This window comes from Schistocerca gregaria, chromosome 4 (genome assembly GCF_023897955.1).
Source record: "Schistocerca gregaria isolate iqSchGreg1 chromosome 4, iqSchGreg1.2, whole genome shotgun sequence".
NCBI lineage: Eukaryota > Metazoa > Arthropoda > Insecta > Orthoptera > Acrididae > Schistocerca > Schistocerca gregaria.
The window spans coordinates 583,442,028-583,586,206 of record NC_064923.1 but is presented as its reverse complement, the minus strand read 5'-3'; positions in this window follow the sequence as shown (position 1 = coordinate 583,586,206).

The window sequence follows — 144,179 nt, the reverse complement described above, 5'->3', positions numbered from 1 at the left end:
GGAGCTTGTGGCACAACTTGACTAGAAGAAGGGATCGGTTGGTAGGCATGTTCTAAGACATCAAGGGATCACCAGCTTAGTATTGGAGGGCAGCGTCAGGGGTAATAATCGTAGACCAACAGATGGATACACTAAGTAGATTCAGAAGGATGTAGGTTGCAGTAAATACTGGGAGATGAAGAAGCTTCCACAGGATAGAGTAGCATGGAGAGCTGCATCAACCACTCTCAGGACTGAAGACCACAAGAAGTGAAGTGTTTTTTATCTTACTCTTTTCACTAAGAGTCCTGTCTTTATATGGCTTTTGTAGTAATTCATCAATTTTGTTCATGTTTGCTGTTTTCACAGTCAACTGAATTTTCCCCTCCAGACAATACTGTGCACACAACTACATACAGTCAATTATCTGACCTCACTATAAGTACAGTGTGTTTGTACAGAACAGCATTATATGAACGTAACGAGTCTAAACAGAAATACTACACTACTGTTAGGAAAACTGTTGCTTAAGAGGTGGTGAATGCGTTGGATTTTTTTATTCTGTAGCAATAGCCCAGCTGTTGTGAAATATACCAACATTGGAACTATGTCACTTACTTTCAAAATCAAAGCTGTTCATAACGTATTTGAGTGCATTATTTCTGTACTCGATTTTATGAAGCATTAATTTGTGTTTAGGAATGCATTAGCGTTAACTTGCAGAAAGACCATAAAACTGGATTACAAGAAATTTGCCCCGATGTATTCTAACATGATCTCTAGATGGCAGATTGTGGTTAAATAAGTTCTGCACTCTACTGCTCTATGGCGGAAGGATCTTAAAACTGTGAGTCAGATCAGCTGTGGCTCCATCTCTGCCATAAGAAGCGCGTAGAGACCGAAGGCTGAGTCCTTCACGCAGTGCTTAAAAAGGGTCAGCCGTGTCAATCTGCAGTTGGCTCCAAGCTTCGGGTTGGGGTTGTTTCGGGGAAGAGACCAAACAGTGAGGTCATCGGTCTCATCGGATTAGAGAAGTACGGGGAAGGAGGTCGGCCGTGCCTTTCTAAAGGAACTATCCCGGCATTTGTCTGGAGCGATTTAGGGAAACCACGGAATGGCCGGATACGTGATTGAACCGTTGTTCTCCCGAATGCGAGTCAAGTGTGCTAACCACAGCGCCACCTCGCTCCGTCAAACTTCAGGAAAGTACCTAGAGATCGCTCGTTGCGAAACGCGCCTCATCACTTTAGGAAATACATACTCCAAAACAATGTTTTATGCTTGGTTCGAATAGATTTCTCTTTCTTTCTTTTTCATGCAAGTGGTGCCAAGGCATAACGGTACTACCTCAGAAGCCGCCCTTGTCACATAGTATCCAACTCAAAAAGAAGAAAAACGGGGTCCCATGCTGGATAGTGTAGTAAATATGTCACCATGTAATGAGTTTGCCAAAGGAAGCCTAGCAAAAGCACAATTAAAGAAAAAGTGCTGTTCAACTGTGGACAAGCAGCAAATGGCCCACTGGAATGTTAAACAGTAAAAACTAAAGTAGTTACGAGTAGCTGTGGATACTTCACCTTGGATCAGAATTTTAGTGTGCTTAAATGCCGCTTCTAACTGAAAGTTTGACTCTCACAGACAGGCGATTATGTGATGTTAAGTAGGCTCTTTAGGTTTTTTTTATTTGTAACACCACCTCTGTATGAAAATCACTGGCTGTGCTGTGGGCAGTCTGTGGCTGGTTGGCATTGTTGTAATACTCGCCATTGTAGCGTTGGGCAGTTGGCTGTTAGGGGCGCGTAGCGTTGCACAGTTGGAGGTGAGCCGCCAGCAGTGGTGGATGTGGGGAGAGAGATAGCGGAGTTTTGAAATTTGTAACACTCGATGTCATGAACTGCTATATACATTATGACTTTTGAATACTACTGAGGTAAATACATTGTTTGTTCTCTATTAAAATCTTTCATTTGCTAACTATACCTCTCAGTAGTTAGTGCCTTCTGTAGTCTGAATCGTTTATTTAGCTGGCAGTAGTGGCGCTCGCTGTATTGCAGTAGTTCGAGTAAACAAGATTTTTGTGAGGTAAGTGATTTGTGAAACGTATAGGTTAATGTTAGTAAGGGCCATTCTCTTGTAGGGGTTACTGAAAGTCAGATATCGTTGATACCTCACTGGAATCTTCTGATTTTTTTCTTGTAGTTTGTGTAGTTAGTGTAGCTTTTGTTTATTGCTACCGCGTAATTATAGAGAGAATTTCCTTTGTAGTTGTAGTTTTTCATTTTTGTACAGTAAAACAGTTGTGGCATGCATGTAGGTTTGCACCAAGTATTTCGCAGCTGCGCTTGCAGTTACTGAGACATTATTTTCACTGTTATGTTAATGTGTTCTCTTATTTTTGCTCTTCAAATTGTGCTTTTCTGTGTTATCGTGTGAAATATTGTGACAATAATAGCGTGTGAAAAACGTAATACTAGGCTCCAAAGTAAACTGAGAAATGACAGTGAAGACGAAAGCAGTGTGTTAGCGCCACCGAGTAAGGAAATAATTAATGTTCAACGTAGTAATTTGGTAATTGTGCATAGGGAAATGGAGGGGGCTGCAAACAATGGTGTAGGCAGTGAAACAATTATTGAACAGGGAAGCATTATCGATCGATCGGTCGGCTACAGCTTGCCTCAGGAATCCGAAATGACAGGACACAATCATGCTAATACTGTAGATTCAGGTTTTGCGTCCTCACCGTTTTCTCAAATAAGTCAAGAAACATTTTCTGTTTTTCAAACTGCGAATGTTGCCGGTTCAAATGCATTGCCGAATAGCACTGAGGAACATGTTTCAGACACCAGTGCGTTGGTATTACAATTAATGCAACAAATGGGACAAAAGCTTCAAATGTTAGATACAATGGAACAAAATCAGAGAAAAACACAGCAAAAGCTTCAAATGTTAGACGCAATGGAACAAAAGCTTCAGAAGCTAGACTTACGCTTAAACAAACACGTGAAGATTTAACTACTGAGTGACATAAAATCGAATCGAAATGTCAAAAAGTCTGTAATGACGTAAAAACACATATTTGTGAGCATTTCCCACCTTTTTTTTCGCGGCATGAAAATGCATTACAGAATCACGAAACAGCCATAAAAGAACTGCAAACCATTGTTCGTGAAAATCATGAGACCTTGCAAGCTACAATTGACTCAGTTGCATCTACCGATTCTGTTACGCAACTTGCAAAAACACAAGAAAACTTAAAGGACACAGTAGATACTCAGAAAATTGATTCAGAAAGACACATGGAGGAAATTAGTTCATTATCAGGGAAAGTAGTTGAACTTTCGTATCAGATAAATAATTTATCTACAAAGGTAGATGATAATCCGAATGACACAAAACCGGTAGTCTTTAATGACACAGAATAGTGCGAACAAATTAGGAAATTCAAACAAAGTCTGCATCAAATTAGTACGCAACACCAAAGAGAAATCCGGGAAGTACAAGATCAGCTGACACAGGTAATACAAGAATTACGTATTTCAGAGGACACTCGCGCTCCAATACAGGAAGAGGGACATAGAAATACGGAACTGCCACAAAATAATAACACAGGGCACTTCGGAAATTATGAAAGAAATTGGAAGGTACACTGAATTTTGAGATGGAACCTCCGAAACGACGTAACAATGACCGACATGCGACTCGCCGACATGATGATTTTGACTATAAGCTGTTCATTACTAAAGGTAAATTCAAAACATTGAAGAATTCAGGCAACGACATTCATCCACAAGAGTGGCTTCAACAATTCTCTCATTGTTTCCCCCCCCCCCCCCTAACTGGCCATTAGAGCACAGATTAAAGTTTATGTGTGGCTACTTAGAGAATGAACCAGCTGTAAGAATGCGATCGCTCATTCACGATTGCCACAGTGAAGGAGAATTTTACCATGCCTTCTTCTCAGCATATTGGTCTCAAGCCACACAACACCGAGTAAAACATGGCATCATGATGATGAAACATTTCGAACAATCTGAATTTTCCAGTCTTGTGAAATATTTTGAAGACATGTTGCACAAGAATCAGTACCTGTCAAACCCATACAGCCCCTCAGAACTCATCCGCATTTGCTTAATCAAATTACCTGAACATTTACGGCATATTATTTTGGCAGGACGTTGCAAAGACGACATTTAAGCTTTCCAGGGACTCTTACAAGAATTAGAAATTGACACTGACAGTCGCGGAACGCGAAAACAGGAACACAACAGTTACAGGTCAAATCCGTCGCAATTCCGCTATGAAAGAAATAATAACTGGACACGACAAGGCTATTCTCACAACACAAATCGTGACCAAAACAGACACCACCCGTATGACAACCGTTGGCAGTGTAGTAATAATTACAGGGAAAGATCACCTCTCCGTGGTAATGACTATCACAGAGACAGTCAGAGAAACAGACAATATGGGAACCGAAATAAATATTATCTGGGGAGACAGAATAACTTTAGACGCAACGGCCCAGCGCGCAGTTACGATTCAGGGAGAAATTCTCCACCACGTGACCGACAAGAAAGAAACTATGGAAACTACCGACAAAACGACAGGCCTGAATTCCATCAGAACTGGCGAGCTTCAAACACGGCACGGCCTTCTCTTCAAGGTGAATTTGTAGAAGTTAGGTCTCCTAATCCCAATAACTATGTGCGACAACAAAGAGACAGACAATGACTCGCACCACAGGCAACCACGTGCGCCCGCTGGCTCCGAGAAAAATAACGTAAGACGCTAGCCTTTAGAAAAATTTAGTGTTCTTTACCGGCGTATACGACATAATAATTCCGTTGAAGCTACAGCTTTGCATAGTAGGAAGAGTAAAGGCTTGCACCACATTTTACAAGTAAAACCGTTTATTGAGAGATAATCTGCTTTTTAACTTTGTCTTTGCTATATAAATTTTCACTTCACGCTACTAGTACAATTTGTCACACTGAGAAACTGTTAACATGCAACAATGTTTCGAAGTTCACTATCCAGTCTAGAACCTAGGGAACATATTTAAACAGAAATTACGAATGCATTGTTATAGTGAACAGACGTCACAGAGTTATTGTGTGTGTACATTCTTGCTTGTTAGTTGCACGATTACGTAACGACTATCAGGCTTACATACTTAGAACATATACTGGTACTGCTAATGAGATTTTAATGCAACATTTTGGTTTACTTGAAAATAGATTCTGGATTTAAAGTACTTTCTGCAAGACACCAGATGACACAGTGGTTACTTTATTTGACAGCTACACGATTATATCACGACGCTACTAATGAGTGACACAGTTTATATTATTGCTTTTGCACTGTATCTATTTTATATCGCACAGTTTTTCTGTATTATTCTGGAAAGTAAAACATGTTTTAGTAGTAACGTTTGTGGTATAGCTACAATGAGACAGCCTTTTCTGTAGCACAACAATACAGTGCAGTACTTACTTCATTGTGGCAATAAGCGTAATAACTAAGAAATCTATACGCAAAGCATCTCACTTTCGTTTATCATGAGGTAAATACATTGACTTCTGCAGAACTTAGCTTTCGGAGGACAATAACTACGACACTTCCACAGAGATTGTCTTACAGCAAGACGCACATTTAGCGCTAGAGGACACACATTTGAGTGATTAAGTTTGTACTTAAACCATTTATTTTTTAACATATTTGAATTACAAAGAAAGTTTTCCGTGATACATTTCATTCCATTGCAGTATTCTGTAACACCTGAGGGCATAATTACATTAATCCTCAGGGGGGGTACACGCTTACTTTGTGTACCATGTGTTTGGCAAGCACAAGGAGCCCTAGCTAATATGGTATTTGCTTATACAACTTCACACATCGGTAGCATATTTCTCTAACACAGAATTACACAGCTATCTGATCTTTTAACTGAGAGAGTAAAATATTTATTTTTACTACGTTAGTGACAGATGTTTACGCAATTACACAGTTGTATAACTTCACACTTATAAAATTGTATTTTGTCTGTACTTTGTGAACTGCACATATTTTTTCGGAACCCTTGTGATATTATGAGAGCTTTGAATGATATATTTGGTATGGCGTCATGATTTTTGAAGTACGTTTGAGGTAGATGACACTATTGAAATGAGCAGAGAATTTCTTAGGTTTTGAAATTATTGCAGAAAGCTACGACGTTTTTGAGATTTGGCTGAGTTTTTATGATGTTATTATAATGGTGACAATGTGTATGATGCTGTTGAGGTATGTTTATGATCAATAAGCTGATGCTATATGAGGAATTTGATTATGCTACGAATTTATTGTGATGAAATATGAATGTGAAGGTCACTTAAATTTCCAACCGAAATATTTACGACAGCAGTTTACGCTACAGTGACAGTCTCATATAAAAATTTCACAGGTCGAGAATTTGCGTTACAAATGTGTAGAAACAAAATCCTGTATATATAACAGTGCAATGCATTGCAGTAGTTCGAGTAAACAAGATTTTTGTGAGGTAAGCGATTTGTGAAACGTATAGGTTAATGTTAGTCAGGGCCATTCTCTTGTAGGGATTACTGAAAGTCAGATTGCGTAGCGCAAATATATATATATATATACACCACCTGCATCCAGTCTCCTTCTCTTTCCATGCGATTTCAGTATTTTGGAGCCCTAAGGAAAGACGTTCGTAGCTGTCGATTTTCTTTGGAGGAAGAGGTGCCCTCCTGGGTACAGCCGTGACTCTGTAGGCAACCACATACATTTTTCACGAAGGCACTGACCATCCTGCCTCTTAGTGGAATAAATATATTAACGATTATGCCGACTGCCTTTGAAATAATAAAAGGTGATTTACCTTTTATCCTTCTCCCTCTTTTTCATTTGACTACTTCTTATAAAAGGACATACTAAATGCTATAATCGTACACAACTTTATATTGAAACTACATCTTAATTCACGTGTAAGAAGTAAAGATGCAAAACTGCAACGCAATGACTTTGTCAAGCACTTAACGCACTTGTCGAAGCCACAGCGTCTGACCAGACTAGACCCCACAGCAAAGGAAGAAAGAGTAATAAATTTAATTCTAAGCATAGATTATAACATCCAATAAAAATTCCGAGATAACTGACAGTGGACAGAGAGAAAAAACTGGTTCACATGGCTCTGAGCAGTATGGGACTTAACATCTGAGGCCATCAGTCCGCTAGAACTTAGAACAACTTAAACCTAAGTAACCTAAGGACATCACACACATCCATACCCGAGGCAGGATTCGAACCTGCTACCGTACCGGTCGCGCAGTTCCAGACTGAAGCGCCCAGAGCCGCTCGGCCACGCTGGCTGGCGAACAGAGACAGATCGGTCAATTAGTTAACAATAATAATACTACTAAACTAGTTTTCCCAGGTCTGCAGACACTTACGATGTACTGGCTACATAGAGGAACATTGATTGGAGGGGGCAGGATAATTCATGCATTCCCCGCTTATTGGATACAGAAAATGCTTGGGAGTAGGCTTGTGTAAACCATCTGCGAGTTGATCATGATGTTTACAGTATGAAGCAGGCAACAACTTCCCCTCTGTATTGTCGTTATACTTGCACCGCGGTATCTCGCGGTACCATAAAAATTACCAAGTACTTGTAAAGTAAATTATGTATGCTGGTACTGTTATTAGTTCATTTATATGTCCATTTCTGAAAAGATGTATGGCCAGACAATAGTGACTTTCATTGGTCAGTAGCTTTCGTGCTATCACTTTAATCAGATCTTGTCCAGATGACGAAACACCTGCAGTACGAAACAGAGTCCGATGCCTGCAAAGAAAGATCTGCTAGAGAACAATGATGTAGGAAGGACAGGGCTGCAACCGGTGTGGGTGCTGCTGGGCTCAGAGGAGAATTAATGTTTACACAATTTTCATTTATTTTCTTTTGACAAACAAGCCCTTCAGGTTGGTGGTCGACAAAGATTGACTACGCTACTACTAACATCAAATCTGAGATAGTGGCGATAGTTTAAAAATGATGAAATAAAGCTTCATTCAGTATATAGAATACCAATGAAAACACTTGTTTTCCTTCTTAGAAATAAACGGGCCCTAGAATTCAGCAACATCAGGCATCAATTGCAAAACTATTACAATAAGCGTCACACAGTTACAGTTGAAAGCCTGTGTCATAGTATTTGGTACCCAACAGCTCTCCTTACAACAATTTCAGCGTATACTGACATCTCAATGTTACACATTTTTCTGAAGCCTGTTACAAATGGCTACCAATGCCAAAAATGGGTCAATACAAATATAAATTCGACAGTTCATTATTTTCAATTCTGGCGCAGTTATCAAAATAGCAGGAAAAAAGATTACCAACGATAACTCGACGCTAGTGACTTGGTCGGAACTTAATCAGTCGCCAACACAGTGGCCTGAGCCAATGTTTCTAATTATACCCTAGCCGCTGATCGGTCGAACAACAAACACATAAAATAAGCCTTAACTGCCCAAGCGAAGTCTTGTGCTGGGAGCACGCAAAATCACAGTGTCGTTGATCAGACTTCTCCACAGAAGTGCTCTTCAATAAGCGTAATCCAACCACCAGGGACACACGACAGATACAAACATAACATCGTATGTACAGTCGTGCTCAAAAGTATCCGAACGACCTGAAATGCATTTCGCATCATACGCATAAAACCCTCATAACGCAGCTGTCTAGTAGGTCCTCTAATCGCTCCTCGGTACAGTCGTTTGACTATTGAAAATGGTTCCAACAAATCACCACCAGAAAACACTGCTCTGCATCGCAATAACTCAAGATGTAAAGTAATACCCTGATACTACAAATATCAGGGAACATCTTATCACAGATAAGAATGTCCTTAAGGCCTGTAAGCTCACATTTATTACAATAAATGACATGCCTGAAATGTTACCACCTCATTATTACGTCAGATAGGTAACGCACGTAGTAAGTTTGTCGTGATCATGATTTCCTCTGCATACCATACTATACTTATTATTTAACACAAAATAACATTAAAAATGTAAGTTTTTCACGAGCTGCTAGTTGAGAGTATGCGTGAACTTTAAATGACACGACGAACCGTCTCGTTCTGCATATGGATTCAAACCCAGGTCATGCAGACTAAGCAAAGATATCGTGACTGACGGAAACTACCAGTCAATCCTGACTAGGCATACAGTGAGTGATATACCTCGATTTTAGACAATATCAGTTAGGAAATATCAACATTTCATTACATAACGTAAACATTTTTAACAGACGCAAATTCCTACAAGGATCTATTGTCCCCATAACGAACTGCGAGACATGTTAAATATTGCTTCTTCACATGCAACATACTTGAAATGTCGTTAGGTAAAGATTTGTGTTGGACAGGGATTCGAAGCACAATTAACTGTGACATATCAGATTTTCTCAGCAGTAGCAAGATGTTTTAACTGAAATGACGAGACGATACATTAATTTTTTCCTTCCCAGGACTCCAACCGGGCACCTATCGCTGTTATATTCTAGAGAAAACGAACGTTAAATATGGGTTTGTTGCACCAGAAGCGACACGTGAGCAAGTTTGAATTAGAAATAATATGACGAAGAGTTCAATACTGACTGGTAATCGAACCCCACACATATCATTATTGGCTACACACAAAGGGACGCCAGATAGTGAATGTTTCTCCACTGGCGGTTCGGAATAACTTCTTGAACTTACAGTGATCTGGCAAATTGTTCTGTGCCTCACTGGGAGTCAAAAACGTCAGATATCGGTAGTGTTGACAACAAATAAAATGCATTAAGTATCAAAATTATTACCCACCAGCAGATAGTTGTTCTCATGCTAGAGCTTGGTTATACATAATGAAAATTTTAGTGCTGGGCCAGGATTTGAACGCATTCACGCCCAATATGTGGAGATGTTGAGGAATCTGCAGTTATGAACAAACAACAAATTGTAGTCGAGCTGTATTGTCACGAAGGAAGCAAATTCCACGTTAAGTGCGGTCTGAGTTGTATCTCCAGTTCAGAACCAATTTTAACGACATACAGAAGCTCAAATAACAGATGGAATAAGTGTTCTGTGACCCTACATAGCGTTTGTTTCGTCACTAGAATAAGTAACTAGTACTAGAGCAGGAGAAGGAATATCACGCTTAATGCGAATTTCAGATTACAGTGCCTTTATACCCTCATCTGGCGTAGCCAGAAGAGAATAGAATCTGTCTGCACTGATCAAAAAATCATCGGCGGAAGTTTCAATAAAACCCAGGCCATGAGTATTTGAATCTATCAGCAATCCAACAGACCACCAACTCATATTGTCTGTGGCTCATTTTCTATTGTAACGCCGATGCGCCACACTGGATGAGCACGTTCAGTACATTTATTTACTTGGTTGACCGAATCGCGATGAACTAGCTACCTCGGCTACTCAGTGCATACATTCGACTGTACTTTGTAATCACCGAAATAAACTCACGTAACTGACAGCGGCACAGAACTGCCAACAGTGTAGGATGCAGAAATGTAAAACGGAAGTGTTCCTTTCCACTTGAGCTACTCTATCGCGCGATCTGCGTGTTGAAAACATCATGCAGTGCAAAAGAAAAGCTGTAACTGTCTCTCTCTCAGAAGTCTACATCCGGCCATATGCATTATCTCACAACCCTGTGGAATGCGGAAGTTGTAGACGAATTTTCGCAGACTCATGGAGGTGCTATAGCTAGGGTTCAGCTAATAGTGTGACGATAATTGTAGTTCACCACAGACAAAATTTCGCGAGTTCAAATACGTTAACTGCTAAATTTTTAAAACGCAATTCTACTGTCTGCCGAAGTTATCAACCTAATTGAACTTTGAACATAATTCCCGTCACTTCTCAACCCAAAGTAGTCGCATGTGGAAAAAGGGCCAAATACTGCGACATTTTGTTCTTTTCAGATTTAATAGACGGCCAGGCAGCAGATGTACCTCGAAACTTTTGTGTTATGAATGGGGAGAGCGCATAGTCCCAAAATACGTCAGAAAAGAATTTTCTACATTAGGTGTTGTGTGGTTGTCGCATTTTATTCTTCTTTAAACCTTGTTTGGCAGCTTTAACTCAGAACAAGTTTCCTATGTGCATGTAACCAATAAACTGCATGTGCATTCTCAGGTTGTTATAGATAACATCAGAGAATTCTCATATATCGTTGATGATTAATTTCTCTCTCATGTTTACTATTGTTTAAGCAACACTAAAAGAAACCCTACGAAAACTGTGCACTGTATTATAAGAAATGAAATAGAACTGCGCACGATACCTTACGACGAATGTTGGTTTTAATAAAGCTGAGTATCTGCACACAAATGTGCCTCTATCGAACCGAATTGGTAGAATACAACTCACTTAGATTTCTATTGTGACTGTGTTTAACTGATATGCTGTGTCATACTCAAGAGGAAAGCAAATGTAGCATTCATAAATAAAGTTACCTAATCCTAGAAACACAAAATTTGCTTGTCAACAATGGAAAGCGGCATTACCTGTTTTGCAGCAATGGAAGTTTTTCACCATTGCACTATGAGCCGAAAGTATTATCTTGCGTTTTCCTTATCGGTGTTTGATCTGACTACTTGTAGCTCTTTCACAGAAGGGATAAAAAAGCCAAAGTAGGCGAGACTGGAACCGAGAACCAGAACAGACATTTTTTTTTTCTTTTTTACAGGCCAACATGTTACCACTGAGCTAGAGATGACACATGTGTCTGGTATTCCTATTACAAGGCCAATAGTGACTAGAACTAGTAAATCGCTATTTAAACTACAAGATTAGTTGCAATTTCCACGTGCAACGACTTTTCGGTCTGAAAACCGTAAATTTACAATCTTTTGTACACCGCAAGCGATAATTACTCAGATTATTCAATGGAAATGACAGGAACAATCAAGTGAATTTTGAGGCTTAATTCCGTGCATACCTGAAAGTAACTCGTAGATCACAGAGTTGCCAAACATATCTTGCCTTCAGAATGAGATTTTCACTCTGTACCGGAGTGTGCGCTGATATGAAACTTCCGGGCAGATTAAAATTGTGTGCCGGACCGAGGGTCGAAATTGGGACCTTTGGTTTTCGCGGGCAAGTGTTGTGCCAACTGAGCTACCCAAGCACGACTGACGCCCCGTCCTCACAGCTTTACTTCTGCCAGTATCTCAGGTTCGCAGGAGAGCTTCTGTAATGTTTGGAAGGTAGGAGACGAGAAGTAAAGATGTGAGGACGGGTCGAAAGGCAAAGGTACCGAGTTCGAGTCTCGGTCTGGCACATGGTTTTAATGTGCCAGGAAGTTTCATATCTTGCCTTGTTGCCAAATCTCAGTTCCAGTACCAGCAGGAAGAAGACGAACCGATGTGTTCGTACAGAAGGCTGAGAAGTGACCATAGCTGCTATATCAAAGACGCGGCTGGCACGGCCTGCTATACGTAATGAGTCTTATTCGCATTTCTATAACTAGGTTTAGGGACTGGAGCGTAGTTACTAATAATACTCTGAACTCACTGTAAACTAAGTATCATAAATCAGTAACCCTCATACTTGTATTTATATTTCTTACGTAAGTGTACTCAAAACTAAGAAACTCTTACATGGACGTTTTCGTGACTGGCCGATAGTCGAGCACAACAAACAAATAAAAATAAAAACCAATGTTTGTGTGTGTGTGTGTGTGTGAGAGAGAGAGGAGAGAGAGAGAGAGAGAGAGAGAGAGGAGAGAATAGAGGGAAAGAGAGAGAGAGAGAGAGAGGAGAGAATAGAGGGAAAGAGAGAGAGAGAGAGAGAGAAAGAGAGAGAGAGAGAGAGAGAGAGAGAGAGAGAGAAAGAGAGAGAGAGATAAATATAAAAAAGAATGAGAGAAAGAGTAAATAATTGATGTACAGAAATTCCATCATGATATGTAAAGAAATCTTTCATTAAAATGACACGTTACCCATCATTACGAAATGTCGTATTCATGATCTATGGAACAAGAACTAATCTAATCTTATCACATTGTATTGATGACTAGCCATGAAGAGTCATGAATTACCGAAATTTTCTCCAATATTAGTAACCAAATCTAAACTCGAAAATAAAACACCACAGTTTTTGTGATAAACCGGGCCTCCTAACAAGACCCTTTCGTCTCTGTTAACTAACTACGAAAGATGTCCCATATACCTCCATTCTGAAGTAACGAAGTGTGCATGCATTTGAAGATGAAGCGCATGATGTAAAGTTCTGTGACGGAGATACGAACCCAACACGTATTCTGATTGTTAACTAAGTAAAATCAAATGTTATGTAGCGGTTTTTCATTACCAACTGCTAGGTGTTTGAATCTAAAATAAGGATACAAATTTTTGTGCCTAAGCGGAAATCGAACCGCACACGTACCGCATTTCTTTATCATCCACTAATGTAGCTTAAGTATCAATTGGTTACTCACTAACAGTAAGATGTGTGCGTTTTTGACGAGAAATAGCGATACCTATTGCCAATATTGGCAACACATGAACAGACATTAAATATGCATGTTAATTTTCACTAGCAGGCCGGTGTGCACGTGATAGGAAATTATGAATATTTCTGTACTGGATCAGTATTCGGAGCCACGTACTTACCTTTGGAGGAGACCTAGAGAAGAGTGCAGTCTTGGGAAAACGAACGAAATGACCGAACTATACTATTCCGAGAGATTCAGATCCTCAAGAGAGGAGATACGAATTCAAATCACAGTCCAGCACCAAGTTTTTCAACGTCTGTAGTTCAATCAAGTATAAGAAAAATAAGAGACCGGTTCCTTTAAATACTATTGGTTCATCAAATAAAGTAAAATTTTCTAATGTAAGTAAGTTTACTGGCGACAGTATTTTTGTTTACCATGACTTCCGCCTATGTCATTTCCCAACGTAAACCACTCTCCCCAGCTGATAATGAAGTAACGTGATGTTTAATGCGGATTCTGAATTATTACGTCATTCTCTTGAGGTTACCAGAGATAAAGTAAATCTGTTTATGCCTCTTAAAAGTGATTGCCTGAACCCACGCATTGCACCTGTGATGGTTCGTTCCACCAGGCCATTGTGGCCTCATTCTGCAGCCCCAGGAGTGTGCTGCAACGCTCATTTGCTTAGCTTACAGAATGTCACGGTGGAAAAAATGCGAGTCTGTTAAATTGTTAAATAGAAGCAAGTTTCTGACGCAGGATGTAAAGACAGAAGCGAATATTTAATTTGAACTAATATTGGGAAAATTTTGAGCTTGGATAGCTTAGAATGAAAACCTTTCTGATTATTGCAAAGGAAAACAATTGATTTTCTAAAACATTCTTTGTCATACACAACTTGAAACAGGTCACGTCGACCAAATCATATGGAAATACTGACAGCAACGTATATCGGAAGGCAGTAAGATCCCTTGGATTTTAGTTTGGCAGTATTCGACAGCAATTTCTAAAAGCAAGTAAATGAAGAAAGACTGCGCGTTTTTGTTATCAAGTGACGTCTTCATCAATTACGTCAGTTTTAATGTAATCTACGAGTAATTGCCGATGTTTGATATTAACATGCAAAGAATTCTGTAGACAGGGAACGAACCTGTTCTTGGGCAACTACTTCTATAATGACTAAAGGGCATTAAATGATGTTCAAGCACATGTGTTCCAGCAGCAGTACGAAGAATGTGATAGTAATAAAGACGGTAATGATCGAATTATCCGGTAACTTCACACTTCACAATGGTTTTCTCGAACTAAGAAATTTGCTGAATTAGTGAAAACTTAAAAATGGCTTCACATCGAGGCTATGATGGCTAGAAGAGTCTTTACATCCTGCTGACGTGAGCATAGCATAATCCCCGCATCAGAAACTTGCTTCTGTTTAACAATTTAATAGACTCGCATTTTTTCCACCGTGACATTTTGTAAACTAAGCAAATGATCCGTTACAGCACACTCCTGGGGCGGGGAAAAGTGGCCACAATGGCTTGGTGGAACGAACTATCAAGGTGCAATGCGTGGGTTCAGGCAATCACTTTTAAGAGGCATAAACAGATTTACTTTACTTCTGGTAACATCAAGAGAATGACGTTATAATTCAGAATCCGCATTAAACATCACGCAACTTCATTATCTACTGGGCAGAGCCGGTTTACGTTGGGAAATGACATAGGCGGAAGTCATGGTAAACAAAAATACTGTCGCCAGTAAACTTACTTACATTAGAAAATTTTACTATATTTGATGAACCGATAGTATTTAAAGGAACCGGTCTCTTATTTTCCTTGTACTTGATTGAACTACAGACGTTGAAAAAGTTGGTGCTGGACTGTGATTTGAATTCGTATATCCTCTCTTGAGGAACTGAATCTCTCGGAATAGTATAGTTCAGTCATTTCGTTCCTTTTCCCAAGACTGCAGTCTTCTCTAGGTCTCCTCCAAAGGTAAGTATGTGGCTCCCAATACCGATCCAGTACAGAAATATTCATAATTTTCTATCACCGGCCTGCTAGTGGAAATTAACATGCATATCAGTTTTGGGAAAAGGAACGAAATGACTGAACTATACTATTCCGAGAGTTTCAGATCCTCAAGAGAGGAGATACGAATTCAAATCACAGTCCAGCACCAAGTTTTTCAACGTCTATCACGTGCACACCGGCCTGCTAGTGGAAATTAACATGCATATCTAATGTATGTTCATGTGTTGCCAACATTGGCAATAGGTATTGTTATTTCTGGTCAAACAAGCACACATCTTACTGTTGGTGAGTAACCAATTGACACTTAAGCTACATTCGTAGATGATAAAGAAATGCAGTAGGTGTGCGGTTCGATTGCCGCGTAGGCAAAACATTTGTATCCGTATTTTAGATTCAAACATCTAGCCGCCGGTAAGAAAAACCGCTACATAACATTTGATTTTACTTAGTTAACAATCAGATTACGTGTTGGGTTCGTATCTCCGTCACAGATCTTCACATCATGCACTTCATCTTCAAATGCATGCACACTTTGTTACTTCTGAATGGAGGTATATAAGACATCTTTCGTAGTTAGTTAACAGAGACGAAAGGGTCTTGATAGGAGTCCTGGTTCATTACAAAATCTGTGGTGTTTTATTTTCGCGTTTAGATTTGGTTACTGATATTGGCGAAAATGTCGATAATTCATGACTCTTCATGGCTAGTCAGCAATGTGATTAGATTAGATTTGATTCGATTAATATTTGTTCTATATATAATGAATATGACATTTCGTAATGATGTGGAACGTGTCATTTTAATGAAAGATTTCTTTACATACCATGATAGAATTTCTGTACATCAATTATTTACTATCTCTGTCATTCTTTTTTATATTTCTCTCTCTCTTTCTCTCTTTTCTCTCTCTCTCTCTCTCTCTCTCTCTCTCTCTCTCTCTCTCTCTCTCTCTCTCTCTCTCTCTCTCACACACACACACACACACACACACACACAAACATAGATTTTTATTTTTATTTGTTTGTTGTGCTGCTCTATCGGCCAGGCACGAAAACGTCCATGTAAGAGTTTCTTAGTTTTGAGTACACTTACAAAAGAAATATAAAAACAACTATGAGTGTTACTGATTTATGCTGCTTAGTTTGGAGTGAGTTCCAAGTATTATTAGTAACTACGCTCCAGATCCTACACCTAGTTACAGAAATGCGAATCAGACGCATTACGTATTGCAGACCGTGCCATCCGAGTCTTTGATGTGGCAGCTATGGTCACTTCCCAGCCCTCTGTAGGAACATAGCGGTTCGTCTTCTTCCTGCGGGCTAGTACTGGAACTGCGATTTGGCAACAAGGCAAGATATGTTTGGCAACTCTGTGATCTACGAGTTACTTTCAGGTACGCACGGAATTAAGCCTCAAAGTTCATTTGGTTTTTCCTGTCATTTCCATTGAATAATCTGAGTTATTATGGCTTGCGGTGTAACAAAAGATTGTAAATTTGCTGTTTTCAGCCCTGGAAAGTCGTTGCACGCGGAAATCGCAACTAATCTTGTCCCTTGTCCTTTAAATAGGGATTCACTAGTTCTAGTCACTATTGGCCTCGTAATAGGAATACCAGGCACATGTGTCATCTCTAGCTCAGTGTTAACATGCTGGCCTGCAAAAAAGAAAAAAAAAGAAAAGCGTCTCTTCTGGCTCTCGGTTCCAGTCTCGCCGAATGTGGTGTTTTTATCCCTTCTGTGAAAGAGCTACAAGTAGTCAGATCAAACATCGGTAAGGAAAGCTCTAGAAAATACTTTCGGCTCATAGTGCAATGGTGAAAATCTTACTTTGCTGCACAACAGGTAATGCCTCTTCCCATGCTGACAAGCAAACTTTGTGTTTCTAGGAATACATTACTATATTCATGACATGCTACATTTGCTTCCCTCTTGAGCATGACACAGCATATCAGTTAAAAACAGACCCAATCGAAATTTAAGTGAGTAGTATTCTACTAATTCGTTTCGTAGGGGAACGCTTGTGTACAGATACTCAGCTTTATTAAAACCGACGTTCTTCTTAAGGTTGTCGTGGGTAGTTTTATTTCATTTCTTATAATACAGTGCACAGTTTTCGTAGGGTTTCTTTTAGTGTTGTTGAAACAATAGTAAACATGAGAGAGAAATTAATCATCAACGATATATGCGAGTTCACTGATGTTATCTGTAACAGCCTGAGAATGCACATGCAATTTATTGAATACATGCACATAGGAAACCTGTTTTGTTATAAAGCTGTCAAACAAGGTTTGAAGAAGAATAAAATGCAACTACCTCACGTCACCAAATGTAGAAAATTCCTTTCTGACGTATTTTGGCACTATGCGCTCTCCCCATACATAATACAAATGTTTCGAGGTGCATCTGGTGCCTGGTCGTCTATTAAACCTTAAAAGAACAAAATGTAGCAGTATTTGGCCATTTTTCCACATACGTCTATTTTGGGTTGAGAAGTGAAGGGAATTATGTTCAAAGTTCCATTTGATTGATAACTCCGGCAGACAGCAGGATTGCGGTTTAAAAAATGTAGCAGTTAATGCATTTGAACTCGCGACGGTTTGTCTGTGTTGCACTACAATTATCGTTACACTAATAGCTGAGTTGTAGCTACAGCACCTCCAGGAGCCAACAAAAATACCTCCAGAACCTCCGCATTCCACAGTGTTGTGAGATAATTCATATGGCCGGATGTAGACATCTGAGAGACAGACAGTTACAGCTTTTCCTTTGCACTGCATGATGTTTTCAACAAACAGATCGCGCAGTAGAGTAGCTCAAGTGGAAAGGAACACTTCATATTTTAATTTCTGCATCCTACACTGCTGGCAGTTCTGTGCTGTTGGCAGTTACCTGAGTTTCTTTCGGTGATTACAAAAAGGAGTCGAATCTATGCACTGGGTAGCCGAGGTACCTAGGTTATGGCGATTAGGTCAACCAAGTAGATAAAAGTACTGAACATGCTCATCCAGTGTGGCGCATCGGCGTTACAATAGAAAATGAGCCGCAGACAATATGAGTTGGTGACCTGTTGGATTGCTGATAGATTAAAATACTCATGGCCTGGGTTTGATTACAACTTCTGCCTATGATTTTTTGATTAGTAGAGACAGATTCTATTCTCTTCTGGCTACGTCAAAGGTAGGGTAAAATGGCATTGTGGTCTGAAATTCACATTAAACATGATATTCCTTGAAACTTCCTGGCAGATTAAAACTGTGTGCCCGACCGAGACTCGAACTCGGGACCTTTGCCTTCGCGGGCAAGTGCTCTACCAACTGAGCTACCGAAGCACGACTCACGTCCGGTACTCACAGCTTTACTTCTGCCAGTATCCGTCTCCTACCAGCGCACACTCCGCTGCAGAGTGAAAATCTCATTATGATATTCCTTGTCCTTCACAATTACTAGTTATTTATTCTAGTGACGAAACAAACGCTATGTGGGGTCACAGGACACTTATTCCATCTCTTATTTGAGCTTCTGTACGTCTTTAAAACTGGTTCTGAACTGGAGATGCAACTCAGACCGCACTTAACGTGGAATTTGATCCCTTCGTGACAATACAGCTCGACTACAATTTGTTGTTTGTTCAAAACTGCAGATTCCTTAACATCTCCCCATATTGGGCGTGAATGGGTTCGAATCCTGGCACAGCACTAAAATTTAATTATGTATAACCAAGCTCTAGCACGAGAAAAACTATCTGCTGGTGGGTAACAATTTTGATATTTAATGCATTTAATTTGTTGTCAACACTACCGATATCTGACGTTTTTGACTCCCAGTGAGGCACAGAACAATTTGCGAGGTCACTGGAAGTTCAAGGATGGAATTCCGAGATTCCAGTGCAGAAAAAGTCTGTAGCTGACGTCCCTTTGTTTGTAGCCATCAATGATATGTGTGGGGTTCGATTACCAGTCAGTACTGAACACTTCGTCATTTTATTTCTAGTTCAAACATGCTCACATGTCGTTTCTGGTGTAACAAATCCATATTTAACGTTCGGTTTCTCTAGAATACAACAGCGATAGGTGCCGGATTGGAGTCCTAGGAAGGAAAAAAATAATGTTTCGTTTCAAATAAGTTACATGTGAAGAAGCAATATTTAACATGTCTCGCAGTTCGTTATCAGGGACAACAGATGCTTGGTAGAAATTCGCGTCTGTTAAAAATGTTTACGTTATGTAATGAAATGTTGATATTTTCTAACTGATACTGTCTAAAATCGAGGTATATCACTCTCTGTATGCCTAGTCAGGAGTGACTAGGCATACAGTCACGAAGCCTTTGCTTAGTCTGCATGACCTGGGTTTGAATCCATATGCAGAACGAGACGGTTCGTCGTGTCACTTGAAGTTCATACATATTCTCAACTAGTATCTTGTGAAAAACTTAAATTTTTAATGTTATTTTGTGTTAAATAATAAGTAAAGTATGGTGTTGTTGTTGTGGTCTTCAGTCCAGAGCCTGGTTTGATGCAGCTCTCCATGCTACTTTATCCTGTGCAAGCTTCTTCGCAACCCACATCCTTCTGAAACTGCTTAGTGTAGTCATGTCTTGGTCTCCCTCTACGATTTTTACCCTCTACGCTGCCCTCCAATACTAAATTGGTGATCCCTTGATGCCTCAGAACATGTCCTACCAGCCGATCCCTCCTTCTGGTCAAGTTGTGCCACAAAGGTCTTATCCCCCCAATCCTATTCAATATGTCCTCATTCGTTATGTGATCTACCCATCTAATCTTCAGCATTCTTCTGTAGCACCACATTTCTATAGCTTCTATTCTCTTCTTGTCACAAACTATTTATCGTTAATGTTTCACTTCCATACATGGCTACACTCCATACAAATACTTTCAGAAATGACTTCCTGACACTTAAATCTATACTCGATGTTAACAAATGTCTCTTCTTCAGAAACGCTTTCCTCTCCATTGCCAGCCTACACTTTATATCCTCTCAACTTTGACCATCATCAGTTACTCTGCTCCCCAAATAGCAAAACTCTTTTACTACTTTAAGTGTATCATTTCCTAATCTAATTCCCTCAGCATCACCATACTTAATTCGACTACATTCCATTATCCTCGTTTTGCTTTTGTTGATGTTCATCTTATATCCTCTTTTCAAGACACTATCCATTCCGTTCAATTGCTCTCCCAAGTCCGTTGCTGTCTCTAACAGAATTACAATGTCATCGGCGAACTTCAAAGTTTTAATTTCTTTTCCATGGATTTTAATACCGACTCCGAATTTTTCTTTTGTTTCCTGTACTGCTTGCTCAGTATACAGATTGAATAACGTCGGGGATAGGCTACAACCCTGTCTCACTCCCTTCCCAACCACTGCTTCCCTTTCATGTCCCTCGCCTCTTGTAACTGCCATCTGGTTTCTGTACAAATTGTAAATAGCCTTTCGCTCCCTGTATTTTACCCTGCCACCTTCAGGATTTGAAAGAGAGTATTCCAGTCAACATTGTCAAAAGCTTTCTCTAAGTCTACAAATGCTAGAAACGTAGGTGTGCCCTTACTTAATCTAGCTTCTAAGGTAAGTCGTAGGGTCAGAATTGCTTCACGTGTTCCGATATTTCTACGGAATCCAAACAGATCTTCCCCGAGGTCGGCTTCTACCAGTTTTTCCATTCCTCTGTAGGGAATTCGCGTTAGTATTTTGCAGCTGTGACTTATTAAACTGATAGTTCGGTAATTTTCACATCTGTGAACACCTGATTTCTTTGGGATTGGAATTATTATATTCTTCTTGAAGTCGGAGGGTATTTCGCCTGTCTCATACGTCTTGCTCACCAGGTGGTAGAGTTTTGTTAAGACTGGCTCTCCCAAGGCCGTCATTAGTTCCAATGGAATGTTGTCTACTCCAGGGGCCTTGTTTCGATTCAGGTCTTTCAGTGCTCTGTCAAACTCTACACGCAGTATCGTATCTCCCATTTCAACTTAATCTACATCCTCTTCCATTTCCATAATATGGTCCTCAAGTACATCGCCCTTGTATAGACCCTCTATATACTCATTCCACCTTTCGGCTTTCCCTTCTTTTCTTAGAACTGGGTTTCCATCTAAGCTCTTGATGTTCATACACAGTGGTTCTCTTATCTCCAAAGGTCTCTTTAATTTTCCTGTAGGCAGTATCTATCTTACCCCTACTGAGATAAGCCTCTACATCCTTACATTTTTCCTCTAGCCATCCCTGCTTTGCCATTTTGCACTTCCTGTCGATCTCATTTGTAAGACGTCTGTATTCCTTTTTGCCTGCTTCATTTAATGCATGTTTATATTCTCTCCTTTCATCAATTAAATCCAATATTTCGTCTGTTACCCAAGGATTTCTACTAGCCCTCGTCTTTTTACCTACTTGATCCTCTGCTGCCTTCACTACTTCATCCCTCAAAGATACCAATTCTTCTTCTGCTGTGTTTATTTCCCAAATTTCTGTCAAATGCTTCCTTATGCTCTCCCTGCAACTCTGTACAACCTCTGGTTCTTTTAGTTTATCCATGTCCCAACTCCTTAAATTCCCACCTTTTTGCAGTTTCTTCAGTTTCAGTCTACAGGTCATAACCAATTGATTGTGGTCAGAGTCCACATCTGCCCCTGGAAATGTCTTACAATTTAAAACCTGGTTCCAAAATCTCTGTCTTACCATTATATAATCTGTCTGATACCTTTTAGTATCTCCAGGCATCTTCCATGTATACAGCCTTCTTTTATGTTTCTTGAACGAAGTGTTACCTATGATTAAGTTGTGCTCTGTGAAAAACTCTACCAGGCGGGTTCCTCTTTCATTTCTTTGCCCCAGTCCTTATTCACCTACAACGTTTCCTTCTCTCCCTTTTCCTACTACCGAATTCCAGTCACCCATGACTATTAAATTTTCATCTCCCTTCACTATGTGAATAATTTCTTTTATTTGATCATACATTTCTTCAATTTCTTTGTCATCTGCATAGCTAGTTGGCATATAAACCTGTACTACTGTAGTAGGTGTGGGCTTCGTATCTATCTTGGCCACAATAATGCGTTCACTAGGCTGTTTGTAGTAGCTTACCCGCATTCCTAATTTCCTACTCATTATTAAACCTACTCCTGCATTACCCCTATTTGATTTTGTGTTTATAAACCTGTACTCACCTGACCAGAAGTCTTGTTCCTCCTGCCACCTAACTTCACTAATTCCCATTATATCTAACTTTACCCTATCCATTTTCGTTTTTAAATTTTCTAACCTACCTGCCCGATTAAGGGATCTGACATTCCACGCTTCGATCCGTAGAACGCCAGTTTTCTTTCTCCCGATAACGACATCCTCTTGAGTAGTCCCCGCCCGGAGATCCGAATGGGGGACTATTTTACCTCCGGAATATTTTACCCAAGAGGACGCCATCATCATTTAATCATACAGTAAAGCTGCATGCCCTCGGGAAAAATTACGGCCGTAGTTTCCCCTTGCTTTCAGCAGTTCGCAGTACCAGCACAGCAAGGCCGTTTTGGTTATTGTTACAAGGCCTGATCAGTCAATCATCCAGCCTGTTGCAAGGCCGTTTTGGTTATTGTTACAAGGCCTGATCAGTCAATCATCCAGCCTGTTGCCCCTGCAACTACTGAAAAGGCTGCTGCCTCTCTTCAGGAACCACACATTTGTCTGGCCTCTCAACAGATACACCTCCGTTGTGGTTGCACCTACAGTACGGCTATCTGTATCGCTGAGGCACGCAAGCCTCCCCACCAACGGCAAGGTCCATGGTTCATGGGGGGAGGTATGGTATGGTATGAAGAGGAAATCATGATTACGACAAACTTACTACGCGCGTTACCTATCTGACGTAATAATGAGGGTGGTAACATTTCAGGCATGTCATTTATTGTAATAAATGTGAGCTTACATGCCTTAAGGACAGTCTTATCTGTGATAAGATGTTCCCTGATATTTGTAGTATCGGGGTATTAATTTACATCTTTAGTTATTGCGATACAGAGCAGTGTTTCCTAGTGGTGAAATGTTGGAACCATTTTCAATAGTCAAACGACTGTACCGAGGAGCGATTAGAGGACCTGCTAGACAGCTGCGTTATGAGGGTTTTATGCGAATGAGGCGAAATGCAATTCATGTCGTTCGGATACTTTTGAGCACGACTGTACCATACACCAAGGGATAAACAACTATAGTTAATCAGTAATTGACACATGATAAGACCACAACAGCTCAACAACCTAACTGGAAAGCTTAGTTAGAATATAACGGGTCAACACATTTGTGGACAATTGCCGTCCGTCAAGCCACTGCTTCGGCGCAACTGACGAGTAACGTCAAAGCTTGAATTTCATTTTCAGTGCAAAGAAAGTAGAAACAGAGGAACAGCGCTACAAACCCGCAAGAAAGCCCTTTAACTTCTTAATACTCGAAGTTGATGCACCGAGTTCACAAAACACTCAGCGTCTGGAAAAAAATGTCGAGATATACACTACTGGCAATTAAAATTGCTACACCAAGAAAAAATTCAGATGATAAACTGATATTCATTGGACAAATATATCGTACTAGAACTGATATGTGATTGCATTTTAAAGCAATTTGGGTGCATAGATCCTGAGAAATCAGTACCCAGAACAGCCACCTCTTGCAGTAATAACGGCCTTAATACGCCTGGGCATTGCATCAAACAGAGCATGGATGGCGCGTACAGGTAAAGCTGCCCATGCAGCTTCAACACGATACCACAGTTCATCAAGAGTAGCGACTGTCGTATTGTGACGAGCCAGTTGCTCGGCCACCATCGACCAGACGTTTTCAGTCGGTGAGAGATCTGGAGAATGTGCTCGCCACGGCAGCAGTCGAACATTTTCTGTTACCAGAAAGGCCCGTACAGGACCTGCGTGATGCGGTCGTGCATTATCCGGCTGAAATGTAGGGTTTCGCAGGGAACGAATGAAGGGTAGAGCCACGGGTCGTAACACATCTGAAATGTAACGTCCACTGTTCAAAAGTGCCGTCAATGCGAAAAGAGATGACCGAGACGCGTAACCAGAGCATCACGCCGGGTGATACGCCAGTATGGCGATGACGAATACACCTTTCCAATGTGCGTTGACTGCGATGTCGCGATACACGGATGCGACCATCATGATGCGGTAAACAGAACCTGGATTCATCCGAAAAAATGACGTTTTGCCATTCGTGCACCCAGGTTCGTCGTTGAGTACACCATCGCAGGCGCTCCTGTCTGTGATGCAGCGTCAAGGGTAACCGCAGCCGTGCTCTCCAAGCTGAATGTCCATGCTGCTGCAAACGTCGTCGAAATGTTCGTGAAGATGGTTGTTGTCTCGCAAACGTCCCCATATGTCGACTCAGGGGCCGACACCTGGCTGCACGACCCGTTACAGCCATGCGGATAAGATGTCTGTCATCTCGATTTCTAGTGAAACGATTCACGAGGCCTTTGGGATCCAGCACGGCGTTCCGTACTACCCTCCTGAACCCACCGATTCCATATTCTGCTAACAGTCATTGGATCTCGACCAACGCGAGCAGCAATGTCGCGATACGATAAACCGCAATTGCAATAGGCTACAATCCGACCTTTATCAAAGTCGGAAACATGATGGCACACATGTATCCTCCTTACACGAGGCATCACAACAACGATTCACCAGGCAACGCCGGTCAACTCCTGTTTGTGTATGAGAAACTTTCCTCATGTCAGCAGGCTGTAGGTGTCGCCACCGGCGCCAACCTTGTGTGAATGTTCTGAAAAGCTAATCATTTGCATATCACAGCATCTTCCTGTCGGTTCAACTTCGCGTCTGTAGCACGTCATCTTCGTGGTGTAGCAATTTTAATGGCCAGTAATGTAGTTAGAAGTATAGTATCCAACGCAGAGTGCTTACAGCAGACACACTATTTCACCTCTCACGAGCAGAATACTGTCTCAGCAAATTATAGTTTTCACTCCAACCAACTCCAACGTCATTCTGTCCCAGCCTCTGTACCGATTTAACATCACACGACCGCAAGCCGGACCCCCACATCCAACGTCCGTACACGTCCTCCTTTCCCCTCACGCCAGAGTGCACAGACCCTTTATTCGTTGCTTGACGACGACCAGAATTCCATTCAGCTTCTCCTTACCGAGCGTCGAACTGCCTCCTGTCATCCACTACCACGGCGCCCTCTTTCGCCGCTGGCGAATGGCCACTGCTGTCCGGAAGTGCGCTTTTCTCACCTGACGGCCAAAGCGGTAAGTTCAAATACCGGCGCTCGTGTGACGCTGTAACGCCCAAATGACGGCTGACACAACTAATTCAGGCTTTTAAGAGGAGAAATGATAGAGAGTCCAGCTATAGCTATAGCTATTCACACAGTCAATAAACAAACACTACAAAATAAAGGATAAATATAAAGAAGACACATAATCGCTAGGAAAGCATAGTTTTTCAGCAGATTTAGTTACGTTTGCGAGCCAACATCCCAAAGGTGTTCGGACTAACATGCGGCTTCCCTTCGTCGAAATGTCTTGGCTCAAACTCGTCTAGGGGTTGAACCGCACGTGTCGCATTACACGCCCTAAGTTAGACACTTGTGACGCTTTGGTTTTATTGTCTAGCTGATGACACGTTTGCGAAATACAAAGTTAACACGACATATAATAACAGTAATAATAATATCGGTAACTAAATCTACCACCCACAAATGATGAAGGCTACACATTTGTGATTTGTTTAGAATAACGTTTATTCAGAAAGCAAACTAATAGCGAAAATGGTCGTATTTAGATTAACAGGTTACACTTGAGCACATATCGATTTGACACAGTTCGATCATTCACAATCTCATCGCGAAATACAAGTTATCTACGCGAAGCGTTAGAGTCGACACCAGGCGTTTCGCTTCCTAGCGGCTTAAAGACCGACCGTCTGCTTTCGCGCCTGCATCCGAGCTGTACCCTTCGGTGTTTCCAGCTGAACATCCGATTTCGCGTCTACCCCAGCGCTGTCCCTCTGACCGCCCCGGGCGAGTTTCCCGCTCGCCGAATATCGTCGCTCAACTGACTAGAGCAGTTACATTTCCTGAAGCCGTCCCTTGACCTCATTCACATCCTAAATGAAGTAACTATAATACCCATTACTAAATTCTTTTACATAAAACCAGTACAATTTCCTTCTTAACATAGAATGTCAAGGACAGTAACCTTGCACCAATGTGCTTTCTGATAAATAAATAAAGAATAAAAGTGACTATTATGCTCTAAACTTTACAAAAAGTATTCTGTTACCTAATGGTTCAACAAAATGTCATGCTGTCATCGTTCAAGGTGTTTTGTGTGGAGGAAAGCGTTCAGATTTTAGGATTCAATTTTTTGTTACCAAACTTGTTAATTTCACATTAACAGTAAATCCTAAGCTATTATAGGTATGAACAACATTCAAGTTTTGTTGGGATTACCTTGAAAATATATGAAGGATGCAGATTAAATTTACTGTGGCTTGACTCCCTGCATTACTACAGAATTTAATATTTTTCATTAAAGTTTACCTTTATGGCCAATCTTGGGGGCCGTCATATTTAACACTGCTATGTCTCCTTGGCCACAAATGGCTTCTACTGGGTTTCTCTATCATGCTCACTTGCACACTACAGCGCTTAGGCCTCAATAGACAACAGACGCCTGTGAGTTTGCCCATCTCGTCGTCAATCTGAGCCCTTTGTGTCATGCGGTCCTGGACGACTGGGTTCGTTTCACAATTCCTGTATGCTGACTCTTTCGGCCATATACTTAAATGAGACCGCAATGCTCGTTAACTCACACGTTCCCAAAAAATATTAGCGCTGCTATTGTAATTGATTTAAAATAATAGATAAGAAGTTGTATAAACACATACGTAAGTGATCAAACTGCTTATCAGCAAAATTTCGAGGCGATGTATAGGAAACGGTGAAGTTTGCTGGGTACTGAATGTGCAGTAAAACGCAGGTTAACAGGAATTGGGTCAACTGAAACCCAGGTTATCCGGAAGGCTTCCGAATAGTGCAAAAAAAAAAAAATATTGTGGTGCGCGGAAATCAGTGCTCTGGTTAACGGCAAGAGGTGAACGCCTGACCTTGAGTTGCTTTTCCAAGCACCGACTCGCCAATCTCAACAATGCTACTCTGCCAACAATAGTGCTAGCAAGTGAGTGTTTCTTTCGGTGCAGTGTGTAGTTTTGCGCGATGTCAACTAAGCTGAAGCGTGTTGTGATCACTTTCGCTAATAATTTAGCCGCTATAAATGAAGTTGAAGAAAGGAATTTTACTGAAAACTCTTGCGGCTGATTTTGGAGTTCGTGTTTTTACCATTTCACAATCGGTGAAATGGTAGTCTACATTTCAAGAAAAACCTGTGAAAGATCTTCATAGAAAAACTTGGAAACATCCGAGTTTAAAAAAAAAGCATGCGAAGCCTTTCGTCTTTATTTCACCGTACATCGAGAAAAATAGCACATCTTTGACTGGCCCAGCAATGTAAGAAAAATGTAAAAGTTATCTCAATTTTTAGCTGAGGAAGAGGCTGATTTTACTTCAAGCTTTTGGGTGATTATACAAGTTTAAAACCAGATATAACAATCGTTAATTTAATGTATAAGGAGGAAAGTTATCTTCAGATTTAGAAGCGGGTAATGTTTTCAAAGCCTACGGCCTTCCCGCAGTGGAAACACCGGTTCCCGTCAGTTCACCGAAATTAAGCGCTATTGGGCTGGGCTAGAGCATGGATGGGTGACCATCCGGTCTGCCGAGCGCTGTTGGCAAGCGGGGCACATTCAGCCCTTGTGAGGCAAACTCAGCAGCTATTTGATTGAGAAGTAGTGGTTCCTGTCTTGTAAACTGACATACGGCCGGGAGAACGGTGTGCTGACCACATGCCCCTCCATATCCGCACCCAGTGACGCCTGTCTACTGAGGATGACACGGCGGCCGGTCGGTACAGTTGGGCCTTCCAAGGCATGTTCTAACGGAGTTTAGTTTTAGTTTAGTTTTAATGTTTTCAAAACAGAGTTTGAAAGTTACACGCAACGCTACACTAATGACCAAATTTACAGTGTCGATGAAGCGAGATCGTAGTATTTTTTATCGTTTATAATCACATAATTACGACAACGACTTGTTTTAATTTTTTTTTACAATGCAAGTTTACACATTTTTCTGTGGCATTTCAAAGAAGTTTTTGAGAGAATTTCAACGGCGTAACCTGTGTGGGATTTGATGAAATAGTATCAAGGTAACACTACAGCATATCAATGTCACCCCGCGCCGTCAGCACAACAGGTTCCACAACCATCTGCCCTGTTACACCAAATGTAAGCCAACACGTGCGAGCCTGAAGCCCATCAGTCTGTGTCTGCTGCTCTAGCGGCCAGAAAAATTGCTCATACGGCTTGTAACACTGTCATCGGTATTACCTATATTGGTTTTATCCAATTTCTTTGTCTCTTTTTACTTAATGTGATTTCTGTATAACTGTGTTCTGTGATGTAACATCCATGTAAATGTTATATTGAATATTTATGGTAATTTACATAATTGTAATTAATCTATGAATGTAACGTCGAAAGTAATGTGCTGTAAAAGAATGAAAACGTTATATTTTACCGGTTAATACAGGGGGAAAACATACTTTTAATCATGTAGAACTTGGAGGGAAGCCTCTCCACAAGGGAACTGGCTGGGCGGGACAGAAAAGGTGAATCTGGCGGTCGACCTACAAAACGCCTTTGTGGCATGAGTCAGTCGGTGGCTAGCATCCAAAGAGTGCGCATCTGGTGCACTGAAAGATGCGACAATAACTGTAAGACTATATAATGTAGCCTTGGACGCGGAATTAACGGGAGTACATACCCATGTTACTTGTTGGCTTACTTTTGGTATAGTACGGCAGGTGGCTTTGGAACTTCTTCTCTTGACGGCGGGACAGTGGTTTGGGGCGCTGTCATCTACATGCCAGTTGATTATGTCCCACACTGGCATACTTTGGTTAGTTCTGTACTAGGAAAATTCGACACTAAGAAGAGGATTTTGAGCATTTGTTGTGCAGAAGGAGCCATGGATACTTTTTCTGGCTGTTTTAAATAGCACAGGAAATCGACGCTGCTACCATTTTCAACTCAAATTATCAGTTGAGTATTGTATCATTTCCTGGACCAGTTATGTGGATTCGTTTTCAATACCAATTTCGTTTTCTATGAACTTTGTGTTGAGCCACCATATTTTATCCCTAGTCATTTGTCTAGGCACGGTTCATTCCCAGGTGCTACGAAGAATCTCAGTATCCTGTTTTACTGAACTGAAAAGCAATTATTTTCCTTAACGAAAGTTAACAGAATTTGTGGAGTTGTGAAGTACTTAATTATTTAGTGAGCGTAAGATTTGAAATGCTCAATGTAGTTTTCGTGAATGGACCGTTAAGGTATAGAGTTCAAACATTCTTTCAGTTGAAATAATAGTGATTAAATCTTCTCGAGTAGACAGCCGAGTCAATACTTTGTTCTTGAGCAACGTTTCAGTAAGTTTCTTACTTGCTATCTTCCGGTGAAGTGTCGGGTTAATGCTCTCTCTCACCTTTTACTTTCCCCTCCTTGGGGAAGTGTATGGAGGAGTTTACAGCTTGCTGGCTTTTACTCCACAATGAATGTTGTGTGTATGTGAGTTTCTTGGATAGTTTTGACTGTCGGTGTATTGTTGTGGTGTTCTGGTGGTGTCTTGTACTTGCATGAGGTTGGCAAGATGTTGGGTATTTTAACGATTAAGGATTGGTATTAGGGCTTGGAGATTTTGGGATTTTTCTCTTCGACTTGGTCGTCGAAGATCGTCATAGGGCTTTTGTGCTTACCACGGGGCAATGTCAAATCTATCTAGGGAGAGGATGAGGTTATTTCCAGATCTAAAATAGTTCTCGTACAATGCCCTTGCCAGATGTAGGAGTCATTCTTTGAGTTGGGGGATTTCGGCAGTGGCGTGTAGATCGCCGCTAGGGAATACCATGGGTAGATGCAGTGCCCTCCTGAGGGTGCACTTCTGCAGTCTCTGGAGTTTTTCCTCGTATCCCCAGACAGAGCATGGATGTTCCATTACTGGGCGTATGAGTGCCTGGTAGACATTTACTCCTACAGAGCAGGGAAGGGGGAAGGCTTTGTTGAGGACAGAGGACGGACATTCTTGCGCAGACCTTCCTTTGTAACTCGTCTATGTGGGGTTTCCACATTAGTCTTGAGACCAAGGTTGCGCCGAGATACTTGGTGGATCTGCGCCAGGAGAGACGGGATTCATGTAGGTGCAGGTGAAGGGGGTGAATGTTGAGGGAGTCCGCGTCTTCCAAGCCTCCGGGAGATCAATAGCCTGTGTCTTTTCAGGATTGATGGTGATGTGCCAGCTACGGGCCCAGGTTTCTGTGTTACCTAAAACCCTTTGTAACCTACGAATGACCAGGTCGTTATTCGCATTTCGAGGGTAAAAGGCTGTGTCGTCAGCGTAATAGCGTAATGTTCCGTGTACACTTGGGGGGGGGGGGGGGGGGAGGGTGGTCGTGGGAGTGTTCGTGACTGTACAAAACAGGCTCCAGAACCGATCCCTGTGGCACCCCAGAACGATGGGGTGGCTTACGCTGAAAAAGACGAGCCTGTCCTTGGCTCGAGCTGGTGCAGTTTAGACACAGATTTTCATTCCTGCAGTTCCTAAGGGGAAGAGAATTTATTAAACTTTTCTTCTTGATTCGTCCTTGCTGGTGGGTAAAAAAAGAGGTAAACACACTCTGCTGGGGGATTAGTAAGACTTAATCCCTCAGCAGCTCAGGCCAATGAGTGGTTAGTCTGTGGTGCGATTGTTGGCCCAGTCCTTGTATGAGCCGTTTGCGGGAGAGTCCTGCTTTCTCGTAGAACTACGTGGCGATGGCGCGGATCCTATCACGGAGCGGCAGGATCCCTGTGTCCTCGTGGAGTTGCCAGATCGAGTAGCGCCGCGGAAGATGCATGGCAGTCTTCTGGGATCGATTCTGTATCCGCTACAGAGTCACAATGTGAACATCTGCGGCTTTCCCCTACACCACGGATGCATACTCTAACAGTGGGTGGACCAGTGTTAAGTACAGCTTGATGCCGTGTTGCGGTGGCAATGACGACTGCGGGTTTAGCAGTGGATACAGGGCGCGAAGACGTCCAATTGCTCTCCCTTTGACATCACGAATCTGACGGTTCCAGGTGAGCCAGCGGTCTAGAGTGACCTCTAGGTATTACTCCGTCGCTCTCCATGGGATAGGTTCTCCCAGGATTTCGACTGGTGTAAGCCCTGCCGTCAGGAGTCTTCGTGCGAATACAACTGCCTGGCTCTTGTGGCGTTGAATGTCAGCCTCTATTTTGTTGCCCATGAGCACAAGGTGGCTCACCCGCATTGGTTGCTGATTCTTAGCACTAGGCGTTCATTCTGCGAGTTAACAGGGCTGTATCATCCACGTACAAGACGGTTCAACTCCTGCCACTTTCGGGGCGTCGGCAATATACGGGATCTGGGGACGTACCGTCGTCGGCCCTGATGTAGAAATGTGGAAGGTTCGATCAGACCGCAGTAACTTCATGTGGAACGTCGGTATACTTTGTTCAAAGAGTGTGAACTCGAGACCGTTGTGCCACACCGAGTCAAATGTTCGGGAGACGTCGATGAACACTGCCCCAAGGTACTCCCTTGTTTCCAATGCTCTCATCGCCGTTTCTACAACTCGCAGGAGCTGGTGGGAAGTGGCATTTTCTTCTAGAGACCCGAACTGCTCTGCCGGAATGATGCCATCCAGGGTGACGTGCAGCGTCAGTCTTCTCGAGTACAGCCTCTCTAAAACCTTCGAGAGGGACGGGAGCAGGCTGATGGGTCGGTAGCTGGATACCTGGCGTGGCTCCTTACCGGATTTCAGAATGGCCATAACCTCCGCATGATCCCACATGATCGGATAATCTCGTGGAAAAGACCGGCAATTTGACGGTGTAATCCCGGCGGAAGGTTCTTCAGCAGGAGGTTCATGACTCCATCGGTGCCTCCAGCCTTCTTGGGGTTCCGCAAGTGAAGCTGTGCAGCAACTTCTTCCTCCGTTATCGGCTCGACAACGTCTCCTTCCTCCCTTACGGCGTGTTAGGTTGGTAGATGGTAGTGGACCCGCACTATGTGCTCCACGTCGATGACGCCGGCCACCGGTGTGAGGTTAGCAGCGAACGCGTCAGCCAGAGGGCTGGCTTTCGCGTCTGGGTCGCTGGCGAACTCGTTTCCGACCTGTAATGGCGGTATTCGCTGTCGCCTTCGTAGGAAGGACTTTACCATCCTCCGTGCACTACCATGCTCACGATTGAGCGTAGACACGAGATCTGACCATTCTTGGTTTCGGTGTTGCTCGACTTCTGCCTTAATTTTCCGTCTCATGCCGTTTAAGCGGCGCTCCGTGACTTGTTGGCGAGTGAGCTCCCATTCACGAATCAGTCGGTTCTTCTAGGTGCTTGCGTCCAGAATAGAGCTCAGTAGCTGACTCGAGAAGTCTCGTGACCCTTGTCGGTGTCTCGGCGTGGCTTTCTCTGCTGCTGTCAGAAGTCCACTACACACAGCAAGCGGCTACACGGGTAGCAGGGGCTGTGTGGCGTGGACTGGGCGGTTTTTTAGGTTAGATGGTCTCGGGCAAGTACAGAAAGAGCAACAGCTTCAAATGGTGCGGGGCAAAGTCAGGACATGCGGGGACCAAGCAGCAATCTGTATTGTAATTGTAATCTGTCGAAGCTGCATTGGTAAAGTACCGGAACGTCAAGCGCTGATAGAAAGCACCGAAGCTGAAATCGTTGTAAGTACAGAAAGCTGGCTGAAGCCAGAGATAAATTCAGCCGAAATTTTTACAAATGCACAGACGGTGTTTAGAAAGGATAGATTGCATGCAACCGGTGGTGGCGTGTTTGTCGCTGTTAGTAGTAGATTATCCTGTAGTGAGGTAGAAGTGGTTAGTTCCTGCGAAATATTACGGGTGGAGGTTACACTCAACAACCGAGCTAGGTTAATAGTTGGCTCATTTTACCGACCTCCCGACTCAGCAGCATTACTGGCAGAACAGCTGCGAGAAAATTTGCAATACATTTCACATAAATTTTCTCAGCATATTATAGTCTTAGGTGGAGATTTCAATTTACCGGATATAGACTGGGATACTCAGACGTTTAGGACGGGTGGTAGGGACAGAGCAGCGAGTGACATTATACTGGGTGTACTATCCGAAAATTACCTCGAGCAATTAAACAGAGAACCGACTTGTGGAGATAACATCTCGGACCTACTCATAACAAACAGACCCGAACTTTTCGACTCTGTAAGTGCAGAAAAGGGAATCAGTGACCATAAGGCCGTTGCAGCATCCCTGAATATGGAAGGTAATAGAAATATAAAAAAAGGGTTGAAGGTTTATTTGTTTAACAAGAGTAATAGAAGGCAGATTTCAGACTACCTAACAGATCAAAACGAAAATTTCTGTTCCGACACTGACAATGTTGAGTGTTTATGGAAAAAGTTTAAGGCACTTGTAAAATGCGTTTTAGACAGGCACGTGCCGAGTAAAACTGTGAGGGACGGGAAAAACCCACCGTGGTTCAACAACAAAGTTAGGAAACTACTGCGGAAGCAAAGAGAGCTTCACTCCAAGTTTAAACGCAGCCAAAACCTCTCAGACAAACATAACCTAAACGATGTCAGAGTTAGCGTTAAGGAGAGCTATGCGTGAAGCGTTCAGTGAGTTCTAAAGTAAAATTCTATGTACCGACTTGACAGAAAATCCTAGGAAGTTCTGGTCTTACGTTAAATCAGTAAGTGGCTCGAAACAGCATATCCAGACACTCAGGGATGATGATGGCTTTGAAACAGAGGATGACACCCGTAAAGCTGAAATACTAAACACCTTTTTCCAAAGCTGTTTCACAGAGGAAGACCGCACTGCATTTCCTTCTCTAAATCCTCGCACAAATGAAAAAATGGCTGACATCGAATTAAGTGTCCAAGGAATAGAAAAGCAACTGAAATCACTCAACAGAGGAAAGTCCACTGGACCTGCCGGAATACCAATTCGATTCTACATAGAGTACCCGAAAGAACTTTCCCCCCTTTTAACAGCCGTGCACCACAAGTCTCTAGAGGAACGGAAGGTTCCAAATGATTGGAAAAGATCACAGGTAGTCCCAGTGTTCAAAAAGGGTCGTCGAGCAGATGCGCAAAATTATAGACCTATATCTCTGACGTCAATCTGTTGTAGAATTTTAGAACATGTTTTTTGCTCCAGGATCATGTCGTTTTGGGAAACCCAGAATCTACTCTGTGGGAATCAACATGGATTCCGGAAACAGCGATCGTGTAAGACCCAACTCGCTTTATTTGTTCATGAGACCCAGAAATTATTAGATACAGACTCCCAGGTAGATGCTATTTTCCTAGACTAGCGTTCGATACAGTTCCGCACTGTCGCCTGATAAACAAAGTAAGAGCCTACGGAATATCAGACCAGCTGTGTGGCTGGATTGAAGAGTTTTTAGCAAACAGAACACAGCATGTTGTTATCAATGGAGAGACGTCTACAGACGTTACAGTAACCTCTGGCGCACCACAGGGGAGTGTTATGGGACCATTGCTTTTCAAAATATATATAAATGACCTAGTAGATAGAGTCGGAAGTTCCATGCGGCTTTTCGCGGATGATGCTGTAATATACAGAGAAGTTGCAGCATTAGAAAATTGTAGCGAAATGCAGGAAGATCTGCAGTGGTTAGGCACTTGGTGTAGGGAGTGGCAACTGACCCTTAACATAGACAAATGTAATGTATTGAGAATACATAGAAAGAAGGATCCTTTATTGTATGATTATATGATAGCGGAACAAACACTGGTAGCAGTTACTTCTGTTAAATATCTGCAAGTATGCGTGCGGAACGATTTGAAATGGAATGATCATATAAAATTAATTGTTGGTAAGGCGGGTACCAGGTTGAGATTCATTGGGAGAGTCCTTAGAAAATGTAGTCCATCAACAAAGGAGGTGGCTTACAAAACACTCGTTCGACCTATACTTAAGTATTGCTCATCATTGCGGGATCCGTACCAGATCGGGTTGACGGAGGAGATAGAGAAGATCCAAAGAAGAGCGGCGCGTTTCGTAACAGGGTTATTAGGTAACCGTGATAGCGTTAAGGAGATGTTTAGCAAACTCAAGTGACAGACTCTGCAAGAGAGGCGCTCTGCATCGTGGTGTAGCTTGCTCGCCAGGTTTCGAGAGGGTGCGTTTCTGGATGAGGTATCGAATATACTGATTCCCCCTACTTATACCTCCCGTGGAGATTACGAATGTAAAATTAGAGACATTCGACCTCGCACGGACCATTTCAGACAGTCGTTCTTCCCGCGAACAATACGCGTCTGGAACAGAAAAGGGAGGTAATGACAGTGGCACGTAAAGTGCCCTCCGCTACACACCGTTGGGTGGCTTGCGGAGTATGAATGTAGATGTAGATGTAGATGCTCGGAGTATTCTTCGGGTGAAGAATGCTACGGCAGCGTCTGCCTCTACCCCTGTGAGATTTGGCGCGTCCTCGAGGAGTTCGAGGGCTTTCGTCCGAAAGCGCTCTGCGTCCAGCCTGCGATAACTCGGACGGCTCTCTGGAAGAGAAGCGCCTACCACTTCGAGCCGAAAGATTCTTGAAATGTGGTCGGAGGACAGGACGTTTCGAGTCTCGGCGGTGGAAAATTATCCGATGCCCTTGTGAAGAGCGGTATCGAGCACGTCCGATTGTCCCCGTACAGGGAAGATCGTGTGGTCAAACGGCCCTACAGTGATCGCACTGTTACGGTAAACAGTGAGGGAGAGACGGAGCCCGCTGCGGTTGACAGTTCGCGAGTTCGACTCGGTGTGTTTCGCACTGAAATACCCGGCAATGAAAGCTCGCCCCCTCCAACGACAGCAAGGCATCGAAGTCCGCTTTATCTAGAGGTCTACCGAGCTGCTGGTACACTGACACGAACAGAATCTTTCCGGCGGCCAGTCTTGTGGCATCCAGATCATTAAGTGCCGGCAGTTGGACCCGGTGGTGGCGCAGTGACTTCTTCTCGTAGATCGCAGTGCCGCCCCCGTGGATGGCTGCCTTCTCGCACGTCGACCACGGGTTGGGGGAAGGTCTCCTGCGCAAGACCGATGTCAACCGCCTCGTTCCGTGGAATTGGTGAAATTCGCTCCTCTGGGGGTGGAGGCCCCCAGCGTTGAACGTGCAAATGGATAACCGATAACTATGGTCGTTACCCATTTTGAAGCTGGCTTCTCCCGGTGGTGGCCTGGAGGGCCGCCGTCACTGCTCCCACGAGCACCGGTGGCTGAGTTATCAACTGGTTGAGTGACCGCAGAAGCGCGGTGAGCTCGGTGGTGTCTTCCTTCGCTGTTCGGGAAAGTTTGACTCTATCGCAACGTTTCCCGTAGTCGGCAGCGGAACGGCGTGGTGGGAACACCCTGCACGTGCGGCAACCCTCCTTGCAGCTGTGGGTGCCGGCAAGCCGGCTCCCTCGACTGCAGGCGGTGCCGCCAGCAAAGGCAGCTGAGACGGCTGCGGTGCGGGTGTGGCCTTTCTACCAGCGGCTCTGGCATCTCGGAGGGGCCAGCCGGCTTCCTCTTAGTCCCTTAGTGCCGTCCTCAAAGCTGCGTCTCGGGTTTAAGCGGCTGGCGCGCTTCCTGCGCTTGAATGTCGCCCATCCTCGGTAGCAGGCGACGTGGTCTTCCTTCTTGTTCGGGCAGTCCCGCGATGGTGCTCCTAGGCGCACTTGCAGCAGCGCTCAGACATTCTGAAATATTTAGCCATGTGATCCACGCGCTAGCAGTTGAAGCACTGGGCTCGCCTTTTACGTCGAAGTCGGCAATGTTGTCAACCTGAAAAATTTTCCGGTTGTCAACGTTGTCAACCAACACCACTAGGAACAACGGCCTGTCCCTGTGGGTCCTGGGCGACCTCATCAGGTCGACGTGGCGGGTGTGGAAGCCGATCTCCTCAAGCTGCCGCTGTAGGTACGTCGGTTCCATCTTCATCGGCAGGTGGCGAAAGACGACCTTCAGCTGCTTCAGCTGTTCGGTACTGTGCGTGAAGCAGTGCCACTTCTCGGTTTCGCAGAGCTGCATGAGTTTCACGTGGTCCTCAATGCTGTCTGCTCTGACCTTGTAGGTGTCATATCCCCCTATCATCTTTCGCGTTTTTCGACCGAATAGAGTTTATCTCACAACTCACCATAGCCCTCGAGCCAATGGATGATGATCAGCGGTGGGCGTTTTCTTTGCCGTGGTCGGTGTGGTTATGTCCCCGTCAGTGTATGCTGCTTCCGGCAGATCTGAATACCGGTTTGTGGCCTGGACCTGTTCCGGCATCACCAGTTAGAACGCCCTGGCTCTCCCTGTGTGGCGCCGGGAGGGCGCCATAAAGCATTCTTCGTGGGGCTTCCTCAGCAATGCGGCCGTCCTGTGGCGCACCTTCCTCTTCTTCCGTCTGTCGCGACCGGAATGTTCCTTGGGGGAGGGAGTGTCCTCTACGGTCACGGCTGGCAGCTTCCGAGAGGTTTGCTCGGCCCCTGCAGCTTGTCTGGTGTTGCCAAAAAATGGTTCAAATGGCTCTGAGCACTATGGGACATAACTTCTGAGGTCATCAGTACCCCAAAACTGAGAACTACTTAAACCTAACTAACCTAAGGACATCACACACTTCCATGCCCGAGGCAGGATTCGAACCTGCGACGGTAGCGGTCGCGCGGTTCCAGACTGCAGCGCCTAGAACCGCTCGGCCACTCTGGCCGGCCGGACTATAAGCTGGCGAGAGCGTGACGGCTTCTGTTGCCGGCGTGGCTAATATGGGTGCGACTGCTGGGCTTCGTCTCTGTCCAGGGACGGGCGCGGGCATGGCGACGAGCTTTCGCGGAGATTTCAATATCCATTCGGCGGCCCCGCATAACACTCTCGCTCGTCGGCTTCGTCGGTGGTGGGAGGGGGGGGGGGGAGAGGTCAGACGCTGGCGGCGTCTGGGAAACCTCCCTTGGACGGTCATCTGTCACACCCTGCGTCTCGCCAAAGCTATCTTCTTGTTTCGGCTCCTCCTCCATGTTGTGGCTCCCAACACGAAAACTTTTTTTTTTAAAAAAAAAGGCGACGAGCAGAGTTCTGAGAGCGGATGATCAAAAAAACGATATTAGTAAAACTAGATGTCATGAAAATTGTTCGTTCTCTATCAAAATCTTTCATTTACTAACTGTGCCTATCAGTAGTTAGTGCCTTCAGTAGTCAGAATCCTTTATTTAGTTGGCAGTATTGGCGCTCGCTGTATTGCAGTAGTTGGAGTAACCAAGATTTTTGTGAGGGTAGTGACTCATGAAAGGTATAGGTTACTGTTAGTCACAGCCATTCTTTTGTAGGGATTATTAAAAGTCAGATTGCGTTGCGCTAAAAGTATTGTGTGTCAGTTTACTGATGATCAGAATAAGTAAAGAGAGAAATGTCAGAGTACGTCCAGTTTTGTTCAGCTGTTTGAAAATCAAATAACGTAAGGGGTTTACCAGATCAGTGATTCATAAATTTTTCCAAGGGGAGGTTACACATGTCGCTATCTCCATCAACCATGCATTTAAGAAGGTACTCTGTGTGACCATTTCATGATTAGTAGTCCTGCGATGTGATACAGTGTCTTCTTCGGCTGCCTCTGCTTACTGTAGGATGTCGTATGCGGATAAAGCAAGCTCCGTTTCACAGGAGTGTTTTTCCTAAATCCGTCCTCCTTCTTTGCGATAAGTTTGGCTTTTCTCTAGCGATCTCATAATGATTGTTCTTAGAATATGCTCTAGATTCTTGCAAACGCGGACATCGCTGGATTGCTCTTTAGTTCTGGGCATCAAGTCTCTTACCCTTTTGTAAAGAGGAGTGCCTTCTCCTCTCTACTAGTCACACTGAAGTGTTCGGTACGTAAGCGATTCTCGATAAACACGAGCTAGAAAAAGGAGGCACTTCAGTGGCGCCCTGATGGAAAAATCTATTTGGAATTCCGTTCGAGCGTAGTACCTTGATCCTTTTAAGGAGTTTTGTTTTTCAATACCGTGAGTGCTTAGACTGATGTAGCTCATCTGTGAGTCTGTACGGAAATAAAACATTCGTACAACAGTATTGTCTCGCCCGAATACATTTTTGAATGCAGAATATATAATTTCCGTTGCTTACCTAATTTATGCCCGTATGGTCCAAGCAGCGGCAGTGTTGTACTTCCAGGATAATGCACATAGGAGCACGCAATGTTTCTGGTAGGTGTTTTAGATGTACTGACTCATTTTAGAATCACACCACGGAATGGGCGGTAGAAAATGGTTGAACTAGTTCCTGAATTTTATACAGCTTTTTATTTATTTTACAATTTTTTTTAGTGAAGATTCTGGTTGTGTTTCGTGGAGAGTTTTTGAACAATACGTGCTGTACATATTTAAGTGCTGTATAATGTATTTAAGCTATTTGGTAGATACCGTTAATACCTTACTTACAGATTTTCATGGTGAGTAAAATACTACATCTTTTTAAAAACAAATTGCATGAAGTGTGGAGTGTTAAGCCATGTTTCCTCAGTCATTCACCGTCTTCCATTTCGAAACGGAATGTTTCCTCCCACAGAACATCACATATCAGCAAATGAACTGAACTTCCTTAATGTCTTAATAATTGTCCCTGCCAAAAAACTGCAAATTTATGTGAGTTACCATTAGCTTCTGTTTCAAGATGGTTTCTACTTATAAATATTTTTCATAATTCTTATTCTAAATTTGATTCCACTTACTCATTACTGGTGTGTAGTGGAATAATGACACTATTAAATACGATATTAGCAAGATTTTTCTCGACTGCAACACTTTTGTACCTTAATAGAATATTTGTTTCTTGGTACATGAACTTGTTGTACCTGGGAACAAATTTTCACATTTGGAAAAGCCTTCTTTTTCTGGAGTAATTGCTGTAATTTTGGGAAAGGCAGCAGCCGTGAAGTGATTGAAATGGCGTAAGAAAGGGAGGCAGTCTTTCGCCCATACTCTTCAATCTATGCATAAAGAAGCAATGACGAAAATAAAAAAGAAGTCCAAGAGTGGAATTAAAATTCAAGATGAAACGATGTGATAAGGTTCACTGTTGAGATTTCTATCCTCAATGGCAGTGAAGAAGAATTACACGTTCTGTTGAATGGAATAAACACTCTTATGAGTGCAGAATATGGACTGAAAATAAACCTAAGAAAGAGAAAGAAGTCAAAAGTAGCAAAATAGGAAACAGCGACAAAATTAACATAGAATTGGGGATCACGAGGAAGACAAAGTTAAGGAATTCTGCTACCTAGGCAGCTGAATAACTCTTGATGGATGGCTCAGTGAGGATATAAAAAACACACTAGCACTGGCAAAAAGGGCATTCATATCCAAGAGAAGTCTACTAGTATCAAACAGACATAAATATGAGGGAGAGAGTTTCGACAATGTACTTTTATAGTACAGCACTGTGTGGTAGTGAATCAGAGACTGTGGGAAACTGGAACAGAAAGAATTGAAGCATTTTAAATGTTGTGCTACAGAATAATGTTGAAAACTAGGTGGATACATAAAGTAAGGAAGGTGGAGGTTTCCCGCGGAATCGAAGAGAAAGAAATTATATGGGAAAGACTAACAAGAAGAAGGGACAGGATGCTAAGTCATCTGCTAAGACACAAGATGGAACTGTGGAGGATAAAAATGGAGAAGTAGACAGGCATCTAAATTTATCCTGCAAATAATTTAAGATGGAGTTTGCAAGTGCTGCTCTGAGATGAATATGTCAGCACAGGAGAGGAATTTTTGGCGGTCTGCATAAGAAAAGAACTTCTATTATAGCCTAGCTAGAGGCGACGGTCCAAAACTTGTTCCAAGCTACAAATGACTACACTGTTAGCATTGCTCTATTATTTTTCATATGCCTTCTACAGCAAGTTGAAAGGACTGACTATGTTATATATTGCTAGTATGCCAGCAACTACGCTGTGGAGTCCGACTGTGTTAATTTTTTGTTTATCCTGTGTACCGTTAGGACTTTGTGACAGATTGTCACTAGTCCGGCAGTGACTGGAGTGGCAATTTCAGTGGGAGACTATCGCGAATATACCACTGCAGCGGGTCCAGCGTCACACCTTGATCAGAAGAGCCTAGCGAGATCGAAACACAGAGAGTCTGGTCGGGACAGGAGTTGGGACAGTAGCATCCTAAGAGCTCGTGCTTCAGTGTTCAGCACACTTCACACGTGGTGTACCTCGTCTGGATCAGAGAGCTGTTGCTATACGTTCCTAAACAGTTTTTAGGAAATGTCAATCAGTCAGGCGACTACAACTACCAATTTGACATCAGGTTCCCAGTGATGGCTCGAAAATGGTTCAAATGGCTCTAAGCACTATGGAACTTGACATCCGAGGTCATCAGTCCCCGAGACTTAGAACTGCTTAAACGTAACACACAACCATGCCGAGGTAGGATTCGAACCTGCGACCGTAACAGCAGTGCGGTTCCGGACTGAAGTGCCTAGAAACTGTCGGCCACAGCTGCCGGCTTTCCCTGTCATCTTCATTGATGTGTATTGTAGCGATATTCCAGTAAGTCCAAAGGTTTTGCTATGATAACGTTTGCGTCCTCAAGACAGTGGACGTTGAGTCTTGATCACTGCAGTTTCCACATCGTACCTAGATCTCCTCTGGAGCTTATTTTTGAAGTGAGGTAGCATTGGCTCAGGAAGCATTCCGTGCTTTTGTCCTGCTTCAGCTTTTCACTCTCGTTTTCCACCACGCACCTACAACTATATCTACAACGACATTTACATCTGCATTTACATCTACGCTGATAAGCCAAAATGTTATGACCAATGTAAAACGCGTGAATGGTGGCGTTAAGGGCACGTAAGGCGGCAGAAGAGGTGTAAAAGCGCGCCAGGGAAAAATGGAGAATCATTCTAGCAATGATACGAGCCGCAAACTGCGAAGATCCTCTGACATACGCTACTTTTAAAACGGAGGATTGTTATGGCCCAGCACCTGAGGTCGACTTCTGTCTGCATTCTGCCGTCTGCATTCTGCTGTCCTGGCCATGAAAGAAAGTGTTTGGAAGACAGTGACAAAATGTCATTACAGAAATTATCACTGTAGATCTACAAAAATCTGCACGCCAAATGAAACGAATACATCCCTTACAGACAGACAAAACTCGTGGGGCAAGTGATCAGAATACCATATTATTTTCTTCCGAATGATATCTAAGACTGAGCGCTGAATAACCCCGTTTCCATTACCGATGGGGTTGATTCACACAAAGTGGAATGCTAGGTTATCAGAATGGACTCATATGAGCAGATTCATATTCCCGAACGACAGGGAAACTCTCCGTTTGTTCTCTATGTATAACATAAACGTTTAATAACGATCGATTAGTCGGACAGGTACATTAGCCTGACATTCGCTATTCCCTCGCATTAACCCCTTTGATATCAGACTAGTAGCCTATATAAAGGTACTGGTATATTCCATACCCATCTTAAATGGCAAACGTAACAACGGATACGTTCCACTCACGTAAAGCATTCCGGGGTCAGCAAGGTGTTTCCGGACGAGTGAAAAAATGAGTAATAACCACCTTTACAGTATAACGTCAAGTAGTGTCAAGAAACAAATGGCTATCATAGGCCAGAATTTCTACCTTTAGTTTCGATCATTACTATCTTATGTACGAATGTAATACATTTATTTCTTAAATGTCCTGTACGTTGTATAGTAATTGCTCAACTGAAACTACTCTTACACCCCATAAGTTTGTCCTATTAAGAACGGTTATATCTGCGATGAACCATTCACTCCGTTTACTTAGCTGGTCCGATATGCAGTTACCTCATATTTATCAATTGTACACATAAACTCTGTTAATGAGTCCACCATCATATGTCTCACTTTAGTTGCAAAGCTAAGGCTTGATCACACATCTATTTTTACAAACCAGTGTCATTGGTTTCGGTTAATGCCTTCTTCAGATAGTAAAATATTCTGATGTAGGCATATAATTAAAAGTCTGTATATGTGGGTACATAGTAACTGTTCACTACTACTTTCCCACTTACTATGCACCCTCATATGAAAAAATTAGTACTTTCAAGATAGACCTTTACAAATAAAAGCTCGTATTTTTCCACTAAATACGAATAGATTAACATTTGATACAATACGCAGTGGCATAACTGTGGCCAGAATTTGATTTCGAGAGTGGTTTTCAACAAATGGTTATCGCAATGAAGTAAATTGTAATAGAACATGAAAGGACAATGTATATACACAGAGAGTGTATGTATTTATATACAAAATTTAAGTTATTTCTGGTCATTGAACTAATAAATTGTAAGATTCATAAGTGAGCAGAAGTCAAAAACGTCAAGCTTACCGAAAATGTAGAGCATTAGACTCTGCTTAGAATTATGTAGAGTGAGTCTGCACGATTATTTCTATACATATTATTCTCTAGACTTACTCAGTGAGTAAGTGTTTCATTGTGTGGGCACTGTGAGTTAGGAGTTCGTTTTTAAATCGCAGTGATGGTGAAAATAATAAAAGCATTCATTTTAGCAATGGAATTAGGGCTGCTTTCCCATTGTTTCCTGGAATATAGCGTGTTTCACAGCAAACTCGTACTCGATACGAGGACAGAAAGGTTAGCCACGTTAGAATATACTACGAATGTTTGAACCTAAAGAGCTAGTTGGTAGAATCCCAACATGGTATACAAAAATCAATAAAAAACTTCTAAATAAACAGCGTATTCTGTGAAATACCATAACCCGAAGACAGGAAAGCTCTGATTAGAAAAAGGTGGCAGTCAGAAAGGCAATGCGTGAAGCGTTCAATAACCAGCTAGGCAAAGCATTAAGAAGGCCATTCCAAAAAACCTAAGAAATTTTAGCCCTAGTTTAAGGCTGTCAGGGGCGAAAAGTTGAGTGTACACGCACTCACCGACGAGACGGGGACTGAAACAGTAGGTAACAAAACTAAAACCTTATTATAAAATTACATGTTGTAGTGATCGTTTACAAAGAAAGACTCAGTTCAGTAGCCATTCTCATACAAAGACGAGTGACATTGGAGTCAGTACTACCGGTGTTGAAAAAGAAGTAAAATTTATAAAGTGGAATAAAACTGCTGTGCTCAGCAGGATCTCTGACAGGTTACACAAAGAATTTGCGACAGAATTAGCCATCCTCTTTCGAGGGGTGTTTGAGCAAGGAATGGTTCGTTGTGATCAAACTCATCTATATAAAGGAAACTAGAATCGGTCCACATAACTACCGCCCTATATCGCTCACGTCGATCTGCATTAGAATGCAAGAATGTATTTTGAATTCTAGCACAAGGATGTGCTTGGAACAAAATGAGCTATTCCTCGGAAGCCTACAAGGATCCCGAAAATACCGATGATGAAAAACTCAAGTTGCACTGTTCACTCGTCTATCCTAAGCTGTATGGACAGAGAAAACAACATGGATTCAGCGTTTGTAGACTTCCAGAATACGTTTGATTTCTAACCATCTGAACACCGGCCACGGAAAATAAGCTTTAAGAGAATTGTTTGACGGATACCATGCATAATTTTATTCTGGATGAAGAGTCTTCCTCAGAAGTGGAAATAATATGTGGTGTGCCACAGGGGAGCGTAAGAGCACAGTTACTGTTCGTGTAAATTAATGGCTTAAGGGATAAGATTGGCAGTAGTCTTAGACTTTTCTCAGATTACGTAGCTGTTTACTAGGAAATTCTGTCTGACAAGAATAATTGTAATAGTATACCGTTAGAACTACACAAAATGCCTGCATGTTGCACGAACTGGCAACTAACTCTAAATGTGGAGAAATGTAAAGCTGTGCACTTTACGAAACATGAATGTGTAGAAGCCTCTGATTACAAGAAAAAAGCAGTATTCTCATACAAATACTTGGGAGTAACTATGTGTAGAGATATCAAGTGGAAAGATCACTTGTGAGCAATTGTAGAAAAGAGAAACGTCAGACATCTATTTGTCGATGGCATTCTTGGAAACTGGATTGTCAACGAAATAAACTGCTGACAAGACACTTGTGTGGCTCACACTTGAATATGCGCGAGTGGGTGGGTGACACCGATATCTGGAGAGCGTGTACGAATAGAGGCAGCGCGAATGGTCAGAAATATATTTGGGTAAGGAGGGAGCGTAACGGATATCCCGGAAGAAGTGAATTGAAAACACTCGAAGAAAGGCACACTACATCTCGCGAAAATTTTATTCAAAAATTTCAGACGGCGGATTTTATGACCGGAAGGACATACATTCTTCATCCAACTTACGTATCGATCCACTGAAGATCATGATGACATAATCAAGGAAGTAAAAGCATGCAAAGAGAGGTACATGTAGTCGCGTTCATGAATGGATTGAGAGGAAAAGACGATATGAGGTACAACAATAAGTACCCTCTTCCACACATGTAGCCTTGATTAAATGATTCAAGGAGTTTAGATGTAGAAGTACATGTTGGATGGGAGAAATAACAAATTAAGTCTTCCTTTGTAAGTCAGGAACGTTTTCGCAGCCAAATTCTGGTCAATATATGTATTTACTTTTTTTATCTATTTCTTTTTAGCCCTGTGGTCCTGATTCGGATCTCAATTTGCCAATAGGGTTCAGGTTTTCTGATTCTTGCAACTACTGTCTATCTTCGGTATCTAACGATAAGTGTACCAGTTTATAATGAAACTGAGCGTGATAAAGGGGAATGGTTTCATTACTGCTTTAATTTTAATTTTAACTACTGACGACGCCTTTGGCACGATTGTTCTATGGATCTCCACTGCATAATATGATTTTAGTGTATGTTTGATTCTGATGAAGGTATATTTAAATATACCGAAACCGTGGTCAAGGATTTCAATAAATCTTTATCCTGCAGCTGTTTGGCTGTTATGATTTATCGTGAATATTTTCCACAGCTGCTGCTTCAACCATGTTTAAAATTTGGACATAAAGAAATACTATGTGTATTGTGATAAAATGGGCACATCACACCAGATCCATTAATCTCGAAGTCACGGCGCTTCCAGAACGGACTCTGGTTGACATGGAGCAGTGGATTTTGTGTAAAGGAATTTGTAATGTAAAAAAATAAGCAGTTGAGCATACAGTAACGCCACTGAATGTGACGAAAGACGTTCTGAATACAAAAAGCGGAAGGATATCTCACACCCCAACATACAAATCGCGTGACGGTAGCAATAATAAGACTTTATATATCAGGACAGATGTTGAGGGGTAAAAGCAAAATTCACGCAGAGGCTGAAGTACAATGCGTCAGGCTTTGTTGTGGCTTGCTGAGTACAGAGAAACAAATGTTAATGTGGTAAGGCAAATGAAAAAATACATACAGATTTTCATACTGCGCACACTATTTGTTCCCCTCACCCACATAACATTACGTAAAATAAAGATTTAAAGAACAAACACCACGATGATAACAAAAACGTCGGCAGTTTCCAGAAAGCACGACTGCATGTACCTCTCTTTGCATGCTTTTACTTCCTTGATTATGTCATCATGATCTTCAATGGATCGATACGTAAGTTGGATGAAGAATGTATGTCCTTCCGGTCATAAAATCCGCCGTCTGAAATTTTTGAATAAAATTTTCGCGAGATGTAGTGTGTCTTTCTTCGAGTGTTTTCAATTCACTTCTTCCGGGATATCCGTTACGCTCCCTCCTTACCCAAATATATTTCTGACCATTCGCGCTGCCTCTTTTGAGGCTCAGTATACACGCTGCTGCCATTATTGTCGCCAACGCTGAGTCATTGCTGCCGTAACTTCTCGCGTACAACGCCACGCTGGCTATAGCGGCAGTTTGAAAACGCTGTAAATTTGAAATAAAGCTAACGTTCCAATCACCTTTAAGAGTACTTCTCCACTTACTTTAGCTTCGTTAACATTTCAGTGGTGATTGAGGCCCAAAATATCCCCCTCTGGCCACACTTACGAGCGGCGACGAGTAACGAAGGCGGTTCTGTGTTAGTGGATTTGTCTTAACGCAGATTGATTCATAGAACTTTTCTCTAATTGTAACGGATTTACATATAGACCCACTAAACACGGGCTTAGGGACGGCACCTGTAGGGGGCGTCATTTTTTGCTCTGTGCTCATTTTAACCTTTTACGTTTTAAAATAACTACGTCTGCAAACGACAAAAATTTTTAATATTCTTAAACATGTTGCCTGTTTAAATAAGCCTTAAGAACAAAATTCGATAATACAAGCCTGGAGATATACATAGTTTACTTAGTGACTGAATAGAAAGTTAACATTGGATTTCTGTCCGATATAATCTTCATGATTGTTCAAAATAGTTTGAAGTAAGCTGTCAGGACGGCAATCTGCTATACAGTGTTTTAAATGTTATTATTCCGAGAATCTTGTCGGCCTCTACTTAACCCTACCATACATATTTTCTCCGTGAAAATGCCGGAACCCCTGAAAAACTGTAATAAACTAATTAGCAGTTTCTTAAAAACTGTAACATGGGTAGAACTCAGTATGTAAAACCCGACTCTACTTAAATTTCTTGTAGAAATTAGGGGGAAATATCAAGTCAACCTTTCATTACTGTAATTAATGTGAAAGCTCTGTGATCTTCAATATCTGAGCTCTTATTTAATGACACCCGTTCAACAAAACAGGTGGATACTGGGAATGTTTTACATTTTTAAAAGTAAGTTTATACGAAAATAACATAAGCAGTATATCTAATAATATATGAAATACACTTCACATCAGCTTAAAATTTTTATTTTTTGTTTACTTAGTTTCTTATCTTATCAAAGAAAGAAGAAAAAAATAAAAACTTTCGTTTGTCTGATTTATTGTGCTGCAGCCTGCAGATATTTCACTTTGTGCAATCGAATACTACGTGGCAATACAACTTTTATATTAAACTTCCAAACTAAGGTTTTTTCTTCGAGGAAACGTTACTTTCATTTGATGCGGCAACAAAAGGTGCACTTGCGTGTAGGTATAACAGCAGAGTTCACTCAAATGACAACACGCTACATCAACTGCCAACAAGACTACTTAAACTTTGTAGTCTGTCTTCTCTGCGCACAGAAACCGATAAAACGTTATAAGAATAAGTGGGATAAGAGTCGATCCAGGACAACTTATTGCAAGAAACAGCAAAAATTATATGCTTTTTAAATTAGAAAGACGGTGTCAAGAATATTGAAAACGTATTTGCGTCCCAGCTAAAATTCCGGCGACGCAGGAAACAGAAGCCAATAAAGGGACTGTCCTATTTTCTTTACGAGACGGCCGGCCGCGGTGGCCTTGCGGTTCTGGCGCTGCAGTCCGGAACCACTGGACTGCTACGGTCGCAGGTTCGAATCCTGTCTCGGGCATGGGTGTGTGTGATGTCCTTAGGTTAGTTAGGTTTAAGTAGTTCTAAGTTCTAGGGGACTTATGACCTAAGATGTTGAGTCCCATAGTGCTCAGAGCCATTTGAACCATTTCTTTTTACGAGACGAATTACACCGGCAGCTATGCTTCTTCTGTTCACTGACAACAGAGAAACAGGCGACAATGAAATCAAATTATTCTGTATAGCCGTTCTTTCATCGCACAGTTACGTTGAGTAATCCGAATTTGTCACTTCATCGCTCCGTGTTTAAAGGAAAAATCTTTGTCCTCGTGTGCCGTGTTTAAAGTAAAAAGCTTTGTGCTCATGTGCGATGTACTACGATTAGAACTGGATACAGTCTATCTTTATTTTCTTTTACAATGTTTTTGGTTTTGAGTGTTGGTTGACAAATGAATAACAGTGAAGAAGGCAAACGTGAAAAATCAAGTGGTGCGACATTTCGGAAATTATCCAAGGAAAGGTAAGAACGGTAAGCCCATGTTCTAAAAAATTTGGCAGAGTAGATAAATTTTTCACAAAAGATGTTGCTGACTTGACTTCGAGTTCAAGTAATACTAATGATGTCTCTGGCACTGTAGCTGTTGTAAAAGAGGTAAACAGAGACGAAACACAAGTTAAAAATGGAGGAAAGCAAATTGTTTTTGATTTCGAGTTTCCCGAAGAACTAAGTGCCGACTCAGACATTACAAAAAGAAATAATCTCGCTAGTCATGACCCTGCAGAATAGTGTGTCAATGAATCAACAATCGACATTCTCCTACAACGTGGAATTAGTAAGAATTGTAATGGTGATTTTTCTAATTCAAGAAGATCAACAGGCGATAAAACCGGATATTTGAACAAAAATGTATTTGAACATAAAATTTTAAATGGTGAATCAACTTTGCGTGATTTTCTAGTATACTCCTGTAGTACAGGTGTTGTTTTCTGTGCACAATGTAAATTGTTCGGAGGTAAGGCCGCGAGTGCTACAAATGGTATTGCAGATTGGAAAAATATTTCTAATATTTTATCTCATCATGAGAATTCACTTGAATACAAAAATTCTGAGTTATCATTCTTAATAAGAAAAAAGTCACTTGCAGCAATAGAGAACCATTTCTAGTCATAAGTTGAGACAGAAAGAAATGTTTTGGCACAGGGTGTTCAAAAGGGTGTTTACAGTAGCGAAGAAGCTAACGAGTCGTTGACCACCCCCATGTGGACACGTTGAAGGATTCCATTCATTACACTATGCTCAATTTATGATGTCTCTCGAACTTATAGCCGAATCTGACACTTTTCTCGCAGAGTACATTGAACGATATGGAAATTAAGGGCATGGACATACAAGTTATCTTCCTTCAACAACCTGTGATGAAATAATAAAGCTTCTTTCTGAGCGATTGAAAGGAATTATCACAAGTGGAGTAAAACAGGCCAAATATTTCTCTATAATAGTAGATTATACTATGGCCATTTCTCATATTGATCAATTATCTTTCATATTAAGAAATATGAACGAGAATGGTGAAGCTGTTGAACATTTCCTTCACCTTTTACCAAACCCGAAAACTTAAATGAGGCCGTTCTAAAAGCTCTGTCTACAAATTCTATTGACATTACTGACTGTAGAGGCCAGTCATAGGTCAACGTAAGCAATATGTCAGGGACGTAGAGTGGTTTGCAGGCACCCATTAAAGAACGAAATCCGAAAGCACAATATGTGCTTGTGCAGCACATTCTCTGAGTTTAGTCGGCACTAGTGCTGCAAGCTGTTGTAGGGAATCGTGTTCATTTTTCAATATAGTGGAAAACCTTTAAAATTTTTGCTCTGCTTCTACACTAGGCTGGGATAAACGTCTTTCTTTTATGAAACCAGGAATCACAGCGGTAAAAAGGTTATCAAATCCAAATGGGTCAGCAAGAGAGGAAGCGTTTGTAAGTTTATATGAAAACTGGAAGAGCGTCATCAATGGCCTCACACATATTGTCATTAATACGTTTGAAAAACCACTTGTGCGAAATGAGGCTTCAGTTTTACTGAATCAACTCAGCAGACTAGAAACGGTATTCATGATGACAGTTTGGAAAGACATACTATAGGGATTTAATAGTATGAATCTGAAACTGCAAAGTGTGAGTATTGATACCAAAACAGTGCACGAATTATATGCATCACTTGTTAGATTTATTGCATCTATTCGTGGCACGTTCGAGTATTATGAAAATAAATCCATGGAGATTGTGACTAATACAGACTATGAATGCACCTATAAAATATCACGAAAACGCAAACTTCATGAAGCCGAAGAAGCGGACTCTGAAGACGTTTTTCTGGCTGGAAAGGACAAGTTTAGAATCGAATCAATTCTCCGAGTACTCGACAACTTGTACGCCGAATTAGTGAGGAGGAAGGAAAGTGATAGAACACTGTTGGACTCCATCACAGTTTTAAGATACCTTAAGAACAGTTCACATAACGATATTCCTGAACATGCAACAAAACTCCAGGTGTTATAAGATACAGATTTAGAGCCTTCCTTCTGTAATGAATTTGTACATTTCGCGGAACTTTTGAAGTCTTCTGAGATTAGTGATATACCAGTCGAAATGAGTAAATTTTTACGAAAACTGAGGTCACACTCCGTGCTTACGAATATTGACATTGCTCGTAGAATATTTCTATGTATGGCACTTAGAAAGTTTTCAACAGAACGCTCATTATCTGCTCTTAAAAGACTGAAATCAAACCTAAGTCCACGATGTCTGAGGAGAGATTTAACACCTTGCCCGTTCTTCACATCAAAGCCGACTTCCTAACTGATAACCGGCTGAACTATGAAGATATGATCAACGAGTTTTCTGCCACCAAAGCCAGATGCTAACTTTGCTGCCTGGTGAGTTTCTTTATTTATTCATATTAGTTTTAAAAATATATGATTATAATGTGATTTCTATTATATCTCAGAGCACGTTCACTCGATTTAAAAACTACGTATAACTTGTTTATTTTACAATTGATGATGGCAGAACGCGGAACTAAATCTTGTTTTTGTGCAGACGTGACGGATGGCGGCCAACAACACTAACCAACACCCGAATGACCCAGGCCGCTCGGCTCTTTACAGTCAAGTCATACTGATACTGTAATATATAACAACTGATGTGTATTATTAGCGGAAATATAAGTTATCAGCGAGTACGCTCAGAAGAAAAATTGTTAATAAACAACGTAGTTCAATTTTGTCGATAAATACGTGAAAGCTTTTCCAATACTGTTAGAAGGAGCTATGGTGAGAGCAGTAGCTGCAGTACAAAACTGTTGAGCCCTTACATGGATTAAAGGTATTGTGTACACTTATTATGCAGCATCTAGCTATACAGACCATAATGCTTTACACGTTAAGTATTAGATTATAAAACAAATCGGATTTTTGCTCACTAGTCTGTAAAATTATGTAAAAGCAAATAGAGTACTGTGTTTGTTCGTCTGTATTTAGTTATTAGTTCGTGCACCGAAATCTCTATTTTATTTTCAATTCTTACTCTTTCGTATAGATTCACCTATTGATGACGAACGTGTTTCTTTCATCTGCTACACATTTAAGTTATTAGATCGTAAAACGACAGTTCAATTTTAATTTTGAACGCATCTCTATACAAGGACGTATTTTCGTGTAAAAGAACATATTAAAAGTAAACTATAACAAAAATCCGTAGTTTCCTACACGATCTGCCTAATTTTTGAGCCATGAAAGGGAAGTTATTTTCCTTGTGTTAGTTTCTGTTGTCTTTCAGCAGAAGAATGTGTTAACACAATGCAGTCTTAAGTCAGTTTTATCCGCTGTGGTATAGCAAGTACAGTTCAGCAACCATATCACATTTTTCATTGAGCGCGACAAGACCGAGACGCGTACTTCAGAACAACGAATAGCAAAGTACGGGAACAGCTCATAGCGCTCCCACCAAAAATGGCAATTGTGCAGTTATCGGATAACAGTTATTATTTAAAGCATGTTTCTTTTGGGGGCGCATATAATACGAATAGGAAGGTAAGGCGGAGGGTGTGTTACTGTGAACAGTTGTTCTCATCAGGATCGACAGCAGACCAACACCGACAACGATAGTTAAGGTATACATGCCGACGTCGCAAGCTGAAGATGAACAGATAGAGAAAGTGTATGAGGATATTGAAAGGGTAATGCAGTATGTAAAGGGGGGCGGAAATCTAATAGTCATGGGCGACTGGAATGCAGTTGTAGGTGAAGGAGTAGAAGAAAAGGTTACAGGAGAATATGGGCTTGGGACAAGGAATGAAAGAGGAGAAAGACTAATTGAGTTCTGTAACAATTTTCAGCTAGTAATAGCGAATACCCTTTTCAAGAATCACAACAGGAGGAGGTATACTTGGAAAAGGCCGGGAGATACGCGAAGATTTCAATTAGATTACATCATAGTCAGACAGAGATTCCGAAATAAGATACTGGATTGTAAGGCGTACCCAGGAGCAGATATAGACTCAGATCACAATATAGTAGTGATGAAGAGTAGGCTGAAGTTCAAGACATTAGTCAGGAAGAATCAATACGCCAAGAAGTGGGATACGGAAGTTCTAAGGAATGACGAGATATGTTTAGTGTTCTCTAACGCTACAGATACAGCAATAAGGAATAGCGCAGTAGGCAACACAGTTGAAGAGGAATGGACGTATCTAAATGTCTCTGATGTGATAGAAGAAGAAACAGGAGTCGATTTAGAAGAGACAGGGGATTCAGTATTAGAATCGGAATTTAAAAGCGCTTTGGAGGACTTACGGTCCAATAAGGCAGAAGGGATAGATAACATTCCATCAGAATTTCTAAAATCATTAGGCGAAGTGGCAACAAAACGACTATTCACGTTGGTGTGTAGAATATATGAGTCTGGCGACATACCATCTGACTTCCGGAAAAGCATCATCTACACAATTCCGAAGACGGCAAGAGCTGACAAGTGCGAGAATTATCGCACAATTAGCTTAACAGCTCATGCATAGAAGCTGATTACAAGAATAATATACAGAAGAATGGGGGAAAAAATGAGAATGCGCTAGGTGACGATCAGTTTGGCTTTAGGAAAAGTAAAGGCACGAGAGAGGCAATTCTGACGTTACCGCTAATAATGGAAGCAAGGCTAAAGAAAAATCAAGACACGTTCATAGCATTTGTCGACCTGGAAAAAGCGTTCGACAATATAAAATGGTGCAAGCTGTTAAAGATTCTAAAAAAAGTAGGGGTAAGCTATAGGGAGAGACGGGTCATATACAATATATACAACAACCAAGAGGGAATAATAAGAGTGGACGATCAAGAACGACGTGCTCGTATTAAGAAGGGAGTAAGACAAGGCTGTAGCCTTTCGCCACTACTCTTCAATCTGTACATCGAGGAAGAAATGATGGAAATAAAAGAAAGGTTCAGGAGTGGAATTAAAATACAAGGTGAAAGGATATCAATGATACGATTCGCAGATGACATTGCTATCCTGAGTGAAAGTAAAGAAGAATTAAATGATCTGCTGAACGGAATGAACAGTCTAATGAGTACACAGTATGGTTTGAGAGTAAATCGGAGAAAGCCGAAGGTCAAGGAGGCCATACATATCCGTACAGCGGACAATCTTATCAGCGGGGATGCAGGTTTTCAACTAAGCGCCGCCTGGAATCCAGCACTGGGAAACAAGAACTTCTTATCCGTCAAGTGACGAAACGCGCAACTGAGGTTTCCCAGCAGGGGGCACCAGGAGCGCTGCTTTCCTCCAACTACGAGAGTCTTCCCGCGCACGCGTATTGCCTGCTCCCGGCATGATAAATTCCGTCGCCGCCGTGCGGTTATCATCAGTAGCACCTTGCAGCAGTGATAACAGCAGCTACAACCACTCGATGATGTCGAGCAGTTGCATCGACGAAATATTGTGCGAGTTACACAATACAGTCCGGCGGCTAACCCGAGAAGAGTATTTGCAGCAGATCCGTCGGGAAAGCATGAAAAGCCACATCTGGAACCTCTACGGAGAGGAGATGGCCAACGACATACGTGAGTTTGACAAGTTACGTAATAAGAGAGGTAGATTGCTGTGCACTATGAAGTTTTTATTGAGATGCCGTGACAAGCAAACTATCCCTACGTTTGCTAAATTTAAACATCATATTGAATCTGCGGCCGCTGCTAGAATTAAACGACGGGCAGGTGCTGCCCTAGTGAGAGAGAGGGTGCGTTATACAAGACGGGAACTGCACATAGTGTCCACAAAATTGCTATCATTGCTTCTGAAGATATCTTCGAAACTCTCCGCGTTATCCTGGGATTGGATTGACAGCGCTACCTGGGCGCTAGCTGACTGGTCAAAACAACAGGCCAAGGTCCGCCAAATGTCGAAGTATTCTCGTCTCGAGGCCCAACAGCAAGAAGGGAATGCGCCACGTCGACGCACCGTGTTTAATCTCACGGGCAGAACTCTGGATGACGTAGCTGTTGCAGTGCTCGAGAAAGGTTTGAACTATGCACCAACACCACGGACAGCTCCAATCCGAGATGTCATAGCTGGCATAGAACAGGCAATTTTGAAGCTTCCCAGTGACGTTGCAGAAGAGATTAGGAGGGACACCTGCCGAATTTTAACACGTGCCCCACCGAGCAAGTTCAGCTCAGCAGAAAGGAAGGCTCTGCGAGACTTGAGAGCGGACAAAGAATTCGTCATTTTACCTGCCGACAAGGGGAACGCCACCGTCCTTCTCTCACGAGTTGAATACAACAGCAAGATGGAGGCGCTGCTCGACGATCCTACCTATCGCAAGCTAAGAGAGGATCCCACTCGCAAAATCCAGAGAAAAATATTAGATCTTCTCAAGAAGAGTTTCATTCCTTCTAAAGTGACCGAAAGTCTACGCCAACAGGCTGCAGTCCCCCCAAGACTCTACGGCCTACCCAAGATACACAAGGATGGAACACCACTTCGGCCAATTGTGAGCAACATTGGAGCTCCCACTTATTTTCTGGCCAAACATCTTGCTACACTGTTGGGTCCTCTCATAGGCTAGTGTGATCACCACATCCGGAATTCAGAGGACTTCATAAGACGCCTGAAGACACTTAAGCTACAAGCGTCGGATATTTTAGTTAGTTTTGACGTTATATCTTTGTTTACGAAAGTACCTCTGCAGGATTCGTTAGAGCTTATCAGCAACCAGTTTGAGAGAGACATGGTGGCATTATTTAAACATGTGCTTACCTCAACTTATTTCTTATTCAATGACCAGTATTTTGAACAAGTGGACGGTGTTGCCATGGGAAGTCCTCTGTCTCCCGTGGTGGCCAACTATTTTATGGAAGACTTTGAGGAAAAAGCACTGCAGTCGGCAAGTCTCAAACCTTCTTGTTTCTGGCGGTATGTAGACGATACCTTTGTGGTGTGGCCCCACGGAATGGAGACATTACCTGTGTTTCTCCGGCATCTGAACTCGGTCCATCCCAACATTCAGTTCACCATGGAAGTGGAAAAGGATGGCATCTTATCATTCCTCGATGTCATAGTCAGGAGAAAAGCGGATGGTACACTGGGACACAGCGTCTACCGCAAATCAACTCATACAGAGCTATATTTGCAGGCGACAAGTTGCCATCACCCTGCGCAACGCGGTAGTGTCCTACGCTCTTTGGTGCATAGAGCACATGTAGTCTCAGATGCCGACAGTCTACCTGGTGAGCTACAACACCTGAGAACGGTATTCCAACAGAATGGCTATTCCAATAGGCAAGTACGCGATGCATTCCGTTCCAAGCAAATTCGAAGCACCCACTGCACCCACTGCAACAGCGTTCTTGCCCTATTTTGGTGGCATGTCTTCGAGAATAGAAAGAATCCTCAAAAACAACGATATCAAGTGTGTATTTCAGTCACCAGCAAAATTGAGGAATTTATTGTGCTCGGTAAAAGACGATCTTGGCCTTAGGAAACATGGCGTGTATAAAATCCCATGCCAATGTGGAAAATCTTACATTGGACAGACATGCCAAACCGTGCAAGAACGTTGCTTCGAACACCTTCGGCACACGCGCCTGGGGCAACCTGTTAAATCAGCAGTAGCGGAGCATTGCCTGGACACGGGACATCGTATGCTGTACGAACAGACGGAAATTTTATCCCCAGCGTCATCTTTCTGGGACTGTGTTGTCAAGGAGGCCATACATATCCGTACAGCGGACAATCTTATCAACAGGGATGCAGGTTTTCAACTAAGCGCCGCCTGGAATCCAGCACTGGCTGCCATTAAATCGAAAAAAAGGGAAACAAGAACTTCCGGTCCGTCAAGTGACGAAATGCGCAACCGAGGTTTAGTTCGGACTTTAACCACAGGAGCGTCCGGCAGCACAGTCACTGCCCACAGCGCTCGCGCGGATGGCCTTTCTGCGGCTCCCAGCAGGGGGCACCAGGAGCGCCGCTTCCCTCCAACTACGAGCGTCTTCCCGTGCACGCGTATTGCCTGCTCCCGGCATCATAAATTCCGTCGCCGCAGTGCTGTTATCATCAGTAGCACCTTGCAGCAGTGATAACCGCAGCTACCACCACCTGATGATGTCGAGCACTTGCATCGACGAAATATTGTGCGAGTTACACAATACAATCCGGCCGCAAACCCGAGAAGAGTATTTGCAGCAGATCCGTCGGGAAAGCATGAAAAGTCAATGATTATGATGATAAACACACAGTGGTTTACTCCTAGATCTTCTATAAATAATTGACGACTATTTGCTGTACTTTTCTTAACTTTAAATAAATGCAGTCGCTGAGCACACCTCTTCCACATGGTCTCGAAATTAAGATATTATTTTGTAATTAGTTCACATACGTAACGTAAGTTACATACTACAAGCAGTGTGATGTAGTTAGTTAAATAATAATTTTAACGCTTAATTTGAACATCCCGCGTTTACCTGAAGTATCACAAAACTCTGTTTCAACAAGTGATAACTGCAGTCTCGCTACAGTAAACGGAACGATCACATACTTAATCCGGCTGTGATTAGTAGAACTCTCAAGTTATACAATTTGTCCCTGAGCTGAGTACATAAGGAAGCCCTATGTATAGTAGAATCCCATGCGCAATAATCAGCTCTTATTCTAAAGATTAACACGTTAACGGATTCCAGATCACTGCCATGTCAATGACGTTATACAAAACTTAAAGCAGACGGAGCACAACAACTATCAAACACGAAGCGCCTTCAGGTTATTCTGGCCAGCCTTCAGCACAGACATGGACCACTCAGAGGAACCACTCTGGTCACGTGATGTCACCGACGTAGCTTTCAAATCACGTGAACATCGACGGCATCGTCCCAGCCCAACACTATGCTGAAGATTTCCTGCAAGTTGGCAATATTTGTAATCAGCAAATGTTTATGTCTGTTAGTTGTGCACCTTTTTCCGTGCATTATCTGCTGTCTCGCTACTGATTGGTGAAGTACAGGGAGGGGCCTCTGAAAGTGGCCTGGAGAAGAGAGTTCCATTGTACAAAGAAACGCAGCAGAGGAAAATAAATACAATACGAACATATGTTGATAGTGACCACTATTGATCTCTTGGCAGTTTTCGACCCTGGTCAGCAAGATGCTGAATGCGGATCGAAACGTGACTGATGAGTTTGTTGCAATCTCATCCAAAATCTTCTGTTGCAGTTCTTGAAGACTACGAGCGTTGTTGCGATACACCTTAGACATCAGGGCTCCCCACCCAAAAGCAGGTGACAAGTGTGGTCGGCTAGGGCCGCGACCAGACTGACTTCTGTCAAACGCGAAGATTGTGCAAAGGTGCTCTGAGGTTCATCCACCTGAATGGGAAGTTGCTCTATGCTGTTGGACGTAACGGTAAGTAAGGAAAGCGGCTGAGGTTATATACATATATTCACATCCAGTCGTGTCCACTCGTCGGGGTCTTCTATATTTGCCCGCGCCGCCCCCTGTAGCTGGTATCAAGAGGCTGAGTGCACCGCGTACCAGTCCTCCGATCAAAGAAATAGGCCAGGTGGTAATGGAAATCGTACCTATCTCCTCCGCAAGGCATGTAGCAACGCTGACCAGTCAACTCTGAGGCGACCTCCTCCGTATATTTTCGATCCAGTGAAGACATCTGAAATCACTTTTCATGAACAACAATATGGACCACGGGCTGATTAATAACCGAGATACAGGCACAAGGTTACTTAATTATGGCTCTATCATGTTTTTCATCCCTAAAAAAGCTAATCTCTACGAGAGAAATTCAGAGCTATAAATCTATTGTGGGTCTAATAACAAGACACACGGTGTAAATACATCCAGTCCGCGGTCCAGTTACATTAACGTGACCACTGCCTGTATTCGACGTCAAGGGGCAATAACCACACACATAAGGGGAGTGTAGCCTTAGCAGTAGATGGTTTGTAACGTGTGTGGCGTGGGCACAAAAAACAGTGCCAACATTGACGTAATGAGGAAAAAAGGGATTTAAAGTCAAGGATGGAAGCATTTTAGAAACGTGTAAGTTGGTGAACGGTTCATGTGTCGCCGTGGTTAAGGTATACCGCCCAAGTCGAAACGGCGATATCCACAAAGGTCGCTGGGGCAACTCAGGTGCCCCACGAGCCACAGCATAAACGACGGCTGCAGGGAAGTGTACAGGTAAAAAATAATCGTGCCACCGTTGAGCAACTGACCGCCCAGACAAACCAAGAGACTACCAACAATGTCTGCTTAATTGCAGTTCAACGATCGTTGCTCCGTTTGGGGCTCCGCATCAAGCACCTCCTTCATGCACCCATACTGAATACAGAGCATCGTTGGCGACGACAGCTGGAATTTGCAGTTGGACGTCCATTGAGTGGCCGCTGGTGGCCGTTTCAAATGAATCTCGTTTTTTGTTCCATTTGACACATCGGCGGTTCGAGTGTACCACGTGAAAAGTCTGAAAGCAAACACACTGCAACATTTGTCGGAAGTTTCCGGACTGGAGAAAGGAGCGTTACGGTCTTGGGAAAGTTTTTGTGGCATTCACTGTTTGATCTGGTCGTTCTGGAAGGCACAATGGATCAACACAAATATGCATCTATCCTTGAGGATCACGTCCACCCCTATAATTAGATTAATTCTCGACGTGATGGTGCCTATCAGCAAGACAATGTAACGTCTCACACAGTGCGAAATCCTGCGGGGCCGTTTCTAGCGGCCTGTACACGTGTGGATCCTCAACCAAGAAACCAAGCACAGCTGCCCACGACACTGGAGTTGGGGTGACTACACATCCCTCTCGGTATCTTGCAGAACCTTATTCACTCTCTTCCTTGCTCGTCTCGTTGCTTCCCGCGTTGTGAAAGGCCCGTAATCAGGCTTTGGATAGGTATCACATTAATATGACTGGTCAGTGTGTAATAATTTTCGCGTTGCTGTCACGGTCATTGAATCGTCAACCAACCGAAAAGTTATGCCACTCGCTAAGGAGGTTTCTACTGCTGAGGCAATAGTGTAAGTAGGCTGTTTAGGTTTTTATGTTGGTTACGCCACGTAGCGCTCTGTATGAAAATCACTGACTGTGCTGTGTGAAGCCTGTGGCTGGTTGGAATTGTTGGAATGGTCGCTATTGTAGTGTTGGGCAGTTGGATGTGAACAGCGCGTAGAGTTGCGCAGTTGGAGATGAGCCGCCAGCAGTGGTGGATGTAGGTAGAGATATGGCAGGGTTTTTAGAGCGGATGATCTCGACGTGTGTCCATCACAGACAGTAAATTTGTAAGATTGGATTTCATGAAGTGATGTATATATTATGATATTTGAACACTATTAAGGTAAATACTTTGCTTGTTCTCTATCAAAGTTTTTCATTTGCTAACTATTCCTATCAGTAGTTAGTGCCTTCAGTAGTTAGAAACGTTTATTTAGCTGGCAGTATTGGTGCTTGCTGTACTTCAGTAGTTCGAGTAACGAAGATTTTTGTGAGGTAAGTGATTCTTGAAAGGTATAGGTTATTGTTAGTGAGGGCCATTCTTTTCTAGGTGTTATTGAAAGTCAGATTGCGTTGCGCTAAAAATATTGTGTCAGTTTAGTTATGATCAGAATAAGTAAAGAGAGAAATGTCTGAGTAAGTTCAGTTTTGCTAGGCTGTTTGAAAAGCAAATAACGTAAGGGTTTACCAGCACAATCATCCATAAATTTTTCTAAGCGGAGGGTTCAATAGGTGCGCGATGTTTGCACTATTGGCTTAGGAAGGCTGTTTCGTTGAGGTAAGAGGTACGTCGTCGCTTTGTGTTGCCCTTCAGAGAAATTAATAGATGAACTGCGAAACCTGTGTCTACGTGGATCAGCGTTTCAACAAATAATGATGCAATTGATCTACAGAGTGTGTCTTGCAAATATTCGTACTGTCGAATCGATAGTTATCATGAACGACTTTCAGGACTATAGTGGCGTTCATTAATGAGGAACAGGTCCACATAAAGCCAATATGAATCAAGAAGAGCAGAACTGCATGCAGAATGGTTTCCAGCTTTATGATGTCCAACTCGCCCCACCTTCGTTAACGTCAACAAAAGACTTCGAGAGTACGGAAGCTTTATTCTGAAAAGTCGTATTTGAACGAAGACCGCTCCCGAAGTAGTTGCACAAGTAGTGGTTCTTACAGCTGCTGCAATAAGTCATAATCCGTAGAGAAGTTGGTATCAGCTAAGGAAGCGTTTCGCCAATTCGATAAAATATTCCATGTTTATCCGCAGCAACAGTTACTTGCCAGTGATATCCAATGCCATTTTGAATACCGTCTGCAAATTCTCTTGCAGGATGATATTTTTGTGAAGAAAATACTGTTTACTAGTGAGGATACATTCATAAATCATGCTAATGTAAATCTGAGAACCCGCGAACCAACATTGCTTTCGTTACGTTTTCCACCAACGATGACGGAGTGTAATAGCGTGGAGTGGGATAACCGGACTTCAAGTCACGTATTCTACTTTCACTGGCGGTACATTCAGTGGTGAACAAAACTCACATTTACCGTAGGTATTAAAAAATACATCTCTGAGAACGCGTCAGATGATGTTCTCCCATCATACTGAATGTCCTGCGTATATTTCTTCAGTAGCAAAAGATGAACTAAATTGCTTATTACCAGAAATGTTGGTGGCAAGAAGCAGGTACACACAGATATATCCAGCACACCTGATCTCGTTAGACATCCTTGTCTTCATGTCATGTAAAGCATGGAGTCTACAAGCAGACACCAACGACTGTAGAGCACAAGATAGAACGAACTATATTTACGTGTAAGAAAATTGTCCATGATATATTGACAGCAGTGAAATTTTTCAGTGATGCGTAATGTAGAAATGTATCGTCAGGCTAATTAAAAAGTATTACTAGTATTAACATAGGTTATATTATTCAGTATTTTGAACTGTAACAATTGTCTTATTTCCCTTTATTTCAAAGCAGCTTAAGTGGTCACTGTTAACAAGCTAATTCAATAGTCACTTATCAACAACTTGCGTTTTCTTATAAAACTGTTTGTCAAGAACGTCCACCGTTCTCATCTTGTGCATCACTTATTATAAAAACTATAAAATTACAACGATTACTTACGATTTTATGGTTCCTTCTATATCGTCAAAGTTCTCATCTTGTGCATCACTAATTATAAAAACTATTAAATTACAACGACTGCTTACGATTTTATGGTTCCTTCTATATCACCAATGTTCTTCAACACATAAACAATCGTTTTTTTTATAATATTGAACTTCACTGACACTAGTTATATAAAAGTTTTCATGTTGTGAGAAACGATCTTCATTTATTTTGTTATCTGTGGGTGTAGAAGCGTCTTATATTCATCCCCCTTTGTTTGTCTGTGTGTGCGTGTTATGTGTGCGTTTACAGTTTTTTACTAGGGTCAGTGTGTGTGTGTGTGTGTGTGTGTGTGTGTGTGTGTGTGTGTGTGTGTGTACGACGGAGAAATGTTATGTCCTAAATTCTGTGAGCCTATATTATTATTTTTATAGAACTACCTTACTGTCTAACCTTGGAGGGTGGTCCTGAAGGGATATGTTGGCTTTTTATATGGTAGAGCTTTTGTTGTGGCAAGAGCAACTGTAATTTATCCACAGTGAGTTTTATTGGTTTATACAACATTTCGTTGATGATGTTCGTTTGGTCATTAATTACGTGTTTCTTGACTTTGATTATATTCTGTGTTTGGAAGTTTCCGTGTAGTCGTTGGAGATATTCTTTGTTGCTGAGTCTGATTACTTGATTACTTTCACGTGTGTTCCTATTGTATCTGATTGTAGTGCTCTTTTCAAAGGTATTCTGCTACTGTCGGATGACTGTAATGTAATTCCATTGGGTTTTATGTTCCTCATATTTTGTTTCAAATGTTCTGCTGGTGTGTTAGTAAGTATGAGGTATCTCAAGTGTTACACTGGAGTCGTCGAATTACTGTTGTTGTAAGTGTGGATTAACATTTCAAATGCCGTAGGAAGCAAAACAGTCATGAATAATGATTGCGATGCACTACTGTAGCATTGTAAGACAGGAGAACTGTGTACAGTCCTAACAATTAGATTTGTTAGTAAAGCCAAATTGATACAGTGACCATAGAACAAGCTTTGAAATTAAGCAAAACGCTTATGGCCTAAATAAAACTTTTATTACATTTGCAAAAGGCGGAATATAACCGAAATTTCTTGTAAAGCTGCCACTGCAGAAAAAAGAAAGCCAAAATGAAAAACGCCACGGTGTATTTTGGTATATTTGTGCTCAGTAAAGCATTTTCTCGAGACCTTCATCTGAGGTGCCGGTGCGTAAATATCTATCTAAAGGTCCATAAGACGTTGCAAGACATCAGTTTAAATAAATACTGTAAATCGGAATAACATTGCACCAGCGTGTGTCAATGTAACGGAAGTCATTACGTCGAAAATAGAGAAATTATACCATTACATGCAAAGAAAGCAAAACATTTGCTGAAAGGGAAACGTGCGAAATATTTTCGCACTTAGCTGACATAATAAACAACAGCGTCCTGGACTTGAAATATTGGAAAACTTTAAAAACACACATTTAAAGCCATAGAGCAGTTTAAAAACACAAAGTTAAAATAAAAACACTTACAGATCAACGAACGCAATTAAACACGACAAATAAACAGAAAAACACACATCAATTCCACCCACGCTTCATAATCCTCACAGACACCAACAGTAATGATGAAGGGAACCAACTGCTACAGAAAGTTCAAACATAATGTAATAAAAAAAAATTGTCAGTACATAGAAAAATTATTTATGGAATCTGAAAATATAATATCTTTGGACCAAAGGAAGTACGCAAACACAAAAATTGTCAGTACATAGAAAAATTTTTTATGGAATCTGAAAATATAATATCTTTGGACCAAAGGAAGTACGCAAACACCATGGACATTTGCCTAACAATGAAATTAACAGGCGGAAAATTAATAACATCACAGATACAAGATACGAACGCAACGAAACAAGAGAGATAACCACATAATTTAAAACTCTGAATAGCATTAGAGAGAAAATTCACAGAGAAAACATAATCATAGCCAAGGTGGACAAAGGGGAATACAGCAGTTCGCACACAGAAAGGAAAGCAAACACAAGAATTCATTACAAAGTATAGAATCGCAAAACTGCAGTTAGAGTTAACAAACAGATTGCACAGAAAATGAAAAACGTACTGAAGACTATGGAACACACACTTGACGAGAGACAAAGCTCACACGGAACATACAAGATCTTCAAGTGCAAAACACTGTAGACAACGAAAAATTAATTGAGAAACACACCTGTGACGGCAGTTGTAAATTTTCGAAATGCGCCTAACTCTGCCTTTATCAAATGTATGTCAAACACAGTCGTACTACTGCACGAACAACAAAATGACACAACAGTGACAAACAAAAAGAACAAAAAAATTTTATTAATATAATTTATTCCGGATACAGCTATCTAAATCTATTTTGGAGTAGATATCCTATTCTCCACAATCCAGACCAAAGAAATAATCAAGATTATAAAACAAGACGTAGGTAATTGTAATCAGTTACCATAGAAAGACATCTCAGTGACAAGCACTCTCCTACACCTTATTACTAACCATGACTGCTTTAAATTTAAGAGATAACGATAGTTAGAAGATGCAACTGGCATTCCCCGTTTCAAGAAAGCTGGAAATTATGCAGGTAGAGCTTTATAAAGGGACATTCTTAAAGATAAAAAATAAAACATTCCAAACAAGAAGTATAAAACGTCACACAAATTTCTGGACACTCAACACTCACCACAAACACACACACTAACAGAACAGTGGGTACACAACAGGGACACGTTACTGAAGGTAAACAGCCAAGATGGTAAACAGTCCAATGTTGAAACAACACCACAGTGCCATAGAAATGTAGTTTTAATGATGTTATAGTATATGCATTGAAAATATAGGGCATACATCTGTCATGCACACACACACACACACACACACACACACACACACACACGTGAAGATAGAGAAAGAGATAGAGAGCGAGAGAGAGAGAGAGAGAGAGAGAGAGAGAGAGAGAGCGGACTAGCACATGTTTCCGCAGCCACTGATAAAATAAATGATGATCACGTTTCACAACACCAGAACACACAAAATAATCTTCATGTGGTTCCACATGGAAAATTATAAATTTCTAGTGCCAGTGAAGTGCAATGCTCTGAAAACGGAGCACCGATGTGCGGATGGACATTAGGAATGCAGTAGGAAGTCAAAAATTGTGAATAATGATGGTAATTGAATACCGTTTAGTTGAGGTAATGTAAAACACGAGACTCTTTACGATCATCACAAACAGATTCGGAAGTAAAACCAAAATATTTCAGTGACTACTGAAGAAAGTATGAAATAAAGCGAACGACTATGGTCTACTTAAAACTCCTATTTCAGTTTCGAAGAACGGTATATAATCTACACTATTTGTTAAGTGCGTCAACGGAAAACAGATGGACTAAAAACAAAAAAGGCATGAACATTTTTAAAAAGCCATTGATTTTTTATCATTAACATTGGTTTCATTTGTTCATATATTTTCTTAATTTACGCACTTTCATTTAAAATAATGAATTTATCACTCAATGACTAACAGACTTTTCATTTTTTTTTTATTATCACCAGTCTTCCGACTACTTTAATGCAACCATCAATGAATTCCTCTCCTATGTCAGCTTCTTCATCTGAGATTTTCTCTTACACCCAACGTTGTCATTTATTTGTTGGATATATTGCAATCCCTGTCATCCCCTATAGATTTTACCCTCTACATCTTTCCCTAGTACCATTGAGCTAGTTCCCTGATATTTAACACATTCGCTACTATACTGTTTCTTCTTCTTGTCAGTGGTTTCCGTATGTTTCCTTCATCGCTAATTCTGTGGAGAAACTCCTCTTACTGGACTACCTAATTTTCAACGTTATTCTGTAGCACCACACATCTCAAACGCCTCGATTCTTTTCTGTTCCGGTTTTGCCACTGTCCATGATTGACTACCACAGAATGCTGTGCTCCAAACTTACATTTCCGAAGTTTCTTTTTCCAATAATTCCTATGTTTGAAACCAGTAGATTTCCTCTAAGGAAGAATGCCTTTTTTGCCATTGCTTCGTTGACTTTTTATATCATCCTTGCTCCGTTCGTTATTTTGTTTCCAACGTATCGGAATTCCTCAGATTAGACTCATCCGTATTGGGTACTTAATACACTGTTAATTCCATTTAACAGATCTTGTAATAATTCTTACTTCCACTGCGGATGGCAACGTAATCAACTAATCTTAACACATATTTTTTAACCCTGAATTCTAGTACTACTCTGGAAACTTTCACTTATTTCTGTCGTTGCTTTTTATTGTATAAATTGAACAGCAGAGGGAAAAGACTGCATCTTTTTTACACGCTTTTTTTAATCTTTGCACTTCGTTTTTAGTCTTCCAGTCTAAATGTTCTCTCTTGGTTCTAGTATTTATTTATAATACCCGTCTTTCCCTATAGTTTACCGCCATTTTCATCAGATTTTCATACACCTTTCTTCATTTTTGTCATCTTGCCCTTTCTCCAGATCGACAAATCCTGTTAGCGTGTCTTGACTTTTCATTAATCTTGCTTCCATTAACAAGCGCTGCTCGGTTGGTCTACCATTCATGAAGCCAAACTAATCGTCACATCAAGGATCCTCAATTCTTCTTTTCCATTATTCTGGTCAGCAGCTTGGATGCAAGGGCTATTACGATGACTGTGCGATAGGTCACGCTATTATCTACCCTTGCTATCTTCAGAATTGTGTGTACGATATTTCTGTGAGAGTCTGGTGGTGCGTCGCCAGCCTCAGAGATTCTACAAACCAACATGAATAGTTTTGTTGCCACCTTCTAAAATGATTTCAGATGCAATGCTACTCATCACTTCTGCCTTATTATATCTATAGTCTTCAACAGCTCTTTTAAATTCTGACTTATGTCTTCCACGCCGAGTCTAGTTCCTTCTTCAATCATGTCGTCAGCCAATCCTTCCCCCTCATTGAGACGTCTACATCTACATCTACATCCATACTCCGCAAGCCATCTGACGGTGTGTGGCGGAGGGTACCCTGAGTACCTCTATCGGTTCTCCCTTCTATTCCAGTCTCGTATTGTACGTGGAAAGAAGGATTGTCGGTATGCTTCTGTGTGGGCTCTAATCTCTCTGATTTTATCCTCATGGTCTCTTCGCGAGATATACGTAGGAGGGAGCAATATACTGCTTGACTCTTCGGTGAAGGTATGTTCTCGAAACTTTAACAAAAGCCCGTACCGAGCTACTAAGCGTCTCTCCTGCAGAGTCTTCCACTGGAGTTTATCTATCATCTCCGTAACGCTTTCGCAATTACTAAATGATCCTGTAACGAAGCGCGCTGCTCTCCGTTGGATCTTCTCTATCTCTTCTATCAACCCTACCTGGTGCGGATCCCACACTGCTGAGCAGTATTCAAGCATTGGGCGAACAAGCGTACTGTAACCTACTTCCTTTGTTGTCGGATTGCATTTCCTTAAGATTCTTCCAATGAATCTCAGTCTGGCATCTGCTTTACCGACGATCAACTTTATATGATCATTCCATTTTAAATCACTCCTAATGAGTACTCCCAGATAATTTATGGAATTAACTGCTTCCAGTTGCTGACCTGCTATTTTGTAGCTAAATGATAAGGAACCTATCTTTCTATGTATTCGCATCACATTACACTTGTCTACATTGAGATTCAATTGCCATTCCGTGCACCATGCGTCAATTCGCTGCAGATCCTCCTGCATTTCAGTACAATTTTCCATTGTTGCAACCTCTCGATACACCACAGCATCATCTGCAAAAAGCCTCAGTGAACTTCCGATGTCATCCACCAGGTCATTTATGTATATTGTGAATAGCAACGGTCCTATGACACTCCCCTGCGGCACACCTGAAATCACTCTTACTTCGGAAGACTTCTCTCCATTGAGAATGACATGCTGCGTTCTGTTATCTAGGAACTCCTCAATCCAATCACACAATTGATCTGATAGTCCGTATGCTCTTACTTTGTTCATTAAACGACTGTGGGGAACTGTGTCAAACGCCTTGCGGAAGTCAAGAAACACGGCATCTACCTGTGAACCCGTGTCTAAGGCCCTCTGAGTCTCGTGGACGAATAGCGAGAGCTGGGTTTCACACGACCGTCTTTTTCGAAACCTATGCTGATTCCTACAGAGTAGATTTCTAGTCTCCAGAAAAGACATTATACTCGAACATAATACGTGTTCCAAAATTCTACAACTGATCGACGTTAGAGATATAGGTCTATAGTTCTGCACATCCAAGGAAATGTTTCCACTTATCCGCCTCTCGTCTGCGAGTAGCAGTGGCTGCCTTGCATTTGGTATTTATTTTGTTCCTAATGGTTTTGTTTTGCTGTATTCCTTTCTTTTCCTGGAAGTTTTGTACTTCCTTCTTCCGTCAGTCTCTTAATTTCTTCTGCCATCCTTCTTCACGGTTGTCTTCCTTGCACCTATGTTTGTCTGGCCAGCATCTGTGATCGCTCTTTATACACATATGCACTCCTCTTTAACTGAAATGCCTACTGAAGTATTCCTTATCGCTGTAACCACATCATCAGCCAATTTGACATGTCTCATCATTTCTCAGTACTGCAGCGTTCCACTTCCTTTCACACTAACCCTTCTGATTGATTTTTTACAAACTTTAGTCTTTGTCATTAGAAATTAACGATCACTGTCTGTATCTGTACTTGGGTACGCCCTACAATAGATTACTTGATTTCGGAGTCTCTGTCTCACCATCATGTAATCTAGCTGGAATCTTTCGAGGTTTTCGGTTCGTTTTCAAGTATGCCTCTTCTTCTCGTTATTCGTGAACAGAGCATTTGCTATTATTAGCTGAAATTTATTGAAGAAAGAAATCAGACTTCATTCTCTCTCATTCTTACTGCCGCGACCATACTCTCTCCCTTAACCCCTTCTTCTATTTCTTACCTTATAACAGCGTTCTAATCCACCATGAATAGCTCATTTTTACCTCCGTTTACGTGCTGAACTGCTCGTTTGATATCCTTATATACCCTCCGTATCTATTCACCTTCTGCTTGCGGAGTTGGCATGTATATCCGAACTGTGGCTTTCGGTGTTGGTTTTCTTTTGATTCTGATGAGAACAATCCTATCGCTGAACTGTTCGCGATAGCACACTGTCTGTCCTACTTTCTTATTCATAATGAATCCTACATGCGTTATGCCATTTCCAGCTGCTGGTTATATTACTCTATATTCGTCTGACCAGACATCGTTCTCTTCTTTCCATTTCACTTTACTGACAACATACTGCGTAGATTCAGTTTCAGCATTTCCTTTTTCAGATATTTTAGCGTTCCTACTACCTTCAAACTTCTGACATTCAGTTCTCCGACTGGTATTTTATTTTCCGCCGTTCGTTGTTCCATCATTTTATCATGGTCACCTTCCCCTTGGCAGTTTCCTGCCTATAGTTTCTATTTACTATGTGAACGTTTCCCGTGTTTGAAACCGGGATCCACGATGCATAGATCATTACTCTTAGATACTATCTGTAGATCACATTCTCTGAAAGCATCGTGTTGTCTGTTGGATATCTGACCTTTTGTTGAAGGTTTTGGTAGGTAAAAAAAAAATGCCTCATCATCGTGCTGTAATAATGACTTTCAGAGACATTTTATTTTGTTTCTTACGTAACACGTTGATCCCGTGTTAAGTGTTACGTACAAACATGGCAAAGCATCTTTCGCCACAGGAGAGTGCCGTAAGCTTCATAAACTTGCAGGTTGAAGCCATTCAACGGCCACAACAACACCACAGAAAGATTAGTATTGCATGTATTTTTACTACGGAATTTATTTTTGGATGTACTAAACAGCGTTGTCACTGAACTTGTCACATCGAAATCGTATTTTCTAGCTGATAAAGTGTATAGCGCTATTTTTAGAGAAAAAAAGTGTCGTGCAAGTAACCCGGTTTTTAATGAAGTTGAGAGAACGTACTGCTGCTTGTTTGGTCAGACTTTAGGCATTGCCGATCGTGGTGAAAACAATTTAGAGAGGTCGTTAACGCAGATGTTATTTCAAATGAGAACGTTAGGTGTCGTACAGAGGTTCAAATGGCTCTGAACAATATGAGAGTTATCATCTGAGGTCATCAGTCACCTAGAACTTAGAACTACTTAAACCTAACTAACCTAAGGACATCACACACATCCATGCCCGAGGCAGGATTCGAACCTGCGACGGCAGCGGTCGTGCGGTTCCAGACTGAAGCGCCTAGAACCGATCTGCCACACCAGCCGGCGTCGTTGACAGTATTGTTTAGTTGTGACCCAAGAGTACCCATTCTTGTGGCAGATCAAATGCTTCTGATATGTTTTTTAAAAGTATATGTTTGTATGGATGTTCCAAGGTTCTTGTACTCTGTATATCCATAATTACCGCAGAAATAAGATTGGGTGGTGGGTTTCTCTACTCTCTTTTTCATTACTGTAGATCAACACTAACAAACCATATCTCGTATGTTATCTAATGTTTTATACCTAGATTAGATTAGCTCATCGTCTCGGGATTTTCTTACTGGAAAGCAGCAAGGAAATACTTGGTCGAGTCACCATCTATTCTCTTGGCTACATGTCCAGTCCATTTCTTAATTTTAAATACAGTATTTTCATTACTCCCCATTGATGCTTACCAGGCAGAAGTAATAGGAGGCAGTGAGAAGCTGCAAAGAAGAACGGCTCATTTCATTAAGAGGTTCGTGTATCAAGCATTAGAAAGTTAAGGAGATGCTAGCATAATTATAGGGACAGACTCTATAACAGAGGCGCTGCGTACTATGAAGAGAGTTCCTGTTAAAATTCAAAAAGCGTACATTCTTAGTCGAGTGGGAGTCATATTACTTTCTTCGTCATCGATTCTGCACAATGAGCACGATGTTAACAATAGGAGACTACGATCATCATTCGTAGACTTCTCGACTGTAGTTCACACTGCAGGAGGTACATAACTGGAACAGGAAAGGGGCAAACCACAGGAAAAACCCCTGCCACACACCATGATATGGATCTCTGAGTATAGTCGCTTAGATGTACATGCCGTTTGGCCTTGGACAGCATTACTTTCCAGCAAGCGACTGGACACACCTGAATGTCTCATCCCAACGAATTATCGGGTTGCGAAGTTTTCCTGAAAGCCTGTATGCTGTACCACACCGGCCGTAAACAACACAGCGGATGCGGCTTTTGTCAGTCGCTGATCTGTGCCACCTGGCCAGGGACCGCTACTCCAGATTGAGGGACGCTGTTCATTCTGAGGGCAGGGTTACGACCCGCTCCAGTGCCGTGTAAAACAAGCGAGTGTGAAACTGGAGGGCCCTCGCGTGTTTCCAGCTGCAGCCTCTGCCACAATAATTAGCCGCTCTGGGCTTTAACCGCGGCCATATAACGCGTTACTGCTGCCAGTCTCGCTTTATAACCTGCGCTCCCAGCCACTAGCCCAGCAGTATTAGCCGACACAGCTTCTCCATCCGTGTCTCTGTGCACGAAACTTCCACATTGCTAAGTAAATAGTGACGTATGAACAAATGCAAGCACACGACACATTTTTGGGTGTTTCTTTTTTATGTATTCCGCTCAAAGTCTGGCCTTCCCACAGTTGATCTAGATATCCTTTTGTCTTTTAATTCTCTCTTTATTTTCATCTAACTTCCACTTCCATTAATATCATCTACTATCTTGTATCTACTCCTCTTGTACCTAACATTTCATTTGCATTCATCGTTAAACACTGCCGCCGTGACATGTGCCCAAGCTAATTCTACTTTTTTTTACAAAAGTCTTCTTCTCTCACCCTATCTTTCCAACACCTTGTCAGTTACTCTCGGTATCTAACTAATCCTCCACACCCACTTCTCAAATTCGCCCCCTCACAGCCTACTCTTTCAACTCCATAGAACGTCCCAATCAGATTTATAGATTCATCTTCCTATTTAAAGTGTCCTTGGCTATCGCAGTTCGATATTTGGCCTCCTAGTGGCACTTAAGAGATTTTCGATTGTTAGTATATCTAGGTACTTGGAAGCTGTCTGCGCTACCTGCATATTAGCTGTTCTATCTCATTAGCCCAACCTCACACACTTCTTTTCTCATAGTGACCTCCATACAACATTCTTATCAAGTCTCATTACGATGTTTTAACATTTGATTCGCACTACTTTCAGTTTATGTAAGTACGCAATAGTATCATTTGAATGACAATGACGATGCCTAATAATTACCAATGAGGATCTCGAACTTTTACAAAAAGTCTGCCAAAAGCAGGAAAATTATTACTTTCACGAATTCTAATACTACCGTGAACTTAATGATATAGACGATTGTAATTTTGATCTCACCCAAATTTATATGCCTCCAGTAAAACTGGCATTTTATTCTTATATCCCTAGTTTCAATTAGTTTTTTTGGATGTTAGTGGTATCGTATTTGCTACAAGTCGCTACGTTATGAAATGTGTTACTTAGTTTACAAACAAGATGCATTTCCTATGTGATAATATGCCTACGTGCTGGATTTGTACGGTACCTGACATTCTATATCCCAATATGTAACTAAATTTGGTAAATATAACCCAGCCATAGGCGTAATATCTACTCAGCACCTCATCCATGGGGTAGAAGAATTTTTAAAATGGAAATTATTCTATTATTGTTTGAACATTAATTATTTGTTAGCACCTTTCATTAAAAAACAATGTGATCAAACGTTTTTATGACCATATACGTCCCTCGTTTTTTTTTGCATTGCCGAGGCTACGTTGTGGATAGTGCAGAGTATTTTTGATCCTAATGTCACATTTATGACATCTTATGTTATTTTCTTCAGCATGAAGATTAGATGGGTAGATCACATAACTAATGAGGAGGTCTTGAATAGGATTGGGGAGAAGAGAAGTTTGTGGCACAACTTGACTAGAAGAAGGGATCGGTTGGTAGGACATGTTCTGAGGCATCAAGGGATCACCAATTTAGTATTGGAGGGCAGCGTGGAGGGTAAAAATCGTAGAGGGAGACCAAGAGATGAGTACACCAAGCAGATTCAGAAGGATGTAGATTGCAGTAGGTACTAGGAGATGAAGAAGCTTGCACAGGATAGAGTAGCATGGAGAGCTGCATCAAACCAGTCTCAGGACTGAAGACCACAACAACAACAAACAACATGTTATTTTCAGATTGCACTCGAATCCTCCTAACAAACATCACAAGGGTGAAGACGTACTGCTAGGCTGTCGTTAGTACACCTGTTTATGTCAAATCCCGTCTATACGAAGTTCTGTAATAGGCACCAAATTAAATCCATGTAGTGCGTGTCTGAGCCATTACTTTGTGTTTCTATGTGAAATCGTCAGAAGAAATTATTCCATATGAAATCAATGGATCTATACACATGGAAAATTTGAGGAACAGGAAGAGTAGCAATATGCGTGTGTTTGTTAACGACGCTATAGTGTACGACAAACTGTCGTTGTTCAGTGATTGTAGGAGGATCATGATGAAGTGAAATTTCTATTTCATGTGATGTATGGCAGCTTGTTCTAAATGCAGAGAGACGTAAGCTAATACAGCAGTCATGTAATGTTCGATTACAATACTGTTGGAGTGCTGCTTGACATATTGATGGCATAACGCTGAAAGACATCATAAAATGGAACGACAACGCAAGGTCGTATGTAGGGAAGGATGAAGGGTCGATTTCGGTTTATTGTGAGGATTATATAGAAAATTATAGCTCAGTTACAAAAGAGTACTGTTCCAGTGTTTGCTGCCCCACCAGGTCGGATTAAAGGAAGATACCGAGGGAATCCACAGACGTGCTGCCAGATTTTCTACAGTGCATTCTATCAACATGCGAAAATTACGAAAATGTTAGGTGAAAAATGAAGCTCGCTCAAGGGAGGAAATCTCACGTAATGTCCACGAAGACATGGTAAGAGGAGTCAGGGCTCACTCGGAAGCATACACATAGTCGTGTTTCCCTCGCTCCATTTGCGTGTGGAACGAAATGCGGTGACTGGAAGTGACAACGGTATTCTCCGCTACACACTCTATGGTGGTTGTACTTCCAGTATGTAGATGGATGGAAGCATGAAAAATAAGGTAATTTCCTAATGATTTCATAATCTAAAACAGCAATTACACATAAAACAAATGATGCTAAAATGTAGGAATAGCGAAGATAAAAAAAAGGGTTCAAATGGCTCTGAGCACTGAGGTCATCAGTCACCTAGAACTTAGAACTACTTAAACCTAACTAACCTAAGGACATCACACACATTCATGCTCGAGGCAGGATTCGAACCTGCGACCGTAGCGATGACGCGGTTCCAAACTGAAGCGCTTAGAACCGCACGGCCTCAGGGCCGGCGCGAAGATCTGTGTGATTTGCAGTTCAAGTTCTGGTCGATATGCTTCCCCAGAAATTTTAAACAATCGTATGTATTAAATAAGTGATATTTCAACACGCGACAAATTCACTAGCTATCCTTAATTAGTGAAAAGCGGATTTTTACTCTAGAAGATGGGCTGTATCGAGCTATGGTTTTCTTTTAATTGAAGACGTTGTTTTTAATCGTTTCAATCAAGTGCAAAGTATTTGGTTTAAAACGTAGTATATCTAACAGAAATTTTGGTGCAAACCATGATAGGTCCATTTTTTCCAGGCTGGTAATGTAAGTTGTTCCTAAAGTCCAAGATAACTCGTGAGGTCAAGATAGGAAGCATTTAGCAAGTTCACAACAATGTTTCCGTTGTATACTGCTTATTGTTATTGCCAAGGAATCGTCGTCTCCAAAATGCTAGTTGTCTAGCATCATGTTTTTGAGTGAGGTTGCAGTTCATACGGGATATAACGGACATGGAAGAGAGTGTATGGATAAGGGACTACTCTTCTGGATATGTAAAGTGGCAGAAGGGCGTTGTGGAGAGAAAAATGGAGTAAGTAAGGTTAGATCGATGCCCGTTGCAGGACAGAAATGCGCATGAAGTTCACTCAAAAAAATCTTCAGACTATGTTAAAGAAATAAGCATAATATTCCTAATGCGTGGACATTCATACTTGCCTACGGATCACCTTTCGTTACAGAGGAGAATTGTCTTCGGAAACAGGCTGAAATATTAACTCTTCAACAAAAGCATAAAATTTTTCAGAAAATGGGGTATGTCCGAAGGCTAGAAGTAAACTGGAAAATTTTGTACTAGGACCTCTGCCGTTATCTGAAGAAGGCAATGAGGAAATAAGATTAATAATTCTTAAATGGAGATTTCATACCGCTTGAATGATGAATCGAGAAGTTACATGACCTTGGTAAAAACAGGTGTTGCCACGTATCATTTACCTGATCGTCCGCCCCCGGTAGCAGAGTGGTCACCGCGTCAATCCTAAGCGCCTGGGTTCGATTTCCGGCTGGGTCGGAGATTTTATCCGCTCAGGGACTGGGTTTTGTGTTGTCTTAATCATTATCATTTCATCCTCATCGACGCGCAAGTCGCCGAATTGGCTTCAAATCGAAAGACTTGCACCCGGTGAACGGTCTACCCGAAGGGAGGCCCTAGGCACACGACACTTACATTTTATATACCTTACCCAAATTTCCTCAGTTTGATGCACGCTATAAAATCAGAAAGAAAGGATGTAGTGAGCCTTCCGAATGAACAGTTTAGTGACAACTGGAGAGAAGATGAAAGTCTATAATATTGTGTTCTTCTACTGTTTGAATGTATTGGGCTTGAGGTATTTAGAACATAATGACCTCTTACATGCCAGTCTCCATGGATTCCAAAGTAAAACAGCGCCTTTCTCACATGATTTCCTGAAAGACACGGATCAAGGTAGTAAGCTATTTGCAGCCTTTCTTGATTTCGAAAAACATGTAATTCAGTACCACTCCATCCTTACTTTGGAATGTACGATATAGCGTATGGTATCAAGTGAAATTTGGTACTAGTTTAAGGATTTATGGGTAGGGAGAACGCAGCAAGTTATTTAAAATGGAGGGTGTTCGACAGATGTAGGAATGACTTCAGTGCCGCACGGGAAACTGTTGCCACACTTGCTGTTTCTATGTATTAATTACCTTCTACAGAATGTTAAGAGTAGCCGCATTCTTTCGGCAGATTATGGTGTTATCTATAATGATGTACTGACAGAAACAAAGCTGCAGAAATATTCAGACTGATCTTGATAACCGCGTAGGCTTCTGCGGCCGATGGAAAGATGATTAAAATTCTTCTGGGTGCTGTACGAAGTCATTGTGAAAAATACACGTTTCTGCCGTGCAGCAACGGCCTTCCTCAGGGGAGGCAGGTTTTGCTGAAATAGCTCCCCTTTTTGTTACAAACTATTTGTGTCAGTACATTATTTTTATCGTCTCTTTTGGTCCTCGGATATAATAGCCTATTACAGTTTATTCGAAGTGCATCCACAGACAAAGTTTTGCATGTTAAATAGAAATCGCTGCAGCTGTTTAAAATCTTTTACTAAAGACACGACAGGCATCGTAACTTTAAATCCGATGACAACCATTTGTTTAAAATTTGAGAAATTTCGCTTAAAGTGATAATCATTGATTAAAACGCGGCAATGAAACTGCAATCTTATCCGAAGCCACTGTGACTGCCACACATTGTTTGTATACAATGGATTGTCATTTGCGTATAAATAACAAGGACGGGAGTGGACCAGAATAAAGTAGGTGAGGTTTTTGGGCAGCTGAACGTTGGGTTGTGAACTCACTCGTGATTTCACGTTTCTAAAATTTTCAGGATAAAGTGCTGCTTGCTAGCGGGATTACCAGTGGGTTGAACCTCCCGCTGAGCTACCGCCTCTTCACGTTTTCACGAGACCCAGTCGCCATACAAAAACCTTCCAATCGAATTATTTGGAGTTCAAGGCTCCATCAGCGCTGCACAAACGAAAGATTTTCTGAAAATCCGTGTAGCGAACTAGAAAAGCAGCTTTGTGTGAAGGACGGGTGAGCCCCCTCAGTGCTGTCCGTCGGATGCCGTGCTTACATAACCGAAGACAATAGCAGAAAACAAAGAAGAGAAGATGACAATAGATTAGAGTGTGATCAGGCCTCTCCCGCCCAACCTTCAGAAATCTTGGCTGTGACGACAAACTGGTCTCCATTGTAGGGCTCCGTGTAGGGTGGGTTGGGAGCCGATAATTGGTTAGCGAGTTGAAGTTAAAAAGCCCGACAGCGAAATAAAGGCAGTGCTTATAGACTAGCACGTAGCGCCGTCTGTAGACTGCATCTGCACTATATCCAATGGACTTTTATATCGTCCCTCTCTCTTCTTTGGTTTCAAAATTTTTTGCTTTTAAAAGAGGATGTGGTTGGAATTATTGGGAAAAGATGTAGGATATTTAATACACTGTTGGTGTCAAGTACATTCCGTCAGCTCATAAATGTGGTTAAGTTTACGCCGACGACAATCAAGGCTGCTACGCAGGAACAAATATTAGTAAAAATGGGTACAGTTTTCCCTGTAATGGTTTAATTACGTTATCTAAACTCCAAGCTAGCTCAAAGATAGTCAGAAGTAGCATGAAACTATTACTATCACTGACCATTACATTAACTGTTGCGAAGAGAGAGGAGATATAACCACCTACGTAGCGTAAAGATTTGCGCTCACGATAGATAATTTTGTTGATATCATACTGACTTCATTTTAAGTTAAGTATTTCTTTGACAGAAGCAAATGTAATTGGAAACTCAAAGTTATCGTGAATCATACATAAGTCTTGTTGCCTACTGCTGTTAAACTTATCCAAGCAGTTCCGCAAAAATTCTGATAAAATGGCCATTACCCATTTGGCTTTCTTTTAACGTAATGGCCCACAGGCGACCAATACTTGAAGTTTAATTAAAAATTAATTATTGAGCTTCTCCATCAAGTTAAAATAATAAATACTTTGAGAACTGATTATAATTTTCAAACTTTAATACTAATGTATTCAAAGTATCTGTTATGTTAACTTACAGGAGAAGTGCAATATTTAATATTTAATTCAACTGCAAGTAATGATCGCTCGTGGGCCCTTGCGATAAAAGAAAGCCACATACGCAATCTACAACACAACTCACTTTATATAATAATTTGTCACCTCAGGGAGGTAGAGGTTTTGAATAAGAAATTCACTTTTTACCACGTATATAACCAGAAAATACGTAAATCACATACTTAAAAAAAAGTGCGTCAGATTCGCTAAGGGACTTAATTCAACACCAGAGACGAAATTAGTATTACATGTTTGAACCAAGTCTTTTATAACCTTAATGAGACAAGATGTTCATCGTTACAGAGAACGTCTTTACATTGTATAGACACTCTCTGATACTAAAATAGATATTTTATTAACATTTTTCATAGCCACAATCATATTAACGATTTGTAGGTTTTATAGTTGTCTGTTATGTTAGCTCCAATTTTAACGACAGTTTTGTATTTTCTATACACTTCAAACGGTTAACGTGGCTCTGAGCACTATGGGACTTAACATCTGAGATCATCAGTCCCCTAGACTTAGAACTACTTAAACCTAACTAACCTAAGGACATCACACACATCCATGCCCGAGGCAGGATTCGAACCTGCGACAGTAGCAGCGGCGCGGTTCCCGAATGAAGCTGCTAGAAACGCTCGCCCACAGCGGCTGGCTCTACACTTCACATGTAAGAGTCTGGTAAGGGTTTAGTCTAATTTTCATAGGGTTTTCCAGGAGACATCACACTTTGTCGTATTTATTTCTCTTTCCATCATAAAACCTAAAACTGAAAACAGCGGCAGTCAAACGAAAACGTGGAAGAAACTAAGAAAATTGTTTGTTATTTCAAATGAAATCATCGTATCTGTGAAAAAGAATTAGCCCACTTTGTAACAAGACCGTTAGTGCCTTCATGGACAAGTGTTTGCGGTTGCTCACATAGCTGTGGTTGTACAGCCAGACGTGCACGTCTACGCCCGAAGCAAATAGACGGTCAGGAATGTATTTCCTGAGAGGTCCAAAAGTACTGAAGTCATATTGGGAGTCATCGGGACTCCTTGGAGGATATGTAAGAGTTTCGTATCAAAACTTCTGCGGGGCAGTCGAAACAAACTTGGCAATACGGAGCCCACACAACGCGTCAATCAAATCCCATATATCATCGGCATCATAAGTTTCCTTATTACTTTTTCCGCATCGCCTCCTGTATCCCTTTCTGCGGGCCTCCATTTCGTCGAGCTTCTCCTCTAACCTCCATACCTCATCTCTTATTCGCCCGGTGTTGTAAGTCAACCATAGTTACAGCTGGTTAGTACGACCCCATCCTGCTTAAAGAACAGTACTTATCCTCTGATTAGCTGATTCGACAGAGTGCCCACCACCTCCGTGATCAAAGGTCTGTAATGGCATAATTAACACACACATATTCTGCCTCCGTAGCGCAGCGGTAGCGTTACCGCCTACCGCGCAAGGTGGTCCGGATTCGATTTCCGGCAGGGGACCGGGTGTTGTGTGTCTTTTATCATCATTGACACGCAAGTCGCCCAAGTGGCGTTAACTAAATAGGCTTGGAATACGGCGGCCGAACCCCGAAGGGGATGTCCCGACCAATGAATGCCACACGATCCTTCGATCCTTTCATTTCATTTCAACACACACATCTTTCATGTCCTTGTTGGGGAAGTCACGTGTGCGACAGGAATCCACACCACTCTCACTCACCTTTTAGGAAGACTTTCTCGGTCCTTTATCACAGACCTTTTACGCTGACATATCTATGTTCCATTTGTGCATTCGACTACCTACTGGATCTGTTACCAAATAACATAAAACACAAACACCCCTTATTAATGAAACACAATAACACCAACAAGATAAAACAACTATATGAACATAACATAAATTATCACAAAGTTACATCATATAATCGACAAGCGTCGTCACCTAGTGACGCGACCTCATTGGATAAGGTACCCCGCGTCCGTCGTGAGCGCGAGTTTGCTATTCCTTGCTTTCCCTTTTGTCCTATACTCTCTTCACAGGTGGAGACACTGCCACTGGGGGAGAAAGCACCCGGAGCGGTTTTCAAAAGTTCTAATGCGTCCACGGTGGCAATGGTGGTCCGCATCATGAACTGCAGCTTAACATTTACTGGCTCTATGATATCTCCTACTTTATTTTAATCTACATCAATTTCCCTTTCTCTAATATTGCTTTCAATTTCATCTTCCTTGTATACACTCCTTCCACCTTTAAGCTTTCCCTTCTTGGCTTAGAACTGGTTTACCACCTGAGCTCCTGGTATTCATACAGCTGCTTCTCTATTCCCCAAAGGCTTCCTTAATTTTCCCGCAGGTGGTATCTGTCTTCCCCCTAGAGTAATATGCATCTAAATCCCTACACGTGTCCTCTAGTCATTCCTGTTTAGCAGTTTTACACTTCCCGTCAATCTTATTTTTTAAACTTTCGTGTTCTCTTTCACCTGCTTCATTTTCTGCATTTTTTAACTTTCTCCTCTCGTCAATGAAATTCAGTATATCTTGTGTTATCCAAGGACTGTTATTAGGCCTCGTCATTTTACCTATTTCATCCTCTGGTGCCTTCACTATTTCATCTCTCGAAGCTCCCCTTTCACCTTCTACCGTATTCCTTTCCTCTGTGCTAGTCAACCGTCATACTACACATAACAGGCGCTGAATGGGTGAAAATCGAGATCCGAGGAACAGAACTGATCCGATCTTACAGGTCTTACATTCTGTATGTGCTGATGATATGGCCATTAGACGCAGCATGTTCGGATTCGAGATGGTTAATAGTAATCTCTGCGAGCAGTGGCGGCTCGGTTTGCTGGCCTAACAGCCTCTGGCACCGGTATCGATAGCCACCTCCCTCGTCACTAACCTCTGCTTTTCCTGGTTGAGGTGTGGAGGCTCGGTGCGGGGGCGGTGAGATGTGAACGGCACGTAACGGAAGGAGGGGGGCCGGAGCGGCAGTGTCTGGCGGCGGGGCCAGGTTGGGCCGACTTGTGTTTGACAACGCATATACCCAGCCGGACCGCCGAGCGACTTGTCGAATGTTGGGCAGCCGCTAAAGAAGGTCACGGAGATCGTGCTCTGCAGCTTTGGTGACGGGAGCCTCTTTCTGTTATTTGGGAAATCTTCAAACGACGGACAAGCTAACAGAATACTGTTTTAACAGACTCCCATTCGGCCTGACCTGCAGCCCATTTTTACTTTCTTCAACACTAACAGAACTTTCCGACAAGTGTATGACAGCATTTCCCACCGTAGCGCCGCTTATAAACAAGACTGCAAGCATGGACGACTTTGTGATCTCAGTAGAGGTGATAGTTTGGTGATAACTACACTCATGGAAATGGAAAAAAGAACACATTGACACCGGTGTGTCAGGCCCTTCCATTTTCTGACGGGAGAAAAACTTACGACTGTTCCGCCTTCAGTGAACACGAATTTAACAAAGGAATTCCGACTGAGACAGCAACTCTGTGACAGTTTTTGGAACCGTTGGATTAAAGAATACCTATTGGAGCTCCGGAACTACCATGAAGTTAAACGCCCATCGGGACAAGTCATCCCCTTTCGCCCTGGCGACATCGTGCTGATCCAAGAGGACCTTCGCCCGCGACATATGTGGAAGAAGGCCAGGATAGGAAAGGTACTTCCAGGAAGAGACGGCAGGGTAAGGACGATAATACTCAGGACACCAGAAGGTCACATCATTAGTCGTCCTGTACAGTTGGCCGTACCTTTCGAGGTCGACCAGGGTGGGGAGGATGTCACAGAGTGATGTACTTCGGGTAAGTGAGAGACTGTTTGTTTACTCTTAGGACAGTGTATCTTTGACTTGTTGTATTGTATGTTCTGTGACTATGTAATAAAGTGTTGTTAGACTGCTAATCGCTGCTCTACTGTTATTCACGACGTAAGAAAGGATAATTGACGGTAGGGAGAGTGCACTAAAACATACTACCTATTGATATACCGGCCCTGTGGTTGTATTGTTTAGAAAGAAAATTGGCGCAATACTGTTGTGTCTTGTTCAGTGAATAATATGTATTTGTTTTTTCTGCAGTGTGCCTTTGCTTGAGAGAGACCAACAGTTGTTAGTGAGTCTTCTTTGAAGCCACGTGATTCTGTTAGTTAGTAAACCGCTTGTGGTGCGATGTTGTGAATTGGAATGGAAACACTGGTGAGTGGCACTGTATCAGGTCACAATGTCATGGTACTGTATCAGGTACTGGGCACAATTTGAAATCTAACTGTGATTTATGAAAGAGTATGTAGTTTAACTCACGTTGATGTGTTTTAGTCATGACTGGATTACGTGGGGCTACTACTGAGGGAAATTTTCTCCTTTGCTTAAGCTCACCTTAACCAGTGTTTCTTAAGGCGTTTTGGCAATACTTATTTATGCCTCAGGGGGTTTAACTGCAACAAGGTGGCGCTTCGTAGTCAATGGACGACAAACGCCATCCCTTCTACCTATCCTCTTCCATAGTTGTGCGTATCAGAGGTATAGGCAGCGTGGAATCGTGGCTTGTGACATGATTGGAGACGATGTCAGCCGTATGCTCTGGTTAGAATGTAGGCCCATGTGGGCTGGTGGACCCTGTTGGTAAAACCGAACCAGGCTTGAACCTGCGGCTTACCCACTGTGAGTAGCTCATTGGCTTAAAGGCTCGCAATTCACGGCACACAGACTTATCTCAGGTAGAGGATTGCAGCCAATAAGAGTGCAGTCTGCTGACAGCCGCTAGATGCTTCATCTTGAATTTCGAGCAGTCTTCTTCTCATGGTTATTGGCTGACATTGACTGCAACTTGCGGCACATCGTACACATCTGGATACTGTTGATCGTACGAGCATGCTGAGTCTGAGGGTCTAAATTAAGTGATATATTTTTGAGGCAGTCTGGCTCGTGTTTTCCCCATCCCAGCAATTCATCCCAGAAATCGTGTCAAACAGTAGCTCGTGGTCGTATTTTTCTTGTCTGGTTAGCTCTTCCTTATGGCCTACCAAAGCTGTGAAGAGTCACACCATTAGGTTCCAGGGATGCAGATTGCCATCAGCTGCACCGCCAGCATACTAAATTAGCTTTCCTGTTCCTGAATATCCATTCTTGCCCAATAGCGACTTGTCACAGAGCTAACGGATGTTTCTTTCGTTGTGCTGAATCAATGCGAGGCAGTTCATTACACCACACAGTACGAATAAAACACTGAAAACCAAAATGGCAGAGTCGTAAACAGTACCAGATTTTTCTTATTCTCCAGAGTAAATATTCCAAAGTGATGCAGCCAAATAATTATGAACGAATGACCGTAACAAGTTCACATCTCACAACTATAGTCATGCAACTCTTTTGCTAATGGCGGGATACTTGTTTGTGGTGCAGTAAACTTGTTCTTACTTCATAAAGTTCCACAAATGTTATGTCACTTTCGTCCACTATGAAGGCTCGTTCCAATTCAACATTTATTTACTTTTATTTCCTCCGACAAATATCAGTCTTACAATTCTGTACCTATAGACGCTAAAAAATACTTGCGAATGGAAGAATAAATGCCACATTGTCCGCTATAACTTCTCTAAAACCGCACTTCGATATATTTTACAGTTCACAAAATATTTGGGGAGGTGAGTGCTGGGCTATAATGGTACACAGTTTGTGCAGCCATCACTCGCAAACAGTTATACTGAGTGGCCAACCGTCATGGACAATCATCGGATGTGATGTTTGTCTTTGCTTGCCGAAGCCTATGCTCTACATTCGTCTCTCTACAGTCCTGATAAATATGGCTTCCTTGTGCATCACATTAAATAGACAGTGATAGGACTTACAGTGCGTCGTCGATCGGCCTATATGGCTCTGCAGACGCGACGTGACATGCGTTCTTCTAATCTTGTGGCCGTAGTGTGAGGTGGTTTGCGCATTATTGAAAATTCACGCTAGGTACTAGTGACCCACCAAACACAAAGTCTAAATTAAAGACCGGTATGGTGTAATCCATACGCCATGCACCGATTATTGTCGTACGTTGAGTCGGTTGGCTCGCGACGTGCTGCCTTGTTCACCACATAGCTCTCTGCAAAAGACTGCTCAGACAGACAGCCTGCTAACGTTCACACTACACTACATACGGCCACAAACTTCGCACGTCATACATGGCACATTTCGCTAATGGGTCAGCCATTCCCGTGACTGCTGGCCAGTCTTTCTTCTTTTGTCGCCTATTCTTTCTTAATATTTATCCGCACAGCGCTTTGCTTGTCGTTCTGTATGCACCCTCCTATCGTAAGGCATTGAACTAAAGATCATAGCCTTTTCCAGGCACGTCCCTCGAACCTGCGGAGGCACTATAAGCCGTTACTTCCACAATATATAGAGACAGAGTCCATATTTGTTAAGTCAAATTAAAATCCGGTCACGGATTCAAACCAAAGGTGAAATTACGAGTTCAGTGGAGTTCAATGGCAGTTTTCATGGATCAATAGCTTGTTTATTCAGTGATGTCAAAAACTTAATATGCAAATTTACATTGTTAAGTCAATTTACTTCGTGATTCGATTTTCAAAATATAGGATGACTAGTTGGTAAGGTCAGAATAAAACTGTAATACCAACAAGGCGTATTTATGCTACTCTTTAAAAACGAATCGTTCGTAAAACAGTAAAAAGTACTTGAACGATTTACTTCAGATTTGTCCCCAACACCCTAATGAACATTCTCACGAAAACAGACAATATATTTCTTAAATGGAAAATGCTCCTATCATAACACAAAAATTCCGTCCTGGGCAGTGTTATGGATGAAAAAGAAATAAACTAGTTCTTAGACTCATATGGCAGCTTCAAAGACAATTAAATCAAAACATATTGGCATATTCGATCTATTTTGCTTGTTAATATTAGCAACCATGTCATGTAATACAGTGCATAGTGTCAAGTAAAGTAACACGTTACATGATGTCAGGTCGTAAATAATGACACATGCCATCACCTCATCCACCACTTGCCATGTCGTGCAACACGACATGTTTGCTTTTTAAGTGTATGGTTATATCTATTGTTTCCTATGGCTGGCAAACCTTCTGCATTTTGGGCACATGACCAGGAACTTCAACCTATAAATTGTAAGATGCAGGCTTGCCAACACTTGCAGTTAAAAGAGCTCACTGCGCTCGGGAAGAACGATAACTCATAAAAACTCGAATATGTCAAGATATTTTGATTTAAATGACTTAGAAGCTGCCAGATAAATCGAAAAGCTAGTTCCCTTATTTTATATCACTAACTCTGCTCAGGACATATTCGCCTTTTTTGTGCTACGATAGGAGCATTTTTCATTCTGGTTCCCCACTTTTACTCTACCATAATGTTGTCGCTAGACCGAGTTAGTTTTTGTAATCGATGTAGATTTGTGTTGACTGGCTTGATGACTGAACCAGAGAAGATTTTTTTATTGTCTTTCGAACCATGTTCCTCGAGGTGGGTCTTTGTAGACCGGCTCGTCTAGTTACCTGCCTGGTATGACAGAAATTGTCTAATATAGCCCACTGTGTCCTTAGAGCACACAAGCCTCCCCACCACATCAACGACACATGCCCGAAGGAGGCTTTTTGTTTTACTTTTTATTTTTTATTTTAATTTTTCATGTTTATTGCTTTGTTATTTTATTTTTCATTATTTAATTTTGCTAAATTTTTATTGTTTTTTAATTTTCTTATTTTTTAGTTACACACAAGACTGTATATGAAGAAATACGAAAGTTATAAATAAATACTAAATACAGTGCACAAAATAACAGCAAATATAACTGAATTACCGAGGTAATATTAAAAACTGTGGGAATTTAATCATAATAATTTATGTAACTAATGTTTTTTATCTAGATGAACTTCCAAAACGACCATATTACACAGATAAACTTTCGTAACAGCTTACTAAATCACAAGCTGAATGATTATCGCGACTAATAATAAAGTTTTGCAAAGCAAGTGCCTTGTTATTTTCTACAGCTTTAAAATCCTTGTCATTAGTTATTTAAAGTATGCACTAATAAACACTGAAAATTAAGAAACCACCACTAGAAAAACTCATGTGAATAATTTCGGCGCAAAATGTTGTAACAACCAATCCGAATTGAGTGTGAGTATAATCGACTAAAATAAGTAGAACTGCGGAACAATATGTATCCTGTACGAAAATTCAAGAAAATAGATCTATTTTGCCCGGAAATAATCTATAAGAAAAAAATCGTCGTAAGACATTTTGTATTGCTTCGAGATAAGATAAAATTTTATCTCAGAGCTATTTTTATACCAATTTTCGGGTTAGTTTAGCTTTCAGCGTTGTCGTCTGTATAGCCTTAAATGCTCGATTAGTGTATCATTTAGCACAGGGCCGGGCATAGTTCCGGTTTGGGACATGCACTTTTATACAAGTCCAAAGATTTTTCGATGATTTTAAGCCATTGGTGAATAATATTCCCAACATATAAACAACGAAAGTATAATCATCTGTAATAGCCAGTTTGTACGTATATCCAAATGAAGCGCTTAAAATGCAATGCGCTTCAACGAAATACAGTTTCATGTGCAAACCTGTGAATCTCGCACGTAAAACACAAACCATGAAACATTTTTGCGAGAGCTTTTCATAATTACCGTGAGAATATATTTTTATTATTAGTTGTATTCCTTTAAACAGTCTCAGCAGGTGCGGTTCGCTTAGAATTGAAATCTTCGTGCATGTTATGTGCAAATTTAGACCGTTATATCGTCGGAACAGATAAAGCTTTCACAAAACAACTGAACGATCGTTAATCACATTTACTTGTTTTCCGTCTCGTAAAATTTTAAATAAGACATAGACTGTTCACGTAAGAACGAATTTTAAGAGCTACATTTAGCACGAATTCAATTCATCGTATCTTTACAACGGATAAAGATTACTGGATAAAAAGACTTCGTTTCGGTTTAATCCATTTGTCTACCTTTGTGCAAAGCTTAACGGATTTGTACAAGTTTAACGTACAGAAATCGCACGCTTCAGAAACTTTAATCGTTAAATCTAAACGAAGCAATGTTTTTTCCAAAGCTTAAATCTTATCTTAGACCAAGTCCCGCTACACCTGTGGACCGAATTTGAACCATCAATCTCGCTCCGGTCTGGAGTTACTTGAGGGTGACTGTTTTTGCACGTAGAATCCGAGCAAGGGCGACTGTTTTTGTACGTAAACTCCGAGCGGGTGCTCATACAGATGGTGCCATTAGCTGAGCATTAATTTTAGCATAATTAAAATATTTTGCACAGTTCGCTCGAGTGTCAGCTCCGGTTCGTCTTTCAAGCGTTGCGTAATATACTGTAACACAGCTACAGTGAGACAGATATTCGAATGCCTATAGAAATGAGCGCTGGTCCGGACCAAACTAAAAACATTTCACTACAGTTTGCTAGCTCATATAGGAAGCGAGAAACGAGTACGCTCCTCCCCGAAACTGGGATTCATCACGTGCTTTCTCACACGTATTTCTTACGGAACTTCTGTGTTGTATCGAGAACTAGATGGGAAAAGTTGCTACCTAAAATCTCGTAAAATTCTTCACAGCTTTACTTCAGATTTTTGTACCGTACTCTACTGAATACCTGGACCGACACACGCTATATACTTTTAATATAGAAATAAACAGGCGGAATTATCTTAACACCAAAAGAATAATTAATGTAGAACAATGAAATTTCAGGATTACTTTTGTCTAGCTAACATATTTAAGTGATTAACACTACATGGTCACAGGCTATGTAAGCGATAAGTAAGCCATTGCAGATGTGAATTGCTGGTTCATTAATATCCAGTGTAGTTGCCAGAATGTTGATTGCAAGTATGCAAATGTGCTTGTATTGTGTGGTAGAGGTGCCCGATTTCAGTTTGTGGCATAGAATTGCATGCCTGTTGCACTTAGTCGGTCAATACAGGGACGGTTAATACTGTTTGTGCATGACGCTTGAGTTCTCATCCGATGATGTAACACATGTTCTCGATTGGAGACAGATTTTGTCAAACAGACAAGGCAACATATCGGCATTCTGCAAAACATGTAGTATGTGGGCGAACGTCATTCTGTTGGAAAACTGACATACAACCTGCCGCCAATGAGCTGTCGTCTGACTCCACTAAAGTCGCAAATGTCGGTGGTTTGTGGCCAGTAAATGCGCGCTACAGGGTGCGTGGAGCTATCCTTTGAGTAACCGATTTGAAACAATCCGTTGCGCATTTGTGGTGCCAGCTGCTGCTCAAATTGTTGTTGCAGATACAGTACGACGGGCAAGATCCATACTCTGAACACGATGGCCTTACCTCACGCTAGTGCCACATTGCTTTCTGGAGACCGGTCTTCTTCGCGCCTGAACATCCTCTTGACCACCGCTGCACCGCTGCCTGCGGTCACGTTTAATGGCTACATTCTTGACAAGTCATTCTAATATATAGCAGAAGAAAATTGCAGTTCCACGTGAGGTGTTGATAATAGCGTCTTAGTCGCGTTAAAGACATTATTGATCGACATCAATTCACAATGTCCGATTTCAAAGGTGACATGATCACAACAGCTTTAGTGTGTATGTAAAGCAAACCTTATTTCTATGCACAAAGTAGAGCTACAAGCGCCACTCTTAGGTGACTGGCGTGAAATTTCAATAGAAATCATCTTTCAGATGTAGAAACAGGCCTGGAAACTTCCGTTATGTGGCACAACTTCTTCTTGGTGTTGCGATTTTGTTCCGGCAGTGTATATAGGTAGAATGTTGCACATTTCTGACTCTCAGCAACCGATAGAGATCAGTAAATGAATCGGAAGCTGCCAACCAGTTGAAAGTAAAAGTGGTTTTGTTCAATCTTAGACCATGGTTTCCACGGACGTAAAACCATCTTCTTCACATATACATGTAACTTCAGATTTCACATTGGAAAATCACAAGATAGTGAACGGATCTGTTACTTTTCCAATGAGGAAATTCCTGTCAGCCCACATGATAGTATCACTGTACGCATTATTAAATATGCTGGCTGCTGTGGTCAGGGCTCTTCAAGTAAGAACAGTTAAAATTCCGAAATCCAGAAATAAAACCAAACAAATAAATGACAATTTATATTAAGATTTTACTTGAGAAACCCTGATCATAGTAGCATCCATATTTAATAATGTGTACAATGATGTACGCTCACAGCGTATTTTCATTGGACAAATAATGTCATATCGCTTCATAATTTGGTATTTCTCCAGTGTGAAATTTTAGTTACATGAATTTCTGAAGAAGATGACCATACATCTGTCGAAACTATGGTCAAAGGTTGAACAAAACCAACTTTTGTTGCAGCTGGGTTGCTTTGGATTCATTTACTGACATGGGCTACGTATCTTTAATGTAAAGGGTGTATTAAAATGGCCGGCAGGAGTAGCCGTGCGGTTCTAGGCGCTACAGTCTGGAACCGCGTGACCGCTACGGGCATGGATGTGTGTGATGTTCTTAGGTTAGTTACGTTTAAGTAATTCTAAGTTCTAGGGGACTGATGACCACAGCAGTTAAGTCCCATAGTGCTCAAAGCCATTTTGTATTAAAATGAACTGTCCGATTCAAAAAAAATCATAACTACTGTATTATGCTATTTGAGATACCAGCCTGTAAAACGTTCTTTTGGTAAGAGCAGACTTTCGAGTTTTACATGGATCGTGCTAGGTAGCATGAGTGTGCGTCCACTTTAGTTCTGTTTAAATCAAAGGATTACTGAACGATGCATCAGTCACTCTGGACCAAATAATTTGACCTTAAATTACTGGCCTCGTAGGTCGCCGGACCTGGCTACATGTGATTATTTCTTGTGAGGGTTTATAAAAGATTCTGTTATTGTGCTTCCACTGCCAACAATCATGTATGAGCTGATACGTGTCATAGCAGCAGCTGTGGAAACTGTAATCGAAGACGTGCTCTCTGCAGTGTGGGAATAATTTGAATATCGCATTGACATATGCCGTGCATCTCAAGGGGGGATATTGAACACCTACGAAATATATATATATATATACATATATATATATACATATATATATATACATATATATATATATATATATATATATATATATATATATATATATATATATATATATATATATATATATATTTACTTTGTCGTTCATCAAAAAACAAAATTCATTGTATATGCTTGTTAGTTTCAGAGAAACAGATGTGCCATATCGAATCAATATCCTTGATACACCCTGTTATAAATACCCTAACGAAACTACCTTATCACAAAAAAGTGGTTATGTAGAATAATGAAATTTCTGGAATACATTTTTTCTGATACATGTAATATATGAAGAGAGAAATCTCAGAAAGTTTTTGACCGATTTACTTCAAATTTTGACACCATTGTCTACTGAAAATTCAGACTGGCATACGTTGTGTCTTTTAACACATGTAATATGTATATTATTGTTATTATTATTGTTGTTGTTTTGCTCTTGAAGAGCGCAGTTGGACTATACTACATGGCCAGTTCCTTTTGCTGCCTTCCTTGCTGCCCAAATTTCACTCATTCGCTAGTTGTGTTTCTGTTTCCGGTCCTCTGTCCATGCTTCTTGATGGCTTTGTGTCTTTGGCTTCATCTTGATTGCCGTTTTTGTTTCTCATATTTCTTTCATCTTCCGGCTATGATCTTGCTTGCGTTCTTCGGTCCATTTTATGTCTGTCCGTTTGTGTTGTAAAATAATTTTCAGGTTCCAAATTTGTTCCGCTCAAGACCGTCCTTTACGGAAGCCTGCTTGGTATTCCCCAATCAAGTGGCCGTTCTGGCATTCTAGTCTGTTCAGTAAAGCTTTAGAGAGGATCTTGTATGTGACCGGTAGTAGGGATATTGCTCTGTAGTTGTTCGGGTCAGTCTTGTCACCTTTTTTGTGTAGTGGGTGTATTAGGGCAGTTTACCAGTCGTCAGGAATTTTGGTGGTCTTCCAAGATTCTGTGGATGTCTATGGTTAATTCTGGGTCTTGTAACTTCCAGATTTCCGCGATGAGGCCGTCTTCTCCTGGTTCTCTAGAGAGGAGAGAGAAGATGATGCAAAGAGAGAGGGAGTGGAGGAGATGGACAAAGAGAGGATGGAGGAGTAGATGGGCAGAGGGAGCAGGGAGGGAGAGGAGTTTCGGATGTATGGCCAGATTCCGTACGTATTTAGTAAATATGAGGAACTTCCGGTTTCGATGGTTACTAGTAAATGCCAAAACGGCATGGACCGTTAACAGAAAAGAAATCCCTTTGTTTAAAAAATGGATCGTGTCTACATTGTCGCAGAAGAACATGTCCTTTTTTTTCCTCGGTCCCTGAGATGGTGCCACAGTGGGATAGTCAATCTATGAGGATGGGCGACATGACCGAAAACAAGCAGCTGGAGAAGTTAACCTCACCTGTAGGACTGGCTGCGTAGACCATGTCTTAGAGGCGCAAATACTCCACGTAAATTAGTAACACCAGCGGAGAGATGTTCTCTAGCGCACTGTTGCACAGTACCTCGAATCGTTTATTTCGCATTCACCATTTGCGAAGATAGACAAGGAAGGGCTCCGCCATCTTCGGTTGCAGCATATTCTGACCTTCATTACATCGAAATAAAACGAAAAATGTGGTTCACATGGCTCTGAGCACACTGTGCGAGGTCATCAGTCCCCTAGAACTTTGAACTACTTAAACCTAACCTAAGGACATTACACACATCCATGCCCGAGGAAGGATTAGAACCTGCTACCGTAAGAGTCGCGCGGTGGGTCCGGGTTGAAGCGCCTAGAAGCGCTCGGCCACCGCGGCTTCCCCCCCCCCCCCCCCCCCCCCCCCTCAGTCAGATGAGGGAATTTTGATCATGGGGTAGCAACTATGTCACATCGCAACGCAAGAAGGTCCACTCAATTATCGCGGGTGCCGTGATTACACACGCCTGCCGTCTGCACTGCGAAACGACTGCAAACAACACTAGCCGTACATGTCACCACATGCAACGAGTCTCGATTACTCTCGTGACCTCTCTTCTTCTGAGAGTAATTTTACGCGCTGTTTCCCCACTTAGGAGATCTCGACGGTTTGCCACGAACTTCTTTGTCTAGCGAAAAGGCTATAGCCGCTGGTAATCCGGCATTAGTGATTGGTGGTTTTCCTACTTGAAAAGACTGCCTCAATGTTTTTTTGTTTTATATAATCAATAAACCGAAATTTATTGGATGTTTCACTGTTTGATATTTGCAATCTCCGTCCCGTCCCTAATTGCTCAAACGCTTCCCGACTGAAACGCTTGCTACGTGTTTCGATCTCCGATGTTGCAAGGATAACGAAACCGTGAGACCCCCACCGGTAAGCAAATACTTATAGGAAGATAGAGGGAGGAGTCAGATACCGGTTGGAGCCGCAGATCCAACTGTAACCTTCATTAATATACAACTTCCATCACTTCTCTTTAATACTGTTTTTAACTGATGTTACTGATTTTCATCTCCATTTGCGAGTTACAACCATGGTTGCGATTCATTATACGCCACTGTATTTTTAATGATTTTGTAATACATTTTTCCTCCATTTCTTTTACTTTTTTAATGTAATTACTTTGCGAAGGATAGCTAGAACTATATACGTATTGATAGTGATCATTTAAGGTGCAAAAAGTGTTTCTCGAAAAATACACATTAGTCTCTTGTGGACTGTTGGCTAGTGAACAGCGTGGATCGTTGGTTGGTTGGTTGATTTGGGGGAAGGTAGCAAACAGCGAAGTCATCGGTCCCATCGAATTGGGGAAAATTGTGGAAGGAAGTCGCCCTTTCCCTTCCAAAGGAATCATCCTTTCGTGGATGTGGAGTAGCTGCGTTTTACCAAACATACATATACAACTATATTAAAAGGTTCAAATTGCTCTGAGCACTATGGGACTTAACTTCAGAAGTCATCAGTCCCCTAGAACGTAGAACTACTTAAACCTAACTAACCTAAGGACATCACACACATCCATGCCGAGGCAGGATTCGAACCTGCGACCGTAGCGGTTACGCGGTTCCAGACTGAAGCGCCGAGAACCGCACGGCCACACCGGCCGGCACAACTTTATTAAAAATACATATACAACTTATTACATCAATAAACAAATTCCGGCAACAAAAATGACACATTTCAATAACTGAAATATTTTAAAAGGACCCTAATAACCACTAGCCCGATCAGAACTGGTTATAAGGAAAATTTTCAAATCGTGTAAATATTCTGATCAAATACACGCTGTCCTTCAAGCTAAAGGTTTAAGCATGATTTCACACAGATGGGAAATAGGTTAAGAATTTGAAAAATAAAGCGCCTATCTTTAACAACAGAAAATCAAATCACAGCTCTGTCAATCGTGAGAGAGGCTCGCGTACTCTTTCCTCCTATGGACGATATAACAGAATACAACATTTTGTACATAATATTACCGGACATTCAGTGTAAAAGACCACAACAGTAATTTTAGCCACCACTGGTTACCCCTGAAGGCGTTCAAAGGCAAAAGCTCACTTAAAGAGAGAAAAACACAATTGACGTGGAAGCACTGATCAGACAATTAGCCAAGATATCCAACTACCCTGTAGAGACAGAAAATTAGAAGTATTAGGCTTTAATTACAGATTGGGGACCGCTTTCTTCCGTTAAACACACCAGAAGACACTTGCAGTGTGTTGGTTGCCTGTCCGGCTATCAATGCGACGGTGCAGTGACACATCCTTCCGGAAGGCAATCGTGCTTACACAGTCAGCAGTAACGCCCCCGGTCAGTCCTTTGAATAATGGATACGACAAACAGACTTAGTAGTTGAAGTACAAGTATCACGTGCCCCTCTGCGAACTCAATAGCCAGCGTGCAAATATTGATTACGAACAATTCCATAAAACAGCCGCAAGGAGTAAAACACAACTTTCTCAGCTACTGTCTGTCTACAGTGACGCTGAAATAAAATTTCGTGCATAGTGGTTACGACCGAGCTAACAAGGAGATCAAAAAAATCGGCGTAAGTACAAGTGTGTCTTCAGTTTAGGGGCTAATCATAACAAGAGAACAACATCTCTTAAACATATTTCACCCAAACGGCGCAGCAAAGCACGTTTGTCAGTTCCAGATAAATACCTTTCTTACGAATTAGGAGTTAAAAGCAACGTTAAACAGCTCCGAGGCCTGACGGGGCGTATATCACAGACTGAAATTCAGTAACATTTAAATACTCTGGGGAGTGGCAAATGTGCCTGTTGCATATCGTTCGTCCCTGTCCCGCCTGCGCACGAGTAGAGAAATTAACATGTCCAGAACATCAACTGGCGCTACCGCATGGTGAGCTCCGTAGGCAACACTAAGAGACACTGAAACTCAACCTTAAGTGAGCCAGAGCATGGCATTTATGTCCAATATGACAGGGAGCTGTTCCTTATGTAAACCAAGTCTGCAAAAAATTTTTAAGAGGTCAAGCAAGGTGCTCACGTACGGAACTTAAGAAGCAGTAACAGAGAAAACATATATTTATAACATATCGCGGTCCAAACACCTCACAGTATATCTGAGGTCACTTTCTTTCTCACACATTCTGCAAATCACAACTCAGGCAGAAGCAACCGCAAAACATAGAGCATGGGTACAGCTACGTATAATAATCTTCGACCATAAATATAATAGACTGGCCCTGATGTCATTTTCGTGTCTCCAACATCTCTGGGCTGAAGTCACGTGGATGTTGGCAAAACATGGTTGTTTCGTGTTGCGCTTATGGCTGTACGCAGAGTTTTGTCGGGGAAAATGGCATTACATTTCACGTGTAGGTATTTCTATGATAGTGCAGATGCGTTTATTGAAATCTGCTGAAGTGACTTTTATATATTTTTTTACACTTGAAACAGAGTATCACGTAAATTACATTGTTGAAAGTAATGCCTGTAAAGTCAGACTCATATTACATTTTGGAAAGTATCTCTGGTAATTCGGTTACAGAAGTAAGTATAACTGTTTCTCGTTCTTACTCATAGATTCCCTAAGGATGATAACCGAAGGCAGCTTTGGATACAGGCCCTGAACCAGAAAAACATTAACCCATCTACACACACGCGCTTTATAATTTTATATACAGTGTCTGTCATTTTTCAACCTTATGTTTTTATAGGGATAAGACTGGAGGGAATAGGCTAAGTAGTGATGCTATCTCGACACTTTTTTGATTTTCCGGAGCATATGAAATGTAAGAGGACTAAGCTCCGTAAATCACACACTAGAAGGTGTTCGTTAGATGATGCCACGTCTTCTGAAATCTGTGCTTCCAATGCCTGTAAATCTGAATGTTGTTAGAATGTATGTGATAAGTGCGAGTTAGTAAAATATTGTATTAGAATAGAACTGTAGCATGTTACGTTAAGTGCCATTTCCGACATGCTTCGCCGACAAATTATACCTCGAAACATGCATTTTTGTTTTGTTTACAGTGACGTTATGCGATATGGAAACGAACACCCTGAAAAACAAAAGTTTCGGGTATATTGGGTACTGTGAACAAATCCAGGTCAAGTGTAGTTGTGGCATAATTTTTCGCAAATAAAAAAGTAATTTTTGTAGGAAGCGTTTGGCAGTCAATTGAGAAATGTGGGTAAAATACGCTACAAACATAGGATGGCAGACCGCTGATTTGAAATCCCGCCATCTTTTGCCAACAGTCACGTGGTTTATGTTGGAGCCATACCAGCCCTATAGCTTCTGCACAGCAAGGCTGCCATCTACTAGTATCTATGGTCGAAGATAATAACCCAGTTTCCAAATAGTAGGCATCCTCACCTTCAAGTCTGCCCAGATACCTCTCTCGGGAAGCGCATATAGAAACTAATACATAAGCGGGTAAGGCAACGTGGAACAAATTCACGGCAGCAAGATAAAAACAGCGACCACTTCAATGCACTGCCAGTTCCGCAGCAAAAATCAGCTGCAGTGGCCGTATTGTATGGCTGAGCACTCATCTTCCCGATCCACCTTATCCGGACTTCACTTCACTGACTCCCGACCACCTTCCTCTCCGTGACTCATCTCACTTCGATCGAGCGCCGCCTACCTTCCTCGTTCGGCAGCCAGAAAAAGATTATTTTTTATGCGGATGTCGACTTGGAGCGTGCCCCACGGCCGACTATCCTCAGACCTTTTAATCGGCCATAGCCTTCCACTGCAATATTGTAATTGCTGCCGTTCACATACAACAGTTTCACTAACAACACACTGTGTGTCTGCTCAACAGCCATACTGTTCACTTACGATATGGTTTGCACAATGACAGAGTTGTAGCGGCATCACAGCATAAAGTAGTTTCAGATGAATTTGCGGTAGAGTGTTGCAGCCGTACCCGTAAGTCAGGCGCGGACTTGTCGACAGTAACTCTGTGCACATTAAGCAGGAAAATATGTCCGGCCGACATGGGCGCAAGATTTGCCGAGAAGGCGTGCTCAGCAGACCTACAGTTAACACTTGCTGCAAGCTGCCATCGAAGAGAGCGCTCTGGTGCTAAACTGATGTTTGTCGGTAGGTGACTTGCTGAGGTGCTTTCCCAAAACATATGCACACTGTTGTCTCTGTAGGGTCGGTAACCAGTGTTCGATATGTGCAGAATGTTGTTAGACAATTGTTTTGCAATTAGTGTAACAAGAAGGTGATATGATGTTCTTGCAGGATAATGCAAGTCCACGCACTGCTGGTGAGACTTAATATGCTCTGGAAGGACACTGGACTGTATGCTGTATGATGTCCGGAGTTGTGAGTAATGTGGCCAACGGCCTTGCCGCATTGGTAACACCGGTTCTCGTCAGACCACCAAATTTAAGCGCTGTTTGGCTGGGCTAGCACTTGGATGGGTCACCATCCGGTCTGCCGAGCGCTGTTGCCAAAGGGGTGCACTCAGCCCTTGTGAGGCAAACTGAGGGGCTACTTGATTGAGTAGTAGCGGCTCCGGTCTCGGAAACTGACATACGGCCGGGAGAGTGGTGTGCTGACCACATGCCCCTCCATATACGCATCCAGTGACGCCTATGAGCTGAGGATAACACGGCGGTCGGTAACTACCTTTGGGCCTTCATGGCCTGTTAGGGAGGAGTTCTTCTTATGAGTAGTGTGACTCGTTGACCAACAACTCCTAAAGAACCACGTGAACAGGTCGAGCCAGGCGTGGAATAACCTATCCCATGATGGTATTCGCCATCTGGAGGATCGACTGGACGCAAGAGTCATCGCCTCAAATGGTTCAAAGGCTCTGAGCACTATGGGACTTAACTTCTGAGGTCATCAGGCCCCAAGAAAGTAGAACTACTTAAACATAACTAACCTAAGGACATCACACACATCCATGTCCGAGACAGGATTCGACCCTGCGACCGTAGTGGTCGCGTGGTTCCAGACTGTAGCGCCTAGAACCGCTCGGCCACCAGGCCGGCTACAGTCAGCGCCTGTATTGCCGTCCAAGGTGGCTATAACGCGTACTAATATGGCTGTTTGAGCATACCTTGACACCTAGTACGTCGGAAATGCTTGTGCGATTGATCTGTAAATGTAATAACTTAAAGTACTCCAAATGTAGCGCTGCAACAATAAATCCTGAGAGAAACGGTAACCGCTAAAAGGGTGTATAAATTCCTTTTTCCAGCTGTGTATAACCAACCGGTACTGTGCATTCACCGTGCGGTATACTCCATTCTTTTTGCTATTTAACAACAACGTTCTTCAATTAATACAGATCAGCTCCTCAAACTGGGTATCATAGTACATCCTCCTTTCCAAAGCGCACTAAGGGTATTCTCTTGCCCGCATCTCGTGGTCGTGCGGTAGCGTTCTCGCTTCCCGCGCCAGGGGTTCAGGGTTCGATTCCCGGCGGGGTCAGGGATTTTCTCTGCCTCGTGATGGCTGGGTGTTGTGTATTGTCCTTAGGTTAGTTAGGTTTAAGTAGTTCTAAGTTCTAGGGGACTGATGACCAAAGATGTTAAGTTCCATAGTGCTCAGAGCCATTTGAACCATTTTTTTGCTATTCTCTTCGTAAATTAACTTTCCATAGTGGAGCCAATGAAGAAAGTGGCACAACAAGAGTTACCTTCTTGGTTAAATAGAGAGCTGTACTGCAGAGTAGGTGATTATGCGGTACCTTGTTATGCAGCAGATTCTCTTGTCAGACAAGACCCCTACAATACGTAGTTTTTTCAGACTGTGTAGACGTCATAGCTGAGACGCGATAATCGCACAATGCTGGGACGTATCACGCTTGAAGCGGGCTCTGTCGCAGTCACTGCTCGTTTTCCGCTCGGGTGGCCCAGGAAATGCTGTCAGCGACGCAGACGCGTGTGAGGGCAGAGTCAGTGAGCGGCGCGACACACGACGCCTAGCAGGTAGGCAGTCGCGGGCCTCGCCCTGTGTGACGTGACAGCCTAAGCCTCCCCCCAGGCGGCGCGGCACGACGAGTGCTCGAGGGGTGGGAGAGGTAATCCCGCTCCAGACAGGCAACACTCCCGCCCCCTACCCCCTCCCCCCCCCCTACTCCTCCTGGGAACAACTGCGCGATTAAAACTTGTCACTGGCCTTATGAATTATAAACAGGCAGACATTTCAGCGCAAGAAACTGTGGCAATTCCGACAGCCGAATTTATAAATAAAGGACGTCTCTTAATTCCCAAAACCGAGCAATCGTTTAATATTCTGCCTCGCTCTCCAGGTGGTACGTGTCAGATCAACGGTTTTCTTGGAACCGAAACGACAAGAGACAATTTTCCGTTGCCACAAACTCCAACTTCAGGCCCGAAAACGAGATAGTTTTTCTGTGTCCCAATAAATTCAGTGATGGGGAAAATCCCTCGACATCGCAAAATTTTACAGCACTACTGTGGCGATGTAACACTCGTAAGATTTCTTTTCTTCCTAAGTGAATGTCCTTTGAAAACTATTGCCGGGTGTCTAAAACGTGGTTCAAGAAGCATAATAGAAGGCTGTATACATGGAAGAAGCCTTCAGATACTGACAGGTTTCAGATAGATTATATAATGGTAAGACAGAGATTTAGGAACCAGGTTTTAAATTATAAGACATTTAGAGGGGCAGATGTGGACTCTGACCACAATCTATTGGTTATGACCTGTAGATTGAAACTGAAGAAACTGCAAAAAAGTGGGAATTAAAGGAGATGGGACATGGATAAACTGAAAGAACCAGAGGTTGTACAGAGTTTCAAGGAGAGCTTAAGGGAACAATTGACAGGAATGGGGGAAAGAAATACAGTAGAGGAAGAATGGGTAGCTTTGATGGATGAAGTAGTGAAGGCAGCAGAGGATGAAGTAGGTAAAAAGACGAAAGCTATTAGAAATCCTTGGGTAACAGAAGAAATATTGAATTTAATTGATGAATGGAGAAAATATAAAAATGCAGTAAATGAAGCAGGCAAAAAGAAATACAAACGTCTAAAAAATGAGATCGACAGGAAGTGCAAAATGGCTAAGCAGGGATGGCTAGAGGACAATTGTAAGGATGTACAGGCTTATCTCACTTGGGGTAAGATAGATACTGCCTACAGGAAAATTAAAGAGACCTTTGGAGATAAGAGAACCACTTGTATGAACATCAAGAACTCAGATGGAAACCCAGTTCTAAGCAAAGAAGGGAAAGCAGAAAGGTGGATGGAGTATATAGAGGGTCTATACAAGGGCGATGTTCTTCAGGACAATATTATGGAAATGGAAGAGGATGTAGGTGAAGATGAAATGGGAGGTACGATACTGCATGAAGAGTTTGACACAGCACTGAAAGACTTGAGTCGAAACAAGGCCCCGGGAGTAGACAACATTCCACTGGAACTACTGACAGCCTTGGGAGAGGCAGTCCTGACAAAACCCTACCATCTGGTGAGCAAGATATATGAGACAGGCGAAATTCCCTCAGACTTCAAGAAGAATATAATAATTCCAATCCCAAAGAAAGCAGGTGTTGATATATGTGAAAATTACAGAGCTATTAGTTTAATAAGTCACAGCTGCAAAATACTAACGCGAATTCTTTACAAACGAATGGAAAAACTGGTAGAAGCGGACCTTGGGGAAGATCAGTTTGGATTCCGCAGAATTGTTGGAACACGCGAGGCAATACTAACCTTACGACTTATCTTAGAAGAAAGATTAAGAAAAGGCAAACCTACGTTTCTAGCATTTGTAGACTTGGAGAAAGCTTTTGACAATGTTGACTGGAAAACTCTCTTTCAATTTCTAAAAGTGGCAGGGGTAAAATCCAAGGAGCGTAAGGGTATTTACAATTTGTATAGAAACCAGATGGCAATTATAAGAGTCGAGGGGCATGAAAGGGAGGCAGTGGTTGGGAAGGGAGTCAGAACGGTTTGTAGTCTCTCCCCGATGTTATTCAATCTGTATATTGATCAAGCAGTAAAGGAAACAAAAGAAAAATTCGGAGTAGGAATTAAAACCCATAGGGAAGAAATAAAAATGTTGAGGTTCGCCGATGACATCGTAATTCTGTCAGAGACAGCAAAGTACTTTGAAGAGCAGTTGAACGGAATGGACAGTGCCTTGAAAGAGGGGTATAAGATGAACATCAACAAAAGCAAAACGAGGATAATGGAATGTAGCCAAATTAAATCGGGTGATGCTGAGGGAATTAGATTAGGAAATGAGACACTTAAAGTAGTAAAGGAATTTTGCTATTTGGAGAGCAAAATAACTGATGACGGTCGAAGTAGAGAGGATATAAAATGTAGACTGGCAATGGGAAGGAAAGCGTTTCTGAAGAACAGAAATTTGTTAACATCGAGTATAGATTTAAATGTCACGAAGTCGTTTCTGAAAGTATTTGTATGGATTGTAGCCATGTATGGAAGTGAAACATGGACGATAACTAGTTTAGACAAGAAGAGAGTAGAACCTTTCGAAATGTGGTGCTACAGAAGAATGCTGAAGATTGGATGGGTAGATCACATAACTAATGAGGAGGTACTGAATAGAATTGGGGAGAAGAGGAGTTTGTGGCACAACTTGACAAAAAGAAGGGACTGGTTGGTAGGACATGTTTTGAGGCATCAAGGGATCACACATTTAGCATTGGAGGGCAGCGTGGAGGGTAAAAATCGTAGAGGGAGACCAAGAGATGAATACACTAAGCAGATTCAGAAGGATGTAGGTTGTAGTAAGTACTGGGAGATGAAGAAGCTTGCACAGGATAGAGTAGCATGGAGAGCTGCATCAAACCAGTCTGAGGACTGAAGACCACAACAACAACAACATGGGAAGAGAGAGATGTTGTAAAAATCTTATCAATTTTACTATCGGATGAGGTTAGTGGGGCTTTTATAGTTCGTAATTTTTCTCTATTGATTGGTAGAGAATAACGAAGATAGCATGTTGGAGTGATAGAAGCGAATGGGCACTGAGGGATGCGGATCTTCTTCAGACAGCACTACTTGTATTTAATTTGGAGACACACCACAATGCAGTAGCAAAATCCTAGTATTTCCTCTAGTTTTCGTAACGTCGGCGCAGGCTTTCGCTGACCTTACCCATCGTACACTGTTGGTGAAGCTACGACTACATGTTCCCATTTCCATGGAATGGTCAAAACACATTCCTGTCACAGTAACTCAGAAAACTCTGTTTCTACACAGGTTGCAGAAGGTGGTAGATACAGCCCTCTTATACTTCTGCTCAGTTCCTACCTAAATTGGATCGCTCACATGTGCAACGCTGCAGGGGCAGTTGCAAGAGTCATAGGGACTGTCTAAGATTTTACTGTACAATATAGGTTAGAGGTATGAGAGGCCAGAAATAAGAGTAACTACTGGCGGTAAGTACTTCTCCATAGGATACAACGAAGGTATGTGGTTGAATGGAAAGACTTGATTCCAAATCAAATACCACATTTCTACCAGAAAGCGTAATACTATAGTCAGTACACCATCTACTGTTTGTGATCCTTCTCAATCAACCATCGCCTATAGCCCAGTCGACACATTGCAGAACCTCTGACATGGCATCGATACAGAATGCGTTACAAATATCGGAGTAATATCTAGCAGTGTCGGCATTAGGGAGTTGCAAATATGGGTTTTATACCATGCTTCTTTGCGTTTCACTTGTGACGGTACGTCACATAAATGGACATTTGGAGAGAGGGGAAGAAAGTTTTGTTATGAGACGTGTGTATTATAAATTATTTCAAGACTGTGTACGTGTGCGTGATGTAAAATAAATAGTAAAGAAGGTAAGTTATTATTACCAAAACACAAATATCGATGTAATTAACAAAAAACAGTTTTTTGGTATAATCTCTGTGTAACATAGGCCATGAAAATCAGAGACAATGCTTTGATTGAACTAGATCTCTCCTGAAACTTCTGCCAGTATCCGTCTCCTACCTTCCAAACTTTGCCGCCCGCCCGCGAAAGGCAAAGGTCCCGAGTTCGAGTCTCGGTCGGGCACACAGTTTTAATCTGCCAGGAAGTTTCATATCAGCGCACACTCCGCTGCAGAGTGAAAATCTCATTCTAGATCTCTCCTGTTTTGTTTCGTCTAGCCGTAGGCCACCATTGAAGTGCTGCCTGATAATTAACGTATGTTTTATCTGTAGTTTAGGAAAATATAATAGAAATTGTTATTAGAAAGTGTGTACTATTGACTTAGTTGTCACCTCTCATGATCGGAACCATTAATTATAATTAACAAAATTTTTACAGGACTTCGTAGTGCAGGGAGCTCAACTCCCCTAGCAGGATTTAGTCGGCATTTATGCTGACTGTATTATTTAATTAAAATATCATGTCATAATATTAAATGTAAATGCGAGAAACTTCTCAGTTTTGGTCCTTCATTAATTTCGAAGTTAAAATTAATTCCAGTTACCAAAATTCACAGCACTGAATGAGTTCAGTGCCTTTCATTTTGGCCGCCTAGCGGCAGATGGGGTTCTCTCCAGTTTTGCCTTGCAAATAATGAATAAGATATATAGAAAATCATCGCATTCCGCAATATCTCAGTTAATCTTTATGTAATTTGGTACATAAATAACCAAGAGCCCTAGAAACCCATATTAAAAATTACAGTTTGCGTAAGAATACGCATATTTTCTTTTCTAAATAGCACCGCCCACGCAAACTATTTATTACAATGCGGTGAGTCGCACGCTGCGTTTAAAAATATTATACCGTACGTACTTCGTGGAAACCGATGTCCGTACGAATGTTATCGTGGTATAAGGTAATTGAAAGTATTATGCTAGCCCACAATATTTAAAGCCACCCCAACCAAAACCATAAAAATATATAATTATAAAAATAAAAATATACACTTATACAGTGATACACATTCCAAAATCGGCAATTTTATTAAGAGGGCTTACCATCGGCGTCGTGTAACGGTACTATTTCTCTGATAATGTACACTCCTATGATCACCATCTATATTCTGTGTCACGGTATTTGTCTGGAAAAACCACTTCATTCGGGGGTAATGCCATACCTCGATTTATAAAGCCAGTATAGCTCTTAACATGGATACCTTTGTGTACCTGTAGAACCAAGACCACTTCTCACATTAAGATACCATAGTTGTTGCGATCGTATGTTTTAACATCAGGCAGTTTGTAAGGCGATTATGCCTCTCTTACTAAGACCAATGGTACCACTGACAAGAAAAACATAGGAGACATGTCAACCCATCCTTGATTTTCAGTCAGTATTATTTCATACCGACAGCAATCAGTTCTTGACAAAGTGTTATACCTAGGAGTAGGGGATGCATGATAGGTTCACCATGAGCATCAGGTTAATGAAGTATGTGTTTGTGTTCTGACACGTGGAACTGGAATGAGCTTGTCCAGTCGTAAGGAAGGAATGGATTTGATGTGGAATACTCTGATAGCAAGGGGAAGAGTGTGTCAAGTCATAAGAATGGTCCAGATATTTCTACTTCCAGAGCCACAGCTGTCAGCAGGGTGTATTTCCAATACTTCGCTCACTGTCGAAAGTCTTTCAAGTGAGACAGCAATCGTAGCAGTTAACTGTAAGTATAGCGATCAAATATATATGAGGCTGATTTCGTGGGACAGTTCTGTCTATGTGGGCTTGGCGCGGCGGTGGCAGTGGCCTGTGGCGAGAATGATTCACGTTTCCCACTAACAGCAGCTGTCCAAATGGAGAGGCCTGTTGGGATGCAGGAAAGTAGTTGACGTAACCATGTCGTCCTCTAGACGGACGAATAACGGACTAATACTTTGTATGTGTGGGCAGCTTTCATGATTGCGTGGACATTTGAGGAGATTCAATATGGACGTGTGCTCACACTGGACCATTGTTCCATCTCATGTAAATTATCCGATTGACTGCTTCTTCACATTTCCCATCTTTATTTGGTTGAGAGAAGATCGTTTGTGGTGTGTGTGGAGTGCATCTAGCAGGTGAACGACGGTTGGAGGAATCGTTTGCTGGTTGTCTAGACGCGAGAAACACCTTAGTTGACTTTGTAAATTATAAGGATGATCTGGAATTGCTATATTATCGACATCGTAATTCGTGAGTGAAAATATCAGTTTCCTCTATTATTTTCGAGTTTTCACGTAAAGGTCTTCGCATATAGGATAAGTTTCTAATTACTCAATGGTTCACAATGATTTCTCAGTCAGGGAAAAATTTTGTGATCTGCTTGGTGAAAGCTATGCGTGGAATACACTGATACAAACCCCTACTTGGCAGTCTAAATATATATTTACAAGTAACGAAAATACCAAAAGGTTTCGTGGAAGTGGTGAAGTCGGAAGTCGATAAACCGAAAAGACTCTAGGGCTTCTTTTAAATTGTAATTACATCCTTTATTATTGACAAATACTCAATGGGGGGAGGCTATTTTGCAGAGCGAAAGTGACACCCAGCTGGGGCAGGTGTGGATGTATCATACTTTGTTTTACACCAACAAGTACTATACATGTGAAAACAAAAAAAAAGAAAATAAATATACTTACGTGTAGCCGTAATGGAAGGATAGATTCGACATGGTGAATTGTGATTTCAGTTCACTGAGGAGTATATCCGAACGTAAGTGGTGATAGATTCATTTCATAAACAGCTGCACAATAAAGCAGCGCAACTGTTCAACTGGACCTGCTATAGTTTACAAACAGGTCAGGCAATAAAGCTGTAATAATTATTACCCTGATCGACACCTCTTAGCGTATCCTCGCATTTTCCTTGTTGTTCTGTCAGCAGCGATGTTGGTCACAGTATACCAACCTGCAGAGGTGATGAATTTCCAAGCAATACCTTTGCGGTTGCAGTATTCATTATCACATAGTGCCGGACGCCTGTCCTTCATAACACTTGCTTGAGAGGATCTTGGCAGAATGTAGCACCTTCGAGAAGCGCTGATTCGAAGACTTTGTGCCACGCCGAGTGGCCGCGTGGTTTGAGGCACCATATCCCGGACTGCACGACCCCTTCCGCCGGAGGCTCAAGTCCTCCCTCCAGCATGGGTGTGCGTGTTATTCTTAGCATATGTTAATTTAAGTAGTGTGTAAGTCTAGGCACCGATGACGTCAGCAATTTAGTCCCTTAGGAGTTCACACACATTGCAGACTTTGTCAGATAATTTCCTAGGACTGAGGAGAATCGAGACATAGACACGGTGTGAGTGTAGGCATAACATAATTTTTTCGGACACAGTATAGATATTAAGGGTAACTGAATTATTTGTGGAAAATGTGTATACCAGTGTATTGCAGTGTAATGTTACTGTGGCTTATGCTGTGTCATGACTAGAAAAAATGAGTGTGTGTCCTATCTTGAGGGATGTATAGATTCAGCGCATCGATAACCGCCAGAGTATGAGAGAGATTTTTACGTGGAAAATTACGTGTGCGATTCATTCCAGAACCACGGTCGTAAAGAGGAGACATATCCAGTACATTGCTCTGAGTGAGACAGCAATAGAAATCCTAATAATTAATTATAGTTCCACCAAACTGTTTCGAACTAGACGCAGGCAAGATATCTACCGAAAGTTCTGAGGAAGCAGGTGTTCAGAGAAGAGCTGAAATAGACCATCTATCTCTAGCGATGATGCCGTCACTCACCTGCCACTGTGGCATTAGGACACGTCCAGGACAGTAGCTGTAGAACACCGATCATTCCAGCTGTTTTTCTCTTCTGTCGGACAGTGCTTCGAATTCTGTTGGCACAATTGTCCCAATATTCCCGTCTGTGCTTCGACAGTGTTCTCGTTCCAAACACCACGAATGCTTTTATAATTAACGGTTTTTTTGCGAGTGTGCACAGACATGATGAGGGCTTTTAGCGGTGAGAACCTTTACCGGTTCTGAGGTGTATGGTGAAAGCAGGACGTCACGATTTCCAGGAAGGGAACACGTGGTGTCTCGTTAGGACCATCACGAAGAATGCATTCAGTGTTTTTCTATTTTCGTATACAGGTCCTGTTAGGGCAAGAATTTCCATGCAGGAAAGCTGAGATATTACGAAAACTCCTACAAATGCAACGGTTAACTATTTCTGCAGCACTTTATGAATTCCGGAAAGAGACTTCATCTCTCTCAGCGCTGGACCTGCAGCTGTGAATCATCGTGCCTGCAGTCGTGCCTAGATGAACACGTGTTTCGAGAGGTATTTCTCAGGCCTAATGTATCGAAGGGATGCTGATGCCCCATCCTTGCTGGACACGAACTGACACCTGCACGTGGTTCTGCAGCTGACAGCTGCGTCGTCACTTTTCAGGGACCGCCGGTGCACCCCGTCTCCTGTATGGTAGTGTCGAGTGCAGTCCAGTGGACAGGAGACGGCGGTCGGTGCGTGATTCACGATAGAAAGGCTTTTAACGGTGTGTAATTACGTCTGATGTGAGTTTCATGACAGTATCCCTTGGGCAATCGGAATAAAAAAAAAAAAGAAATGCGATCGATGGTAGTACTTCTCACAAGACCTGCATCTTTCTAAACAGCAGAGAATGATGAGCAAGAGAAATCCAAGCCCCGCAATATGACTTCATTTTTATAAAAGAAGAATACACCTTTGAATTTCCCTTTGTGAGATCCTCTCTCTCCACTGCAGAGCCGCCAATCTTCAGGTAGAGAAGGAGGGCAGGGAGAAACGAGGGTGCGAGGGTGGCTGGGATGGGATGGCAGTAGGGATGCAGGGGTGGCCGAGCGGTTCTAGGCGCTGCAGTCTGGAACCGCGAGACCGCTACGGTCGCAGGTTCGAATCATGCCTCAGGCATGAATGTGTGTGATGTTCTTAGGTTGGTTAGGTTTAAGTAGTTCTAAGTTCTTGGGGAATGATGACCTCTACAGTTAAGTCCCATAGTGCTCAGAGCCATTTTTTGAATTTAATTAAGTAGTCAATCGAACTGACAAGAGTGAGAGGGTTATGCTAATAAGACCAACCTGGATGTGTACGTGTAGTAGTAGTGAGCGGGGGGGGGGGGGGGGGGGGGGTCCCTGAGGGCTGGGAGTGGGGATGGGTTTGCTATAAGATAAGTGCAGTCAATCAAGAGAGAACAATAGGTTCAGTACCTGTCACTCAAAGGAGAACAATAGGTTAGCCACTAAGTGCACAACTGCCGCTGATGTAGGCAACACACAGTAAAAAATTCGCTGGTGCTGCCCTTGTCCACTACTACCAACTGTTCCACAGTCATGTTTGACTGCACTCGAGATTTATCTCACGGAAAAAATGAGTCAAGCGATTCTTTATACATAAATAACGGAAACTTAATGTGAAATAAAGGAAAGCTTTCCTGGTTTCATAGAAGCTGACGGAAAGACTGGGGCATATATAACGCAGTGAGTACTAGAAAAACCAGAAGCTGAAGGTTTGGATGTGCAAGAATGCCATGGACAGTCTTACGAAAACATATCTAATACTGCAAGCGAATATAAAGGGGTCCAATTCAGAATTACGGAAATCAGTGACGTAACAGAGTTTTTGCCATGTCTAGGACACTCTTTAAATCTTGTGGGCGTGCATCCTGCATCATCACTTTGAAAAGCAGTTAGAGAATTTGGGGTTGTACAGAAACTTATTACTTTTTCTGTAGGTTCCACCATATGGTGGAAAATAATGCGAAAATATACAAAACCAACTTAAAAGGAAGTAGTTAAACAAGATGGTCGGTTAAACACCTAGCTGCTACAGATCTATTAAATAATTTAGCGGAATGTGTCAAAGCTGTGGAAGAAACAAGAATTCTTTCTTGCCACAGAATTTAAGAATGAAGCAGGTCATGAACTACAAGTGGTGATAGATTTTTAATTAATTCTCATGTTAACAGTTTGTGCTGGTATTGTTAGAGAGATTATCAGAGTGAGCGTCGATATACAGATAGTAGACATTATCATTTTACGCTATGTGGTGCTAATGCAAGACCTTGTTAACACCTTGCAAAGAATGACAGGGAATTCGATAGAACAGTAGATTGAAGAGGCTATACCTGTTTCAGAAAAACTGGATGTCGAGCCTATCCTCAAAAGCAAACAAACTTACAGAAAGAGAACACAAGGCGACGAGATATGAGAGGACAAATCAAGAACAATACACCCGACTAAGTTAAAGATATAAAAGTAGTATTTTAGAAAATTTTAACACATATTGAAACAAAGGTAGAGAGCGCGAAGAGTCTACACGAAAATTTCTCCTCCCTTAGTGGCGACGCATTTTTAAATATTAACAGAGAGGATCTGCAGAAAAATGAAGCTGATTGAGCCGTGATATAAACTGCTGATTTGAAGAGCGCGCCACAGTGCGTAGTGTGAAGCAGTCGCCCTCCGTTTCTGGCGATGGCACCGCTGTGGCAATCGCAGCTTTGGTGTCTGTCTCTCTCTGGCGGGAAAGGGAAAAGGTTGCCTGTTCACGTGCATTTAAGGGGCGCTATGAGTTCGTCAGTCAGATCATCGCCATCAGTTTTGTGTTTGTGCAGTCATGTTTGTGCTTAAGTGTTTTCGCCGCCCACGCTCCATCGTTCACGTGTCATCTCCACCATCAGTGTCCATGTTCAGTGCTAACAGTTTCTTTGGTTTTCTTTGTGTGTGAATGGCTTCGTGTTTTTTCATTACTGCGACTCCTGTTTTTTGTCCCCCATTATGTTATGTTCATTCTGTGTGTCCATTGGTTTTCTCTTGTAATGTCTGTGGCTGAAGAGCGGCGTACTGTGCCGCTGCAAGCCCACCTTATGTATGGTGTGAAATATCAATAATAAAAAAAACTTGTCAGTCAGTCAGTCTGGGTCAGTCTTACGTCCCCAATTGGTGGTTAGTCTGTCTCTCGTCTGAATTTGTTAGACAGTTGGTGTCTGTCTCTCGTTCGGAGTGCTACTATGTCTGTCATTCTGATCAACCTTTAATGCTGGCTTTCCACTCCGCCAGTAAGAGAACTCAGCGAGTGGTCGTTCGGACGGGGCTTAGTTCCTGCATCTGAGTCTGCGTGTTAGACAGCCAGTCTGCTCGAGTTTGCTCAGGCAATGATCACTGGCGGTTGGATCGAACGGTTGGTTGGTCACACACTGAGACACGAGATGACTTGTCCGTCTTGAGTGTCAGCGCATGTGAAGTCGCCACGTGAGTCCAGTGGGCCGCAGCGTCTAGCGAGGGATAGAGGCTTCGCGGTCGACATGAGGGCAACAGGAGTCCTCCCATGACATCGGTCTGGCCGGTGCGGGCTGCGACGCCGTGAGACGGGAGATGGGTGAGCCTTCCTACGTCTCTTGAAGTGGCTGGCAGCGGACGGTTCGGTAGAGCAATTTGGGGGTGCTGCGTCATGTCTTCTTGAGAAATCGCAGTCTATTAGAAGCTGAGTGATTGGTGATATGTTGTGTGATTTACTCTTGTTAAATTCTAATCATGTTCTTGGTCAATTTTAGTATATAAAGTTGCCACCCTTTCTCCGTAAGACTTTTCTTGTAAGTTGAAATGAAGTTGCACCTTCGGTGGCCAAGTTAATATTTTAAATATTAAGCTTTTGTACCATTTCCATCACTCTTACAGGGGTGCATAATTTGTGTGCTTGTGTAAATGGTTAAAACTTTTAGTTTAAAGTAATCTGGTGTGTTGCAGATTTGCACCAGTCTTTCAGTGGCTTTTGTGAGCAGTCATAACTTTGGTCATGTACAAAGGGAAGCAGCAAGGTTCTCTGCCCGAAAGGTCATACAGTCAAAATATTTTTCTTTCTGCCTCTGAATAAATTGTAACTTGATATTTAGAGGGTGCTTTCTGATTATAATTTTAAATCTGCTTCTTTTTTTAAGAAATGCTTTAAGACACTATTAAAGTGAATAAAATTCCCGTTTCTTAAGAGGAATTTGGTTATGATTTCATCAGTTATTCCCTGGCAACTACTTCCACACTTAAATAGTGTGATTAGATGTGTTAATGTTCTTGATGAATCGCTAGCAAATGAAAAAAATTCTTTAGAATATTCTTTGAAAATAAATCATGGTTCACCGATCTAGATTGATAATATTCAAAAACTTAGAATGCAGGTGATGTTTGCCTGGAACTCACCTTCTTTAAAAAGTTAGTAACCGAAATGAATTAAAACTACAACATCTGTGATAGTATGACTTGCAAGAAGGCTTTCCTGGTATTAGTACAGCTTCAAGGAGATACCACACATCACCGACATCCACAAACTGACAGCAAAGCTTCAGCAAACTGATAATAATTAAAAGATATCTGCGTTCAACACTGACATAGAAATGTCTATCTGTCCTCCCTATTCTAGAATTTGAAAGCAAAACTGCTTATGGAACCAACTTTGATGGGGTGGCAGAGTCTTCCATAGAAAGGAAAGCACGCCGTGCATAACTGTAGCAAGGTTAGAGGGAAACAAATGGTGACATGTGAGTATTGAAGAAATGTGTACTGTCTTGCTTGTCTCTTGTCCCTTTTTTATTTTTTATGGGTAGCAAGTCAAACCGGCCGACTGGGAGCAGAAGAGGCAGTTTAATTTCCTCTTTTCTGAATGTAGGTCATATGGCTTCCATTACAAAATATACACGTTTGAATTCCACAGAGTGAAATACAGCGATGTACGATAGAAGAATGCTGTGTGAAGAGGCGTGGTACTGCACTTTTGGCACATTTAAGACCAATTAACATGTCTTACATTACCTCAAATACGTACCTTTCATACATAAAACTATTCACAAAGAGTGCGCTGCAAAATGAAAATATCCCAACCAAAGTTTTTGCCCCGGTTCGGACATGTATAGATCCGGGGCTGCATATTGCAAACAGTGTGTCTTAAATTGACTTCCTGCGCATGATTTGTGTGAGTGAGAACGGGAATTTGACTAGTGTTTGGCGCCAGGTGCAATAAGTGCGGAAATTAGTCGGCCTGAGTGCCGCAACCCTGTGTTTTTGAACCACGACGCAGGCCACTGGTTAAAGGGGTGGAATGACGAGAGGGGTAGGGACGTATCCACCACCCTTATACGCATCCCTCCGAGCTCGTACACCTATTGATGGAGTGGGCTTCACATGTCCGTCTAATTAACCGGGAGGTGTGCTTCTTCCCAGTACTAGTAAGAAGTCTGCGATCGTGTCCTGATGACCCACTGCCAGCTGCCACAGACGACGATGAATCGTCGTGACTGCGTGTAGAGTGGTCTTCAAAGACAGGCGGGCAGGCAGAGAGCAGACAGGCAGCCAGCAGTGCTGGGACAAGTTTTAATGGGCCGGAACTCCCCCAGTCCCCTCTCTGACCCATCGTCAAAGTTTGCTGCCTCCCCTCCTTCTGCCGAGAGCTGCCTGCTGGCGACAAGACGAGTCGTAAACAGCCGAGGGGCCGGCGGGCGAGGCGATATCGCTGCTAGGAGCCTCCCCCCCTCTCCCCAATTCCTCCTCCTCATAAATACTCACGTAATGCATTGTGGAACATGATGCATGTATCACACATGCACATACACTGTACAGTACGTGCACCTATTACCAGAGGCGATTTCACATAAACAAAGCGACAGACAACTTATTTGCTAAGACTCTGGTAAGTGGCTTCTCGGTTCAATAAGAAGCCTTGTATGAGTGAGTGCACCCTTTAGCACCTCATACTGGTGCACCAATAGCATTTGCTCATAGAACGGTCCACTAACTGAATATGAATTTGTAAGGTATACTAACTTGTTACTGCTATCTGTGAATAATTTAGAAGTCTAAAGTAATAATGATTATTACTATACAAATGACTTTTATCAACTGTACTTTGCAATGTCCGTGTTTTCGCGTCAGTAATATCAACGCAATTTGTTAGTACAGACTACCTTATAACTAATGAACTGTTGCATGACTGCATAACTGCAGTTATACAGTTATGTTCTAGGTGTTATTCTCGTTTGCATGATATGTGCCTCAGTAGGGTCTCAAGAGGTGGGAAGTGAATGCAGAACTCTTTTTCTGTGGAAGTACGACGCTAGCAAACAGAAAACATCCGAGAGTGTACGCTTCACGCTGTGGTGAGGTTCCTTTAGATGCAGACAAAAGCGGAGAAGAAGAAAGGAAGGTTACCAAGAACTTTACTGGACAAATAGAGAAATTGATACCCTGTATTAAGAAAGAATTTAAGGTAATGAAGATGACAGGTAACAATATACACATTTGTATGGCCTGTTGTTAAAAATATCTCTGATATCAGTTACCAGGTCTTCGTGGGACCTATGGTATTACAAAGAAGGTTAAAAAATGTTCAAGTGTGTGTGAAACCTTATGGGACTTAACTGTTAAGGTCATCAGTCCCTAAACTTACACACTACTTAAATTATCCTAAGGGCAAACACACACACCCATCCCCGAGGGAGGACTGGAACCTCCGCCGGGATCAAAGAAGGTTAAATTAAAAAAAAATACTTACAATCACTTACGTTAGTATTCAGTGTTGCTTTAAGTGAAATTAGCGTTAGTGGAGCCTATAGAAGTGCAATAAAAGTGAAGAGTGAGAATGTCGTGCTCTAGACACAGCAGCTACATAGTTCTCAGTTTACTTTATAGAGACGTAAACCCGAAATGACTCACCATCTTCCCTTTATTCCTGTAATGTATTTCGACAAGTCAATAAAGCTATGAAAAATGACATGCTACATTATCTTTCTGTTTTCTTTCCATTTAAAGTTTCCAGACGTGTGTAAAGTTGAGACAACGCTGTCGCCTATCTTGCTAAGTATATATCTATGTGAAGCTTCCCCTCGGGTGGGGTAATTTTACACATAATGTATTTTTTTGTTTAAGACATGTCATAAATATGGTTTCCATTCATTTGAGGTTGTATTTGTCCTTATCGGTCCTGATAGTACACGTAGACCTTTACCCATCAGTTATGTAATTAATGACACTTCATAAAAGAAGAGAACGCAGAACTGTATGTAAAGTAAATCCGGCTGATGGTATAAGGAAATTAATCATCTATCCTATGACTGTACCTATGTACTTCTGTGACATCAACTTCTAATTCTTGCTTTTCCTTTGTTGTGTTTTAATGCTACTGACCCTTTGTTAATAGTTTTGTAATTTTTTATACCTTGTACTTTTTTGTGGTTTTATTGCAACGATAGACTGAAGCAATTATAAATGTTCACACAGACTTCAGAACCAGTTATTATTACTGATTGCTCATTTACTTAAACATTAATTGAAGTGATGGCTCTCGTGAAATAAAGATACCTCTCCTCTTCCTGAATGTACCACTTCACTGTCATACTCTTTGGTAATACTTCGTCACGCATTTTAGTTATTTTTACCTTATATTTTGTTTCATATGAATAGGGCATTATGAGTAGTTTGTATTTTAACGTTTACTTGTAACGTTGAGCAAATTACCTCGTTTCTCAACTCAGACTTCCGTCTGGTGGCACCTACGATAAGCTATTTATGTAAAGCTGGTTATTTTATCCCTTGTTCTCTGTGCACACTAGTATGTATCCTTGTCTTATCACATTTTTAAGTTTACAAATTTTGTTTTATTAATTACATTTTTAATGTAAGTGTTGAAATTTTACGATGGGTGCAATACAGTGTAACGGTCCTTACATGCCAACTGGAGGAAATTATTATCAATTAAGCGTTGTAAAGCCATTATAGTATCAGTTAAGTTGTATTACTGATGGACGATGCACATGACTCAATACTCTGTGTGAAGGCTCTGTTCTTATTTGGTATGTGTACTCAGCTGACCGACCGTAGCGCTGAACTTCAAAGCAGAGATGAGTGGTGTCCCCAGCATGCTTGTATTACATACAAGATTACGGTTGAATGTCACTTTCAGCTGTGTCAGGATAGGACAAGTGAGGGTTTATAGTCAGTTTCGTGATAGGTTTCAGGGCCTCATATCCCTCAATCTACGGGATTCTTAGGTTCTTGTTTCAGACAAACACTCACTGTAATCCTCATATAGTCAGGTTATGACACATTTTCAGATCATTCCACTTACAGTCATATGGTTTCGCCAGCGTAGAGGCCTTTACGTGCTTTGCAACGATCCTCGCTTTGTATTCCTGCTAGGTGAGATGTTCAATGCAGCCGGCACTATGGAATGGGCCTACTTAATCGCGAAAATTCGGATGATTCTAAAATAAGAGATCAATGAAACATTAAGAAATTCTAAACATCCAGAATAATGAGGAAGACGTCGGAGTTTCTAAAAAGATCTTTATTTTGAGAGAATGTCTTTAAATATCTCCTCCCTCAGGCACCTTCATCACCTACGTTGTATGTCTTCCAAAAGTTCGTAAGAGAAATGCACCTGTACATTGCATTGCGAGTACCAATGCATAACCAAGTAATACAATCGCACATCATCTGGAGGCGTGTTAGTGGTATAGCTTCCAAACACATCACTTACACCTGCCAAACTTACCTGACTTACGTACAGGACAGCTCATTGTACGTTGCACAACTAGCGTATGAATTCCGAGAACAGATGCACTACGAAAATACTACTCTGAGGGAAATTGTTACAACCACAAATTCATAATGCAAAATGCATAATGTACTCCTCGTCGATGATTGAGTAAGTTAAAACATTTAAAGAAGTACTGAGGAAGTTCAAGAACTTCTAGCCTTATGTCTTTAAATAACTGGTGGAAACCATAACCACAAGTAATGGATCACCATATGTTCAAGTTTTAATGCAGCTGAGAGATCTAATTACATGAGTGACAGAAGCCTGTGCGCTCCGCCATAGCTGAAGAGTGTAGCAGTGCTATCGAGGAACTCTAGTCATGGGGGCGCGGGTGAAGCCACGACGTATGGAAGATTCGGAAAGTGGCAGACAGAGATGAATTGTGTCCTAAGTAAACATAGTGCGTCGTTAGCAACAGTGGATACCCATTCATTCCGAATGGTCCGATAAGTCCAGAGTGTCACAAAAAATCAAAGGTAAAGTAAGGCCTGATTAAGTTACAGATTGTAATAGTCGAGAGAGAGGTAAATGTCTGACAGATATCATCTTGCAAGGGTCTCACTTGGGCGTGACTATTGTTAAAGGTACAGGCCTAATGTCATTGTCGCCACCCTTGAATAGAATCGGGAGGACGCGCCGTTGTTCAGGATAACGCGGGTGGAGTCTGCAGAGAGCGAACGTATTGTAGTGTGGCATCATAGTTTTTGTGAAATTTGGTTTGTCTTTGCACATATTACATAAAAATTTATTTTCAAGTCAAGCAGCATAGGAGATGATTTTTTTGGTGATGATGAGTATTTTTGATTAGTGGTCAACTCGCAGACTTAGACGTTGTCAGAATGCAGAAAAGTTTTGCCTGCGCGACGCCATTAAGCTCTTGTGAGGCATGTAGGTATGTTGATTGTCGTTACTGTTGCCATGTGTAATACTTTAGTGTTGTGAATTTTTCATTGCTGATGACCACCTCGTTGCAACAAGGAGAGAATTCCGTGATTTTGTATTTGTGGTGAAATTACCAGCATTTCCAAAACTATCCTGGCCATGTAATAGAAGGACCCGTGTGGCAGGCACAGTTTTTAAGAGTATGATGGTAGGAAGTCGTTGTTGTGAGTTCTGATGCAAGTACCTTCTCTTGCGTGTCGGCAGTGTCGGGGCGAGAGGCAAACATCACGTTCACGAGCGCCTTGTGGATTCTTACCTAAATAGCTGAAACTTTTTGCAATTGCCGTAATGGATGCATTCCTACGAAATTAGACGACGCTGCTCCTCTACAATATTTTAAGCTTTCAGCAGAACTGTCTGTAATTTATTTTCAGGTGTAACAGTTTCCCTTAGAGGGCTATTACCGTAGCACATACGTTAGTGTGCAACAAGCTGTGGGCTGTCCTGCAGGTAAGCATCATAAAAGAAGCGATCGAAATTAGAATCTGCATCCTCAGTAAAGTCGCCTATCAGCAGGTAAGCACAGCTTGGAAACAGCCAATCTGAAGGTTAAAGCACAGTCGGCACGCAGCGGAAACATTACTTACATGGCGCTGGAGTGAAGACAGAGAAGACAGCGCGGCTATGTTAGGACATTAGCAGCAAGCCTGCCGATGTGGCCGCGCGGTTCTAGGCGCTTCAGTCTGGAACACGCGCGACCGCTAAGGTCGCAGGTTCGAATCCTGCCTAGGGGTTGGATGTGTGTTATGTTGTTCTTGTTGTGGTCTTCGATGAAGCTCTCCGTGATACTCTATCCTGTGCAAGCTTCTTCATCTCCCAGTACCTACTGCAACCTACATCCTTCTGTATCTGTTTAGTGTATTCATCTCTTGGTCTCCCTCTAAGATTTTTACCCTCCACGCTGCCCTCCAATACCAAATTGGTATTCCCTTGATGCCTCAGAACATGTCCTGCCAACCGATCCCTTCTTCTAGTCAAGTTGTGCCACAAACTTCTCTTCTCCCCAATCCTATTCAGTACTTCCCCATTACTTATGTGATCTACCCATCTAATCTTCAGCATTCTTCTGTAGCACCACATTCCGAGAGCTTCTATTTTCTTCTTGTCCAAACTATTTATCGTCCATGTTTCACTTCCATACATGGCTACACTCCATAAAAATACTTTAAGAAACGACGTCCTGACACTTAAATCTATATGTGTGTGATGTCCTTAGGTTAATTTTGTGTAAGTAGTTCTACGTTCTAGCGGACTGATGACCGCAGATGTTAAATCCCATAATGCTCAGAGCCATTTGAACCATTTGTTAGCAGCAACCAGTAAACAGTTACCCTTAGACAATGGCCGAGGTGCATGATGCGGAAGGCCCGTGGTTCTTAAACCACTTTACACGGCAGGAAGCTCGAGAGAATTTTATCAGTATATGTCACCACTAGCCAACTAGCTCTGCAGATGATGAAGAAATTGAAGAAATGTACGATGAAATAAAAGAAATTATTCAGATAGTGAAGGGAGACGAAAATTTAATAGTAATGGGCGACTGGAATTCGAGTGTAGGAAAAGGGAGATAAGGAAACATAGTAGGTGAATATGGATTGGGGCTAAGAAATGAAAGAGGAAGCCGCCTAGTAGAATTTTGCACAGAGCACAACTTAATCATAGCTAACACTTGGTTTAAGAATCATGAAAGAAGGTTGTATACGTGGAAGAACCCTGGAGATACTAAAAGGTATCAGATAGATTATATAATGGTAAAACAGAGATTTAGGAACCAGGTTTTAAGTTGTAAGACATTTCCAGGGGCAGATGTGGACTCTGACCATGATCTATTGGTTATGACCTGTAGATTAAAACTGAAGAAACTGCTGAAATGTGGGAAATTAAGGAGATGGGACATGGATAAACTGAAAGAACCAGAGGTTGTACAGAGTTTCAGAGAGAGCATAAGGGAACAATTGACAGGAATAGGGGAAAGAAATACAGTAGAAGAAGAATGGGTAGCTCTGAGGGATGTAGTAGTGAAGGCAGCAGAGGATAAAGTAGGTACAAAGACGAGGGCTGATAGAAATCCTTGGGTAACAGAAGAAATATTGAATTTAATTGATGAAAGGAGAAAATATAAAAATGCAGTAAATGAAGCAGGCAAAAAGGAATACAAACGTCTCAAAAATGAGATCGACAGGAAGTGCAAAATGGCTAAACAGGGATGGCTAGAGGACAAATGTAAGGATGTAGAAGCTTATCTCACTAGGGGTAAGATAGATACTGCCTACAGGAAAATTAAAGAGACCTTTGGAGAGAAGAGAAACACGTGTATGAATATCAAGAGCTCAGATGGCAGCCCAGTTCTAAGCAAAGAAGGGAAGGCAGAAAGGTGGAAGGAGTATATAGAAGGTTTATACAAGGGCGATGTACTTGAGGACAATATTATGGAAATAGAAGAGGATGTAGATGAAGACGAAATGGGAGATATGATACTGCGTGAAGAGTTTGACAGAGCACTGAAAGACCTGAGTCGAAACAAGGCCCCCGCAGTAGACAACATTCCATTAGAACTACTGACGGCCTTGGGAGAGCCAATCATGACAAAACTCTACCAGCTGGTGAGCAAGATGTATGAGACAGGCGAAATACCCTCAGACTTCAAGAAGAATATAATAATTCCAATCCCAAAGAAAGCAGGTGCTGACAGATGTGAAAATTACCGAACTATCAGTTTAATAAGCCACGGCTGCAAAATACTAACGCGAATTCTTTACAGACGAATGGAAAAACTGGTAGATGCAGATCTCGGGGAGGATCAGTTTGGATTCCGTAGAAATGTTGGAACACGTGAGGCAATACTGACCTTACGACTTATCTTAGAAGAAAGATTAAGAAAAGGCAAACCTACGTTTCTAGCATTTGTAGACTTAGAGAAAGCTTTTGACAATGTTGACTGGAATACTCTTTTTCAAATTCTAAAGGTGGCAGGGGTAAAATACAGGGAGCGAAAGGCTATTTATAATTTGTACAGAAACCAGATGGCAGTAATAAGAGTCGAGGGGCATGAAAGGGAAGCAGTGGTTGGGAAAGGAGTGAGACAGGGTTGTAGCCTCTCCCCGATGTTATTCAATCTGTATATTGAGCAAGCAGTAAAGGAAACAAAAGAAAAATTTTGAGAAGGTATTAAAATTCATGGAGACGAAGTAAAAACTTTGGGGTTCGCCGATGACTTTGTAATTCTGTCAGAGACGGCAAAGGACTTGGAAGAGCAGTTGAACGGAATGGACAGTGTCTTGAAAGGAGGATATAAGATGAACATTAACAAAAGCAAAACGAGGATAATGGAATGTAGTCAAATTAAATCGGGTGATGCTGAGGGAATTAGATTAGGAAATGAGACACATAAAGTAGTAAAGGAGTTTTGCTATTTAGGAAGTAAAATAACTGATGATGGTCGAAGTAGAGAGGATATAAAATGTAGACTGGCAATGGCAAGGAAAGCGTTTCTGAAGAAGAGAAATTTGTTAACATCGAATATAGATTTATGTATCAGGAAGTCGTTTCTGAAAGTATTTGTTTGGAGTGTAGCCATGTACGGAAGTGAAACATGGACGATAACTAGTTTGGACAAGAAGAGAATAGAAGCTTTCGAAATGTGGTGCTACAGAAGAATACTGAAGATAAGGTGAATAGATCACGTAACTAATGAGGAGGCATTGAATAGGATTGGGGAGAAGAGAAGTTTGTGGCACAACTTGACTAGAAGAAGGGTTCGGTTGGTAGGACATGTTTTGAGGCATCAAGGGATCAAAAGTTTAGCATTGGAGGGCAGCGTGGAGGGTAAAAATCGTAGAGGGAGACCGAGAGATGAGTACACTAAGCAGATTCAGAAGGATGTAGGTTGCAGTAGGTACTGGGAGATGAAGCAGCTTGCACAGGATAGAGTAGCATGGAGAGCTGCATCAAACCAGTCTCAGGACTGAAGACAACAACAAACAACAACAACATGTCACCACGAAACCATACGCTCGTAAACCAAACCATTGATTGCTGCTTATTTTCTGGCTCATTCTAATATGTCCAATTTCGTCTTCTTTTAGACGTACACGTAGACGAGCCTGATTTTGAGTTTTGATGAAACTGAGTGGAATTGGCTGAGATAATTTCAACAACTATATGTTGATGCGAAATCGAATGAATTGCATTACTCGATGTGTCTAAAAAGAACTCTGCCGTGTGTTAAGGCACATTCCGATCGTCTTGAATAAAGTTGCGCACTCTGTCGGTATATTTAAAAAATGAGCTGTGGCCGATTTATAGAAATAATCAATTAATCAGGGAAGTACTACAGAAATAAACGCTCTCACACAGTAGTCTAGGGTGCTTGAAGAGACTGAGACGTTACTCTCTCGCCTATATTTTGTATACAGAAAATTATTAAAGATTTTGTTACAACCTGACGCACCTTAAGCGAGACTGTATAAAGTTAACATCCAGAGCAGATATTGATGGTGCCTGGTAGAGCTCCAAACGCATGAGGTAATTTTATGGTCGTTAGCTCGTAGAAAAGGACAGTTGGGAGTTTAAAGCAGCGAGCCCGTTCCTCAGTAAATCTTTCTGGACAGGTCCACAGCCGTACAGGGCAGACAGGACAGCACCTTCTCGAGACAGGTCTCCAGCAGAACAATGCCAAACTACGAGCAGCGGCACAACAGAAGGCTGGGGTGGGGCCGACGGACAGAAGCAACATCTTTACGCAGTGGAGTCGTAAACAGGGTATAGTCTGTAAAGCCACAAGTAGTACAAGTTCACAGGTTTTCATTTTCACTGATACATCAAGTAGGACTGAAAACCACTTCCATCGGCCGCCTCAGTTGTATCAGAAACTCTGGCATCTGAGAAACGTTTAGAGATAGAATCTTTATTACACCTCATAGCTAGTACTGACTAGCTGCAAGGCAAAGGCGATTTCAATAAAGATCTTTGTATCTGTTCGCTTGTTGGCGTGGGAAGCCACATGACTTCAGAGAAAATCATCTTCCCCCTCTGCGAAGACTTAAAAAAACCAGGAATTGACAGATTCATTTTTTCTTGAGATGTAGGGTTCTTAACTCTTGCCCTGGCTCGAAAAGAGTTTGTGCTGTTGTGTGGGAGGGGAGATATAACACCTCTAAAGCCCTGTGATTGCCTCAAGACGAGGTGAAGGTGGTGTCGTTCGTACACGTTTTGGAAAAGCGGATTTCTTTTTCTGGAGAGATGCGAAGCGCTCAGGTGCGGGACTTAAGTCTGGAAGCAACTCCTGGTCAATGCTCTGGCATGCGTGGTTTGTACTTGGGTCCTGTCCTGTGACTGACTTCGCTTGTGAGTAGTTTAGCTTGGATAGCCTGTGCTGAAGTTCTTACTGTACCGACAGTGTGACTTCAAATGTCTTGGACTACTCGTTAGCTGAGGGCACACTTACTCGTTTCTGTTTTACTATTCTTGACGTTTCGTATCTTTGTGCATACTGTCATGGCAGTGAGCCAAGATGGTCCTTGTTACAACCAGCGAACGTGTGCGTCACACACTGAAATCTACCGTGATTCCAGGGCTCTGGTAGAGAGTAAATTGCGATCTGTCTGCCTGATCGCTAGACCGTAATATTTCTGCATTGCTTTCATGGCTGCGATCAATTCACAAGCCTCGCCTCCGCCGCACACACCTCGCCAGCTGTAAGTTACATCGTCGCACGAAGCAAACAGCGTGACTGAGCCGTGTGTATCGACCTGGCCTATTATGGACCACTACGCATCAGGGTGCATCAGCGAAATGTTAGGGGAATGGACAGATTTAGTATGGGGAAGATAGTCAACCAGTGATAGTACTGACACGTGTTTAATCTAGCAGCCTTATATAGCACTCTGCCGGTCCTCACGGTCGCACAGTGTATTTACAAACCCAGCCGACCATTGACACCGAGAGCCGCTGGTGACATTCATTTCAAGGGCAATGGATGGCAGCTGCCACGAAGTGAGCAGTCCGCCCACCAGGGGTGAAGAACGAATGTGGATCACCCAGGTCCTCCAGAGTCATAGGCAACTTGCAGTTGGTCAGCCAAACCCCCTGAGAGAGCGGATGCTTGCCACTTACCAGATCCCAACATCGGTTTACATTTCCAAGATCCCGCGGCAGCTACACTACATGTAAGCAAGCATTGCCAGAACTCGATAGGTCTATCAGTGGCAAGTGGTCATCTGATCCCCATCACCAAGGTTAGCTTGCGGTTTTTCTGGAACTCAAAAGCACACGGTTGTTTCCGTTTTAAGATGCCTGCAGAATAGGTGCATGACTGATTGGTTTGAGATCGTTAGTTCGATTATTCGTACTCTAGCTATGCCTTTGACGTAGTCCTACTGGAGGTGGACAAGCAAGTTTACATCCTGTTACGTATCCAGTCAGCTTTCTATGCCCTCAACACAGGCTGATTTAAATTTGCTCAACTTACACAATATTACCACACACCGTGCTTCACCAATGACAGGTGTTGCCAATTCGCGTCTACCTGGAATGTTCTGCCATAATGTCAACGAATCAGTCCAGTAGCTTACCTGATTAGCACTTCAACCAAGCTGGCCTCTACTGCCTGGCCAGAGTAGGAGTTACTCTTAACCCCAAAAAGCTCCATACTGTGCAAATGGTGCAACCAATGTCCCACTATAAGCTGTCCTATATGGTTTCCTCTCTTATGCACTATTAACATGACATTCTTCTTAAAGTGTGATCTCCAGGACCTTATTACTATACAGTCGTTAATATGTGCTTGTACTGCTTAATGCAGAAGTGTTACTTTCATGAAATGTTCCCTCAGCCTGTGCCAGCTAACCAACTTACTGGAAGCTGACACATCATTGGATCTGTAGACTGTGTACGTCAACATTTATTAGAGAAATAAAATATGCAGATACATATTAGAAACACACCACTAGTGATAGCTGAAATGCTTATCTATATAATCTTGTGCTGACGATTTTCTTGAAAATTTAGGAGTTATTGTAACATCTACTTGATTGACATTTTCCCGTGCTGTGAAACCATAAATTTGTCTAGTGAACCATCCGTCGGCTTCGAATATTTTTGATGTGGATGCTTTTCAGCTGGTTTGCTTTTCAATTTCTGATGAAGTTATAGTTGTTTTCATGGCTGTTCGTTTTCAGGACTTGGACTATCTGTGCTCTGCTTTTGCATCATTGGTTGCAAACGATCTGGGATGTGCTTCAGATTTTCAAGCACACATCACACTTAAGCCGGATGCGCAGCCTCGCTTTTTCCAGGCATGACCCATTGTGATGGCCTTATGGCCAGCAGTCAAGCAGGGACTTGATGGCTCCAGGCTGCTGGCGTTCTGGAGCCTGTGACATACAGTGCCTGGACGTCACCATTGGTGGTCACACGGAAACCCAGTGGGTCCCTTCGGCTGTGTGGGGACTTTGGCGCTACTGTCAATACTCAGTCCCTAGTAGACATTTACACCATTCATCGACCGGAAGACCTTCTCGCGAAGCTTGCTGGGGGAGAGTACTTTTCATAGATTGACCTGGCTGAGGCATATCACCAGTTACCCTTGGATGCCGATTCCCAGAACTTCATAGCTACCAACACGTCTTTTGAACTATACAAGTACAAGCACCTCCGTTTGGTGTCTCTTTGGCACCGGCCATTTTCCAGCGGTTCCTAGAGCAGCTTATGCAGCCTATCCCTGCCTACATGAATTATCTGGATGGCATCTTGGTTACTGGGCGTTCCCGTCAGAAACATTTGCAAAACGTTAGCGCCTTATTTCACACTCTGCAATCTGCAGGTTTACGATGTCGGCTGGACAAGTATTGTTTTTTTCCACACGGAAGTGGGATACTTAGGCCAATGGCTTAGTAAAGATGGCATTCGCCCTTCGGGTTGCAATGTCGCGGACATTGAGGCCCTTCCTCGTCCCAAGGACTTATCTGAACTCCAGGCTTTCGGGCGAGGTTACTTATTATTTAAAGTTCTTACTCCAGGTTGCCTTCATTGCTCAACTCCTCAATCACTTGCGTCGCAAAGTGGTACCTTTTGATTGGACTCCTGCCTGTGACTAGGCTTTTCTCAATTTAAAGGCGATGCTGAAGTCTGCCTCTTGCCTTCCTCCCTTCTCTTCAGACCGCCCCTTGGTTGTTGTGGCTCATGCGTTGGCATACGGCATTGAGGCCTTCCACGCGCATCATAAGGCCGATGTCTCAGAAGAGCCCATCACTTATGCATCTAAGACGTTAGCCCCAGCGCAACGGAACTACTTCCAGATTAAAAAGGAGGCCCTGGCGATAGTGTTCGCCGTCCAAAAATTTCACACATCTTTTGGGGCAAAGTTCACCCTCCTGACGGACCATTAACTCTTATTTACCCTTTGCGGACCCCACTCTCACCTTCCAGAGCATACGGCTCAACGTCTCCAGCGCTGGGCGTTATTTCTATGGAATTACACATACACCATCAGGTACATGCCCACCGCCCACCATGCTAATGCGGGCACTTTGTCACACCTCCCAGCAGGCCCCGATCCTGCATTTGACCAGCAGGAGGTCCTTTGCTTTTACAATGTTCCACCTGCCGGGATGCGCTGGACAGTCAGCCTCTTATGGGTGCTCAAATTAAGGCGGCACATGCTGAGACCCTATCTCACAGCAGGTTCTCTGCTACATGATCCACAGGTGGCCCTCCTATGTTACTCATCAGATGCGGAGTCACTTCAGCCCCTGGCTCTCCATGGTCGATGATGTCCTTGTGTTGGCCATGGAGTCAGATGTCTATCGGATGGCCATCCCTCAGAATTTGCGGCATCAAGTGCTCAGTTTGTTACACTGGGGTATGTTCTGCATGGAAGTGTTGGCTCGCTGGCACGTGTATTTGCCGAGCATCGATGGCTATAGAGACTGCCTGGTCCATGGGTGCACTGTGTGGTGTGTGTGTGTGTGTGTGTGTGTGTGTGTGTGTGTGTGTGTGTCTCAGTCTTTCACATCCTGGCCTGTGCCTCGCTGGCCCTGGGATCGCATCCCAAATACCCATGTCGTCCACATGGTGTTCACCACCATGGACGCCACACTAATGGCTCTGGTCCAGGTTCTCACTACTGAGGGCCTGGCTCACACAGGTCTCTGATAATTGCCCCCAATACGTGGCATCCTCCATCCTGTGAGGCCAACAGTATCAAACATATCCATAGCCCACCTTTGCACCTTTCCTGCAATGGTGTGGCAGAGAGGCTTGTCTGCACATTCAAACATTAGGTGGTTAAGGGGGTCTAAACATCTCCGACCACGTTGGCCCTCACCCTGTTGGAGCACCTGTTGCACCTTGCCAATTGATGGATGTAGTCAGGCAGAGCTCCTCCATCGGCGACAGCTGCGGACCCTGAACCGTTTGCTGATGTGATCTCCATCCCACCTAAACTCCTGACCCTCTCCACATAATGCCTGTGGCATGACCGTGTGGGCCCGCGAGTACGGGAGCAAGGTGGATTGGACGGCTGCCACGCTCGTAGCGCCCCATGGCATGTGACGTCAGTGCAAGCGTCAAAAGGGTTGGAGCACCGCCGTCATAACCAGTTCCACCCACATATACCTCAGGACTCCTCCTCCTCCGCTGTCTCCTTCGGTTACCGACGTTGTCCTCAAGTCACGGCCACTGCCCCCAGTTGCTGCCTCCTCAAAAGCCAGCCTGTAGCCCTCCTTGCACCCAGGAGAATCGGCGGCTGCCTCCGCCACCCTGGCCTCTGGGTCGGCCGTCATGGTCACCTTGGATATAACTTCCTACCTTCCAACACCCGCTGACGTTCCCGAGTTCTTCCCAGCTGCCGATCACTGCGGCACCGTCCGGGGCGTTTCCACCCGTAGACGCAAGTTTCAGGGGGGAGGTATCTGGTACCGAGCGCCACGGGCTTTAAATCCGTGCCAGACGGCATGGACCTCGATTACCACTATAGGTTTCTGCAGCCGTCGCTTTTGGCCTGTGTATAATATGAGGGCTCATGGGGAGCATGTGGTCCAAGCTGGCAATAGCGACATACCTTGTTGTGTACTTAAGCGCCAGCGATGTTGTCTGCTGTTCACGCGAGTCTCTCGATATCTCGATTACACACATCGTGTTTAGTTTTCTTACTTCCGTGTACTTGTGAATGTTGTTGATTTCGTGAGGTTTTTGGTTGTGATCCCGTTGCTTATTGCTTGTTGTTGTTCTTGGTGTTAGGATAGAATGAGATATTCGTTTCTGAATAGAGACAAGTGCACAGCGATATCAATTCGTGGTCAGGAACTATAAATCAGTAGCTCAAGGGCACGTAATTTGGAGTAGAATCTCTGTGACATAAGAATGTATAGTGTTTAAATTCATCTGGGTCAGAATTACAAGAAGCAAGGTATGATTGCTACAGTGTGATGGATGAAGATGAGTTTTGTTAACTATGGATCCACGTCAAATTATTAGCGGTGACTAGGATGATATTACAAGGTATTCTAAGGTATATGCGGTTGCGGACTGGACAGAAATGTCAATCGTAGAACCTGCAGAGTATGATGACATGTCTCGGTCAATTGACGAAAGTCAATGGGAGACTGTAGCAGAACGGAATGTAGGTGCTCTTGGTACGAGACGCATCGTCGGTGATACTTCCAGACCAGAATCACGAACGAAACGTCACAGAATGATGGAATCCCGTTCATCTAGTCTGGAAAGTGTTAGCGTTGGATCTCAGTTTGCGACTCTCATACAATTCATGCAGGAGGCAGAAAGGAAGAGGCGAGAGACAGAAAGGAAGAGGCCAAAGGCAGAGAAAAAGAAATGAGAAGAAGAGGAGGAAAGATACAAATTAGTCATAAGAACCGTCACAGACGCTATGCATGGTACAAAGAAAGAGATCGCAGGAATCCAAAAAGAGCTAGAGAATGTCAAGGAAACGACAGCAGATACGCGTGAGGTAGCGCATCAGGCGAAGTACAATGGCAAAACAGCGCGATTGGTAGCGCAAGTAGCACGAAAGAATGCATCAGTGCCCAAAGAACAACTTAAACTGGCAAGAACTGAGGTGTGTAAGTCAAACAAGGCACTAGCAAATCTTCAAAAGCAAGGCAAAAAATAGCTCAAGAACGCAAGAAGAAATGAGTGAGGTTGCGAAGCGAAGCGAACAGACACAAATCAAACAGGCCGAAATCTGTGAAGTTAAAGATCAGCAGACGCGAACCACCGTGCAAAAATACGAGTTGGCTAAGGACGTTCAACAGACACAGCAGTGTGTGTGTGGGGGTGGGGGTGGGGGTGAGGGGGGGGGGGGGCAATTCCATACACAATCTCGTCCGGTAGCGGGCAATCGAAAGCATCACAGAATGAAAGAAAATGTTTAGCTTCTCTCCGAACCTCTGTATGAGGACACGCCCCATGCGCAAGGCCGAAAGCAGCAAGAATTTTCTCCTGCCGCAGCGAAACGTGTAATAGAAATTGCAACGTTGGTAACAAGGAGCATGTCAGCAGAGACAGAGCCTGAAAACAATTGCACACGTCTACGGAGGTCAGAAATGTTATTAAAGAATATGACAACATAAGGGGATATGATAACAGTGCACGAGGATCGTTGGAGGACGGATACATGGAATCACGCGTGGCAGACGAGAGTAAAAATTCGTACGTTGGATATATCGAACCTTTCTACAACAAACTTTTCTTGACCATCCAGAATTTTCATGTCAGGAGGCAAACAACGCATTACACCGAAAGTCCTGAATGGCACAGTACCATCACGTTCTACCAGTATCTTGGCCACTGAAGTACAACCTCCAGTTTATCTGTAGTGTGGAGTTGTGGAGAGTTGTCGCTCCTATCAAGAATTTAGGACGAATTCCTTAGCACATATTGGTTGCAAAACGCATAAAAGATGATAAAACAGGAGATCATCTCAGGGAACGACTTAGAACCGTCAGGATTCTCAGTCCTGTAAAATTCTTCGAATCCCTGGTCAAGAAGAACCGATTTTTGGATCAATCGTACAGTCCCAACTGCTCGTCGATAGATGCAGCGATTCAATGAAGCTTTCAGGAGAGCACTGTGCGAACTCGAGTATGTAAATGAAATTCACAAGCTGCGGGAAAGAAGCAGAAATAATGACCATAACTGGCTAGATTCTCAGGAGAGGAATGAAGATAGAGGAAACAGGGAAAAAAGAATTGAAACCATTATTCAAACTTGAATTGAAATAAACAGACATCATGGGAAAATAGAAGAAGACGTGGAAATTATAATCATAACAACAACAACTAGAGACGAAGCGGAAACTGGAGAGAGCAACACAACTCAAAGCAGGCTCAAGAGAATCCCAGGCAACAACAGCAAATCAATAGCAGGTCAAAAATTGGTCAAGGTCAATGGAATAACCAACGTAGCGAATATGTGAAATTGATGCCACCTAACTCATTACAGGGGTCATGCAGAGAAGATTGAGGCAGGAATTGACACACCGCCGTGGTGGACTCAGCACAAAACAAAGCCGCAGAAACTACCGGATGGAGCGATGTTAACCTGTTAGAGTACTAAGGTACAAGAGAACTGCAACCGGAAGAGAAGGTGCCGTATGTAAATAATCTCCATGGTTACACTGTCTTAAGTACTTTTCTGTTTATATTGCGTTGCTTAGCGAATTTTTTTTATTTTTTCTATTTTGGTCGGTGTGATTTTGTTTGTGTCGTTTCTATGACTCTTCAGCATTAGTCCTTATACAGCGTGGTCAAATGAGTTGTGTATTTGTGACATCTTGACTGCAACATTCACTGGCAGGTGGCACATTAAATTAATTCCCTTGCATGTTATGTCATCACCAGTTGGAACTATTTGTGGCACGCCAAACCAGGCACGTTGCAATACTGAGTACCCCAAAACAAATGACTACTGCTATTATTTCTTTGAACCTCACAACTGTCCAGTTTCTGCAATTGAGCATCGTACTTCGTTCTAGCATTCTCGTAGAAGAGAATTCACAACTATCATCATCGTCGATGAAATTGTTTCTGTTTACCTTTCGTGCTTTCTTGTAAACTGCCAAAGGGAAGCATGTACGTCACTTTGTGCTGTTTAGTAGTATCAAGACGGTAATTCGGGCCATAGAGCATGTGGGTCTCGATTTCCGGATGTGTTTCGTGTGGTGTTAGCGGTCCACGATTTGGGCACGTGTCGTTGATACCGCCTGTTGTGCGATGTAGCCTGTCTCGTGATGGAATTTTGCCAGCGCATGTGAGCGCCATAGGCGAAACATTGTGTCTGGGGAATTAGCAAGGACAAGTCCAAGTCACGGTAGAGTGGCGAACCCTAGACCCAAAAATAATAAGCAGAAACGGAATGATGGACCATGGAAGAGACTTTAATTATATGCCAGACATCGAAAAATAAAAGAGTAGTATACAAGAAATAAAATGCATGAAATTTCGCTTCGGTGGCATCAGCAAAAGCATAGGGTAGAACAATAAGTTAGTATTTATTACTGGGAGTAATCTGCGCGTCTGGTGGACGTACAAGCGTAGCACCAGCGGAAAATTAGAGTGCATGAATTGAGTAGAAATGAGCAAAAACTAACAAAGACATGTGCACACTCAAACAGAGACACCACATAATTTACGTCCATACAACGTTAACATGGCCCTGCAGTCATTAAATTTATTTTTGGATTAGCATCCTTAGTATTCTTACAGAAAGGAGAAAAATAAATACTAAGAATAAACTTGTCACTCTTCAACATTTTTTCTGTAAATTGATAATATCGACATAATGACATATGTGAGAGAAAATAGCACTTGACCACACGTGAAGACTGTGCATACTCCAGAATCAACACGGCACACTGGATGTCACAGCTCACCCCAGACACCGAGGGAGAACTAATGAGGGAACTGTGGCAGTCTAGGTGTGAGGGGCTGGACTGAACCGGTCTGCCAGCTGACGCACATATGTCATGCAGCCCATTCGTCTACTAGTGGAAGCGAAAAATCACATTCCAGCACAGACAGTGGGACATCAAATCGCACCAGCAGCAACACCCTAGCAACCGATGATCTGACAGGCTGCTAATCAAGGGCCAATCGAGTCGTGTGGTACCATAGTCGACACGCCTGATGAGCATAACCGACTCAGCAGGGTGCCGAGGGTAACGTGTCACATCAACAAGCGGCGAGCAAATCTGATGTCCCGCGCGGGCATGTGTGCTTTCCAATGCAGAGATGTACGGGAAGGACAGGCCTGCCCCACGTCCCACTAACACTGAATGGCTTTCTACGCAAGCGGGTGGATTGCACGTCAAATGCATAGTTGTCGTGCCAGTTGATGACGGCTAACCGCCGCCTGGCCAGCATGACGGTAAGGGTGCAGCTGCGGTCCAGAGGCTGACCAAGATGCCGGTTGCTGCCAGGTTGCGAGATGCTGCCTTGAGGCGAGAGGGAAGGGCAGAGACATCTGCCACAAGTTTTGCCACATCATTCTCTGAGTGAGAGGCTATTCTACTCTGGTGAAAATATCTGTTCTTCAGTGCTACCAGTCACAGTTTGTTTGTGTGAATTAGTGCCAAGTTCTCAATTCGAGTGACAATTTCTGATTGTAAATTTGTCTTCTCATGACCCTTGTGGAGAGAGCGATACGATACCTTTCTGTAATATCATTAGGTAATATCAATACCGTTCGCCACCACAATGAAACGATCAAGTGACACTGAGGTCACAACAACAACATGGAAATGCACATATACAATAATTAAATGTTACTACTATTTCTAGGAGCCAGCAATGCGGAAACTACTGTACTCTGTGCACCGCATTAAACATGGGAAAAAGAAACTTCAGTAGGCAATACTGTCTACTATCTGACGGTCGCAGAACTTGTCACCAATCCAACATTCTGTGCAAGGAGGGACAAATTGAATGGCTATGCTAGCCAATACGATCTGATGGTCACAGAAGGTATCATCAGTCCGATATCCAGGCAGTGGGCTACGCTACAGATCAATTGGTCTTATAAATCAATTTATTTATGAAAATACACAGTCTCAATGAAACTTAATACTAATGGGACTTTCTAAAGGAATTGAGATTGCATACAAATTTTTGGTGTTCTAACAACATTTATTTATTCCATAAATTACACAAAAAATAATGCTAAACAAGTTATTGATTTAATACTGTAAACAACTCACAATTGGTGTAAGAGTACAATGGATAAGGATCCTGGGTGGCAGATATCAGTCAAGTTCTCTGGACCTAACAATGGGGATTACGCGACCTTATTTGATCTGACGCTGAGCAGACTTATATTGGTCAAATCTATTGTAGTTTCACTACATAGGTGCAGCTGAGAGCAAGTGGCGATTAAGTTCTGAATGCCATGACAATGCCCGTGCGGCAGTACATTACCCTTTTTGCTTTGTGCGGTGATGTAATTTGCAGCTGGTGAGATACGTGCGGTGGAGATGAGATGTGAGGCAGCACCACTGAATCGATCGCGGCCACGAATGAAATACAAAAATTTCACGGTCTAGTGATCAGGCAAACGGATCGCAATTTACTCTCAACTAGAGCCCTGAAGTCACAGTAGATTTAAGTGTGTGACACATCCATTCACTGGCCATACCAAGGATCTGTTACTCTCCCTTATACGACAGAGCGCACAAGGATATCAAATTGTCACTACTGGTAAACCGAAAACGAGTAAGAAATAGCCTGAGAACATTTGAACTCACACTGTTGGTACAGTGAGAACTTCACTTCAGGCTCATCACTGTAAGCTACTTGCAAGTAAAGTCAGTGTCAGGACATGTCCCAAGCACCAACCACACGTTCCAGAACACCAGCTAGAAGACTCCTTCCAGACCAAACTCCAGCACCCCGTACCATTCCAGAAAAAAATACATATTTCTGCAGAATGCTATATCAACACCGCCTCCACCTCATCTTGAGCCAATCACAGGGCTCTCCTGTCCCACATGACAGCACAAACTCTTGTCAAACCAGTTAAGAAACTTGCGTCTCTGATAAAAAAAAGAAACCGCCATTTACTGACTTTTTTAAGTTTTCGTGGAGGGGGAAGATGATTTTGTCTGAATTCTTGTACCTTTCCACACCAACAATCAAACATATACAATCTTAAAGATCTTTATGTAAATCGCCTGTCCCTTGGAGGTTGTGAGTCCTAGGTATGAGGTCTACTAAAGATTCAATTTCTAAAAAATTCTCAGATGCCAGAGCTTATTATACAACAGAGGCGGCTGATGAAAGTGGTTCACAGGCCTATTTGCTGTATCGGCGAATACGAAAACTTCTGAGTTGTTACTATGTGTGGCATTGCAAACAATTCCAGGTTTATGACTCCCCTGTGGAGCCCTGCCTTCCGCTGGCGCCGATGCAGATAGCTCAGCATTGTTCTGCTGGAGACCTGTCTTGATGAGGGGCTGCCCTGTATGGCTTTGGGTCTCTTTGGCAAGATTTTCTGAGGGATGGGATCGCTGCCAATTGTTTCCAGCTCACAACATGCCATTTCTAGAAGCTAACAATCATAAAAATACTTCATGCTTTTAGCGTCCTACCATGGTCCATCAACATCTTATCAGGTCGTTGACTTTCTAGAGATTCGCTCAATGTGCTTCAGACTGTAATAAAATCTGTAATAATTTTCTGTGTGCGGAAAATAGGTGAGAGAATAACTTGCCCTCTCTCAAGGTATTCTGTTATATGATCTTCAAATGTGGAACCCAAGCAACTAAAATGGCTTTGATGCATCTGGTAGCCTCTCTATACAAAGGTCCACCAACCATATAATCCTAAATACAACCAACTACTTCATCATACTATAACATCCCAGCTTCCTCAACCAAATTATAACGTCCCAGGACTTTCTGCACCAAATTATAACATTTCATGTCCTCAACACCAAATTAAAACATTGCATTAGGAGGTGTCTGCTTCGTGAAAAAAGGTCTTGAGTTCATATTGACGACAACAAGTAATTCTTCATTACAGACGTTTATTTACAAACAGAACTGACAGACTTCACAGACTCAACAACTGACTCTCCGAGCTAACCGCACTGCATATCCGAACTGAACTGGCCACTGACAACTCCTAGGTGTATTAATATCTTTCCAAACAATGAGAGTCTTTGACAATGTTTTGTTTACAATACGATAGCAATTCACGACTTAAAACTAAATTAGACATTACAGAATTTTAGTACAGATTAAAGTAAGTAAAAGGATCAGTATGTATAAATTCTTACAAGCATAATTTCCAAATAGATTTTATAACATTTTTCTACCAGCTTCTGGATAACCTTCACCAGATTTGTACCGATGTTTCCAGAAATATCTTGAAATTTGATTCTGGACATTTCTTGAGTGATTTAGAACAACTATTTATATGTAAAATGATTAAAATCGTGTTTCAAAACGTAAATAAGTCCTTCAGCAATATTTCTTGATACAAATCTTTCGAAATTAGATTATGAAACAGTTTTCACAAGTTTTCGCATTTTTGCGATCATAATACAGAACCTCTCCATAGAAAGCTCCAGAAGTGCGCATCAAACGCTCATTCACAAACTTTCTCTTTAGCTGGTGAGTTGTTAAAAGTATCTTGTCCATATTATACGAAATAATTTAGCTCAAAACTGATAATTCACACAATTAATCAGAGCCACAGCAAACAGTGAGTCCCTCTTTTACAAAACGAAATATAATTACAAAATTTAATGAAAATAGGTTACTAACACTAATACATATCCACATTAATTCTATTTTTGTTCTTTCCGTGCAAAACGTCCTAATATTGACACAGTACAATATTTAAACATCACCAAAGTTTCCCTTTACATTTTGCATATCTGTATCGACATCCCCTAAAAGTCTACAGTATCGAATACTTCAATATGTCCCAATATATCCTGTAATGTTACACAACCCCCCCCCCCCCCATCAGCACTTCCACATGAAACACGGAAAGGGTTGATGTCCTTACATTACAAAACAGATAAGTTTTATACATATCTTTGGTGTCTTCTTTCTTGAAGACCGGTGATCTTCTTTCTTGAAGGTCGGTGATCTTCTTCCTTAAAGGTCGGTATACCTCAATGCCACACACTGTATTTCAGTCTCATCTTCACAGTCCGTATGGTTTCCATATACACTGCAGGCTATCACAGGCTGCAATAGCACAGTCCGCTATGAATATACAGCATACAGTGGTCAAACCCAGCTAAACATTAGCAAAAGCACTTAATAGTCGGTGGACTTTTTTTTAAGGACACAGAAATTTGAATTCTCTAAAGTCTAATTACTCAAGAAAATTTTACTCTAAATAATTTCTTAAAGCTAAGAGAGGATAGACTGACAGATGGAGAAAATTGATTATACAGGATCACAGAATAAGTGTAAGATGCAATGCCATAATACGAAAATGAAATATGACAATTGCATAGCTAGGGGACCTAGTGCTCGCCAAACACTTAGCACACAAAGAATGTATGCTCCCCTGAGGAATCAGATAAATACAACATAACAAAGTACACAAAAATATCCTGGTAAGATTACATATAAAAGTGTATAAACATCTATTATCTAAAATACTTTTTTACATTTTTTTTATACAATTTCAGTTCGGTCACGTTTCGTAGGCCAAATAGTCTGCCAGAATTTGGGTAGACTAGACGGTAAGCATTCGGATGAGGACTGTCCTGAATCTTGAAAGGTCCAATGTATATGTCAAAAAACTTTTTTAATTCACCACTGTCATCTTCAAAGTCACCCCCCACAGGTAGTCTAGATAAAGCATCAGCAACTACATTATCGGGTCCTCTAAGATATTTTATTGAGTAATTAAATTGTTGTAACAAGAGTGCCCACCTGGTAATCCTTCCATGATGCAACCTACATTCTTGAATATAAATTAATGCCATATGGTCTGTGTAGACAACTACCTGGTTTCCCAATAAATAATTTCTGAATTTAGAAAATGCCCAGTAAATGGCCAAAAGCTCTTTCTCGGTAACAGTGTATTGCCTCTCATGTTTTTTCAAGGTTCGACTAGCAAAAGCAATAGACCTGTGTTCTATTTTCCCATTTATACTTACTTCTTGGAAAAGGTGAGCACCTAGGCCATAATCACTACTATCTGCCATAATGCAAAAAGGTAAACTTAAATCAGGACGGTACAAAATTTGACTGTTACATAATTGTGTTTTTATTTCTTGAAAAGCAGCTTCACATTTCTGATCCCAAACCCACATTGCGTTTTTCTTCAGCAATCTGTTAAGACTTGGAGCATTTAGAGCTTGGGTACTAATGAACTTTCTGTAGTAACCGCACATCCCGAAAAATGACTTTAGATGTTTCTTGGTTTTTGGAATTGGGAATTTTGCAATTGCCTCGAGTTTTTCAGGATGTGGCAAAATACCTTCCTCAGAAATACTGTGCCCCAGAAACTTCAATTTTTTCATACCAAACTTACATTTAGATAATTTAAGCGACATTCCCCCTTTCCTTAATCTATTGCAAACCTCCCTCAAAGTATTAACATGTTCTTCCCAAGTTTCTCCAGTGATCAAAATGTCATCTACATACACAGTTAATTTTGATAAAAGATCTTTTCCCAAAACAAAGTCAAGTGGTCTAATGAATTTGGCTACTGAGACATTCAGCCCAAATGGTACCACACAATACTGGTAACATCTTCCCCCATGCAGAAAGGCAGTATATTTTCTGGAATCATTTTCTAATTCTACTTGGTGAAATCCTGATGTGAGATCTAAACTGGTCATGTATTTCATTCTTTCAAATTTATGAAGTAATTCGTCTATATTCTCGGGATGATCGGTCTCTCTTTCCAGATACTTATTTAGGTGTCTTGAATCTAGTACAAGCCTGACACTGCCATCACGTTTTGCAACCTCTACCAAAGGATTATTGTATTGGCTCTTACTTCTCTCAATGATGCCCCACTCTTCCATCTTTTGAAGTTCCTTTTCTACATCTTTTCTCTTTGCAATGGGTACACTATAAGGTTTTATAAAGAATGGCTCATGTGGTTTTAATCTGAGTTTACATTGATAATTCTTTACGCTGCCAGGTCTATCATCAAAAACATCACAGTAATTCCACAATAATCTTTCTAACTCTACCTTCTGTTCTTGGTTCAAATTATCTGATTCCCGTAATTTTTCTTGAACTATATCCCCATATTCTCCATCATCATAATCCTCAGTAATTTCCTCTACACAATAACCACTGTCTTTAGAAAATGTAACGTCCCTAATTTCAATTCCCTTATCAGCACAGTTTTGAACCGACATGTCAGTACTGGAACATACTCTCGTCTTAGGATCGATAAAGGTAAACAAACTCTTTTCCCAATCAAATGCTGCATTAGCTTTTAATATCCAGTCCATACCCAACAGTACATTCTCATTTAGGTCACTTATTACAAGACATCCTTGAGTAAACTGTACATCATTTATACTGAAGGACAACAACACCTGTCTATTAACAATTTTGCTCAGTTTGCCGGTAATGCCTCTAATTTTTATTCCAACAACTGGTAATTCAACAAATTCAGGATCATGCTTAATTATATTTCTTAATTTGCTTAAAATGGCACTAATTGGACTCCCTGTGTCAATCAAACAATACCCTTCCCAACCTGTAGCTTTAATTTTTATGTATGGACTACCAATAGTGGTGTTTTCCCTTTCTTCCTGTTGTTCATACAAAAGATCTTTTGCTATCTCATCATACCTCTGTTCCATATTTAGGTTTTCTTTATTAGGCAATACTTTCTTCAAACTTCTAGGTCTACTGGAATTTACTGGAATGTCTGGATTACTATTTACCTCACACACATCCTGACTAGTACCCTGTTTGATGACTTCATTAGGCTTAAAAGCAGAAACTGGTTCACAAATGTCCCTTAATTTGATCTTAACATCATTGTCATCACTGTAATCTTTAAATTTGTCCCAAACAGATTTCAAAATAATCTCAGATGCATCAGCACAATCAACCCCCCTGTCTCCTGATGTATTACTAAGCTTAACTGGCACAATCTGATTCTCATATGGAATGTAGTAAAAGTTCCTGGCACAACTATTCTCAACACTATTGCTTATAACATCCACCTTAACTTCAACATAAACTATTCCATCCAATTCACGATCAAAATCTTCTAGTACATAATCACCATTAGCCTTAATATCAACATTATCATCATCATTGCCTGAGCTTACACTACAAACACTACTAGTATCACCAACATTACTCACAACACCATCTTCACCAACCACATCCACATGAATATCAGACTTTCCAGAAACTTTAGTACGAACATCATTATGACAACTTACATCTAAAACATCACCACACATAAGTTTGTACAATCCAAAATTATCAAAGTTATCCTTACCTTTCATTTCAGCATTAGGTGCTTCTTCTTGATTATATAAATTTGCAATTATATCATCTTCTAAGCCTACTTCATCAAAGGTAGCCTGGTTCCTATTACAGTTGTTTCTAGTATTTTCTCTTATGACATTCCAAAATTTCCTGTCAAATTTAATTTTTTCATTACCTCTATCTACAGATCGATCATAAGCATACTGTCTATACTGGTTAGGTCTCTGATTATAGTGCTGTCTGTTCCGGGTGAAATTAGCCTGATTTTGAAAATTCCTTGCCCCAAACTGACAGACTCCCAGTGAAGCATTTAGTCGTTTAAAGGCCTATGTCTGTCGTTTCCCTGCCTCGGGTTAACTTCTCTCATGTCATTACCCCAGGACCTGTTTCGATTTTCCCATTCTCTGTTTGAACTAAAGTGGTGATCATTCCTACCATAATTTCTTCTGTCATTGCTATTATAATTATCCCTGTTGTTGTTAAAGTTGCTTCGTTCACTATTATTGTTATTATTTCCACGGTTCGGTTCCCACCCTCTGTGTGATGAACCAACAAAGTCGTTAAATCTGTTGTTTTGTTCAAAGGCTCTGTCAAGTTTGTCCACATATTTCAAGAATTGTTCTATGGACTCGTCTGGACCATATATTAAACCCCATTGTACTCTTTTCTGAAGTCTCCGTTTTAGTGCATCAATTAGAGTTAGCTCATCCAATGGCTTATCCAGATGCACTAATTTTTGCAACTGTTTCTCACAATAGGCTTTCATTGACCCATCAGATTCTCTCTAACTCGGACCATTCAAGAATTCACTTTTGATTCGAGCTTGCTCAGTTTCAGACCAAAATTTGGTTAGAAAACATTTTTCGAAATCTTCAAAGGACATTTCCGCGGAACAATTCTGATTGGCCCACGAAAGCGCATCACCATCAAGTAATTTCTTTACAAATTTTATCTTAACACTATCTGTCATTATGGACGTGAACTGCTCCTTGCAGAATTGCATGAAGTCTTTTGGGTGTATATTCTTGTCACCGGGATAAGTTTTAATGGGAAAAATTCCCCATTCCCCATTACAACTATTACTAAAACCTTTTTGCAAAATACTTTCTTGTATTTCTACAAATTTTCTGTCTACAGTTCTTTCGACATTACCTACTCTACTACAAATTTGCGTGACCTTTTTGTCAGAATCAGATTTGAAAGATTCAATTTCGCTTTAAAGAATCGTTTTGTCTGGTCAAATTCATTTCTCAATTGAGAATTTTCCTCATTTACAAAATCAACAACTTTTTTAAGTTTTGACTGGATATTTGAAATTTCGTTACTTAAATCAGTTTCAAGGACAGGAATTTTGCTCTCAACCGTGTCCACACGACAACTAAGTTCTTTTTGGTTTGACTCAAAAGTAATTCGCCATTCTTCGAGGACCTGATTAGCGTGAGCAATCTGTTCTGTATTTGAATTTATTTCTGATTTTAAATCACAAACAGCCTTCGAAATCGACCTGTCCATCTGTTGTTGTGTCTGTTCAATTTGTTGACGTAATTCGGCACGAGAATCGTCCATCTTCGAGTTTAACTCTGAGAACATATGTTTTAACATTTCCAACATTCCTACACTGTCAGAAGCACTTTCCCCAATAGGTGTACTCGCTACACCGCTGGCAATACTGAAATCTGCGTCTTTTTCCATTATTTTAGGAAGCAGGTACTTATCTTAGTGTCCGTCGGCGGTCGTTGGTGTCCGTGTTTTGCGAAATTTCTTCAATTCCAGGATGGTTTCGCTCAGTTGATTCACTCCTCTTCTTGTGACCCCAGAATCGACGTATTTACTTCTGAAGATTGACTGGTCCGTCGTATATCCTCTTCTTGTGGTCCCAAAACAGACGAATTTTCTTCTTGTGATCCCAGAAGAGACGTATTTTATTTTCAAGAATCACTGGGTGGTCGTCAGATCCCAGCTCCTCCACCAAATTATAACATCCCAGCTTCCTCAACCAAATTATAACGTCCCAGGACTTTCTGCACCAAATTATAACATTTCAGCTCCTCAACACCAAATTAAAACGTTGCATTAGGAGGTGTCTGCTTCGTGCAAAAAGGTCTTGAGTTCATATTGACGACAACAAGTAATTCTTCATTACAGACGTTTATTTACAAACAGAACTGACAGACTTCACAGACTCAACAACTGACTCTCCGAGCTAACCGCACTGCGTATCCGAACTGAACTGGCCACTGACAACTCCTAGGTGTATTAATATCTTTCCAAACAATGAGAGTCTTTGACAATGTTTTGTTTACAATACGATAGCAATTCACGACTTAAAATTAAATTAGACATTACAGAATTTTAGTACAGATTAAAGCAAGTAAAAGGATCAGTACATATAAATTCTTACAAGCATAATTTCCAAATAGATTTTATAACATTTTTCTACCAGCTTCTGGATAACCTTCACCAGATTTGTACCGATGTTTCCAGAAATATCTTGACATTTGATTCTGGACATTTCTTGAGTGATTTAGAACAACTATTTATATGTAAAATGATTAAAATCGTGTTTCAAAACGTAAATAAGTCCTTCAGCAATATTTCTTGATACAAATCTTTCGAAATTAGATTATGAAACAGTTTTCACAAGTTTTCGCATTTTTGCGATCATAATACAGAACCTCTCCATAGAAAGCTCCAGAAGTGCGCATCAAACGCTCATTCACAAACTTTCTCTTTAGCTGGTGAGTTGTTAAAAGTATCTTGTCCATATTATACGAAATAATTTAGCTCAAAACTGATAATTCACACAATTAATCAGAGCCACAGCAAACAGTGAGTCCCTCTTTTACAAAACGAAATATAATTACAAAATTTAATGAAAATAGGTTACTAACACTAATATATATCCACATTAATTCTATTTTTGTTCTTTCCGTGCAAAACGTCCTAATATTGACACAGTACAATATTTAAACATCACCAAAGTTTCCCTTTACATTTTGCATATCTGTATCGACATCCCCTAAAAGTCTACAGTATCGAATACTTCAATATGTCCCAATATGTCCTGTAATGTTACAATACGTGTCTGCTGGCGGAAATGTGTCCCTATATTTTGGGTAAACCACTAGCCTTAGGGTGGCCATCCAATTATCTCCTATTGTTTAGTTAACTATATATGCATTTGTGTTGGCAAAGGAGCCATTGTCTGAAGGTGGTCATCTACCATGGCAAGCTAGTGCCACACTGGAAGGGTGGTAGACTGCAAAGAAGGGTGAGGTGCCCAAAGGTGGCTGTCTGAAAAAGCAATCTAGAATGTTTACCCTCGTTGTTGTACCAGAGGGGCGCTGTCTTTCAAAGAAACACGTTTAACATATTAACAGGAGCATTCTCTTTTTACCATCTGTCTATCTGTGACTGATTTCCACTGACTGGAGACAGGATACCAATGCCACCAGGAAAATCTCTTTGTGGATAACCAGCAGCAAGGTAGAATGGGCCTCTACCTCTACTTATGTTGAGGAGAGGGAGGGAGGGAGGGAGGGAGGTACGGTTGGAGAGTGGATGGAAGGTAAGACTGACTTCAAGTTGTTTGGTTTATGAGCACCCATTGAGGAGAACACACGTTCAATTACTGCCCCCTCTGCAGTCTTTCGGGACGACGATTTTCCCAAGTTCATGTGTTGCGTTATGATCTATTAATTACAAGTTTTAGCTTTCCCACAACAATTTCGAAGTGCAATTAGAACAGTGACTATTTTTCGCACCACTTGTAGTAGTATGTATTGGCTTCGATTTGGGGATGGGACTCAGGTCCATGTGTAGGATGAGAAAAACACATGACGTTATCCATGGTGGTAGTGGGCGTTGTTGGGGTTATTAATTGATCAATGAAATTAATTTTCAAATCAGTTTGGCCGTAAAAAGTGCCCCAACACTGCCAGTACTCCATTACTTACGAGTCCCATAGCTCGATACAGAAAAGTAAAAGACACAACCCAAAAGTTCTGTAACCAACACAGAAGCACTTTTTGCGAAAATGCAACATGTCTCGGTTGATGTGTGAGCCTGACGTGTGTGACTTAGTAAAGGCCCCGGAGTTCGACTTCGAGCAAAATTTACTTTATAACCCTTGGAAAGCCATCAGCACCTTACGATTGCAAACGAGCACATGCCATACCCATCTATGGGAATGGAAACTAGAAATGATCTAACCGAACTTCTTCTTCATCATCATCTTCTTCTGCGCTTCCAGGCTTAAGAAATATGCCTGTTCCGACTTCACGCTTCTAAGATCACATTGTTCTCCATATTCCTTCTCTTTTTGTAATGCCTTGACGTCTTGTACATGTTTAATGTGACTATAATTCTGTTTCCTTCCAAACATAAAGATGTTGGCTAATTTCTCCCTATATTCTTCCTGTTTATCGTCTAACACAAACATTCATAAATCTTTTCGTATTCCCTAGGCCCAGTCTAAAAAATTTAATTTTAGCCGGTTGGATGCTGATTTCGTCTTCCATTTTTTCTATCCAAGATTCGCTACCATCGAACAAGAAAGACACAGCCATTGTTCCGTCAAACTTTGTTTTGTGAGTTTCCTCATCCTGTTCCCTAAGGTTTTATTTCAAATTTGTTGATTTCATTCTGTACATCATTTCCGTTATTTACATTGATAGCTTACTGTAATATCTAAAACAGGAGTCTTGTTCCAGCATCTTGTCTTCAATAACAATTTTTGACTGTTTGGGTGTGTCCCGTACTGGGCCATATTCTTAGTTTTAGTGGTAGATATAAGTAGTTCACATATTCTACAAAACGAATGTTGTAATTTTACTACGTTATTCTTTATTAAGGTAGATCGTCTGCATATAGCTTAGCGTTCTGATAATACTTTCTTTTCCGTTGTATACCTTCATGTACTTCATTCATTTGTTTTCACATCAAGTACTGGATATAGATGTTCGTTTCAAGTTACACCCTTGGCTGACTCCTTGGTTGACTATTTATCTCTTCTTCCTTCGGGCTGCTTCTGTTTATCATTGTTTGTCAGGTTCGATAGAAGTCCTTGATTTTCGGTTTAAGTTGTATGGCATATTCTTTTTCTTCCGTAATTGTCCGCTATCTGTCTCTAATGATCGAATGAAGACATTTCTCGAAGGAAATAAAACCAATGCGTGTTTCTGTGCTGACTTCGCGTCATGTTCTAAAAGTTCTTTTAATGTTTAAAATATGCTTCTTAATTCCTCTTTCTTCTTTCCCAAGGAAAATATGATGCTCTCAAGCGAGTGTCAGATATTTTGGAGTCTATTTTATAAACAGCATTAAAAGAGGTTCATGGTGTGGGTTCCTGTAGTCATGCCCTAGTTCCTGAACCACGGGCAACATATAAGTGGCGAAGTAAGTGCTCCCGACAGTCGGGATACCAGTTACTTTGCAATAAGGCAGGGCATCTCGGACATATTTTGAGTCGTGGTCACCTTTGTGCTCATACGGCAAAGACTACCAAACCCACCGGTTAGTCCCTCAACCGTTAGGGTTAATACCCGATGGGACTCGGGGCAAGTAAGGCTAGCAACCTGCTTCCCTGGTACTTTAAATATGATGCTGGCAACAATCAGAGCATAATGCCTCGGACCTTTGGAGGTGACGGATTCCCACCTCTAACTGACAAACCAGTGACTCCTAAGATACGACTTGGGAAACAAATGGTAATGAGATGGGGAGCTATTAATATCAATGGGGGCTACTGTGGGAAGAAGGTAGAGCTGGCAGAGGCTGCAAGTAAGATGGGGCTGGATGTGTTAGCTGTTAGTGACATTCGGGTAAGGGGTGAGAAAGAAGAGGAGGTGGGAGATTACAAGGTCTACCTGTCAGGAGTCAAATCAGGAATAGCACAATGGGGTGTAGGGCTTTACATCAGGAAAGAAATGGAACCCAGCGTAGTTGCAATAAGGTATGTAAACGAAAG